The sequence below is a fragment of the Ruditapes philippinarum genome, unplaced genomic scaffold (genome assembly GCF_026571515.1).
Source record: "Ruditapes philippinarum isolate M1 unplaced genomic scaffold, ASM2657151v2 ctg300_1_1_1_1, whole genome shotgun sequence".
In the NCBI taxonomy this organism is placed as follows: domain Eukaryota; kingdom Metazoa; phylum Mollusca; class Bivalvia; order Venerida; family Veneridae; genus Ruditapes; species Ruditapes philippinarum.
In genome coordinates, this window is record NW_026860085.1 from 1 (window position 1) to 101,367 (window position 101,367).

At 33.4% G+C, this 101,367-nt stretch overlaps 11 protein-coding genes and 1 long non-coding RNA gene across 13 annotated transcripts; 8 read left to right on the top strand and 4 right to left on the bottom strand.

The window, feature by feature from the left end:
• The first annotated feature begins 178 nt into the window (after positions 1-178).
• Positions 179-5,432, top strand: LOC132758823 (solute carrier family 22 member 4-like). Its single transcript, XM_060750528.1, has 5 exons — positions 179-665; positions 1,586-1,802; positions 2,253-2,457; positions 4,263-4,499; positions 5,251-5,432. The coding sequence occupies exons 1-5, from the start codon at positions 294-296 to the stop codon at positions 5,387-5,389; spliced, it is 1,170 nt and encodes a 389-aa protein (XP_060606511.1). The 5' UTR covers positions 179-293; the 3' UTR covers positions 5,390-5,432.
• Positions 5,433-6,612: 1,180 nt separating this feature from the next.
• LOC132758825 (uncharacterized protein F23F12.3-like) lies at positions 6,613-8,275 on the top strand. The gene is made up of 3 exons (XM_060750529.1): positions 6,613-6,772; positions 7,224-7,296; positions 7,837-8,275. Exons 1-3 carry the CDS (start codon positions 6,663-6,665, stop codon positions 7,963-7,965), a joined length of 312 nt encoding a protein of 103 aa, XP_060606512.1. The 5' UTR covers positions 6,613-6,662; the 3' UTR covers positions 7,966-8,275.
• Positions 8,276-11,590: 3,315 nt separating this feature from the next.
• On the top strand, positions 11,591-18,534 carry LOC132758826 (collagen alpha-5(VI) chain-like). The gene is made up of 6 exons (XM_060750530.1): positions 11,591-11,719; positions 12,593-12,780; positions 13,766-13,877; positions 14,578-14,691; positions 15,503-16,054; positions 16,602-18,534. Exons 1-6 carry the CDS (start codon positions 11,656-11,658, stop codon positions 17,186-17,188), a joined length of 1,617 nt encoding a protein of 538 aa, XP_060606513.1. The 5' UTR covers positions 11,591-11,655; the 3' UTR covers positions 17,189-18,534.
• A 3,478-nt stretch (positions 18,535-22,012) lies between these two features.
• LOC132758796 (uncharacterized) lies at positions 22,013-26,247 on the bottom strand. Its single transcript, XM_060750494.1, has 6 exons — positions 26,091-26,247; positions 24,549-24,770; positions 23,720-23,812; positions 23,126-23,281; positions 22,809-22,880; positions 22,013-22,341 (listed from the first exon to the last, which is right to left on the bottom strand). The coding sequence occupies exons 1-6, from the start codon at positions 26,105-26,107 to the stop codon at positions 22,152-22,154; spliced, it is 750 nt and encodes a 249-aa protein (XP_060606477.1). The 5' UTR covers positions 26,108-26,247; the 3' UTR covers positions 22,013-22,151.
• A 482-nt stretch (positions 26,248-26,729) lies between these two features.
• Positions 26,730-30,525, top strand: LOC132758797 (uncharacterized). The gene is made up of 6 exons (XM_060750495.1): positions 26,730-26,881; positions 27,744-27,892; positions 28,358-28,453; positions 29,202-29,345; positions 29,790-29,947; positions 30,433-30,525. The coding sequence occupies exons 1-6, from the start codon at positions 26,870-26,872 to the stop codon at positions 30,459-30,461; spliced, it is 588 nt and encodes a 195-aa protein (XP_060606478.1). The 5' UTR covers positions 26,730-26,869; the 3' UTR covers positions 30,462-30,525.
• Positions 30,526-34,038: 3,513 nt separating this feature from the next.
• LOC132758798 (probable acyl-CoA dehydrogenase 6) lies at positions 34,039-57,353 on the bottom strand. The gene is made up of 8 exons (XM_060750496.1): positions 57,202-57,353; positions 56,313-56,442; positions 54,351-54,457; positions 47,910-48,077; positions 45,507-45,680; positions 43,762-43,923; positions 41,969-42,119; positions 34,039-36,112 (listed from the first exon to the last, which is right to left on the bottom strand). Exons 2-8 carry the CDS (start codon positions 56,357-56,359, stop codon positions 36,010-36,012), a joined length of 912 nt encoding a protein of 303 aa, XP_060606479.1. The 5' UTR covers positions 56,360-56,442; positions 57,202-57,353; the 3' UTR covers positions 34,039-36,009.
• A 2,289-nt stretch (positions 57,354-59,642) lies between these two features.
• On the top strand, positions 59,643-66,236 carry LOC132758822 (isoamyl acetate-hydrolyzing esterase 1 homolog). The gene is made up of 4 exons (XM_060750527.1): positions 59,643-59,753; positions 61,268-61,323; positions 62,013-62,232; positions 66,019-66,236. The coding sequence occupies exons 1-4, from the start codon at positions 59,703-59,705 to the stop codon at positions 66,202-66,204; spliced, it is 513 nt and encodes a 170-aa protein (XP_060606510.1). The 5' UTR covers positions 59,643-59,702; the 3' UTR covers positions 66,205-66,236.
• Positions 66,237-72,462: 6,226 nt separating this feature from the next.
• On the top strand, positions 72,463-78,309 carry LOC132758799 (pirin-like protein CC_0481). The gene is made up of 8 exons (XM_060750497.1): positions 72,463-72,614; positions 73,190-73,339; positions 73,779-74,038; positions 74,574-74,682; positions 75,064-75,192; positions 75,596-75,682; positions 76,053-76,147; positions 77,794-78,309. The coding sequence occupies exons 2-8, from the start codon at positions 73,213-73,215 to the stop codon at positions 77,911-77,913; spliced, it is 927 nt and encodes a 308-aa protein (XP_060606480.1). The 5' UTR covers positions 72,463-72,614; positions 73,190-73,212; the 3' UTR covers positions 77,914-78,309.
• A 1,835-nt stretch (positions 78,310-80,144) lies between these two features.
• On the bottom strand, positions 80,145-83,360 carry LOC132758801 (peptidoglycan recognition protein 1-like). Its single transcript, XM_060750500.1, has 4 exons — positions 83,202-83,360; positions 81,894-82,091; positions 81,009-81,179; positions 80,145-80,534 (listed from the first exon to the last, which is right to left on the bottom strand). The coding sequence occupies exons 1-4, from the start codon at positions 83,281-83,283 to the stop codon at positions 80,332-80,334; spliced, it is 654 nt and encodes a 217-aa protein (XP_060606483.1). The 5' UTR covers positions 83,284-83,360; the 3' UTR covers positions 80,145-80,331.
• An 830-nt stretch (positions 83,361-84,190) lies between these two features.
• On the bottom strand, positions 84,191-87,592 carry LOC132758800 (peptidoglycan-recognition protein SC2-like). The gene is made up of 5 exons (XM_060750499.1): positions 87,435-87,592; positions 85,957-86,079; positions 85,457-85,651; positions 84,991-85,161; positions 84,191-84,392 (listed from the first exon to the last, which is right to left on the bottom strand). The coding sequence occupies exons 1-5, from the start codon at positions 87,502-87,504 to the stop codon at positions 84,235-84,237; spliced, it is 717 nt and encodes a 238-aa protein (XP_060606482.1). The 5' UTR covers positions 87,505-87,592; the 3' UTR covers positions 84,191-84,234.
• On the top strand, positions 86,053-94,324 carry LOC132758802 (uncharacterized). 2 transcript variants are annotated; one of them, XM_060750502.1, is made up of 3 exons: positions 86,053-86,188; positions 92,458-92,641; positions 93,591-94,324. In XM_060750502.1, exons 2-3 carry the CDS (start codon positions 92,476-92,478, stop codon positions 93,797-93,799), a joined length of 375 nt encoding a protein of 124 aa, XP_060606485.1. In that variant the 5' UTR covers positions 86,053-86,188; positions 92,458-92,475; the 3' UTR covers positions 93,800-94,324. The 2 variants fall into 2 exon arrangements, with proteins under 2 accessions (XP_060606485.1, XP_060606484.1); XM_060750501.1 differs by lacking the exon at positions 86,053-86,188 and adding an exon at positions 91,928-92,042.
• A 2,320-nt stretch (positions 94,325-96,644) lies between these two features.
• LOC132758827 (uncharacterized) lies at positions 96,645-101,128 on the top strand. The gene is made up of 3 exons (XR_009629630.1): positions 96,645-96,761; positions 97,978-98,166; positions 100,439-101,128. It is a non-coding gene; the product is annotated as an uncharacterized LOC132758827 (long non-coding RNA).
• The last annotated feature ends 239 nt before the right edge of the window (positions 101,129-101,367 follow it).

The following is a 101,367-nucleotide window of genomic DNA, read 5'->3' on the forward strand; positions in this document are numbered from 1 at the left end:
ATGTCTGTTGATATGGTGATCGCGATAAACATTCAGACATGGAGCCCTCCGCCTCTCATTTTTCTTAAATTTTAATAAATCAGGTCACATGTAAGAAGTGTTCATAAACCTTAAATGTTCAAGAATAGTATGCTAATTCCATTTACTTGTAACTGATTAGTCCTCAAATGTACCTCACTTGTGATAACAAATAAGATGTTTTTATGTAACGTTACCATTTATATATTAAAAGAATATTAATGTTTATTGTGTAAGAAAATAATATAACACAAATATAAATATAATATATAACAATGGATAAAAATCACCATCCGGAAGAAATTCTGGAGAGAATAGGTGGATGTGGAAGATTCCAAGTGTTTCTTTCAGTGATGTCTCATTTGATGAAATTGCCAACTGTGTTAACAATGTACCTAATGGTGATCTCTATAGCAACGCCCGAATGGCGATGTATGGATGACAACGGACCTAGTCACGTGACTGCAGCTTTTAATACAACTTTTCTACATGTTAATTCAACTTACGCAAATTCTTCTGATATAGACTATTTTGGTACAGCAAATCACTCAAAACCGTACAACAATATAAAAGCATGTGAAAACAGAAATGGTACCCGGTGTAACAATATAGTTTACAGTGATGAAATGAAAACGATAGTGTCTGAGGTAGGTGGTCCACGACAATGAAAGAGAGCTTGTATTCTATGTGTTTATGTCAAGGTTTAGTTTAACATGTTGTATGATATATATTGTATGTTTTTTAAAAGGTAAAGCTGCTTGTTTCAAACGGAAAGAAAGCAAAGGATAGTTGCGTATAGACTAAAGCAACCTTAACTACAGTGACTATAGCAGAGTTATTAAGTGAGCAAACTCTATAATGTTATCAGTTAAATACTTTAATACAATTTGTAAATGTGTGCAGTCGAATTGTATTATATTCTTTATACAGTGAGTCACTATAAAAAAAAACATAATCTCCTTAATTCACAGGACTTGAACAAATCCAAATATATAGCAGGGCTATACAACTAAATACTTCATAGAGTATCATAGGTTAATAGAAAAAATACAATGACAGATACAATGTCATGTTGATGAAACTTTCCTTGTCTAAATACAAAACTACCGATAAACATAAACTTGGTTGCTTCAATATTTTCAACAACAAAAATGTAGGTTTGTATCAAATACTGCAAACATATTTTGTATTATCTGGTGTCGTTTTTTCTATTATAACCATAACTCAGTGTATTCCAACCTTTATCGCTATTGGTTCGAATCTTTCATGTAAGAAAATTGTAAAATTTGCTGGTCTTTGTTGTTGGATTGTGGGGGTTGCGTTCATTGAACGCCGCCTTTCCTTGTTGATCTTGTTAATCATATTTTTTGCCTGCAGAAGGTAGGTGTTTTTACCCGGATGCCTACTAATGCCTGATAAAAATGCCCGGGTGTGGTACCTTGGGTGCTTATCTACCACAGCAGGAACGACATACAGCCTTTAAAGTTCCAATGTGATTTTACACCTAACAGAATGATATTGCTAATTCTATATGTCCTAAACTATTTCTTCTCTTGTTTTTCTCCAGTGGTCAATGTCATGTACCTTACCGTGGGTTCCTTCAACAATTGCCTCAATTCAAATGCTTGCAATATTATTTGGAAACCTGGCTTGCGGCCAAATAGCGGATAGCTTTGGTCGAAAGATGCCTTTATTTTCATCACAGCTGTTACTTATTGCTGCTAACTTAATTGGGTATTTTTCTACATCTTGGCTGATGTTTGGTGTTGCACGAGCAATATGTGGTATGTTCGTCCTGCATTTCTAATTGATATTTTTAGTCATTATTGTCATCGTATATCTATTCATTTACATTTAAATTTCCAAGTTTGAAATAATCATTGATAATACAAAAAGGTTATTATTTATTAATGCATACGAATAGAAATAAAACTGTAAAACTTACCATTTAAATACAGTTAAAACATAAAGTCGCATACTTTATTTTTGACGGTTTACTCAAGGTTTATTTATTTAATTTAGTTACAGTTAAGTAACAGTATAGTAACATTTAAGTTACAGGTCGGTTATAGTTACATTACAGTTATGGTAAAGGGAGAATTAAGTTAAGTTGTTTATCTTTAAGTCTTTTAAAGGTACAGTTAAGTTATAGTTAAATTACAGTTAGATTACAATTAAGTTATATAAATAGATCAGTATGTAGATCAACCAGTCACTTATATTTTTATAATCAGGTATCGGAATGGGAATGTTTTTGACCGTTCAGTACAGTCTGTCCACTGAGGTCAGTGTATCCAGTTGGAGACCATGGATCGTGGCATTTCCAACATGGGCATTAATGGCGTGTGGACTAGCATTAGTGAGCTATCTGATGCCAGACTGGAGAAAACTTCATCTGCTCACAACTATAGTAACAATTCCATATCTTCTCCTGTGGTGGTAAGAAAAAGAACAATGTGTATAAATAATTTCATGTTTTGATGACCAAAGGTTAATTATAATGAGAGATAAGGCACAGGAAACAAGATTTGTTATTGAAGCTTGATTAAGTATAGGTTAGTGTTCGAGAACGTATTTAATGGAATTAACTTAGTCGTTGACAATAAGATATAGAGGATATTTGTTTGTTTGTGTGTAAGATGAAATTTTATTTCATCGAGTGGGCTTTAAAAACAGTATTCTCACGAGTGGCGTAGCCACGAGTGAGAATACTGTTTTTAAAGTTCACGAGATGAAATAAAATTACATCTTACACAACAAACAGACAAATTTTCTTTTTATTTTATGCTTTAAAACAAGTTAAAACGAAATTTCCATAATTTTAACGTTGATATTAAAATCTGTTTCCCCCGTTGAGAGCCCCATTTAGAGGGAATTTCTCATTAAAAACAAGAAGTCTTGAGCTGAAAAATAAGTCCGCCAATGAAAGTTAAATGAATGTGATATTTATTCATCTTATTAAAAAAATATGAATGATCGCTTGTTTTAATAATAAAAACAAACAATTCTTGTAGGAGAAATCATCCAACCATCCATCCATATTTCTGTTACTTACTGCGAATTTATATTAGACCTGGCTTTGTAAAATGTAAACGGCAGCCATTTTTTAAAGTCGTGTATTTCATGGGAGGAAAATAATTGTGTAAGATACAGAAGGATATAATTTGGATTTGTTAGTCATACACCTTTTTAAAAGAAAGAAAACTTATTTGAGGATTGTAACAGACAAAAAATAAGTGTTGACAGAAGTGAAAACATTCAGAAAAGGAGCTAGGAAAATGGAAAACTTGGAAGCTTGCTAAGGCATTGTAAGGAACGCTGGGTTGATTTACTTATTTTACGAGTGATAGCTGTCAATGCTTTTCAATTTTTCATAAAGCATACGGCAGTTATTGCTCGTAGGATACTTTAATATGCCCAAATGTCATCAAGAGCAGTTTTGCATGGGGAAGGAATGTATTTTTCAGACTGTAAAAACGAAACAAAAAAAATTTAGAGACGAAATTTTGTGATTGGAATTTGAAGGAATAGAAGTAAGTTTTCTCTCTTTTAATTCTTTTGACATTTATGTTATTTATCTATTTCAGCTTTGCTATTTTTTTAACAGCCTGATATTGTCAGAATTGTCAGTAAAAATAAAATTGAGGTACCACATGGGGAAAATCTTAAAAAAGTAGTTTCGTCATTGAAAAAAGTGAAATTATATTTTGATAATTTTCACTGTGAAATTATCAAATATAATTTTCACGGATAAATCAGTAATCCACTGAAAACTAAAATAAAACTGATAACAAAAGTTTAAACGGATTAAATTAGCTAAATTTAAAAACTTAAATAATGAACGATTGATTGGAAAAAATCACCCCGCCCATTTTTAATTGTTTTTCCCAATATTAAAATCTAAAAATAAACCGTTTTAATTTAATTTTGACCTTTTAAATAACTTTTCGATCCTTTTAACATTTTCCGAGACAGGAGTAACTCTTTAAAAAATGAAAATCCAAAACCAGTCTTTTGAAAAAAAAATTTTGCGTTCGTTTCAAACAAGAGGAGATCTCATCAGATTAATCAAAGTTCCTTACTATTTCCAGTTGTTTTAAATAATGCTCGCAGATCTGTCTTACCCGAAAGTCGCCTTATGACGTCATCAACAATGAAGAAAAATGACTTGTTTATAATCTGACAATAGTTCTAAGAATGCTTATGTAGATTAATTGTATATAGTCATTGTGTCTGTGTTGCAGGTATTTTCCTGAGAGTTTCCGGTGGCACCTGTCACATGACAGAACTCATGTAGCTAAAGATATCATACAACGTATAGCAAAGTTCAATAAAAAGTCAGTAAATGATGAAACAATTCTTGAACTTCTTAACACGACAGTGCTTGATGAAAAATCTGGGGACAGAAAGAAATATTCACTTTGGAATTTGTTCAATACCCGGAGATTAGCAAAGATAACGGTACTGTCGATGACTAACTGGTAAGATAAACATTCTATTGTACGTGTACAAGAATAACATGTTGGGAAACATTCTATTGTACGTGTACAAGTATAAAAAAAGTTCTAAAACATTGTATTGTACGTGTACAAGTAACAAGAATAGAATAATAGAAAACATTATTATGCACATGCACAAGAATAAAAAAAAACGGGAAACATTTTATTTTACGTGTTCAAGATTTTAAAGTTGGGAAATATTCTATTGTACGTGTACAATTGTTTAAAGTTGGGAAACATTCTACTTTAAGTGTACAAGTTTTAAAAGTTGGGAAACATTCTACTTTACGTGTACAATTTTTTTAAGTTGGGAAGCATTCTATTGTACTTGTACAAGATGTTAAATAGTGTATACGCGGAGCATTTTTAAACGTTTAACATATTTTTTACATTTTATCATTAACACGGAATGATTAACTAATTAAGTTTCATTCAAATCATTTAAATTTGTTGAATATTAAAATGCTTTTGCCAGAAATTCATTTAAAATGTTTATATCTGTAAAGTACATATATATGTATATCCTACATGATTTTCTTTACAAAGTTGTATTATATAACAATCTGTTTATTCTTTAGCATAATTAATGCTACTCAACGTAAAGCTCAATGTACATGTTTTTAGTAAGAATGAATTCCTCTTTTATTGTTTATAATGTTCTACAGTTCGTGTTGTCTTATAAATAAAGTGATAACTATTTCTATATCAATGTTTACATTCTCCATACATGTAGGCTGGCTCTGGGACTATTATCATACGGAATTCAGTACGGGATAAAGGCTTTATCTGGCAACTTCTTTTTCAACTTGTTTTTATTTAATATCATTAGCGTTCCAACAACCTTTATAGCTATCATACTCAGTAATAAGTAAGTGTTTAAACATTTTAAAATATTTATATATATACGAGGCCCTCGTACCAATTTGACAAATTTATTCATACAAAAATAGTTACTTTAGTGCTCAAAGTTGATGGGTCTACAATGGGTACATTTTCATAAGTATTTCATAATAGAAATGTATCATATAAATATTCTTATAAAATGTTACTTAAAAATAGTTGATAAAGCTCTAAATAATTAAGTATGAACCTGTTAATATAGAAAAATGATTCCCTTTAAAAAATTTTTATTATTGCTTTTAAAATTTTTATTGGGTAGTACCACCCCTGCCAACATCATTTTAAAGGATTCCCCAAAAGGGCAAAAACAAAAACATAGATTTTTTTTTGCCATAAATCAGGGGGAATTTTCAAACGATAATTTTTTTACAGTTTTTGTATTTTTAACCATGATTATGTTATTTAAAGCATTTTTTTCAGAAAATTTCTTAAAAAATTTTGTTTTCGATTTTAAAAAACATTTTTTCAGAATTGAAAAGGGGAAAAAAAACAGCCGTTTTTACGTATTATGCAACTTTGAGTTTTTTCGTGGGAAAAGTACAATATAGGACTTATGCTCAATGTGTCATTGTTTAAGGGAAACTTAACGTGCGGTTATAAAATTTTTTTTAAAGATTATAGGAAACAATGTTATTTAGCTATATAATATTCAACTAGTAATCAAAATAATCGATGTTTTTTTATATTTCTAAAACTTAAGAATTTTTTAAGAGGTTTAACCCCACTCAAAGATAGCCATTACAATTTTAAAATAAAATTTATTGTACGTGTGATGTATACACTTAAAATTAAATGAGTTCTCATAACTATGGTGTGCGGTAGAGAAAAACAATTTTTAGATATTTTCATCACCAATTATTTATAAATGTTTATATATGGACACAGTATATTAATATGAAACATTTCTGCACATTCACTCATGATCTGCTTAATATCCCAAATGAACTCATCAATACATGTTCATTATCAACTTAGGGGATATCAAGATGGAATTTAAAGGTTGAAGACTTGAAATGTTAGTAGTTTTACAAAGGAAATCAAGTAACTTTAAAACTATAGAAATTTTCTTGAACTTTGCATGATTTAAGATAATCAACATTAAGTTGGGAAAGCCAACAGTATCAAACCTGGACGGTCTGTACATCGCCTGTCTCTATACTGGTGGCAAAGTCTGATATAACCACATTCTATAACAGCAGGGTTATAAATAACACGTGACGTGACTTAAATATTTTAGAGACGGACATGAGGGATTCGTTGACAAATGGGTTTGCCTTGTTTGCTAATCTTGGAATAGGTGTAGCCTGGGGTCCTGTACAACTTATGTCTCTAGAATTATACCCCACTGTTGTCAGGTAATGTAAAACAACAAATGTTTAATTTAAATATTTCAAATGAATCTTTCAATAAAATACAGACCGAGATCATTATAGACACCAGACCGCTATTTTTAACTAGTTGTAATGAAATGTTTGCATTAATTAAATTACAATGTATTGCATTACTTGTGTCACAAATTTTTGTTTAAGAAAGTAAACATTTTCAGTTTCTCAGTTTCTTAGTGGCATTTTTAAAAAAAGTATTTTTCCAATTTATTCCTATCAATTAACTAACAAAATGTATCTGTTGATTAGATTAGTGTTGTTGTATTTTAAATTATCTATTGTGATACAGTTATTATTACAAATTCATTTATATAACTTTATGTATAAAAATAGTTATTCTATTGCTTGTTTTAACGTGAATAAAAACAATCATATCTATTTATAAATGAATACTGAATATTTAAAATTGATCATATTACAGAAGTATCGGTTATGGATTCCTGAACACCTTTGCAAGAATAGGAGCAGTAATCGGACCACAACTTGCCTATCTGGTATTTATTTTCACCATATACATGTATAAAGGATACTGTTTGGCAATATGGCCGTGTATCAATATAATTTTCACCTGTGACTCTGGGCTATGTAAGATTGCGTCTATTTAAAACCTGTAAATATTTACAACTATAATAAACACCGTGACTGTAAGTGCTCTGCTATATGAGCTTTGTATTGCTTTGTTACCTTTTATAAGTGTATACATGTACCTCATGCAAGCAACACCTATGGACTGCAATGGAAATGATGATGTACCCTTTTTGGGTTATCATTGCTGTTGGTGTGGTAATCACTGATTTTAGTGTTGTTATCACTGATGTTGGTGTTCTTATCACTGGTGTTGCTATGGTTATCACTGATGTTGCTATGGTTATCACTAGACAGCTGGTGTGGTTATCACTGTTGCTTGTACGCATTTTTTGTATGGTCATTGAGCCAAAATCTTACCTTTTTTATTAGTCGCCGGTAGAAACCGACTTGATGTTTTAGTATCAAAACCTCTACTTATGTTATATATGTTATAATTTACGATTCAGGATACACGTATACCTGGAGTGATGTATTTCGTCTGCTGCGGTGTGTGTGTTTGTTGTATTATAGCATCTTTACTTCTGCCAGAATCACGAGGAGCAGATCTTGATGATAAAATTACACATAAAAAGTAAATTAACTGTTTGGTTTTAAATATGCTGCTAGGAAGGACGTTTCACTATCAACGCCATGATCTGGATTTGCATTGATTACGTTACATTATATGAAATATTTTTGTGACAATGTTATTTAATAGAACAGAAATTTCATTATATATACACTATAGAACTATAAAACTGCTTAAGATAAATTTTATTATTTCAAATTTAACAAAACAAAATAAAAGTCTGCGAGGCTATAGTTATATTCGTACTTGCTGTCGAATTGTACAAGCAACTATACGATTTCAGAATATTGTACATAATGCAAGATAAAATAAACATTAACCAGATATACATATATAGTTAACTTATTTGTATATGTCCAATAGATAAAAACGGGTCGTACTATGGGAACGTACCTTGCGTACAGGCGGTCGGCGTCCATTTTTCTTTGGAGCATGTCTTCTTCACCTTTGGAGGGATTTTAATGAAACTTCAAAGAAATGTCCACCATTATAAGAAGCCGTATCGCGCATAAAGAACAAGTCTCTAGGTCAAGGTCACTCTTAGAGGTCATCTAAAAATGCTTGTCCCGGGCAAAACTTCTACATGCTTAGAATGATGACTATTAACTTGGCACAAATGTTCACTATCGCGAGGCGGAGTGTCGCACGCTTATTTCAGGTCCTTTCGACCCAAGTCAAGGTCACACATAGAGTTCAAAATTCAGATACGCAATATGAAGATGTATATAGGGGCCATTTAGTTATCATTTATTGATGGATTGTTACAAAAAATTATTATGACTGTTTCTGTGTCACATATCTAATTTAGGTCAATATATGCAAGGTCAAGGTCACTTAAGATGAAATATCCAGACCTTATCTCCAACGCCTATGGAGGGATTTTATTGAAACTTCAAGGCAATTTTCACCACTAACATAAGCCGTGTCACGCTTATGAACTTGATTTTTTCTAAAGCATATCTCCAACATGCATGGAAGAATTTTTATAATAATTCATAGAATATTCACCATCATGAAAAGAATTGCTCCGTGCTTTAACTAGGTCTTTAAGTCAAAGGTCAAGGTCACACTTAGAGCTTATGAAAAAATGCTTGTCCTGAGTAAAACTTCTACATCCAGTAGGGGATTTTACACTTAGCACAAATGTTCACCATTATGAGGTGGGGTGTTTTACGCAACATATGGTATCTACAACTAAAGTCAAGGTCACACATAGAGTTCAAATTTAAGAGAAAAATGTGAAGATGTGTATAGGGACCATTTATTTATTATTAATTAATGGACTTTCATACAAATGATAACTATCATGACTATACATTTAGGTCTAACAAGTGTAATTTAGATTAATAGTTGTAAAACCAAGGCCACAAGGGACGATTTAATATCCATAGAGTGTCCAGTGTGTATCTCCTACATGCATGGAGGAATTTTAATGTAACTTTTTATAGAATTGTTCACCACAATAGACGTAGTGTCCTGTGCATGAACCAGGTCTCTATGTGAAATTAGATCTCTTTGAAAAACGCATGTCTGGAGCAAAACCTCTACACTCATTGGGGAATTTTAACATAACTTGATACAATTTTCATCATTGTGTCGTACATAAAATTCAGGTCCCTGCAACCAAGGTCAAGGTAACACATAGAGGTACCATTTCAGACGAAAATATTAATAGGAACCAACTTGCCCGTCATACTTCTTATTGCCTACATATTAACCTAAAGTTTTTGTGACGGGTGTATTTTGTGACAATGTCAGCCTTGTTTCTATACGTTTTGTTCAACAAGGTTAAACAAGACTTTTTTCTTCTTTTGTCTCCAATATTATGAAGAAATAAAATCCCTGACGTCACAAAAGCAAACATCTTTTTCTTTTATGACCAGATGAATACGTACAATGCTGGTTTGAATTTAATTTATCATTGCCCTTTCTTAACCATACTCGTAGACTTCTATTTATAGACAATTTTAAGAGAAATTGATAACGAACATTGCAGACAATGATCAGACTGCACTGGCGAGATTTTTGTCACCAGCAGGATAAGTTTTTATCAAGTCGAGCTAACGCCTCAGTTAACTATGGTGGCTGATTTGTGCCATTCGTGTTTTGCCCCGCGACCCCGCCAAGCGAAAAGTCGAAAATTAACAAGTTAAAATGGCGGGGGCGCGGGGTGAAGTTTAAAAAATAAAACTTCGCCCCGCGGGGCCGCAGAGCGAGATTTAAGAAATAAAACGGCGGGGTCGCGGGACGAAAACGCGCTAATTAGAGGGGTCGCGGGGCGAAGTTTAATAAATAAAACTTTTATTTATTAAGTTTCGTCCGCGCACTCGCTAATTAGCGTGTTTTCGCTGTGCGTCCCGCCTTTTTAACTTGTTAATTTTCGACTTTTCGGTTGTCGGGGTCGCGGGGTGAAAACACGAATGGCACAAACCAGCCACCATAGTTAACAGTATTTTCCTCGGGATGTACTGTTACCCACAAACCCATGTATTATTTATATAATGTATATCCGTATCAGTACCTGTAACTGATACAAATCATTCTGATTGGTGACTGTTTTCTTTTAAACATTTTGTGCATCAACAACCCTGGTTGTAAACTGTTCGCATGATATGCCTTTACTGTGGAAGAAGTAAACATTATGAGGACTAATATCAATTTTAACTTTTTTTAAAAGTGATTTGCATTGTTCTTTTATATAAAAGCAACGTCATGACTATGATAATTAGGCATTGTGTATCTATTAAGAAAAGGTCTATGCAATTGCATAAGACACTACGTTTCGTAAAATTGTCTGTTTATCTGTCCGGAGTAACACAGTTTTTTCACAACAATTTCTTTCTCACTATCAGTACTTCCCAGACATGTATATTTATACATATGAGCCGTCTCATGACAAAACCAACATAGTGCGTTTGCGACCAGCATGGATCCAGACCAGCCTGCGCATCCGCGCAGTCTGATCAGGATCCATGCTGTCCGCTTACAAACCCTATCACAAGTAGAGAAACTGATAGCGAACAGCATGGATCCTGATCAGACTGCGTGGATGCGCAGGCTGGTCTGGATCCATGCTGGTCGCAAAGCCATTATGTTGGTTTTGTCGTGACGCGGCTCATATATATTCGTTTGCATGTGTTTTACAATTATATTTTTCCGGGCTTGAATTTGGAGCCGGTATTGCAGTGACGGATACAGGAAAATAATACTAAAACGTTACAATGTTGCAAGTACATGTATCTGCGATCCCGGTGCCTGCAAGAGCTCGGAAAAATATACATTCAACAAATTTTATCGATTCTCTTTTTTATAAGCATGTTAGAATAGAACCAGTTATTACTTATTTCGTGCGTGATGATGTTATAAAGAACGGTTTATCATTCAAATGTTTTTGTTATATCGACATTCGTGATTATATTCCTGTGCATTTGAACTGGAACCGTGAATTATTCTACAACAATACACTTAACAATTGATATTTATTATATTCAATAGGTTTCCAATATTGAATAGCACCGTCTGTTTAAAATTATATTGATCACAAAAACTGAAGTATGTTGAAATCAGTTCAATCAGTATGTTTAAAATAAAACTTTAACGAATACTTCCTCCTTTGTCATTGAACCATTAAAGGAAAACTTTGATTTTGTCTACGATGTAAATGTTGGCTCTTTCAGTCGTTTAAAACCCGTCAGTTATGTCTTTTATTTTCTTAACTGTAATGCTCGCTGGTATAACTATGTGCGTGATGGTAGCATATGGTATGTACTGTTTATTTATTTTGTTTCGTGTATATAATACATTAGGATTTGTAACTATATTATAAGTAAGGCCTGTTTGTAAAGATGCAATATGTAGATTTATATGACCGGAAGAACTTTGTGAATGACAGTGCCACGATCTTTATTCATGTGTTAACTGTTATAACTGGCAAGGGACAAACATATAAACTTTCATAGCTTTCTGCCTCATTCCTAAATACATTGTGTAAATATTGTTCATAATATCATATCATGCTAAATATTATGCTAAATTTGAATATGTGGAATAAATATGTTTAAACCAAAGTTATATGACCAAGATATACATTTAACGACAGGTATACAATTGCTAACTATAGGTTGTCTTTACAAATAAGAAAATGATTAATATCAAAATCACAAAAATACGTAAAGAACAAGAAAATGCTTGTCAAACGTTTCAGATTCATAGATGATAAAAATTATTCTAAGTTATTGAAAACTTGACTAACGTAATACAGGTCTAGTTACTTAATAGTCACGAGAGTTTAAACAATGTATTGACGATTATGATAAAAAATTATGCCATGTTTTATATTTGAGCCGCGTCACGACAAAACCAACAGAGTGGGTTTGCGACCAGTATGGATCCAGACCAGCCTGCACCTCCGCGCAGTCTGATCAGGATCCATGTTGTTCGCTTGCCAACCATATTACAAGTAAAGAAACTGATAGCGAACAGCATGGATCCTGATCAGACTGCGCGGATGTGAAGGCTGGTCAGAATCCATGCTGGTCGCAAACGCATTACGTTGGATTTGTCATGACGCGGCTCATTTGTGTGTTTAAAAGGGAAACTTTGTAAATAATGATATTTTTTATTCTGCAATAAAGTTGATTGTTACGTTGAACCAACGGAATGTTTCCAACCAAAAGTCTACCATTTTATAACAGAGAAGGAATCAAGAATGTTCATCAAGGTACACAGAGGTCGTCGATCTGTTGATTGTACTGGACATATAGGTGTCACAGTAAATTGTTACAACGAAAACAGCTGTGAATGTAATAAGGCAGCATGCTCTGTAAGTGGCGACATCAATATAACATGTTCTGTGTTCTAAGAAAGACATAGATAAATAACATTGAAAGAATGTAAGTTTAATACTGAATTTATTGAACAAGTTGAATAATGAATTTATTGAACAAGTTGAATAAAATTATATTTTGCGAGCCACTGGCAAGCATGATATTATTCGACTATTAAACGAGTTAAATAATTTCAGTAATGAACTCAAACGAATTCACTATTTTATTTATCACATACAAAAATATAGACCGTTTTAAGTGAAAAAGAAACATTTTTCACTGACGCGCATTTAGTGTAACGCTAATATTTAGCGAGTTTTTACGCTATGTTTATATCACGCAAATGACGTCACGTCAAATTATATGCACGGCCGTGCAATACCATTTATACGGAGTGGCAAAAAAAGGGCACGGTTATATGATAAAAGTGCATTGATTTCGTATAATAACATAATTATTTATAGTACTATAGACTTTCCATTAATCTCTTGAAATACTGGTTTTGACAAAAAAAATAAATAAAATCTTGTTTAAAAAATCTCAGATTTTCATTTTGAAAAGGAAATCAATTGATTTATTCTCCTTGCTGATTTTAAATACAGAAATAAACGAAAAATAGCATTAAATTGTACATTAGATTCGGCACTTGCACAATTCACTATTTATTATTTATTCTTTAATTTTAGTGTACCATTGACATTAACTACACAAAATATTACTTTAAAATATCGTAAACATTCATTTATATTGATTTAATTTTTATGATCATAAAATTCAGCCGTTTGTCTGATGTTAAAAAAAATCTTGTGTACCTGTGTAACGAATTTCAGTGATCAAAATTCACAGTAGTGGTTTGACTCAGAACTGCGTTGTTACATAGTCACTAGCCTCTTGTCAAGCCGGTTTTCACTCTTTTCCCGATCCTATAGATGATGAGTGATATGCTGTAACCATAGATGTGTTGTTTTATTTAAATTATAGCAAGAATCAGATCGTGAATACTATTGTCATTCCCGCCAAACACCATGTAGTTCAACACAAATATGCTATCTCAAAACACCTTGTCCTGTTCACTGGGAAACGGAATGTGGGTGTAAGTTACTCTTTCATATTATGTACGAGTATATGTTAGTGTTCATCAGTGCTGTTCTACAGGCATAAGAAACCTCGACGGGAGCGATAGCGACAGGAGAATGTTTCTAATTTCTGTAGAACAGCTAAGGATGAATACTAACATATTTAGTGTCAAACTTTATTCGGCCTCATAATCATTCACTTTATAACGTCACTATGTCGTTCAATGAAGTACTATGAAAAATAGAAGTCGACTATGAACAAAATTCGATATAGTATCGACTCCTGTTCTTCTATGATAATTAACTCATAGGATTTTTTTTAAAAATACAGCGTTTTCATTGGATTACAAATAAAGTTGGACACTAAATTAAATTGTCTACTGTAAAATTCTAGATTATTCTGTTTAATAGATAGATATTATAAGAATCTTACACCGGCTGGTCTGTACCGGCAGCCGGTGTAAGATTCTTATATTCTAGCACGGGTGAAAACGGTAATCCTGTCTGAGATGCAAGAAAAATTTAAATTTACAATTATTATAAAACACATTTTAATCGTATATAAGCACCTAACATTTTTTCTTTCTTTTCTTAATAATTATTGACTTACTCTTGGGTAGAAATATCTAAAATTCTTCAGAAGCTTTTAAATGTCTCTGTTATATCACGTGACTACCATCACCGCTGTAGATAGCTTCTTGTTTTATTCTATTTTAGATAATGCATGTCTGAGCAACCCATGTAAGAACGATGCCACGTGTACTGATGTTGGAATCTTGTCGTATGCATGCAAGTGTAGATCCGGTTATGGTGGAAAGAATTGCGATATTGGTAAACGATGTACCTTCTGAAACACATTCCTGTCTATTCTTTGAATCTTGACATATAAACGTATGAAATTATAAGCAAAAGATTAGAGACCGTAAGTCTGTCGGTCACGTGGCAACTGAATCAAACTATGCAATAATAGAGCAGATCAAGGTCATCCGCCACATTCATGTAGTCTGCGCTGTTTGTTATTCAGCCAGTACTTCAGTTTTTAAGTATCCCAAAATGATGAATTATGTTGTTCAGAACGAAAAAAAAGATAATTCTACTTTAGATATTTACTGTGATGTGGCGTAAACATAGTATTCATGTGCAGTAAGGGTTATTCTATTTTCAGAGTGTGGTTTATTAGATTAAACTTGAAGTTATACCCTGAGAAACAAATTGTTTTTAAAATAAATATTAAAGCCACTATTAAATTACTTTGATAGTGGAAAAATATGTTTCCTTACATAACACACAATTATGTAGTATTTTCTTTTGGACATAAAGATATTTAAGATTTTCGTATGTTATTATATTTCGATTTTATTTTGTTATTCAGGACATGCTGAACTTTAAACGTTTTCATTCTGACGGTTTGAAATTTGTGAAGTTGGCAGCCTAGCTTCCTAAAGAAAACTAAGAATACATATAAAAAAATAAAGATCATGATATTGAATAAAAGCTTGGAATGATCTAAGAAAGTGTCCATAATACATTCCCGACCGTTTTCATGTTTGTAGTATTCTTAGTTTTCTTTAGGCTGCTAGGCTGCCAACTCCATACTGCTGGGCTGCCATCTTCACGAACATATTAATATTGTATATTTCAGACACGTATGTAGATGTTGTGTTCTTAATTGATACTTCCGAAAGTCAAAGTGAAGCTACTCTGTTTAAACAGAGACAGTACGTAAAGAATTTCATATCAAGCCTATCAATAGGACCAAATGATTTTCAAATTGCAATAGTAACATGTTCTTTACATGCGAGCGTTGAGGTATATTTGAACAGCAATTCAACTGTAGCGGAAATGACAACAATATTAGACAGTATCCAATCTGACAACGGACCAAGTTTTATAGGTGAATGTTTTATGTTTTTAAGGACGGAAATATTCACTTCTGAAAAAGATGCTAGATATTATGCACGTAAATTTGTCATTGTTTTAAGTGATGGTTTGTCAAGCAACCCGACTGACACTGTTCTACAGGCGGGCCTATTGAAGCAAACGGGGATCGACATCTTTGCCGTTGCTACGGGAGACCAAATCAATCATAAAGAACTGTCTGATGTAGCGACACATTGGGATAAAGTGTTCTCCGTGATGACCGATGATGTCATGCATACAATCTTTAAAACACCAATTACAGTTAATACCGCAAGTGAGTCTTATTTTGATTGTTTGTTTGTTGTTATTGCTGTTGTTGTGGCTGTGTGTGTGTGCGTGCGTTGGTGCGTGCATGCGTACGTGCATGCGTGCGTGTGTGTGTTTTTTTTGAAAATGTCCTAAAATTTTTAGAAAGTGAAACGATTTAAGAAATAATTTACGTGTTACATGAGTTAAATGACTGATTTTGGAGTATTTGCCACCATATTAATCTGCGTGTCTAACGCAGTAAGGGTATTTTGCATATTCCGATTTATTTTTGATATTTTACGTAAATTTTCAGTGCCGTTTGCAATGTATAAATTACTTTTTTGTTTACTTGACATTTTACTTTTTCACATTTCCAAAGTTTTCATGAGATTAAGCATGAATCTGGAGGCATGCTTCTTAAAGTCAAATATTCTTGCAGCTGCTTTGAAAGGAAACTATATATGTCTTATTGCTTAAGCACTATCTACGAGCAATGCCAGATGGTTTTGACGAGGAGACTTTTGAGACTGTCCTTAGTTCTCATATTCCATTCATCTCATGTTTTATTTCAGATTGTGATCACCGTTATAGTGATTTATCTATAATGTTTGACCGTTCAATGGATATATCACCGGTTACATTTTATGAGCAAATATCTGCTGTTGGAGATCTTCTCAAGACCATTTCACTCGGGTCAGACAATGTTCATGTCAGTTTATACCAATATTCTAACGATGTTGACGTCGTTTTCAACCTTGACGAATATTTCTTATCTGGAGATATGGTCATAAAACTAAATGGAATAGCGCAGTCATCCGAAAACGGAAATACCACAAACGCGCTTAAATTCCTGCAACATGCTTTCGTTGTTGCAAATGGAGCCAGAACAAACGTGAGAAAAATAGCCTTACTAGTAACAAGCGGACACTTTGAAAAAGATATAATTGACGATTTGATGTCTGAAGCAAAAACTTTAAAAGACATGGACGTTATATTGGGAATAGTTTCAGTTGGCATGAACGCTAACATTTCTGCATTATCTAACATAGCCTCAGATCCGGCCGTAGTTTATGTTATAGGGAAAGAGTTGGACATAGATTACAGTGTTCTTTACACTTTAAATACATTACTAGAATATGACGTTTGTGAAATAAACTAAAAATAAATTCACATAGAATATTTATGAGAAATGCGACGGGTATTAATGGCATTTTCGTCAGGAGACTTCGATTAATAGATTTTTTATTTAAATACAAATGACTTGAGTCTCGAGAACATGGCGAATGAATCTATTCAATTTTTGACATTACAATTAGAAACATCTTCAATTCTAACATTTTTTCACTATTAGTTGGCTGGTTGGTTGATTTGGTATGTAATAAATATACATGGACAATTAAAACAACATGTTTCTATCTGAACTTATCAAACTATTATCATTATTAGTCTTATTTTGCTTTTCTTTAAATAATTGATATATCTTATATTTATCTATTCATTTTCGATGCAAGTTGTAACACATCAGCCTTCTAAGTCAACAAACGACAATTTATTTCGCCTTATTTAGCACATATATTTATTGTACATTGGGAAAAGACTTCAATAAGCATTAGGTTGCTTCCAGTCTAATCCTTTTCTTGTTTTGATTATAAATATAATGTATGTAAATATGCTTATGTGAGAAAGAATAAAATATGTTTAAACCAAAACAACATGTATGGTACAAATATTTAACACATACGTGTGAATAAATGTATTTATTTACGGTGCATACACCGTGTCTTTCCATATATGGTAATTCCTCGTGTTTTTAATGGTTATAGTTTTGGCGGTAATTATGCACGATTTTACGTGTAAGTTGATAAAATATAGTCATTCGAGGCATTACGTTCACGCCGTCCATTTGTGAAATTTCTTTAAATATAATTTTCATATATTACGAAATATCATGGATAAATTTATGGATTTAACATCGCCTTATACAGATTTTTGATATCTTGTTTTATCTATTTCAGATTCTTCGTCTTTGTTTTAACATGGATGTAAAAAATTTAAAAAAAAATGAAGGAAAGGGAAGATATCAATGCTATGTTTTGATTTAATCTGAAAGTAATGCATTTCATATAATTAATGGTTTTTTATTAGACTCAAAATTGGGGATATGTCAGATAGGCGATTGAAGCAGCCGCTGATCTAGAGCTTTGGAGCTTCCTACCTCCCCCTCCCAAGACGGAGTAGGGTTGGGTAGCCCGCTCGCAGCATTTCTGACTTTGGCTTTTTCCACTTATTTTATATTTGATACTACCTGCGATTGATTAAAAATAGTATTTCTTAGAAATCGAAGTTCATTAGGTTTGGTTGGTTGGCTCGGAGAGCAGAGCACGAAAATTTTAGAACTACACTTGCAGTTTTCCTTCAAGTATTGATCAATGGAGTTGTTTCTTTTGTTTCCTGTAAATTTTTTGTTAAATAAACGGGACGGCTTAACGGCATGCCCTCTAACCTCGTTTTATGTTATGTTTTTCTTTAAAGCTGCATGCTTGAATGTAGGTGTATGTTGGAGGATAATAAATAATTTATGCTCGTTTGAGAGCATCGAATAAGAGCATAAATAAGCCATCAGGACATCGGCACCAAGGATACCACAAAAAAAGAGAGACTATTATTTCCAGTGTGGCCAACTGTGTTGTTGGCATGACATAGAGAGCCTTAATTCAGTGCAAATAAATACTTTCAATTAAATATTATCAGTTCGATTTCAATTATTTTTACATATTTTGACTAGACTTACAGCACATAATATCACACAATTCAAGTTAAAACAGGATAAACATACTTTAAGAAACAAATGATAAAATTACTGATATAGAACAAAAGTGGTGATTGAGACTGAAAAAAAGTTGAAAACGGAATAATATTACATTTCCCTACATCTGCCAGTTACTAATTGACAAAATAATGATGGAAAAAATCTGCAACGATACATTTATAACATATCTTAATCTACAATTGCATATCCTTTGCATTTTGTCAATTTTTTTCACAAAATACAATGTCATAATAATGACAATAAGTACCATCTGTCGATTTTACGAAAATCATAAAGATAATGAGGCTACATAGATTTATGTCAATTGTTTTATGACAATGTAAGTTAATTGTTAAATAGTAAATTGTTGACCGGATATCTAATGAATGTTCGTCTGTACGACAAATTGATCAAATTTGATTTCTTGATATCTAATGGGTTTCTTCACATCATTTGAGCCGCATCACGACAAAACCTACATAATGGGTTTGCGACCAGCATGGATCCAGACCAGCCTGCGCATCCGCGCAGTCTGATCAGGATCCATGCTGTTAGCTTACAAACCCTATTACAAGTAGAGAAACTGATAGCAAACAGCATGGATCCTGATCAAACTGCGCGGATGCACAGGCTGGTCTAAATCAATGCTGGTCGCAAACCCATTATGTTGGTTTTGTCATGGCGTGGCTCATATTGCGACGTTCCAAGGAAGAACTCAGGTGCCCGTCCGGGTTAACGTAGCTGTTTAATGCTAGGCAAGTGTTTTAATAACATATTAAAATACAGTACATTTTTACTGCAATTAACCATTAATTTAACTTATTAGTGAAAGGAAAAGGATATAAACAAAATAGTCACATTCATTAAAATTATATACCCATTCATTTTCGGTAAACTCATTTTTAACCATTGATATAGTATTGATACAGTACAAATGTTTGAGTGTTTTAGGGGATTTACGCTGTCCCCTGGTCGACGTAGGGAGACGGGATTATACCATTTGTTTGAATGTATCCATCTTGTCATATATTTGTTATTTTTATTCTGAAAAATAATCGTCTTTTAGAGAAATACATGTTATATTCGAATAACCAACTACCTTTTGGTTGGTAGTTATGGATTCACGCGAATAACCAACTGAGTACTCTAGTCTATTTATTGTGAAAGGGGTGTAACCATGTAACCATATTATAGAAAAGACATATCTCGTTATATAACCGTAACATTTGTTTCAGAAAAATACCTTTTTTAAGAGGAATATAATTATGCAATATCCGAATTGCCAACTACCTTCTTGTAAGTAACTGGGTACTCGAGCGAATAACCAACTCAGTCCCCTGGTGGACATAAGGAGACAAGATGTTTCAATGTTGAAGAACAGATTTGGCTTGCTGTTTATCCGTTATATATATTTCGAAAAAGTACTTTCTGGTTTGAGAGGAAAACATGCATAGTTTGAATTACCAACCTCTGGTAGGTAGCTGGGGATTCACGCGAATAACCAACTGTGTCCCCTGGTTGACACAAGGAGACAGTTTGTTCCATGTTGGATAACAGATCTTTCTTGTTATATTTCCTTACATTTATGCCGAAAAGGTACTTTTAAGGGATAAACATGCAAAGGTCTTATTACTTACTACTTCTGGTAGTAGGGGACTCACGCGAATAACCAACTGAGTCCCCTGCCCGACGTAGGGAGACGGGATTATACCATTTGGTAGAATTAATCCATCTTGTCATATATTTGTTATTTTTATTCTGAAAAATGTCTGTTTTTAGGTAAATACATGTTATATTCGAATAACCAACTACCTTCTGGTTGGTAGCTGGGGATTCACGCGAATAACAAACTGAGTCCCCTGGTCGATTTATTGTAAAGGGGGTGTAACCATATTATAGAAAAGACATATCTCGTTATATAACCGTTTATTTCAGGAAAATACTTCAGAGGAATATAATTATACAATATCCGAATTACCAACAACCCTCTAGTAACCGTCTGAGTCCCATGGAGGACATAGGAAGTTGAAAAAAACAGTTTATTGCTATATACCCGTCACATTTATTCCGGAAAAGTACTTTCTGTTTTCAGAGGAAAACATGCTCACTTCGAATTACCAACTAGGTCCCCTTCTTTATGCTATGTTTAAAAAATGTATGATGTGTTCAAATATTTCATGCTAGTGATAATGTATTGAGTTACCAACTATCAGCTGTTAAATGGTTGGGAATGACGAATAACCAACTACCAGCTAGTAGGTAGTTTATAATTCGAATACCCAACTATCAACTTCCTACAATACGTCAGCGTCAGCTCATATATGAGGTAGAAAATACCTCAAAACGAGCGCTTTGACAGAAGTTATCATACATTTCATTACTTTTACCATATGACATTGTATTTAGCCACCGACTACACATTATTATCAGGGGCGTAGCCAGCTTTTTTTAACTTGAAGGCCCATGAAAGGGGGTCTGGGGGCTAAGCCCCCAGAAGCCAAAAACAAGTTCAGATTAAAAAGAGCAAATTGCGCTTCTAAAGTATTTTCATGGAAAATTATCAAAACAATAATTTTAAACTATGAATTTGATTAGATGCCAACTTTATTGAGGACGGTAAATCATGCATCAGCATTAAAAACACTTTAATAGACCATACAGCTTGAACACACTACCAATTTCACCCACGCCTTTTTTTTTAATTGTATTTTTGGGACTTTTGAAAATGTCGATTTCTTGACCAACTTGTAGGCCAGGACCTACATTGCCTAATAGTAGCTACGCCACTGATTATACACGTTTAGAAGTGTACACTTTTGGCTGTACAATTCACTACTACACATTCATTTTGAAGTACGGCTTTTTTATTTGTTATATGATTTATGATTTCTAAATTCAATCCATCCGCCGTCGAGGAACATAAATTCAATTTTCAGGATCAATGATTCCATTTCGGAAAAAGGGGAACCTACTGGATGCAATTAAAACAAGTACATGTTACAATTACAAAGTTTGGTTTCAATTATACCAGATAACCAATGCGGACAAGATTTTAAAGCTTGTCTGTGTTTTTTGGTTGTAGTTTTTTTTTTCTTTTTTTTCCAGACTAGACTTTTACCATCAATGATAGACACAAATACACAAAATGTGTCGTTATTGTAAATAAAAACAAGATTGTTATGTTTTCATGAGAGTATTTATTACAACTTTTGTTTGGATGTCAAATAGTAAGTTAATTAGCTTTTTTTAAATTTGTTTGTTCTCATTGATATCTAAATGGTCACTCCCATATAATCTTCCTGATGACTGTGCTTCAAGGAACTGCTGGAATTGCTGGACAGGTGGCGGCAGCTGAAATTGTAAACCACCAGTACTTCCTGCAGCAACATCCACGAGGTACCCATACATACCTCCATCTCCATGTTTGTAGCCACCCAAAAGAATCGATACCATTGCTCGTATTAAAGACTATTCTGTAACAATATACTGGCAAACGGATCAACCTGAATGAAAACAAACGGTCTTTGATTTGATTTTTGTTACAATGTTATTTTCATAATTTTTGTTACAATGTATTTTTTTCCATTTTTGTTACAATGTTATTTTCATCATTTTTGTTACAATGTAATTTTCACCATTTTTGTTACAATGTTATATTTACCATTTTGTGTTACAACCTTATTTTCACAGACAATAATGAGGTCATGAACGTTGCAATGGTGTTAAAACTGTGATTGTATGCATTTCCGTACAATTATACCGAGCTTACCATTGCTTTTGTACAAAACCATGTGTTTGAACTTTGATATCTTTGTTAGTAAAGCAATTAGCTATTGCAACTTAGAGAGGGATAAGTATACATTGTATTACTGAAAATGACATAAATCTAAAATGTAGGTATAATGTACGAAAATAGAAGTAACAATTTGTCTGTGTTTTGAATATAAAATATTTGGTCAGTAGTCATTACCTGTAATCGGGGAAACATCTGTATCTAGAGTCGACCCAAGTGAACGGCCAGTAGCTCCAGTGACAGTGGCTTCTACAAACGAAATACAAAAACATATATAATACAATTTAGTTCTCGTTGACATTTCATAATTAGTATCGTAGAAGTTTAGAAGTTAGACATATAGACATGTTAAGATATTAAGAGATTATTGTACTATATGAAACAAGCACTTCCTTGTCTATGGAAAAATTGACAACAAAGGATGTCAATGAAACCTACAAACTTATCTTTATTTTGTAAAATAAATCTAGAAATAAAAATAAGGATACACTTACGCTCCACAATATGTGCCCCAAACCCACCACGGTGACCACCAGTATTCCAGGATGACTGTACCATCAGACTGTAGGGACCAATATCTCCAGTACCATCTATAACGCCACAATACATACCACTTATACGGGCACGTTCTCCAGTAATATGGCAAAGCTCTAAAACAAACAAATAGCTCATAAATTATCGAAAGTGTAAATTATCGAAACTTGATATTACTTGATCGAATAATGATATTAATTAGTGCCACTTATCGAAACTTGATATTTATTAGTATAAATCATTAAAACTTGATATAAATGTAAATGTTTGCTTTTTATTCTCTCCGGCAGAGAACATTTTTGTTTCTTATGATAATCACATAAAAATAAACTTCATCTTTATTAAATCATATTACTTACGTTCACAGATTACAGATTCAAAATCATTGAAGTTATAATACTAATGAAATCAATATAGGCGTTGAAATTGAAACACGTGAAATATTTCACAATAACAGTGTGTACTATTAAATTAATCCAGCGTTTTTGTAGTAAGGCATATATAGTAAGGTACATTACAAAATTCAATACGTTTCTAATTGAACTACAACTTACATGTCTAGATCTGCAGCAGAACCAACTGGTCCAAGATCTGCTTCTAAAATGTCACGTGACACTAGCTCTTCAGCTTTTGCTTCTATTGAATCACTGTAATCATAAATACATAGAGGATATTCAAGTTTTTTACTGTAAATACATAATTTTTATTTTCATCAAGTGGTATGAAAATAAATATTTCATGAGTGGCGGTAGCCACGAGTAAAATATGTTAATTTTCATGCCACGAGTAAAATATGTTAATTTTCATGCCACAAGATGAAACTAAATCATGTATTTACAGAAAAAAAAATTGAATTTTCTGTTTATTATATACATTTTCCTATTTTTTGACATTAATTTGAAAGAATTTCCCTTAAATGTTGTGTACTGGCAAAATTTAAAAGAAAGTAGTCCCGTCAAGACACCAGTGAAAATACGGAAAATATGTTTCACCACAGTGAAAAACACATTTTTACAGTGAAAATACGGAAAATGAAAATACGCATTTTATTTCATCAATATTTCTCAATATTTCATCTATAAGTATATAATAAATACGTGTATGAGTCTGTGTGTGTTATATTTTGGTTACCTTCACCATCAGAAAAAAATTGGGCGAGTATGACTGCATAAGATGGTTCTGGATTAATGTTATAAGATAAAAAAAAAAGATTCTTATCAAACTACTTCAATGAAAACATTCAGTTTAGGTTTGTCTGTTTATGTTTCTATTAACATGCTTGTATCAGCAACACGTGATTAAAATGCAGTAAGAATTGGTTACCGCTTCCTAGACGTTAATTCTGCCAATATGACCTGGTCTAGGTCTAGATACACGTTTCACCTCGTTAATTCTGCCAATATGTCCCGGCTCAGGTTGCCCTCGAGGGCTGACAGAGCTGCAGTGTATCTGAGTCTGATATTCATGCTGGCAGTCGCTTGTATCTGAAGATCGTGATCCATCGCGTCTTCCTCGCTAGGACAATCCGGCATGGTCTTCTGAGACGTCACATACTGTGTCCCAAACAACACCATGAATAAAAACAATGAGAAGCGTCCCATTTTCCTGACAACAATACATGAAAATACGAGTTAAGAATGAATTTTTATTGGTAAAAAGCGTGCGTTTAATACAAATCTCAGTGGTATTTTTGAGGGCCTCATGGAAGATTGATATGTTTGTTCAAATGAGTTCTCTCGTTAAATAAAGTCTTTATTATTATTATTATTATTATTATTATTATTATTATTATTATTATTATTATTATTATTATTTCACTTAATTTTGAAGAGGCCTTAGCCTCTTAATTTTGGAAAATGTTTCGCTAAAATTGCAAATTTAGGAAGTAAAAAAGCTTAACATTTTGGGAAAACTCCGTGATTTTAAAGAAAATTTCCATTTGGAAGAGGCCGGTTATGTAGGCCTCTGTTGAAGAGGTAAAAATCATTAAATCTTTACCTTATACATGTATTATTTTCATTTTCAGATTTTCAGATTTTATATATAGCAAAGATTTTTATGCTGCTTATAAAATTTATATCATTAGAAATTTCTTTTTTCTTACAGCAATGGAAAATTTGATTTCTGAAGAAAAAAAAAATAAATAAACATTCATCCAATATTCCTTAAAAGATCATTTTATTTTGATACATGTTTACTTGTATTTGATATACATGTAGTTCGCTTTATATAAACAACCTGTCAAGATGTCGTTAAGATATTAAAAAAAAGTTTTAACCCTTTTTATTTAATTAATTATAAATATAGAGTTGCAAAACAGCTACGAATACACGACTTAAACATTGAAATACTGTAAATACATGTATTCTAACCAGTACATGTATAGGTTTTTAATTCATAACATGACATATTTCCAATTTAACTATCCAGTAATAAAGTAAATAATTATTAACGAAAAATTTCTAATGATACGAGGGTGGTTTCCCAATAATTCTTGGAATGCAAATACTCAAAGCGCTTCTTAAAGATTTTAACTGATATTTAATACGCTATTGTCGATAGTACGAACAAAACATAAAAAAACAGCATGATATCATTTAATTTGACGGTAAAGCTACCTAGTAACGAAATACGGCCATTGTCCACGGCTTTGCGGGACAGCCCTCGTTTAATTAATTTCAGACATATTTTATTTTGGCAATATTATCATTATTATTAGTATTGATGACAATAATGTTCTTGTCGAATTTAAAGCTCCTATTGAGATAGAATTCAATAATAAAAATTAAATTACAGTATTAATTGTGTAAAAGTTGGCAGCAATTAACATTTCAAAAACAAAGTACCAATCATATATTATACAAACTACCACTAAAATATCGCTGAATATGTAAGCGGTGCAAAAATAGTGTAAAGATAACTTACATTATTCTTATTTCCATTCAAATCACACTCCAAGATGATTACAAGCCCCGTGTGCTTAGCCTTTTAATCGCACTAGAAAGTAGTCCGGCAGGCACGTTGCAAATTTTGATTGGAGCTTTTACAGTCATCACAAATAATGGTAAGATGAACCCTATCTGGACGTTGAAAGCTGTTCCTTTGAACTTTTTTGTACACAACATGGGAGGTTCTTGCTGCCTATGCTATTGTCACCCTACCCCGCCCCACGCCCTCTTCTATAAGCTGTATTGAATGATCCTTTTACGTCAGTTTATAATATTTTTGATATTTTTTATGTTTTAATTAGTGAACAGGGTACTTCTAAATCATATATCGAATTAAAGAAGTTTTTCACGCAATGATATAAAGGTGTAGTATTATTGAGTACAAATGAAATATGGCAAAAGAAAACATATTTTGATAATTTTAGTCAAACATATCACAATTATAATCAGAAAATGGCGAGACTGTTAGTGATAATCGAGGCGTGTTTAAAGAATATTTTATCAAAGGTTAGTAGGGCATTTAACCATCATTTACCATGATTGGATAAAGACAGTGTATATGTTATATTTTCTATCTATCAATTATCTAACGATCCTCCCTTTATTGTTTTTTTTTTGTATTAGCCTTAGCGTAGTGATTTCTGAACTGCTGGATTACTAATCATGTTAATAATTGCGGTGATAAATCGATTGTGAAAATGAAGGATAACATAACAGACTTAGAAAAGAATCTGAAAATAATTACAAACACCACTTATGGAAGTTTTGGTAAGTTTTTTTATACATTCATTTTTATTCTTTTTTAAACTTTTGGGCTTCTAAAGAGCTATTCTACTGAGATTACGTTATGTTTCAATAATTGAGTGAATTGAATACTTTTGGCTATAGTGGCTGATTTTGAACACATTTGTTTGACGTGTTGTCGCTAGCGACACCACGACAAAGCGCCAAACGGCGCAGTGTCGCATTGTCGTCTTGTCGCTAACGAAGCACACCAAACGCCGTGCTGCCTGTTATCACGACCACATTGTCGCTCGGCTCAAATCGAAGGATTGGCTGTTTGTATATATATTATTAGTTATATATATATTTTGACAAGCTATATATGGCCCTATATAAACGATTGTTTGTAAATAAAACCCGAGCCGCTAGGCTACGGTTATATTGCAAACAACCGTTTATATATGGAATAAACTGTTTGCTCAAATAAGCTATGTATTTATATATAACACCGCATTTAAAATACCGGAGTCTTTGAATACATTGTATATACTTAATAATAAATTGAAACGCTATTTTTCAATTGATTCGTTTTAGAGATGTTTTGCAAACACTTGGTTAAATCGAACTTGAAAAAATGGCGACCGGGTCAAGAAAAAATATCTGGTGATTTTAAATGTTGTCCAAATTTTTAGCACATTATACTTCATTTGAACTTAAACAATAACTAGTCGCTGCGTAAAAAATTTTCATTAAATACCAATTCAACGTATAATCAGGTCCAATAAGGTCCTGATTTAGATCAGATTGTTGAATAAAATAAACAAATCTGGGATATTCTTATGTTCAACATATAATAATTGCAATAACATAACTTGACATTGTTTTTAATTTAAGTGTTGCTTTTCAGAGAGCGTTATGTATCTTTATGACGTGCATCAGTAATGTACAGACATATCCTATAGAACACGACATTAACAGCCGCCAAGTCACACGATGTTTATTACCGCAAATACAGTTACTTAATGGTATTCTTGTTCCCGACAGACCAATGCCACGGTACGATTTCTCTCAATTAACAATGTTGAAGGTAATCAAAATATAACGGTCTTTTAAATTTTATTTTTATCGGAAGAAATTGCAGCAAAATGACGTTCAATAACATCATAGATATAATGATAATGAAATACAATATTGAATTGTTTGTTACATGTTAGAAATCAATTTAAAATAAAAAAAATGACAAGTTGGCAGAGATACAGGTATGCCAATAATGTTTGGCTCTCGGTGTGTTAAGAATCAAGATCACTGATTAAAGGATTTCTGACCCTTATGACTGTGTGTTTGAAACTTGCAAAACCGTTAAATTCTTTCACACGTGTAGTCTATACAGCTTTATATGAAAACCGGTGACCCATAATACCCGCGTCCTTAATACGCCTGCATCCTCCCTCGCACAGGTGTCAGTTTACCTGAACACTGTTCCGAACTTAACCAAAGAAACATATTGTTGAATTATTGCAGAAAGGACTATAAGAATGCATTACGTAAAGAACCAAATGGTAGAGAGATTAATGCCATGATCAGACAGACGAAAGAAGAGCTGGGACGTGTAGCTGAGTATGGCAATCAACCTTTTAAACAATATGAGCCGCGTCACGACAAAACCAACATAGTGCGTTTGCGAACAGCATGGATCCAGACCAGCCTGCGCATCCGCGCAGTCTGATCAGGATCCATGCTGTTCGCTATCAGTTTCTCTACTTGTAATAGGGTTTTTAAGCGAACAGCATGGATCCTGATCAGACTGCACTGACGAGCAGGCTGGTCTGAATCCATGCTGGTCGCAAACCCATTATGTTGGTTTTGTCGCGACACGGCTCAATTATAACACTTTCCAATTTTCACATTTAGTGCCAGAATCTGTAGATTATTGTAATTCATTCAACTATCGATGCTTAATGAAGAGATAATAGAAATTAGATGTCACGTGGTTCATTTAAAGTTTTGTTCTTTATGAAAGTATACTTTGTATACCTAGTAGCGCTTATGTCAATAGTAGAATCAATATTGTTATTTTTAGTGTTCTCTTTCAGTTCCGCCTAAACATAATTATTTTCAGCAGCTTTCTTCCAGATTAATTCTAATTTTTATGAAAATTGCAAGTGTATTTAAAGGTAAAAATTGTAAAGTGAACACAAAAGTAATTTACACATTGCAAACATGTAATGTATATGATTTAGGTTTGTTGGTGAAAAATGCCGAAGCTTCCGGCAAATATTATTTATTTAATTTTTGGGGATGTCTAGAAAAAACATCATGTATCGTATACATAGACCGATTTATCGTTTGTTTGCATGGTAACCAGTTTAGAAAAAGAGTTTGACAAGAATTCCGCCCTCTGCTTCCCTCCTTTGTGCAAGTCGAGAATCCGTGTCATAACCAACTGGAGGGTTTTAGGCACAGACTGCTGGGCCATACAGCCTGTTATCTGGAGACAATGCAAGGAAAAGTGAGAGAAAAATGACACTAAATCAGTTATCCTAAAATTATATAAAACTGAAATGATTTATTATTTACTTCTTAATTTTAAAGCTGTAATTTTAAAGTTTTTTCTCTCTTATTGATAAGATCCGTGAAAGAGATCTTCTAGAAAAATGACTAAAATGTAAAGTCGGACTATTTTCTAAATGATTCTGGTCAGAGGTATATAATTGTTAACAATTCTCTGTTCTCACGACTTGTTCATTCTCGTACTTCTTAGCGAAAACTGAGGCAAAAAATAAACCTAACCACAATATACTTTGTGATATATATTTATATCTATGTTGTTTCAACTAAAACATGGAACACTTAACATGCAAATTTTGATGCATCTTTCTCTTTCTCACTGAGATATACGGTTACATTTCAACTTGAAAAAAAGTTTTTGCTGATTTTGGAATATTAATTTCAGACCATTGGATGCGTTTTCGTGTGTAAACGAGATGTCTACGACAGGGCTAGGTTATACTTGTCAGTCAGAATATATGCCGGTAACGGTGTTGGTATATTGTCAACATGGTGTGCCAGCGTTCCGCTACATGTCTGTTTATGTCTCATTTAAATGCTCACGTAGGTTCATGTTATAATAATATTTATACCTGTCCGTTTATAACAAATGTGAAGTAAATCTTTCAGTTGGTCAAAAAGATATAATGATATTGTTTATTAAGAATCATGGCGTGGCTATTTTAGTTTAATGGCATTCAATTCCACCAATCAATAACTCACATTAAGCTGATCAATAACACGGAAAGTGACGAAACATGCCGGACTTGTACGAGCCTGTGCTACCAGGGTTTTCCAAATAGAAAAGACCCTGCGCGGAATAAACATTCTCTTAAAGCAAAGTATATATTTCAACAACCATTGTATTTCTCTGAATCTGTTGTTGTTGTTGTTTTAACATATTTTGCCAAAAAAAATACAAGACGCACTGAAAAATAAAGCATTATATATACATAAAATTATTACGCAGGAACACAAACCTGTCATGCTTTCTTATACAGCTACATGTATATAACATTAATTTATTTTAATTCTTTTCTATTTTTCAGTAAAGAAGTATTGCTGTCAGAACATTTAATACAGAACACTGATTAATATGATTCTTATCAAACTGTCAAGTTAAAATAAAAGTAATCAAACAACTTTCTGTGTTGTTGTTTATTGAAATTTGGAGCACCTTATGCTTATATAAATAAGCTCTGCTCTACCTGAAGCTAGAAAAAAATTATGTTATAGATAAATTATCTATGTGATGTACAGATAATTATCAACCTTAACCAGCTGGAACTGAGCCAGGCCAGTCTCCGTTTCGTCTGACCTGTGATAGAGCCAAGCCAGCCTTTGTTTTGTCTGACCTGTGATAGAGCCAGGTCAGCCTCCGTTTATTCTGACCTGTGATAGAGCCAGGCCAGCCACCGTGTAATTTGACCTGTGATAGGGCCGGACCAGCCTCCGTTTAGTCTGATCTGTTATAGAGCCAGGCCAGCCTCCATTAAGTCTGATCTGTATCAGAGCAAGGCCAGACTCCGTTTAGTCTGATCTGTAATAGTCAGGCCAGCCTCCGTTTAGTCTGATCCGTGATAGAGCCAGGCCAGCCTCGGTTTAGTCTGACCTGTGATAGAGCCAGGCCAGCCTCCGTTTAGTCTGACCTGTGATAGAGCCAGGCCAGCCATCGTTAAGTCTGACCTGTGATCGAGCCTGGCCAGCCTCCGTTTAGTCTGACCTGTTATAGAACCTGACCAGCCTCCGTTTAGTCTGACCTGTGATAGAGCCAGGCAAGCCTCCGTTTAGTCTGACCTATGATAGAGCAAGACCAGCCTTCGTTTAGTCTGACCTGTGATAGAGCCAGGCCAGCCTCCGTTTAGTCTGACCTTTGATAGAGCAAGACCAGCCTCCGTTTAGTCTGACCTATGATCGAACCTGACCAGCTTCCGTTTAGTCTGACCTGTGATAGAGCCAGACCAGCCTCCGTTTAGTCTGACATATGATAGAGCAAGACCAGCCTCCGTTTAGTTTGACCTGTGATAGAACCTGACCAGCCTCCATTTAGTCTGACCTGTGATAGAGCTAGGCCAGCCTCCGTTTAGTCTGACCTGTGATAGAGCCAGGCCAGCCTCTGTTCGTCTGACTTGTGATAGAACCTGACCAGCCTCCGTTTAGTCTGACTTTTGATAGAACCTGACCAGCCTTCGTTTAGTCTGACCTTTGATAGAGCCAGACCTGCCTCCGTTTAGTCTGACCTGTGATAGAGCCTGACCAGTCTCCGTTTAGTCTGACCTGTGATACAGCCAGGCAATCCTCTGTTTAGTCTGACCTATGATAGAGTAGAGCAAGACCAGCCTTCGTTTAGTCTGACCTGTGATAGAGCAAGACCAGCCTTCGTTTAGTCTGACCTGTGATGGAGCAAGGCCAGCCTTCGTTTAGTCTGACCTCTAATAGAGCCAGGCCAGCCTTCGTTAAGTCTGACCTGTGATAGAGCCAGGCCAGCCTTCGTTAAGTCTGACCTGTGATAGAGCCAGGCAATCCTCTGTTTAGTCTGACCTATGATAGAGCAAGACCAGCCTTCGTTTAGTCTGACCTGTAATAGAGCCAGGCCAGCCTCCGTTTAGTCTGACCTATGATAGAGCAAGACCAGCCTCCGTTTAGTCTGACCTGTGATAGAGCCAGGCCAGCCTTCGTTTAGTCTGACCTGTGAGAGCCAGGCAATCCTCTGTTTAGTTTGACCTATGATAGAGCAAGACCAGCCTTCGTTTAGTCTGACCTGTGATAGACCCAGGCCAGCCTCCGTTTAGTCTGACCTTTGATAGAGCAAGACCAGCGTTCGTTTAGTCTGACCTGTTATAGAGCCAGACCAGCTTTCGTTTAGTCTGACCTGTGATAGAGCCAGGCCATTTTCTGTTAAGTCTGACCTGTGAAAGAGCCAGACCAGCTTCTGTTAAGTCTGACCTGTGATAGAGCCAGGCCATCCTCTGTTTAGTCTCACCTGTGATAGAGCCAGACCAGCCTACGTTTAGTCTGACCTGTGATAGAGCCAGACCAGCCTACTTTAATCTGACTTGTGATAGAGCCAGGCCAGCCTCAGTTTAGTCTGACCTGTGATAGAGCCAGGCCATCCTCTGTTAAGTTTGACCTGTGATAGAGCCAGGCCAGCCTCCGTTTAGTCTGACCTATGAGAGAGCAAGACCAGCCTTCGTTTAGTCTGACCTGTGATAGAGCCAGGCCAGCCTCCGTTTAGTCTGACCTATGATAGAGCAAGACCAGCCTTCGTTTAGTCTGACCTGTGATAGACCCAGGCCAGCCTCCGTTTAGTCTGACCTTTGATAGAGCAAGACCAGCGTTCGTTTAGTCTGACCTGTGATAGAGCCAGACCAGCTTTCGTTTAGTCTGACCTGTGATAGAGCCAGGCCAGCCTTCGTTTAGTCTGACCTGTGATAGAGCAAGACCAGCCTTCGTTTAGTCTGACTTGTGATAGAGCCAGACCAGCCTTCGTTTAGTCTGACGTGTGATAGAGCCAGACCAGCCTCCGTTTAGTCTGACCTGTGATAGAGCAAGACCAGCCTCCGTTTAGTCTGACTTGTGTTAGAGCCAGACCAGCCTCCGTTTAGTCTGACCTATGATAGAGCAAGACCAGCCTTCGTTTAGTCTGACTTGTGATAGAGCCAGACCAGCCTCCGTTTAGTCTGACTTGTGATAGAGCCAGACCAGCCTCCGTTTAGTCTGACCTGTGATAGAGCCAGACCAGCCTCCGTTTAGTCTGACCTCTAATAGAGCCAGGCCAGCCTTCGTTTAGTCTGACCTGTGATAGAGCCAGACAAGCCTCCATTTAGTCTGACCTGTGATAGAGTCTGACCAGCCTCCATTAGTCTAACCTGCAATAGAGCCAGGCCAGCCTTGTGTAGTCTGACCTGTGATAGAGCCAGACCAGCCTACTTTAGTCTAACCTTCAATAGAGCCAGGCCAGCCTCCGTTTAGTTTTGACCTGTGATAGAGCCAGGCCATCCTCTGTTAAGTCTGACCTGTGATAGAGCCAGGCCAGCCTCTGTTAAGTCTGACCTGTGATAGAGCCAGGCCATCCTCTGTTTAGTCTGACCTATGATAGAGCAAGACCAGCCTTCGTTTAGTCTGACCTGTGATAGAGCCAGACCAGCCTCCGTTTAGTCTGACCTGTGACAGAGCAAGGCCATCCTCTGTTAAGTCTGACCTGAGATAGAACCAGGCCATCCTGTTAAGTCTGACATGTGATAGAGCCAGGCCATCCTCTGTTAAGTCTGACCTGTGCTATAGTTCTTTATTAAACATATTGTCACATATTGCAGCATTACTTACTTAACAATCTTCAGGTTTAACACAATAATATCAGGGTATACATATAACATAATGACTTTACTATTACCAGCTTCTAGCAAGCTGGCCAGGCCATGTTCTTTTCAACAGCTATTTACATCAATAACAGGCTATTTATCTTCCAATACTGTAGTGTCTTGGTCATCACTACAGACAGACAGACAGATGGACAAGCAGAGTAAAATTTTGGGGTTTTTTTTCCTTCAACCATTAAGCCAGAGATAGTCACAGAGTTCTGTTATATACTTCAGAGATGTTCTGTTAATTCTTCCTTATATCTTCCAGGTAACAGTAAAAACACAGACATAATAAATAATGAAATGTTCTTTATTTCTTATTAAAATGATTATCACAGACACATTTGAATGAGAGAAAAAAGACTACTCATAAAGCAAATTATCTAATTTCAAATGACATCATAGATGGTTTATAATTCAATGTTATCAAAATACAATGTTATCAAAATACATAAATTGGTGGTATAGCCTTCAAACTAGTGATCTAAGGATCGCTCTCCATGTGGGTTCAAACCCCGTCAAGCACAAGGCGTTGTTTTGTTGAGCAAGAAACTTTTCACTCATTCCTCAATACTGGTTGGTTCCAGGAATGGATTTGAGGGTGTCTATAAACTTTACCTTTCTTACACAATCAAACTAAAATAAATTCTGTAGACACCAAAATACACTATGTAAATATAAATCATCATTTTCTAGTTGACTTTTGGTCCCTGCAGGTTCAATGTTTCTACACTCAACTTACATTCCCCTGCCCACAATATACCTTTGATACCTGTATATACATGTATACTATACCCTTAAATATCAGTCTTATTTACACTTTAAATATGTACAATATAAACATAATATGCTTACATACATACATGTGTAGCTATGTTACATCCAGATGTCTCAATACCTCACACAAAAACAAACATGAATAAATGAATCCCTGTCAGAATCAATACATCATAATAATCAGAAACATAAAAACATTCTTAATTAAGTTTTAACAGTGATACATTCAACAAAATCACACTAAAGTTTTACCCTATATGAATATGTACAGAGGGAAAAAAAACAGAAAAACAAGAAAGTATAAGCAACTTTAAGAGCTGTGGATCAGACTGAGACTATTCAATTGTTATCATATTTATTGTTATGAAAAAGAGGCATTGCGCAAACCAAACATTTGAGTAGGTAAAAGTCAAAATGTCATTTTCTATTTTTACTTCACATCTGGGACCAAAAATATATTATATTAAATACCATTATATTTTGTCCAAGTTCACATGAATAATAAATGATACACTTGACTTATGGAATTTTCTCTAAACATTCTTAATCAATTACTAGTATTATTTGCAGACTTTAATATGGTGTGGTCAAAAGATCGGGCTAGAAAATTATTAACAGAAACTGTTAAAAAATATCCATTTTTGTACATGTATTTACCCATCAAAAATATTTTCTGTTCCAATAGCCACAATCTTGTTCTTGATGACCACATGAGCCGCATCACGACAAACCAAGATAATGGGTTTGCGACCAGCATGGATCCAGACCAGCGCAGTCTGATCAGGATCCATGCTGTTCTCTATCAGTTTCTTTACTTGTTATTGGGTTTGTAAGAGAACAGCATGGATCCTGATCAGACTGCGCGGATGCGCAGGCTGGTCTGGATCAATGCTGGTCGCAAACCCATTATGTTGGTTTTGTCATGACGCAGTTCAAATGTACAACCATCATTATAATCTCAAACACAAAGTCACAAACAATTCTGTAATGTTTTACAAAAATTTACCCGTAGAAGAGGACTTCCAAACATTTTTTCTACATAAGCAACATTTTTAATGTTAGAAATCTGAAGCAAATTGCCAGGATTTAAAAAGTATATAAGTAACAAATAAAACTATAAAAAAACTTTTACATGATCATATTAATCTAATGTCTAGTTCTAAGAAAATTTCATCAAATTATCAAAACATTAAAATAACAAGTGCTCCACATGTCGAGGCATTATACCCATTAATTTATCAACATATGATTGTTGACCGTGTTCCATTAATTTATCCCCGAATGTAGACTGTGATCCATTGATTTATTTCAGAAACTGTAGGCACTTCTTCTTTGGTTTATCAGACTAAAGACTGTGCTTCAATGATTCACCGCAGAATCTTAGACTATAAGTCATTAATTTTTTCAGAAAATGTAGACTGTGCTACATTCATTTATCACAGAATGTAGACTGTGCTACATTTGATGTTATAACAATATAGGGAGGGATTATTTGAGTTTGGGAGGTGATGGCAGTGTGTCCATGTATTTACAGATGATAGATAACATTACTTCATCTGCCCCTCCACCGATAGAAACCAGTCGGAAATCCCTGAAAAATAAATTTCCTGTTAAATACTGTCTACCAAAATATCAAACTTAATTTTCTATGAATTAAGTAAACAAAATATCAATCTTTAACAATAAATTACCATTACAAATGATTAATATTTCCCTGAATCATAAATGACCATACAAACAGCAAATGTGAATTACTAAAACAAGAGGGCCATGATGGTCCTAGATCGCTCACCTGACCCATCAAACTCATCCGAACAATTACCTAGACAAGCATTCTGACCAAATTTCATAACAGGTTAGTCAAAATTTGACCACTAGAGTGTTAACAAGGATTATCCATTTTTGAGCAGTGTGACCTAGTTTTTTACCCAGGTGACCCATATTCGAACTTGACCTAGAAATCATCAAAACAAACTTTCAGACCAATTTACAGGATATTTCGATCAAAACAGTAGCCACAAGAGTGTTCATAAGATTTTTTCTATTTTTAGCTCCGGTGACCTAGATTTTCATCCCAGATGACCCATGTGTGAACTCATCCAAGCTATCACCTAGACAAGCATCTTGACCAAGTTTGATGATGATTGAGGCAAAAATGTGACCGCTAGAGTGTTAACAAGGTTTTTCCATATTTTTAGCTCCTGTGACCTAGTTTTTCATCCGAGATGACCCATGTTGAACTCATCTGAGCTATCAACTAGATAAGCATCCTGACCAAGTTTGATGATGATTGAGGCAAAAATGTGACCACTAGAGTGTTAACAAGGTTTTTCTATTTTTAGCTCCTGTGACATAGTTTTTCATCCGAGATGACCCATGTTGAACTCATCCAAGCTATCAACTAGATTAGCATCCTGACAAAGTTTGATGATGATTGAGGCAAAAACGTGACCGCTAGAGTGTTAACAAACAAGTGTGGTCGGACGCAGGATGACAGACGGTGGACGACGGACATTAAACTATCCTTAAAGCTCACCCTGAGCTAGCTCAGGTGAGCTAATAAAAGGGTAGCAGGACAAGGTCTTTTATTCTCAATATAATCTCAAACTATGGAAGGTGAGTGGTACGAAAATGTCTCTTTAGTGCAGTAATGAGTTCAACTCCTATATAATTTAATAAGAGTTAAAGGAACTCCACTGAGGTCCAAAAGCCTAAAACATAAAGTTGGAAATTTAACACAGTTTAGCTAGGGCATGTACAGCAGAAATTTATGCAAACAATAAATTGAAAATCATATTTTCATGCTACTGTTAGTCTGACTTGAGTGAATAGGGTTGCAACACTTTTCAATTTTCGGCCATATTTCACAATTAGAATAATTATTATGGAAAAACAGATTAAGCAAATAATCTGAAATTTTGCACACAAGTTATTGGTCTAGACCTTCTTATGGAACATTATCTCGAAGACTCATTTTCAGTCCTGTCATGTCAAAAAACCTCAGCGTCCCTTTTTAAACCTGTTACTGCACTAAGGTGACAAAATTATGTTATTGGTGATGAGTTTAACAGATACTATTATATGTCATATTGGAATTTTCCAGTTTTACTTGCAGTAAAAAGACTGAAGGTGCATTGACTTTGGCATGATAAATTCTTATACAACATAGAAATTTGTAGAATTGATATCTCAAGCAGTATGATACCAATCACTTATTTAAAGCTCCTTAGTATAATGTACCTCAAGATTATGAAAGAACTTATACTTAAGTATGCTTTAAAAAATCCAAACCCCAGATGCATAACTACACATGCTGACCAATATATTACATGTACATTATATATATGGTACATTTGAATAGCACCATTTCCTTACTGAGTTTCATAACAAGGTAATGTCTTTTACTCAGCAGTGGCTAGTTTCATAACAATATATACAGCAATGACATTTTGACTTTGACAAAATCAATACATCTTTAGTGTTTTTTTTTTATAAATTGTTGTTGACTGTACATGTAACATGTCTTTCTGGCCTTTTACTATACTTATAATAAGGACACTAAACATGTTCTATTTCCATATCCCTTCTTTTTTTCTCTACAGTCAAATTTTTTTGTCATTATGAGGACAATGGCACTGTCAAAAGGTCAAACAATTATTTACCAGCAATATGGTGGAGATAATGGCACTGTCAAAGGTCAAACAATTATTTTCCTAAGCCATGTGGTGGAGATAATAGCAATGTCAAAAGGTCAAACAATTATTTTCCAGCCATGTGGTGGAGATAATAGCACTGTCAAAAGGTCAAATTATTTTCCAGCCATGTGGTGGACATAATGGCAATGTCAAAAGGTCAAACAATTATTTTCCATCCATGTGGTGGAGATAATGGCACTGACAAAAGGTCAAACAATTATTTTCCAGCCATGTGGTGGAGATAATGACACTGACAAAAGGTCAAACAATTATTTTCCAGCCATGTGGTGGAGATAATGGCACTGTCAAAAGGTCAAACAATTATTTTCCAGCCATGTGGTGGAGATAATGGCACTGACAAAAGGTCAAACAATTATTTTCCAGCCATGTGGTGGAGATAATGGCACTGTCAAAAGGTCAAACAATTATTTTCCAGCCATGTGGTGGAGATAATGGCACTGTCACAATGGTATCAAGTCAGGAACCTTGATCACTAGATCATGAAGACCACATAAAGTAAGTTATACCAGTATATAAGACATTGATGTTCAAGGAGACAGCCTGGTATCTGTGTGTGTTCTAATGACAGATGGCTGATGACTAATGTTAACATTAACATTTTCTAAATCAATAATCATCTTTATTATGATTCAGTACATATAATTATTGAACATTTATACATGAGTAATAACAAAACATTTATAAAATGAACACAATGGCTATTTTTTGTTTGTTTGTTTCATTTTACGCCTTTTTCCCCAACAGTATTTCAGTCATATAGGCAGGTAGTTTCCTAACCGTTGTTCCTAGATAGTTACACCAGTACTAAACTGCCTTCCTCCGTGCTAAACTACCAAAGCATCTCCCGGGGATCGAACCCAGGCCAGAGAGGAAACTGGATTAGAAGTCATCGACTCTAACCCCATCGACCACAGAGGCGGTTCACAATGGCTATAATACATGTTATTTTATCATGTATTTAACACTCTATCAAGAATTAGATTGTTATACATGTTATAATAAACTTATTGTGTAAAAATGGGTCAAAGACAGAAAAGGCCGGGTTGCATATGTATACAAAATATCATGAGGCTGTGATGTTACGGAAAAATTTTTCAATTGACCCATTAATGTCGAAAATTAAATACAGTAGGTAAACAGGAAATGGATTAGCTACACACCTAAAATCGAATCCCACAGTATGGGACCATGTGTCAATGCTGTATGCCAAATATCAAGAGGCTGTGATAAGTAGTTGCTGAGAAAACTGTTACGAAAATTTCCTACCATTGACCATAATGTCAAAAAATCTAACTAATTTAACTAAGTGGATAAACAGGAAGTGGATGAGCGACAGACCTGAAATCAAATCCCACGGTATGGGACAATGTGTCAATGCTGTATGCCAAATATCAAGAGACTGTGATAAGTAGTTGCTGAGAAAACTGTTACGAAAATTTCCTAGCATTGACCATTAATGTCGAAAAATCTAACTAATTTAACTAAGTGGATAAACAAGAAGTGGATGAGCGACAGACCTGAAATCAAATCCCACAGTATGGGACCATGTGTCAATGCTGTATGCCAAATATCAAGAGGCTGTGATAAGTAGTTGCTGAGAAAACTGTTACGAAAATTTCCTAGCATTGACCATTAATGTCAAAAAATCTAACTAATTTAACTAAGTGGATAAACAGGAAGTGGATGAGCGACAGACCTGAAATCAAATCCCACGGTATGGGACCATGTGTCAATGCTGTATGCCAAATATCAAGAGGCTGTGATAAGTAGTTGCTGAGAAAACTGTTACGAAAATTTCCTACCATTGACCATTAATGTCGAAAAATCTAACTAATTTAACTAAGTGGATAAACAGGAAGTGGATGAGCGACAGACCTGAAATCAAATCCCACGGTATGGGACCATGTGTCAATGCTGTATGCCAAATATCAAGAGACTGTGATAAGTAGTTGCTGAGAAAACTGTTACGAAAATTTCCTATCATTGACCATTAATAATGTCGAAAAATCTAACTAATTTAACTAAGTGGATAAACAGGAAGTGGATGAGCGACAGACCTGAAATCAAATCCCACGGTATGGGACAATGTGTCAATGCTGTATGCCAAATATCAAGAGACTGTGATAAGTAGTTGCTGAGAAAACTGTTACGAAAATTTCCTACCATTGACCATTAATGTCGAAAAATCTAACTAATTTAACTAAGTGGATAAACAGGAAGTGGATGAGCGACAGACCTGAAATCAAATCCCACAGTATGGGACCATGTGTCAATGCTGTATGCCAAATATCGAGACTGTGATAAGTAGTTGCTGAGAAAACTGTTACGAAAATTTCCTACCATTGACCATTAATGTCAAAAAATCTAACTAATTTAACTAAGTGGATTAACAGGAAGTGGATGAGCGACAGACCTGAAATCAAATCCCACGGTATGGGACCATGTGTCAATGCTGTATGCCAAATATCAAGAGGCTGTGATAAGTAGTTGCTGAGAAAACTGTTACGAAAATTTCCTAGCATTGACCATTAATGTCGAAAAATCTAACTAATTTAACTAAGTGGATAAACAGGAAGTGGATGAGCGACAGACCTGAAATCAAATCCCACAGTATGGGACCATGTGTCAATGCTGTATGCCAAATATCAAGAGGCTGTGATAAGTAGTTGCTGAAAAAACTGTTACGAAAGTTTTTTTCCCCGCCCGCCCGCCGCCCGGACGCCCGCCCGCCGCCCAACATTCACCATACTATAACCCGGATTTGCACCAGTGCAACCCGGCCAATAAAATGTACAGACCAACAAATTATAAACACAAGCAGTTGATTTAAGGGCAAAAACTGTCGTTGTATTGCTGCTGCTATATGTCAGCCTAGCAACTTAAAGTTCAAACAGTGACTTTCCAGCCATTAAATTTGATTCAGGAAGACTTCAGGTGTCCCTCTCTGTCTTATTTCAGACACTATAGTGTTTACCTAAGTGAAATCACTTAACTTTCATAAGCTTTTTAAATATCTTTTTTTTTTTTTGTTAGTCTTTTTTTAGCTTTTAGATGCCCTATTTACATAGGTAATTCTTGAATAAGAATATCAAATAATTCTTTTACATGGCAGATGAGATTCATGTGGACTTTCTTGGAAGATTGTTAAAATGTTATGACAAGTTTTATCACATGACTGCAAGTATGTACATAGCATTTCATATGGCCTAAAATCTTGGTGCATTATGCATAATGCTTCGAGATAAAAAATTTTCATATGACACTTTAGTTTCATCTCAGACCTGAACTGAACTGTTTAGGTGATATGGTAACCTTGGGGTATGACATCAGGTGGTTGTCTGTGATTTATTTAAAGATCTGGACTAGAATGTATCATCTTGGCAGAGCAAGACAATAAACAAAAGAACTACATGCTGTGTTAACACTTATCTGTTAATATAACCACTTTTGACAAAAAATTCTAAGCTAAAAAGGGGCATGACTCCAAAACTATAGCTTGCAGAATTATGCCCCTTGCCATGATAAGCAAGTATTGCAAGTTTCATATTGATACCTTTAACATTGTTCTAGTAATGGGCTACATTAAAGTTTTTGCATGATAACAACAATTACACAGCCATCATAGTAGCTTAACATTTTCTTCAAAACAGACAAGCTAAAAAGATAATCAAAAGCTGAGCTAAATCTTACATACAATATGTATGTAATGGAGAACACATTTTCTGGATTACCTGTAAAATCGACTAATCAGCACTTCATTTGTGAAGCCCATACCACCCCAAAACTGCAAACATTTATCAGTTATCTCCCTTGCTAATCTTCCTGCCTTCAGTTTACTCATAGAGGCCAACTTAGTAACATCATTACCTTGGACATACAAAGCTGGGGAAAAACAAAAAACAAAACAACAGTAAAAAAATTGACTGCCAGCATAACAATCCTTAATGTCATTTTATTCTTTCTTCAATTGACAAACAAGTTTTTAATGATAATTCAGTTCTTAAGTCTTAAAAGGAAATTCCCCTGTCCATCAACTTAACTTCAATATGTCAAAATTTAAACAAAGTGCTTTTCTTAAAAAAAATCTCAATGTCGTTATGGGGCAGTTTTGTCACATAGGCAGTTATACATTATTTCACTTAAAATAACATTTCTATATTAAAGGATAGTCACACCAGTAAAAACTAGAACTGCCACTATCATGGCGTGAATACCCCCGCATACCACTTTGTCAGAATCAACAGTGGCCATTTAGAGCTCAAGGACAACCTCCCTGCCAAATCTGAAGTTACTAAGCCAGTGCATTGCTAAGTTATGTATTCTACATGCTTCAAATGTGAAAATGTCAAAATCAATACATTGCGGACAGGACATTCTTTAGCAATTGAGAAGAAAAGCTTTTTTTTTGTCAAGGCCTCTGTGACCTTGACCTTTGACCCAGTGACCTCAAAATCAATAGGGGTCACCTTATAGTCATGATCAACATCCATGCCAAATATGAAGACTGTGGGTCAAAGGAATCTTAAGTTAATGGGCGGACAAACTTTTTGAAGTCAAAGTCCCTGTGACCTTGACCTTTGACCTGGTGACCTCAAAATCAATAGGGGTCATCTACTAATCATGACTAACCTCCATGCCAAATATGAAGACTGTGGGTCAAAGGAATCTAAAGTTATTGGGCGGACAAACTTTTTGAAGTCAAATCCCTGTGACCTTGACCTTTGACCTGGTGACCTCAAAATCAATAGGGGTCATCTACTAATCATGACTAACCTCCATGCCAAATATGAAGACTGTAGGTCAAAGGAATCTTAAGTTATTGGGCGGACAAGCTTTTTGAAGTCAAGGCCCCTGTGACCTTGACCTTTGACCTAGTGACCTCAAAATCAATAGGGGTCATCTACTAATCATGACTAACCTCCATGCCAAATATGAAGACTGTAGGTCAAAGGAATCTTAAGTTATTGGGCGGACAAGCTTTTTGAAGTCAAAGCCCCTGTGACCTTGACCTTTGACCTAGTGACCTCAAAATCAATAGGGGTCATCTACTAATCATGACTAACCTCCATGCCAAATATGAAGACTGTAGGTCAAAGGAATCTTAAGTTATTGGGCGGACAAGCTTTTTGAAGTCAAGGCCCCTGTGACCTTGACCTTTGACCTAGTGACCTCAAAATCAATAGGGGTCATCTACTAATCATGACTAACCTCCATGCCAAATATGAAGACTAAGGGTCAAAGGAATCTTAAGTTATTGGGCGGACAAGAAAAAACCGACGGACAGCCGGACGGCCGGACAGCCGGACAGCCGGACGGCCGGACAAGCTGATTCCAGTATACCCCCCTTACAACTTTGTTGTGCGGGGGTATAAAAATTACAAAATTGATCTTTTCCTAAAAAAAAACCCCGTGAATTTGCAAAATAAATCAATATTACAGCTTTACAAAACTACTAGGAATATGAACTTTAAGCAAATACAACACACAAGGAAAAGCTCAATTTAACAAGATATAGTGGACTTACCTACAGTCCTATATAGCAAAGATCGGAGAAGTTCCAACTCAGTCTCTAATTCTGCCAGAGTAAAATGTACAACTTGATTGTTAAGGATGGGAAATCCAAAGGCTTTCCTTGTACGAGTGTATTCGATTGTTGACTGTATAATTGCCTGTAAAGGCAAAATTGCTGAAATGTTCAAACGGTTACTTCTCAAAAGCTGAACAAATGTAACTAACTTTAACGTTCCTCAAACAAAGCAGGTTATTCTAACTTTAATGTACATACTATACAGCAGTATTCTTTTAAAAATGTTTTAGAACTAAAATATCATTTGTGAATAAACCTAATACCTACCACATGGCAACAATTACAAAAATCCACTTAAGGTACCTCTTTTCTAATTCTTTCTAACAGCTATACCTTTAATGATCCACCATAGTAAACAACTTTTAATTATCCTGATAGTGATTCAGCTATAACCCTTAATTTGCTATATTTGTGTTACAGAGTTTTCCCTGCAGTCCATCTGAATTTTTATGGGCAGATAACTCAAAAATAAAGTCACTGCCCCCCCCACCCCCCCAATTGTTTTTTGGTAATACAAAAAAAAAAGCTACCAACAGTATAGATCCTATTCAGACTGCATGGATCTGCAGGATGGCTGAGCTATATACAAGTGGCTTTTGGTTCAGGCAGATTAAAAGTAAATAATCCACCATTATTAAAGCTTTACTTACGATCCAATAATTATTGTATCAATAATCCTTAAGAAATAGTCACAGAGTAATCATTTACCTAGCCTGATGGTAAGTGATTAGCATTTACCTACAGCACAAAGTCAAACTTAGCCTACACTTCCATGCAATCTTACTAAGACTAGACTCTAAACTATTATGTTTTCAAATAATTGTGTGACATTTCAACCCATTCCCTTAACCTTTTCCATTATATAAGTGTGTTTCGACGGCTTTTTGGCCCCCCCCCCCTTTTTGAGGCCTCAAACAGTGAAAAAATGCCCTATTTAGGCCCCAAACACCATTTTTCATTTGAGAAATGTTGTTAAAAAAAGTGACCACTTTTTCGGCGCCGTCCCCCATGCAAATGTTACATCAGGGGGTTGCCAGAAGAGGGATGTGCCCCCTTTTGTTTGGGGGGTTTGAAGGGGGGCGGAGTCCCCCTCATCGCCAAGAAAATTTTAGACATGTGACAGGCTAAAAATGACCTCATGTCGATCTTAGGGTAAATAGTAACCGACGCTGAAAAGCCTTTTACTATATCTCAATTCATTGAGAAGTTGCAGCACTTTGAAATCAGTTTTGATGGAAAAAAACAATGCAAAATAGTGATTTTTGGCAATTTTGAGACTTCCCCCCATTGCCATGGTAACAGGAAATTTACGATTGAGCATGCTGTTACAGAGGCAATGGTCCAGTCAACATTTGTGCCAGGTTTCATCAGCATTGCAGCATTTTTCATAGTTTCATAGCAGTTTGAACTTGTTACAGGAGGCTTTTCAATGAAAAAGGCCATTTTTCGCAATATGCTCATGGGGTAAAAGGTTAAGTCGTTTTTCAGGTACCACCTTGCACACAAAAGCTTAACAAAAGTGCAACGCCAGCACTGAAATGAGTACAATAGCTCTCCCTATTCTTCTAATAGTGGAGTTACATACCAGTATCCATTACATTAACATCAATTTACAATGCTAAAATTGACTTTAATATTATCATCTATTAAGCTATGTAAGCTATAAGTTCAGTGTAACATACCTGCGGCCACAGCCCACATTCTCTCTGCCTGAAATTGAATCATCTGATATGTAAAGCCCATCCCTTCCTCTCCAATGATATAGTCTTGTGGTATACGTACATCTTCAAAAAATATCTGAGCAGTATCAGAACTTCTCATACCAAGTTTGTCTATCCTCTTAGCATGATGAATTCCTAGTTAATGATAAAATAATAATATAGCATTTCTTCTTGCCTTCCCCTACAGCTGCTGTTAGTTGTATATTTTTGCAGGCACAAGCAGGAGCCCATATTAGTATACCAGAGATAGGGGCCTTTTATTTTAAATTGATGTCAAAAGAATAATGTGTCTCATTTGAAAGCTATGTGTACGGAATACGAAAAACAATTCCTTAAAAACAACCTCTTTTACAATCATCGAAAATCCAGGCTTAGTATAAACTTCACAAAGGTAGATGGATCACCTCATATGATCAAATTTCAATATTCTGTTAATAGATTTGTACACATCATGATAAAAGACAATCATAACACTTGTCCATCAAGGTCAATTAGTATTTTAATATCCTTATTTTTAACTTTTAAAAATGAAAGTAGTTAGGTCATGCAAAAATTATCAAAATTCCAAAATTCTGCAAACCAAGTCAATCAATGCAGTTTATTAATAGAGACATGTATATAAGACATTGTATGAACATTTATCTGCTTATAAATAGCCTAAATTATTCTTTTAATGATAACAGAAAGCAAAGAATTACTTAGAACACACAAGACAGAACCACAGATACCATTTACATTTTTGGACAGAATAATAGCTGATACTGTTACAAATTTTTGAATGTATGAATTTCTTTAGACCAGACTGTCAAGGATAACATACAACAAGCAAATTCGTTGAATTTATATCCCCCGCCGAGTACTGGTTATTAACACAACAACTGAAGACATAAGGCTTTATTTATATATTAATCATGGCATAAACAGTAATATTCTTTGAACTTGATAAATATTCAGGGCAATAACAGGGCCATAACTTTGTGTTAGATAGTAAAATCTGGAAATGCCAATGAGATGTATGCATACTACATAACTAATCAAGGGCCATCAATCTGAGTTATAAGTATCTGACTGGAACAAGGCGACTATATGCATATCTCCTCTTAGTATCCCATAAAGTTTCATTGAATTCCAGCCAGTAGTAGTAGAGAAGTAGCGAGGAAACAAATATTTTTCTTTATGGATATTGCATAAGTTATCAAGGGCCATAACTCTGAGTTAAAGTGTCTGACCGGAACAAGCCGACGATATGCGCATCTCCTCTTGGTATTGAAGGTTCCCATAAAGTTTCGTTGAATTCCAGCCAGTAGTTGCAGAGAAGTAGTGCGGAAACGATTTTTACTCTATATGCATACTACATAACTAAGCAAGGGCCATAACTCCGAGTTAAAGTGTCTGACCAGAACAAGCCGATGATATGCGCATCTCCTCTTGATATTGATGATTCCCCTAAAGTTTCGTTGAATTCCAGCCAGTAGTTGCAGAGAACTACTCCGGAAACAAAATTTTACTCTATATGCATTCTACATAACTTATCAAGGACCATAACTCTTGAGTTAAAGGGTCTGACCGGAACAAGCTGACGATATGCGCATCTCCTCTTGATATTGATGATTCCCATAAAGTTTCGTTGAATTCCAGCCAGTAGTTGCAGAGAACTACTCCGGAAACGAAATTCGGACGGACGGATGGACGGACGGTCAGATGCGCATCTCCTCTTGATATTGATGATTCCCATAAAGTTTCGTTGAATTCCAGCCAGTTGTTGCAGAGAACTACTCCGGAAACGAAATTCGGACGAACGGATAGATGGATGGACGGACGGACGGACAACGCCAAAACTATATCCCCCTCCCGATTCCATCGGCTGGGGATAAAAATGCAAGCACTTATTTTATTTCCAGTTTGACCCTTACATCAGCAGACTTTTGAGACAGCTATGAGATAAAAGGGAATCTGGGAACCAGGCGCCAGCTCATATTGAATAGACTCCTTGGTACTTTTACATGCCCAGTGTATAGCACTGATACATGAGAGCATTACCTGCATTTCTTACCAGTACACCACTAAGTAGGTGGGAAACACTGATAGTGTTTCTGAAAGATTCCAAGGGTGTAACCCAGGATGGAACCCGGTACCTCAGGAGTGACAGTCAGTGGTCCAACAAACTGAGCTATCGCGCAACCATTTTCATTTATTTAAACTTTGCTTAAGGAATATATTGTAAAAACCATAATGTCACCTTAGTGTTGTATTTTTTTACATAGTAAGGTAAGATCAACTCCTTATATGATTTATATATATTAGGAGTTAACCAACCTGTTACTGCACTAAGGTGACAATTAAGCATCTGTCATAAGACCATACCTTTGGTATCCATAGGTAGACAAATGAGTGATTTAGAACGGTGAGCAGGGCCATCACTTGTGTTAGCTAACAGACACATCCAGTCTGCCTGGAAACCATTGGTGGTCCACATTTTACCACCGTTGATCACATAGTCACCACCTTGTTTGACTGCTTTAGTCTGTATACCTGAAATGTTCAATATACATAATAATAATATAAAATTACGATTATGTGAAAATACAAACAGAACAGAAATTTTGTTACTTGGTTTAACCCTTTACCTCATATATAGGCGAAACATTAAGCACTTTCGACCCCCCCCCCCTCCCCCTCTTTTAGGGCTCAAATAGTGTAAAAATGTCCTGTTTGGGCCAAAACACATGTTTTTGTTTGGAAAATGTGGATAAAAAAGTTGCCCCCCCCCCATCCAAAAGGTACATCAGGGGGTTGCCAGAAGGGGGATGTGCCCCTTCTGTTTGGGGGGTTTGAAGGGGGGCGGTAGTCCCTCTCATCACCAAGAAAATTTTGGACTTGTGAGAGGCTAAAAATGACCCCAGGTCGATCATAAGGTAACATGTAACCAACACTGAAATACCTTTGACTCTTTCTGAATCCATCGAGAAGTTGCAGCACTTTGAAATCAATTTTGATGGAAAAAATCAATGCAAAATAGTGATTTTTGGCAATTTTGAGATGTCCCCTCGTTACCATGGTAACAGGAAATTTAAGACTGAGCATGTTGTTACAAAGGCAATGGTCCAGTCAACATTTGTGACAAGTTTGATTAGTATCGAAGAAGTTTTTATAGTTTTATAGCAATTTGAACTTGTAACGGGAGACTTTTCAATGAAAACAGACATTTTTCACAAAATTCTCATGAAGTAATGGGTTAAGGATAACAAGATCATCACCATTTTAAATATACAAATACAACATATGAGCCGTGTCATGACAAAACCAACATAATGGGTTTGCGACCAGCATGGATCCAGACTTGCCTGCGCATCCGCGCAGTCTGATCAGGATCCATGCTGTTCGCTATCGGTTTCTATACTGGTTATAGAGTTTGTAAGCCAATGGCATGGATCCTGATCAGACTGCGCAGGCTGGTCTGGATCCATGCTGGTCGCAAACCCATTCTGTTGGTTTTGTCATGACACGGCTCAATTATGATACATAAATGACATATGACATGAACATGTATAACTGAAAAATCATAATCTATGAAATGTGAGAATGCTTAATGAGACAGGAAATTTCTTTAAAAGCATTTCAATACATATAAATAATTATGCTCAAGAATTTGTTTATCATTTGTTTATTTTTACCTAACAGGATCAAATTTAGCTACAATACATTATGTTTTATACTGGGGAATTTGTGTATTACAAAATGTAAGTAAAATCCACAAAAAGAAAACCAAAGTTTTAATACATGTATAACTTTTACATTAAAGTCATCTTGCTAGTTGAGATCAAAGGCATACAATAAACAAGCAGCAAGTTCCATGTACTGCTAACTATATGCTCCATGTTTATTACAGTAAAATAAGTTCATGTGCAAAATAAGTGTTGTCCTGCACCAACTTTTAACTTTGTACCAGTAAAGAGTTTAAATCATTTTAAAACACAAATCATGAAATTAACAGTATAGAGCTTGGGCAAATGATGCATTCTGGCTATAGATTAGTAGGAAAAAAAAGAATCCTCTGGCTCACTTTGGCTCAAAAGTAACAAATTATCTTACAGGGTGTTTGTTTTTTCCCCTTCTATAGCAGAGGCCTTTAAAATATGCCTTCCCCTATCAACTCCTCCATGAAAATGCTTTAAAATCATACAGACTTCCCCTAAAGTTCAATTTACAACAAGTTTTTTCTTCTCCTTTTGTAAAAGTACAATGTAATTTTCATAATTTTAAGTTTGTTTACGCAAATGTTAAGAAGAACATCATATAAAGAACATGTTTTAACCAATATGATGAAATGGTAAAAAAAAATGACAAAAATAATATAAACATATTATATATACAGAACATAAGAGACAACAGGGTTGAAACAAATAATTAAATCACATTATTTGTAACTTGTTTTTGATAATGTTAAAAAGTACATTGTTAAAACAACATGTTGTTTACAACCTTGAAATGGTAAAAATTCTATACACGCCATGGACATTAAAGTATGCATCAAACGATGACATTAACTAACCATCTGCAGTAACCAAAAGTGAGCTGTTCAGAGCCAGGCCATGAGAGAACATCCATGTGGTCTGACATTTAGGTTCTTAAGGATGTTTTCGGGAGTTTTCATATATAATACAATTATCGGCAATTTTTTTTTTCCGCATTAAATATTTATATTATCATATTTAACAACATGCCAAGTTTTTAGAAATTCTATAATTGAAGTGTTTTAATTTTGCCGATTAGTTTATATGAAAAAAATCCAAAAACGTCTGTAGATCATTCTATCTGTATTTAATATTGAAATCCATTAAAGCAACTTCACTTAGACCAAAGAAAAATCTAAAATATGAATTCCTTACATAAATCAAGTGAAGCATTAAAAATGAAAAATTCTGCAAAGGGTAATATAAAGATAATACTCAAAACTGAATTCAATATTGATTTTTAGGTCATTTGAGTGAAAGGTGATGAAACACTTTTCATTTTTTAGGTCACTTTGCTCAATAAAAGTAATTATTCTAGAAAAATAGGGTAACAGAATGATCTGAAAATTTGCACACAAGTTATTGGTTTGGAACAACATCAAATGGTACAGAAATCTCATAAATATATTTTCAGGCTCTTGATGTAAAAAAAACAACTCAACCTCCGTGGAGTCCAATAAACTTTTAATGTACTTTCCCTTATGCTAGGCAAATCAATTCATAAAAAACCTTGTGTTAATAAACTGTAGGTTTCTCTCTCACTTGACTGACAAACAGAACTTTTTTACAACATAAAAACAGAGTTTGAATGACAAGATTCATCTTTATTCCACCATAAAACACCATCAACTGTTGCAATCATTTTGTAAAACCAATCAACATTGTATTCAAATATAACATGTATGAGAGAGAAAAACTAGCATGAAATATCAAAACATTACCATCTGTTATCAATACATTCAACAAATTGACAATCACATTACAGATTTCCTTAATAAATCTTCAAAAATAACATCACATACCCTTGAATTCATACTTTATTATGACAATAAATGAATAACATAATCATTAATTATAGAGAAATCTTTTCTCTATTATTTCAAAAATATAAAAACAATTTGTTCTTTTATAGCATTAGTCTTTGTTTGTTAAGTACAATGTAAATTCATCTGCTATGAATTTGTGAAATTCAACGCATTTTTGACAGGAAACCAGGCATGGTTTTAATTACTTAGTACAATTTTAAATTCCTATTAGTATTACATTGTCATAAACCTAATAATCATTACTACACATGGTGACTTGTTTTACGTTTCTGTAAAGATTCATGACTCCAGGTCAAATACTTTTTGGGCTACGCACGACACAAGCTAAAAATTTCAAAGTTTTACAAAGGGCAATAACTCTACAAATACTGAATATATCCACAAGCAAACACCCAGGTGCACAACTACACATGCTGACCAATACTTCTGTACAGTTCATTAATCTAGGTCAATTACTTTTTGGGCTTCACAGGACACAAGTTGAAAATTGCAAATTTTTACTAAGTCAAGGGCAATAACTCTTGACAAAACTGAAATAATCCACATGCAAAACCAGAGGTGAACAACTTCAGATGCTTCATCATTCCTGTAAAGTTTGTGGACTCTAGCTCAAGCACTTTCAGAGCTACATGTGACATAACATGAGATTTCACTCATGGATGCACCGACAGATGGACAAGTGCAAATCTAATTCCCCCCCCCCCCTAGAGTGGGGGCATAGAAACAAAGCATAACAATTACATTATTTTTTCAAGTGGAGGCAATAACTAATTTTCTCAACTTTCCCAGTAAATATAAGATCTACAGAAGTAAGAAAGTTGGATAGCAGCTTAAGAGATGATAATTTTAACTTATAAAACACAGTTACTAAGAATCTAGTATTCGTAACAATTAATAAACCTAAAAACAGTATGGTCATCGTTTTCTTTAAATGGGTATAACAAGCACTAGTTAAAACAATTGGTGTTGTTGAAATCATTGTCAATTTCCAAATATCAAAATCATTGTCAATTTCCAAATATCATAAAAGGGTTGAAACATAAGCATTATAAAGTGTCATTTACTTGTTTTGTTGATTATTTTTCATATATGTGAAACAGCTACAAGGAAGAATTGAGTCTGTTTCCATATATGTCTGACAGATCATATTTGTACTGTGGTTCCCTTAAGTGAAAAACAATTACAATATTTTGATAAGTAACATTGCCACAAATGAAGAGAAACAGCTCAGGTTCAAGACATTACATAATTTTTTTCATATTTCTTTAAAAAAATAATTTTGGACGTATTTCACTGATGCTATGCACTCTTCTTCAATTCATCATCATTTTTGATCATCAAGTTTACGTTAAAATAATTCCATGACAGTTGTAAAATATAATTTGATCATGAAACTTTCATGTAACAGGAATTGCACAAATACTTAGGTGACGGTGTCAGTTTATCTATTTATTTATTATATACATTGTTCACACAAGTTCAGTTATACACATGTACATTTGATTATATTTTAAATACTGTGAAATTGTATTAGTGTTTACAACTGCAGTATTTCAAATGAATCATAACACATTTACTTTGGTAAATCGGCAAACTGTTAATTAGTCTAGTTAATCGACTGTTTATAAAAATAATTCAAAACCGATTAAAGCCAGTTAAAATTTATTAGTATGTATTAACAAAATCAAATTGGTCGCGCAACTGTGCAGCGCCTGGCCAATCAAATTTTGTAAATACGTACTAATACTAAATTGAATCAGTCTAGTAAATCGACAGCTTTATAAAAATAATTCCAAACACTAAATTGGTTAGTGTGTATTAGTAACCACTACATTAAATTGGTTAAATGCTTACAAATAATTTAACATTACTGGTTTCCTTGCAGTTTCCAGCTCCTTGCAGATTTCCAGCTCTTTATCATTTTCATCCAGTAAAGTCTATTTTTTATCAGTTAAGCATTAATGTTACTTTATCAATCACAGAAACATTTGTTTTATATATAGTACAGCGATTGATAATTGTTTTAAAATTTTGCTTGTTATTTAAAGTTACATAAGAGAACTTGCAACATTTAAAAATTAACAACACCTGGGGAATTCTAGTTTGAATGCCCATGCACAATGTCTGAGATCCCATTCTAGGTAAATCAGTACTTTTAAACAATATATTTGCAGACAACACAGAAAAGGTTGGAATGTTATATTTATTTGAAAAAAAACAACATTTCTTAACATTGCTTAATACCAGTACTGAATTATATTCAAAATAAAAAAGGTTTGAAAAATTGCTATGAAATTTTGAATAAAAGTGAGAAAAGTTGTTATATTTCAGGCCTTTACTCCAATTTAAAAGTAAAATTAAAGAGCAACATTAAAACATGGCAATGCTGGACAGGTACATTACTTTGTTCTGTCAAAGTTTTGTACTCTTCCGTAGACAAATTTTTATTTTATTTGTTAAAAAGTGCAATTTGAGGCCAGAAACTACTAGGAAACCAGTAACCTATACTTAAAGATATAATTTGATCACTAAATGTTTGCTTTTTTACATTGTACTTTATAAAATAATTGAAAAAAATAAAAGTTCATGATTGTCCTTTTACAAAACACATTAATTTTATACATCATATAATTATTGGTAAAGATATGACAATATATGAGATATGACCTTTCTCGTTTATATGTGATCCTATATTATATGAACTTATTGATGATAAAACAGATGTTAAAGTTTCATCAGATTTAACACAACATGTTACAAGTATGACTAACTCTCTATATGACAATTTTTTTTTCCTACATTGTATGAGTAATTCAAGTGATCTGTCAGTGAAATGTATAGTGTATTTAATTTTTATTGAGTTTTATTACAGTGAAATCTGTGAGACATTGGATGGTCTCATAGATATTAGTGAGTCAACATACCAACCCAAATACAACCATATTTTCTTTAATGAGTACAAATTCACCAGGAAATGACTTAAAGTTGGATACAAAGAAATCAAAACTCTGGATGTTTTGAAAAATATTAGACCTTTGACCTGAGGAAGGTCAAATCTGCGCTCTTCACATCATTTCATTATGGGATACATTTCTACCAAGTAGTTTCAATAAATTCCTTCTATCAGTCAAAAAGATACAGAGCAGACAGAGAATTTCTAACAGGTGGACAGACTACCAGGTGCATAACAATAAATGCTATAATTTGTTTCGGTATAAAATAAAGAAAGTACAAAGAAATCTTACTAGCAACATCAGATCCTGCTCCTGCCTCACTGACACCTAAACATGCAACTTTATCTCCTGTTATAGTAGGTGCAAGAAATTCTTTCTTCACTTTATCACTTCCAAAACTGTAAGAAAAAGAATAACAGTATTAGCATTCAAGCAATCATAGATATACAAGTATTATAATTATATAGGGTATTGATATACATTGTATATATGAAATACATTAAAACACTACAATCTATCTATCTTACAATTGTGTCAAACCCCTCGTGGGGACGCAGACAGAAAGTTAATTAAAAGTTGTTCAAAAAAGGATAAAAAAATATTAAAAATGTTAAAAACAGGGAACTAGGGGGACACATGTTTAATGCTAGCTTTTTATAATTAATATATATAGAAAAAAAATCTACATAAATAGGGAGCTGTGGCAAAGTGGTTTAGATGTCTACTTCTCAATTCAAGGATGGTAAAGTTTGAGTCATTCTCAAGAAATGACAAAGTTTCCTCATATGATGCTAGTGCTGGTTGGGGCGCCCGTGGCCAAGTGGTTAAGGTTTGACTTCAAACCACTTGCCCCTCACCGCTGTGCGTTCGAATCCTGACAGGGACTTTGGATTCTTTCATGTGAGTAAGCTATCCAGCTAGCTTACAGAAAGTCGGTGGTTCTACTCAGGTGCCCGTTCGTGCCTGAAAAAATGCTTGGAAGGGCACCTGAGGTCTTCCTCCACCAGTAAAACTGGAACGTCGCCAAATGACCTATACTGTGTCGGTGTGACGTAAAACCCAAGTGAAAAAAAAAAAATTCTGATTAGTTCAAGGAAGAATACACCCAAGTGATAAACTTTAATTGAACTTGTTTCACAATCAAGCTTAAATAGATATGTTTTAAAACAACATTTATCTTTGTATCTAGGTCAAATACTCACTAAGTTACCTTAATACCATGCTACTGCAATGCAGTCATGTCATAAATTCAGTAATTAACCCTTTACTTTGTTAATTATCTTAAAAGCCGATTATGCCTGAGAAATTCTTTTATCTTTATTTCTCAAAAACTTTTTAATTTTGATGCACTTTTGTAGTATCCAAAAAGTTCAAATACAGTCAGTCATAACTAAAGAAATGATGTACAAAATCAATAACACAACATTCTAAAATTTACAAATATAAATAAAACTTTTTCACTAAAAATGTTAAGCTTGAAAACAAAAGTAAATGCATTAATGAAGCTGTGACCTATAAATCGGAACCATGTAGCCTAATAAAGAAGGTGTACTACATAAATAAGTTGGAAAGGAAAATTAAACCTGTTGAATGTGTAATTAATGGACTAGCCTGGTCTACATTTTACATTTTCCAAACTGTCTTTTGTCAAATTTTGAGAAGTAATAGTAAGTCATCAGTATAGAACCATATAAGACTTCTGCATGGATATGAAGGCTGTTCAGGCTCTATTCTGGTTACAAAAACTAAAGTACTTTTGATTGAAGAAGGTTAAGGGTTCAACTTACAGTAATGTTTTCTAATTATGAACTCTTGTCAGCCCACCTACAGTAACAAATTCAATAATTAACATCTGTCAGTGACATCTCATATCAAAAATGTTATACTTTTTTTAAAGTATGATAAATCCAATAGTTTATTCACCTTTAAAGTACACATATGGCACATATGGTATGAATCAGCTGATACATTCTTTATAATTATACACTAGCCACCCTAAATATCTTTCATGGACTTACCCATTTTTGAAAACTGGATTTGTCATTTTTTGGTTAAATTTCAGAATGATTCCAAAGAAATAGCTACTAAAGAACACCATGATCAGATGGCATGAATGAGCTAGCTGATTTTGATTTTTGTAATATGAATTAGTAAGGGTGCTACATTTTAGTGTAACTTTAGGTATTATGATCAAGCTAGGGAAATTCTTTGACCACAATCAAGTAATGTTTTATTAGAGAAATATTAACATACGAAGCAAGGGCTGGCGTTGCCATGTCTGTCTGTACACCTATAGCCATTGGTATAGCTCCACAGTTGATTGCTCCAAGTTCCTCAGCTACAGCCACGCTATAACTAAAGTCAAGACCCAGTCCACCATATTCTGTAACATTACCAAGAGTTATGTATAAATTACACAATGAACATAGCTCAATGTCTTCAATCTTTATATCTTAATTAAAGAAAACTATTAAAATTCATACAGTATACTTTGTAACCTTGTTTCAATTTATCCTTAATCTTGAATGACAAAATAATTATTATCTTGTTTTATTTACACCATTACTTTATACATGTAATACTACATTATATTTATTCATTGGCCTGCTGGAATTAAAATAATAATAAGCCTTTGCCACTTGTGCCATCTGACCACTTTATTTAAAGTTGTCATATTGATATCCTTAACATTGATAACTGAAAGTTCCAAAACTGAAGGTGAACAAGTCCATTTCAGAAATTCAGCAGAAAAAGGGTAAGAATAGATTGTTGTACAATATACGGTAAGGGATCTTCCATATAGAATATAATTATGTAATGATTGAACAGAGAGACTGGCATGCAGACTGAAAACACAATAAGCCGAAATTTCCACCAAACAATGCAGACATAAACACCATTTTATTACTAATTGGCTAATGAATAATATAACAATTACAAGATTATCTGCTTAGAATACAAGCATAACATGAATTTTATTGTCTTTTTTTTTCTTACTTCGCTTGTACTATTCAATAATGAGCTCACTTTTTTAAATGCCATTCCAATATTTCATTAAATGTTTACTTAAGGTCACAGTATGAAACACTACATCATAATCACACATCTCACTCTACACTTATCATAATGCAGCAATACATACCTGTTGGTTTTGTGACCCCTAAAAATCCTGCAGACCCTAACTTCTTAAAGACTTCATGGGCAGGAAACTGACCCTCTTCTTCCCACTGGTCAACATATGGGTTGATATCCTTCTCTATAATCTACAACAAAATGTTTAACTTTACACAGTATGGATAGTTTTTAGTTAATTCATTATTTTGGTTTGGATTCAGGAAACAATACAAACTTAAGGTTTTGCCATTCTAGGGAAGTGAGGTTACCTATGGTGGCACCAAAGACTATCACACTGGAGTGATAATCCACCTTTTTTCTGTATCTTAACATCTGCAGAAGCACAAGGACACATTCAAAGCTGGGCAAGGGGCTTAATATAAGTCATAGCCAAAAACACCTCAACATCTCAAGTTCTTGCAGGAACCTACTTGTATAAGAATTTCTTGAAGTAAGTCTTCTATTATCCCCATACAAACATTTTCATTAACAGGAGCTGAAACTGAAGTTCTCCCTTGTGAGAGGCTACACTATTCACTACAATAAAATCCATGGTTGTCCCAATTATTCATTACCCTTACTTTCATAGCATTTTCACAAAACTAGTTGGATACACTACATTTCTTTATAAATTCCACATTATCAATGATTCTTTTTTTGTATATTATAAATTTGTATTTTTCTCTTTTAGGAGTTAGGACTGTTTACTTGGTAATTTAACTTTTTTTATTTACTGCAGTTTTTTCTGTTCATGGGCAAAACAAATTGACTCCATTTTAGGGAAAATTATACTTTTCTAGCACTTATATTTTATAAAATAGACAAAATGCAAATATTTTAGACATTTTATATTTTTTGACTAATATCATAAAATTTTCTTGCCACAAGCATCTAGATAAGCAGTCTTATGTCAGCATCCAACTCAGACAAAGATTGATTGATAAACATACTTTGTGCTTTCTATGTTTATGATGTTATTATGAAAATTTAGAATTTTTATAACATCATGTACAGATCATTTCAATAAAAAACAAAAACTTTTTACAGAGATCAAACAAAACATAATAGTGGCAATTAAGTGTGCCTAATTGGAAAAAGGCATTAAGGCAGCACGTAACTCTTGATGGAAGATTGGTGCTTAATACTCTCCAGATCATAACAGTAATGGCTTTCTAGCAGTTTCCGGCTCCAATCGCACTTTTTAACAAATAAAATATAAATCTGTCAGCGGACAAGTTCAAAACAATGTTAAAAATCAAAAATTAAAACACCCAAGCTTTTATCTGAATTAAATCATGTCATGTACATATCTGTCGGGATACATGGTTCTGTAGTGTAGACAATTTAGGTAATTTTGTAACTCTCCTTGACAAGCCTCAAAAATAAGTGTCAATACAATCAGAAATAAACAAACTAGTTTATTAGTTAGGAGAAGAACCTAGCTGTACTGTTTCGAATTTTTAGGTCTCTAGGTTTCAAATTATGAAATCTGTATGGAAAAATGTTCAAAAAGTGTCCGGTTGATGGTCCCTGTGTGCTCTCCCGTTTTAAAGCTCCCATTCAAAACATGGCTGACTGACCAAAGATTCAATGAGTTTATCTCTATGCATGATGTGTATTTCTATAGTCAATTTGCGACAGTTAAATACAATTCAATAAAATAGTAAATACAAGTTCTTTTTATTTGCACAATTTGCTAGAAATAATAAGAATGGTACCATTGGGGACCATCCAGGCTGCCGAGGCATCCTATTTTTTTTAGAGAATGACATAGTCTATGATTTTTTTTCAAAATGGCTTATATTAGGTTTTTTGAAAATTTTTGGATTAGTAAAATTGCTGGGAGTGAAAAATATAAATTTTATTAAGTTTTAAAAAGGGCCCGTTTGAGTTTCCAAAAACCCCGTCAAAAATTTAAAGAAATGATTTCGTTCTACATTCTGCCCCTTTTTTAAAACCCTCGCTTTTAAATTTTGGGTATAAATCTTTTGTAAAAAGTCATCATCGTTGAGAACACTACTGCAGAAGCTAAATGTCTGCCACGGGAAGTTGTTTTTTGGCCCCTAAAAAACTGTAAATTTTTTTTTTAAAATGGTTTTTTTCTCAGGCTCGATCGAAAAACCCGGAAATGCAAAACGCCATGTTTCTACAAACCGCATTTTAATTTTTTTTTAAGAAAAAATTTCTGTTTTTGGCTAATTGTTTTATTTCCGTTTTACCCTTCCCAAACTACAAAACCCAAAAATTCCCAAAATATTTTGCAGATAAATTTTTTTTTGTTAATTAAATTAAATTGTTCGCGGAAATGTAAAGGGGCAAATTAATTTAGGTGTAAATGTAAAAATTTTGGGTTTGTTTTTAGGGGTTTTTGGGTTCCAGCAAAAAAACTGTATTCATAAATTTAACCCTCGAAAAATCACGCTTCTGGAATCTTTTTAAAAAACTTTTTCAAATTAAATCATTGCAAGTTCCAAATTTTGGTATATTTCAGTAGTCAGATTGATCAGTACAGCTACAGATTTAAAAAGAATGGAAAAGTCATGGCCGAAAGTTGTTTTATTTGGAGATTCATTAACACAGGTAAGAGGAAAGTTGAAAAATATCACACCTGTTTCATTTAAATTGTACATTGACTGTGATTGTATTTTGTAAACCCCTTTGCGAAATCCCAGACAAAATTAAAACCCAAAAAAATTTTTGGGGGTTTTGAAACCCAAAAATATTTTTCCCTTGGGGACCCCCCAAAGGCTTGTCAGTAACAAGGCTAGCCGAGTTACTGCCCATGGGCAGGTTCCGAAGGAACGGATCAATATTCTGATCAGAACAACTGACATATGTCAGATATTTTTTCTTGCATCTTCTTCCATATTTCATTATATTTTAAACTCTTTACCTTAATAAAACAATTTTCCATGGAAATTTCTGACATTACACTATTAGTTACTAACTATTTTCTTACAACAGCATAATTTCATGAAATTACATTCATAATGGTAAAATTAAGTCAACCTATAAAAGCATGCCATATTGTACAGCACTCGACTCATCTGGGGCCCACCATGCCAGATGAAATACACCCATAAACATTTTTGATATGGACTACGTAAATAACCGAGGTATATCGAGTGAGAAACTACGAGTTGTTTCCCTTATCTTCAAGTAAAATCGATATCTCTTACGCTAAAACAATACAAATTTAGCCGTTTTTAAACCGCTAGTTTGTTGTGATTAAATGCCTGATTTTAAAAATTATTACATCAATGGAAAGCTTTAGATCTTAGCTTTGTCACAGTATATACTTCAACACATCTTTTGTCACCAAAGTATTTAACTTAACTATTAAACCTACGATATGTCAGACCATTTTACATACAATTTATACAGTGAGATACGCAACTGGTTATCTCTACTCGAAATACTACTGATAAGAATAGCCTGTCGTTTGCTAGTTGGGAAAGTGTTTATGGGTGTATTCCCGGTAAAGGTAAAACTAACAGAAATGCCAGTCTCATTTGCAAGAAAATTTAATTTTGTCTGTCAGAATTAAAGAGTTTCATATACACAATAATGGAACAAATTATGGGGCCGTTCAGTGGATGTACATGTATGTCATGATAAAGAAGTTTTTTCAATAATTTAGAACAAAGTCTGTATGCCACTAGGTTCATGTAGCTCAGTTCATAAAGCTGTAGAACAGTATTCCTTGAGTTTTGTCCAGGTCAGGCAACACAGTTTTCCCACCCTGGTTACTTGGTAATTAATTACGGAGGTAATTGTATTTTGAATATTGATCTCCAGGTAAGTCACATGTAAAATTTAACTGAATTATCATTTGGTGTAAAATTAAAGATCAAAAATAAGATAAAGCATACATTTAGTAAATAATTCAGTAAACTCTTTAAAAAAATCATGCTAATTCAATTGCAAACAAATATAAAGTTGTTGAAATTATTAGTTGATACAATATAAAACAGTGCTTCAAACTAAGATTTCTATTACAGCTGTTTAAAGTAAATAATATCATAAAACATTTATCATGTACTTTAATTGTAATCAATAATGCATTGCTATTAGTCTTTCCATTCTTTTTTCAGTATGGTTATAGTAAAGATGGTTGCTGGTCAGCCTTGGTCGCTGACTATTTACAAAGGTAAAATATACTTCTTTGAAAATAAAAAAATCTGACAGTGGGTGTTTACAATTGTAATAATTTTTTAACAAAAGAAGTAATGAACATCCTTTATTAGTTGCATACTATTTTTAGGCAAATGCCCCCTGTTCTCAGAACAAATTATTATATACCATGTAAGGGAAGTTTTAATGTTACTATTTTGTTAAGAAACAACGTCTTCTATCAAGTTTTTGCTTTTAATATCAACTTGAGTGGGCGGCACATATATAGCCCGACGTGGTTACTGATGAGACAAGTAATCTAATGATAGCTGCAGTGTGGGTTAAAAAACCCCATTAAGGGGTAAGGCTGTTCTTTCCGTGAGCAAGAAACTTTACATTCATTGATAGTACTGGTTGGCTCCAAGGAATGGAAATTTGAGAGTGTTTCAATATTAAAGCTAATCGTAGCTCCCAACAAAGTTAAGATTAATTTGCATAAACTAACATCAACATGAATAATTATTTCATACTGATCCTATGAAATAAATAGACAATAATAATTATAGTGTTATATTTAACAATTGCATGTACTTAACTGTCTGAATTTCCTGATTTTGTGTATTGTAAATTTTGTTAAAATGATAAATAATGAGATCAAATAGTAAATCTCTTCTGGAAAAGTATTCTTGTCATGTTGTATGATTTGATTTACAATTTTACTTGAAGGAAATGTGATGTGATAAATCGTGGCTTCTCAGGTTACAATACTAGATGGTGTAAGATCATTCTTCCAGGGTTGGTCACAAGTAAAGATACTGCAGATATAAAGTTGGTCACTATATTCCTAGGTGCCAATGACTCTGTGGATAGTACCTTATGCTCAAAACAACATGTGCCTCTAGAAGAATTTAAACAGAACATGAAAGATATGGTTCAGTATTTACAGGTGAGTATATTTCCATGAAGGCTAATTAGAGAGGATAAAAGGATTTATCAAGAACAAATATCTAGCAAGATTACACTCAAAGAGTTTCCATGATTGATGCACATTATTAAAATACTTATTGGTCTCCATTTTTGTCTTAGTTTGTTGCAATATTGAATTTTCTTGTATGATATGGGCTTATCTGGGATACTGGCTCTTGGATTGTTGGAAACAGAGATCATCTTTAGGACCAGGATTATGAATTTTATAAAAGCCATTCTGTAATTGTAAAATAATAATGACTTACCTTAACGGGCATTAGAAAATTCTGTCCATTCATAATTAAATAAAATTAATTATTAATATGTCAGTGGAGGAAATGTCTGATGATTAGCATGTCTGTATAGTGGAAGTCTGATAATGTACTTGCTAGTAGAGAGATGTCTGATGAATTAAATGTTTGTAAAGGGGACGTCTGATGATATACTTGTCTGAAAGGGGATATCCGATGACTTATTTGTCAGTGGAGGGGAATGTTTGATGATAAACATGTCTTTCGATGGAATTTCTGATGATGATTAACTTTATCTTCCACCTTGATTAATCATAACAATTGCTTCAGAGATTCAGTATTTCAGGACTATAGTTTAGATTATTGTTTTCATGTTTATTTTTACTGGATATTGTGAGTTTGAATCATTTACAGTGGGAGGGAAAGGAAAATAAAACAACTTCTACCCTATTTAAAAAAGTACTGTATAGGGGGGTTAAAGGGGAAGGGGGGTTGGAAAATTGGCCAAATTTAAGTTTAATTGGGCTACAGTACTTAAATTTCCCCCTTTTGCCAAAAAAAATTTTCCCAAAACCTGTTTTTTTATTTTACGTTTTTCCAAGATCCCGGGGATTTGCTAATATTTTCACATGCAAAATGGTTTTGGGAAATAAAAATTGGGTTTAACTTTTCCACCCGGGGGAAAATATCCCCTTTATACGGTAATTGCTTGTTTTGGGAGGGGTATTTGGTTAGCACGACAAAAGAAGTGTTTTAACCACCAAAAATTTTGATGAACAGAAATTTGGGGGGGAAAATTGCCAAAAAAAAAGGTTTTGGGAAATCTTTTTTTTTAGCTAACCCAAAAGAAAAAACAAGGGGGTTTTTTATTTTTAAAAAACTATATCTCAAAAAAGGGATATTAATTTTAATTTTAGTGTTTTTAGCTTTTTGGCCAAAACTATTTTTTTTTAAAACCAGAAAACCCTTTTTGGGTTTTTAAAACAAACCAAAATTTTTAGTTTTTTAAACAAATTCCAGAAGTCATATTTCCGACATTAGCCCCCAAATTTATGGGAAAATTTTTATTGGTTTAAAAAGGGGAAAGGGTAAAATGCTTGAAAAGATTTTTAGGGGTGCGACTGGGGGTTTAAAATCCATTCCCCTCAGGGGGCCTTTTTAAGCTGTTGGGAAAAGTTTAAACTGTTTTTTATTGGGCCATAAGGCCCCTTTCTTTGCACAGTTATTTAAAAGGGGGTAACCCTATTTTTCAATTAAGGGAAAGGGGAGGGCATGCCTTTAACTGTAAAAAATTGAAATTTTTCAAAATTTAATGTTATGGGTCAAACTGGGACAGTGGGTGAAGGCAGGGGATGGGGAAAAGTTTTTTTAAAATCCAACAAAGGGCGAAAGGGTTAATTTAAAAATTTATTTAAAATTTTAGGGGAAAAAGTGTTTTGGGGGAAAGGGATAACCCCAACAAAAGGTTTTTGCTGGAAAACATGTTTTAAAAAAGGTTTTTCAAAGAAAGTTGGGAAAACAATTTGTGGACAATTTCACAAATAGTCGAAACAAAAGGGTGTACAATGTTCTTTTAATTTTTTGGCCCTCCCAAAAGATGGGTTTAACGGAAATGTGGCAAAGTGGGTTTTTCCAAAACTAATCCCGCGTACAAAGAAAAATTTTTTCCCGTTAAAGTTTAACCGGGGCAAACCCTTTTGGGAAATAGAATTTGTCCAAAGGGAAATTGAAAAATTTTTCAAAAAACAATTTTTAATTTTATTAAATAAAACCCAAATTTACCCCTATAATTTCCTAAATTAAATATAAAAATAATGGGGGTATAAAATTTTTTTATTATCCCTTAAATAAATTTGGGTTAAATTTAAAGGAAATTTTAAGTTCCTGGTGAAATTTTGTCTGTTGGCGGGGGTTTTTTCAAAAACCCGTAAACTGTAAAAAGGGGTTTTTTATTACCCCGGGGATCCAGCTTGGGGAAACCCCAAACAAAATTTTTTAATTGTGTACAAAAGGGAAAAATCATGTTTATTTGTGTCCCCCCAAATTTTTTAAAAAAAATTTAATGGGGTTTCAAATTAACTTAAAAACCTTTTCCGGGGCTTTCTTTAAAAACCCGTAAAATTTTTGGTATTTTGGTTTTTGGGCAAAGGGTTCCAAAAAATATTGGGGGAAAAGGGGGGGGGTAGTTAAAAAGTAGATTTGGTCATTCCTTTTTAAAATTTCAAAATTCAAAAGCAATAAAAAATTGCACTTTTTACATTTTCTTTTTTATAACAGTATAAAGGTTTAGTTTTTAAAAACCTTGTTACTTTAATTGTTTACAAACCCAAAGGGTTGGGCCCTTTTAAATTTAAAAATGGGTTATGGAAAGGGCCCCATTGACAGATTTTTTCAAATTTTCGGCCCCCGGGGGTGAAAACTTAAAAAGATAAATCGGGCCCCGCCCGAACATGGTAAAGTGCACAAAAATGAAACAATGATGTCCCCATTTTGTTAATTTAAAACATCTAGCGGTAAAAGTGAAGTAGGTGTTAAGCACAAATTGTTTGATTTTATTATGAGAACTTAAGCGTAATTTGTAGAAACACAGTTTTATTGAAAATGAAAGAAAAAAAATATTGCAATTTCATTCAGAGTAATTAAATCGTGCTTCTTGAATTTAGTGGACTTTGTATACAAATAAGGGAAACAACTCTGTAGAAGTTACTGTACAGTAGAAATCTACAGAGACAGGAGTTTCAAGGAAAGAAATATCAAAATTATTTTTAAGAAATGCTTCTATTATAGATCTATAATGTGTATTAAAGACATTAATGCACCTCATTGACTGGCTGGAAAGTGATAATCGGCCCTGAAATGAATAATGCCCTCAGGCTGAAGTCATCAGGGGCTATTATTCTTTATGTGGACTGATTATCACCTTCTGGCCCTACTCCGACATGTTTTCATCTCGTATTGTTTCCTGCCATGAAAATGTAAGCAAATCATTTGTTAATATTAACTTCATGGAAAAAGCCATGCAGAATTATCTCCCTTCAAAGTTAGTTAAATATTTATAGTTTCAACAACAAAGAAAGGGAAGCTATTCAAAATTAAAAAGAATTACCTATATTGTATGAAACTAAAATCATCATTATGGTATAGGCTATTTTTATACGACTTTCAAGTCTAGATTATTACATAGATTAGGAATTGTTCAAAAGTGGTTATTTTAACAGATGAGAGTTAACATCATATGTGGTTCTTGTTTATTATACAGAATAATGGAGGCTGATATAAGACATTATAGAGTGATATTCCATGAGAACACATATGGTTGATGGGAGTTTTACTTTTAAGGATATACTGAAGTACAAAAGACATATATGAGCGGCATCACGACAAAACCAACATAATGGACTGCGGGGATGGGCAGGCTGGTCTGGATCCATGCTGGTCGCAAACCCATTATGTTGGTTTTGTCATGACGCGGCTCATATATTTATAAAAATAATACCAGTACATTGTAACTTATTTTATTTCAGCATTGGGAAGACATGTTGAATGATGGTCTACATTTCTCAACTTTAGGATCCGAGTTTGTGTTTGAACAGTTGAAGCCTGTACTGGACAAACTGACCTCTGACCTTCCTCTTCAGATGCCTTACTGGGCTGATATAGACAACAATAGTCCTCATACCTTACTAGATACATATTTGTAATTTAGTATTTTATAACACTATACATTGGGTCATATTCAACACTATACATTGGGTCATATTCATTTAATTGATATTTCATAAGCTAAATATTCCAAGCATTTAAGTTATAAAGCATTTTTCTCAGCTCTGTCTTGCATCGGAGGATTTTCATTGGTCAGTGTACATTCTGTGTCAGTTTCTGACCAATCAAATTCATGCACTTAAACTTAGTTAATTTCTTTATAACCCATGGCTCTATTATTTTATTTAATTATTTTGCAAATTGTATATTGTTGATAGTTGTTGACAATGTAGTAGCATTTTATGAAATAGTTCTTGTTTTATTTAAGTTTATTTTCAGAAAATCATGTTACTGAAGAAGTTGTCATATAGTTTATTGTATTAAATCTGGTACTAATGTTATATTCTTTCCTAGATTAAATTTAAGAGTTTTAAGTTTGTGTTTTCTTATGTCATAAACTAAATTGAACATATGTAGGATCTCACATGAGTTGCCGTGTAGTATAAAATTCTATTAATAAAGTGCAAGAAATAGTCATAAGCAAACTTCTGGCAAACATTTTCATGGGCAAGCTTAATAAATTTAATGTTATATGACAACAAATTGGAGATTATTTTTTATAACATGTCTAAATGCATTGATATTAATTTATAAACGCTTGTTTTTGAAGTTTTATATGTGCTTTTACAATCTGTACTGCTAATGAAATGTTAAGATGAAAATTTGGAGAATAACCATGCTGTACAATACATAATTATGCAATATAGGCAAGTTGCATGTTATTGTTATGAAATCTATTAATAGTAACAAATTGCTGATAAGATATACAGGTAACTTTCGGGTGGTTGGCAAAAAATATGGTGGCTAATAAAATGCAAAATATAGTAATTTTATATTTACAATAACAAACTTATTTTTTATGAAACAGCTTAGTATTTTATATCATTAGAAAACACATGATAGTTATTATTACATGGAAATAAGCAACATAATGTAATATAATTAAGTATAAACTGTATTTGTTTATATGTTTATTTTGCAATTAGAAGAATAAAACTGTCTGTTAATAACTTTAAATCTGTAGTTAGCATTTTTGTCATAGTCATCATTTATGTAGCTAGTATAAGTATTTACAATAACAGTAGTGATGCTGTACTTGTAAGGAACTTGTTGTGTGAACCAAACTGGAACATAATTGAGCCGCCTCATGACAAAACCAACATAGTGCGTTTGCGATCAGCATGGATCCAGACCAGCCTGCGCATCAGCGAAGTCTGATCAGGATCCATGCTGTTTGCTTTGAACCCTTTTACAAGTTAAGAAACTGATAGTGAACAGCATGGATCCTAATCAGACTGCGCAGATGCCCAGGCTGGTCTGGGTGCATGCTGGTGCCAAACTCACTATTTTGGTTTTTTCATGGCGCGGCTCATATAAAGTCATATCAAAATACCTTAATATGACGTTTTTCACACACTGTGTAAACAGTGTAACTCCTCTAAATTGCTTTAGAACATTTAATAATTAATAGTGTAAATCTTGACCCTTATATCACTCTAAATTGATTTTTCTTTTATGGACTTGCCCAATAGACCCAAAACCATTCATCATTTGTTGGGGAAATTAAAAAAAAAATAAGTACAGACTGAATAGCAAACAATGCCGACCCTAATCAGACAGAACAGATGTGATCTTAGTCTCATTGGTAAAATCAGTGGATGATGCGTCTGTCTGCTAAAGGTTAAAAAGCTACAAAATATTTTATATATCTAAACCATCTTTGTTGAAATATTAGCTGAGATGATAGATGTGTTTTATTATAAGCTAGAATTAATGATTATTCATTATACTGAATTTATTGTTGTTGTTGTTTTAATGTTGCTGATTTGAAATGATAATTGTACACAAGTTCTAGGGTTGGTTTGTTACTATGTTAGGAAAATCAATCAATATAAATATATCCCAATGTAAAGAGTTGCCAGTATAGATTTATTAAACATTTATGGTTCTGCACAAACTGCCATCATAGATTTATTATATAGTTCTGCACTAATTGCCTTATTGATTAATTGTTAAATTCTTAAACAATTTCTGTATAGATTTATTGTAAAGTTTTTAAACAAATTACTATATACCTGTGATTTTATTGTGCAGTTCTACACATTGCCTTATTGATTACTTGTATAGTGCTTCATAAATTACATATATAGAGGCTATTGAAAGAGAGTAGGTTCAATTCTGATTTTTTTTTTTTGGGGGGGGGGGGGGGGGGGGGGGGGGGGGGGTGAGGCATTTAGATTTACCTTCATTTTTAACAAGTTGAATATATTCATAATTATTATGTGAGCCTTTTGTAAGCATATTATTATTTTATTCTATGAGTTAAAGAATTTCATTATTGGACCTTCACACATGTAATATTTTATTTATCACATATCCATAATAAGAACTGTTCAAAAGAACCACTTTTTCATTGATGTGCTTATAGTGTAACATTTAGCATGTCTTTACACTAAGTTTGTTTATGGCAAAATATATGCAAAGCAAAAATTTCTTACACAAATTACTATATAAAATTATTGTAAATTTCTTACACAAATTACTACATCATTTTACTGTAAATTTCTTACACAAAATACTATATCAATTTATTGTAAATTTCTTACACAAATTACTATATCGATTTATTGTAAATTTCTTACACAAATTACTATATGAATTAATTGTAAAGTTCTTACACAAATTACTATATATATTTATTATAAAGTTCTTACACAAATTACTATATAAATTTATTGTAAAATTCTTACACAAATTACTATATAGATTAGTTGTTTAATTCTTACACAAATTACTATTTAGATTTATTGTATAATCTTACACAAATTACTATATAGATTTATTGTACAATTCTTACACAAATTACTATATAGATAAGTTGTATAATGCTTACACAAATTACTATTTAGATTAGTTGTATAATTCTTACACAAATTACTATATACATTTATTGTATAATTCTCACACAAATTACTATATATATTTATTGTATTATTCTTACACAAATTACTATATAGATTTATTGTACAATTCTTACACAAATTACTATATAGATAAGTTGTATAATCTTACACAAATTACTATATAGATTGGTTGTATAATTCTTACACAAATTACTATTTAGATTAATTGTATAATTCTTACACAATTTACTATAATTATAAATAAGTTGTATAATTCTTACACAAATTACTATATACATTTATTGTATAGTTCTTACACAAATGTGTATAGATTTATTATACATGTATAGTATAGTATACAATAAAGTTGTATAGTAATTTTTAGAAGACAAAAGTGAGTTCAACACAAATTGCCTTATAGAACTATTGTATAAATGCTCACAAAACACAATATAGATTTATTAAATAGTTCAACTCAAATTGTTATAACTTAATTGTATATTTTTTCACCAAGTATTGTTAACTTTTGTCCTGGTTCTATAATTGTACCATTTATGCTGTAGTGTTTAAAAAATATGCAAAATAAAATATTTGCATCAACTGTGTAATGCAATATGTTTTGCCATTATTTTGTCAAAATGTAATACATTGTACTTGTGCAATTTATTACAAATAAAAGAAATTATTTTATTTTGATTGTGTTTTTTGTGTATTTAAAATACATGTAGTTATTTTTACAATGTCTCACAGCACTGGTTCTAATCAGTTGGGTTATATAATCATCCTGAAAACTTCTAAATGGGTTGAATGTCATATGTCACGTGTTGCCACATATATACTGTATATGTTTTGATAAACAGAGTGTATGGATGTAGTTATTGATTAATGAGGGTCCACCCATCTGTTAAGGCACAAAGTCCTACTTTCACTGTCAATTACTTACATGTCACCAGTCATGCCTTTTAATTATGAAGTAATTTTGAACTATAAAGTTGTGATGATAATTTACCACGAATTATTTTACTACGGAGCATAAGCCAAAAATGTTAATTTTAAGGTCAATAAGCATCTAAAGGTGCAGTAAGGAGGTAGTTCTGAGAAGGGCCATTGGTGTCAAGCAAAGGACCTGCCTTTCTAGCCATGATATGTTGTTGATGTTGGTAGTTCACCTTCCGGAACATATTCAATATGCTAGAGCACAGTTCAGCCACCGCATCGTTCCTAGGAAGGCTGTCAAGCACTTTACCAGCAGAACTATTTGCAGGAACTGATAACTTTTGTATATGCCAGAGCACAGGTACTGTTCGAATGACCGTCGAAAGTATTTCATGATCAATCACAAATTGACCAGCCCCGTCCGTAGATCGATCTATTGTCGCCCGATTGACAGTCCAACGCATTACCTATAGAGCTATCCGTACGGTTCTCAAGCTGTGAGAAGTTTCTTCCGATTATCTTTTTATATTATGGAACAGTCTATTTGAAAGCTATTAAGGTCAATTTGAAATGTTGCATGAAACTAGATTGGTTGTAAGATTTATTTATAAATATAATATTCACTTATAATTGCCATAAAAGCGTAATGAACAGGGCATTAAACTCGCAAAGTCGTTCGGGCTTCCAAAAACTGAATTCTTTTATTCCTTTCCATACATGTATAATGCAAGCAGCATAGTTAAAAATTGTTAAAACATTCAATGTATTTTGGTATTTAAAATTAGTTCTTGAACATGAAATGACTTGAAAATTAATGTATAGCCATTAAAGACTCAAATCGCAGATGTTCCATTCTACTGATACGGAGGAATGACATATTTGTCAAACGAAACCAAAATATGTTAAATTTAGGTCATATATAAATTTTAATGACTCTGATTCCAACACGAAAATTAGCAAGACTCTATTCCATATTGCAGATATTTTTGATGATGTTGATGATTCATAAAGAGAATTTGAAACTCTTTTCAAAGAAGTTGTGGATGAACATGCCCCAATAAAAGAATGTAAATTGAAATAAAAAAAAAATCATGAATGTGAATTGAGAAATCAACCTATAAAACAGCAACTAACAAAGAAATTTGGTGAAATAACTAAAACAAGAGTCCGCTGAAAAATACTTCTATGAAAGTCCAAAATGTAGTCACTTCTTGCCAACTATAGCTTAATCTAAAGGCAAATAATTCCTTGGTTGGTAATATTCTAATACCTGTAAATTATCACGTGAATATTGTTTTGTGATATTGATATTAATTAAATTGATGAAACTCGTCCGTGCATATCACAAATACATGTATCTCAAATTCATCCTACAATAGATGCCTTCCAATTTGCTCCAATGAGCACTGATCAAAAATTAAAATTGTTAAAAAAGTTGCAAAAAGACTACTTAGTATAGGTGTAGACAGCCTACCACTAAAGGTAACCAAAGAGTTGCGTGTGCTCTGACAAAACCAATTACCTTACTAAGAGCTTTCAAACATCTAAGTTTCAAAAAGCTTCAAACTTAGCAAACGTTAAACCTTTATTCAAAAAGGATGATCCTTTCTTAAAGAAATACATGCCTGTCATTAAAGTCGAAACATCTAGGTATCAACTATTATATCAAAAGTATGTTGACAGGTAAAACACATTTCAGATTGTAGGCATTATGAAACAACACTTTTCATTACTTTTTCATTGCATAGTTTTGTCATCGTCGGATACCCACGGTTGGTTAACATGTAACATAACATAAAAAATGTTAATGGTTCGGCCGTGCGTATCCTACGATGAGTTTTGTAGGTTTTGATAATTAATTTATTTTGAAAATAAAATTAAAGAATATGCGATGTTACTTGCTTTTCCCCATAGTTTTTCCAAATTATAAAGATTCAGATTAAGTAAAATAATTAAGTCGGATTTCCATATCTTCATATATTTAAATTATATGAAAATTGTTTTACAAGACCTAATAAAATATTGCAATACCAACTACACAAATTTAGGGACCGTAAATTGTCTTGAAATTGACAAAATACAGAATACAAAATATAGATTTCTTGCTCTATCAATCATTTTAAATTACTAGTGATATTCTATGTTTAAGATGTTGAAATATAATATAAATATCGTTATAGAGGTATATATAAGAAAGTTCTGTTATTTACTGGAAATAAGTGATGTACATTTTCACTAATGTATTCTGCCTGTGTCCTAGATTATGACCGTCCTAGTTTCTGTTTCATATAGATATGTATGTAAACAAATAGAACATTTTAACATGTTCTATTCAAAGTATTGACATGATTAAACATTTCAGACACAGACGTTGTCTGTTATTTATCTATACATTTTCTGAAACATTTAATTGAAACGCTTGGCATCTTCTTATATTTTATTATTTGACGAATTATTGGACATCAGTATTTTCGGATTGTTGTTTTCGGATATATGCTGAGATTCGAACGGTTTGTTTCTATACATTTTCATAAATTGTGCTTGTAAGCGAGTCAGTAGGCTAAAGTTAGTTGGTAATTTTACATTTTACTCAATTTATTCGAATAGTTTAAATGATATCAAAGAGCCTTGAATGGAGGTGTATTTTGTACACCTTATAGATGTAAAACATAAATTACTACTTGACAAAATATTTGATAATTATGTTTTAAGCATCACAGCGACCAATTTCTTTTATATGTTTGCATACCTGATTTGCTCATATTTCAATCAATTTCAATGATATTGTAAAATAAATTGAAATTGTGAAAAAGTGTCGTATAATTTAAATTATAATGTATTAGTATTTTGTATGGAAGTCAAAATATTGTTTTGTTTACATTTTGCTACTGCACGCTTGAGCAGAGCTACTTCCTTCAGTATTAAAACATGTAACATACTGTAAATTTATGATTAAATATTATTCTATTTGATTTTGTATTGTAATACAATCATATCATTTGCGTCGCTTAATATCTGTTCACTATCTTTTGTTTTAGATGAAATACAAGGTGTTACTTTGTTCAATTGTTAATTTTTTATGCAGGTAGAATCAGCCTCAGGTAGGAAATGCCACGTTCAATCACCAAGGTCGTTACACCAAAGATGACCCGAGAAGGTGGAGGGTTCATGGTTAGACGTGTGCTTGGTGGAACGGCTTCATCATGTGACCCATTTTTGATGCTCGATCACTTCGGTTAGACAATTTTCAAACATTTTTCGAAATTTGATTTTTTAAAATATAGTTTTATGTTATTTATCAATCATTGCATCTTTCAATTAATGAGAGTAATTTAGATCCAAACACACGATTACGAGAATAATCTTAGATAATCGGTCAGAATTCCAACAGTTATATTATCTATGAATTACGGACATACGATAAAATTATATAAAGCAAATGAGATTACCTTAAAATCACCATTGCAGATACAATTTATTTCAGCATTAGGTACTATACATTATTTCTAGCCAACAATAATAAAATTATGAGTAATGATAGGTCGTACTAAGCTTCCTTTAGTGCTCTCATTTAAATAAAGAAAACTATGATAAATAAAAAGAGATTGTGTCGATTTCTTTTAACATTATTACAGTATATTTAAAAGCTTATGTTTTCATTATTGCTATTTTAGGGCCCGTAGATCATGGTCCAGGAGAAGCTATAGGGGCACCAGATCATCCACATCGAGGATTTGAAACTGTAACTTACATCATTGATGGTGAGTCACAACACAAGGACTCACAGGGTAACACGGGGGTTCTGGGTCCCGGCTGGGTTCAGTGGATGACCGCCGGAAGTGGCGTAGTACACTCTGAGATGCCGACAGAGAAGATGCAGAAATATGGCGGGCGCATGGAAGGTTTTCAGTTGTGGGTGAATCTTCCCGCTGAGGTTAGGTTTCAATTGTCAAAATGTAGTATTAAAATGCATCATATTGTTTCGATAAATTTCTTGCTAGAATGTCATGGTATATTTATATTTTGAGTGATTAAAGGAACCTTATCGAGGTACATATCCTAAAAATATAAAATTTGAATTTCTTCCAAATATCAGCATGAATACTTTAAACAGAAAGACGTGCAGAATTCAATGAAGGAATAAACTCGGAAAAAAAGTTGAAATTCGTATTTTTGTGTTATTTGTGAAAAACGTTGCATGATCTGAAATTCTTGTTCTAGACCTACATCAAATTGAACATTAATCTAAAAAATATTATTTCCAGTCCTGTCATGTCAAAACGCCTCAGTGGAGTCCATTTAAACTAATACAAAAATGCAGAAATATTGTATTTCACATTGGCAGAGCATAGCTAAACCATGAGTAAAATATAACTTGATGATTTTATACTAAATGTATAAAAAATCTAGTGTTTATACATTGATAATATTTTGTGCAATTGTATTATTGATGATGTTATATTTTTCAGGATAAAATGATTCCACCCAGATACCAGGATACTCCGCCTGATAAAATCCCTGTGGTTGAGTCACGTGACAAAAAAGTTCGAGTCAAAGTGATAGCTGGAGAATCAATGGGTATGTTAGATATGTCAACGTTATGATTACCAAATTATAAACACTTAACGATCGTGTCTGCAAGAGAGAACCGCCGCCAGGATTGTAAATGTCTTGTAAATGCATAAATAGTCTACTGCACAACGCAGTGAAAATATAGTTGTAAATACTGAAAAATCAGTCATTATTCGCACATAATATGTAAAATATAACTTAATTATTAAATCTTGAAACTTTTTACTTTTCCTTACATCATAGTACATTTTTCTCAAGTTTGATTTTATTGAAATATTTCGACTCACATCTGGAGGCATGTAGCTTTTAACACTGGAAAGCATGAAATAAAATATTTATATTAAATATAGAATAAATTACGTGCTATATATATATTAAAATGTTCAGGTACAAAAGCTTACATCGACACGAGGACGCCAATTATGTATCTGGACATCAGTTTAGAACCATTTGCAAGTTTCAGTCAGACTGTACCCGACAGTTTTGATGGGTTCGTCTATGTCTGGAGAGGATCTGGTAAACATTTTAACAATATTGAAATATCATACTTCCAAATTCATGACTTTAAAAAAATATATAATTTGTGAATGTGTTATCAAGAGTATCAATAAGTTGATTTTACCAAGCCGCATTGTTAAACTATTCGCAGTAAGCAATATAACCCTTTTATGGTCGTCGTGTTTCTTATAAAAGAAATCCCATGAGTATGTGTGGATTGTAAGACATAAAATAAAACAAGGTAATATTTGTTGTTTTAAGTCAGTAAAAGACTGAAACTGTTACAACGAGAAAAAATTCATAACGTGTCAGAATAGGCAAAAAGAGCCAGAATTGCAATAAGATGTTTCTATCTTTCATATATTAAAATAATACATACAATACGAGGTACAATGTGGTTATTTTGTGGGTTTTTTTGCAGGAAAAATAGGAGGACGTGAAATTGGACTTTATCAACTTGGGTTTCTTGGTGCGGGTTCAAATCTTGATATAACAGCAGACAAAGATGGTACGTGTATCTTTACTATAGTTTGATATAAAAACGCGGCACTCAGGTTAACGCAATTTTGTAATTTTACCGCTTTGACTGATACCCATAACTCTCAGCGAAGAACCACCTCGGTTGTGGTTGACAAATTTATCGACGGAATTATCTATTCCTTTTATATGTAGTTTTCTATGTTTACAATTCTGTGTGGAAGCAGTGTTCACCAGACTGAGTTGATAGAAAGTCAAAGTTCAGTTTAAACTGTACATGCTCAAGATATTTCTTACTACCCAACACCACGTCTTGTTTCTGTTTTATGTGTTCATGTTTTGTTAAATATACGGTACTAATTTATTTTATTTTTTACAATTATCTTGTGAACAATTGGAAGGTTGTCGTTTGAGTCTGATAGCGGGACAACCATTGAAAGAGCCTGTAGTATGGCATGGACCTTTTGTGATGAACACAAGAGAACAAATAGAACAGGTCAGTATACTTAAATCTACCGGAAATGTTTAGCCTTTGCCAGCAGTATAGAGCCAGGTTAGCTGCTTGAACTTCCATACAGTCTTATCAGGCTTAATACTTTATTCCCTGCGGTCTGGAGACCGCAGGGTATTGGTACGCGTTTAACTTTTGAGGCATTGAGGAGCACGTGACCTGTTTTCGGTACATGGAGGAGCATGTGATCTGTAAACCGTATATGATTGGTTAATTGACCTTTTCGAAAACCCAGCTAAATACCGTTTGCCGGTACGTTACGGATTTACCTGACAGTGTAGAGAATAGTCCGAATTATACCTAATTGAGAACTAAAAACTATTACGTGATATTTCTAATTTTCTATAATTATTTTACCGTTTAAGGTGGAAAAACTTGAATGATGTGTTTGAAAATTATCAATGTTTCATTAATATCTATCTCAAATTTTACAAACAATAAATTATTTATACCAAAATCTACAAAATTAAAATATTCGTAGTGTATAGAGATAGAGATATTTTCTGCGTAAACTTGTGTGTTTACTTTATTTGTTTTTTGCTCGGAATCATTCATAAAATGGTAGGCCTATTTAATCATTTTCTTAAAAAGAAATAATTCTTTTATGTTCGACCTTCTCCGGTCTTCAACGGTCACTAGTTTCCAAAGACCTTCTTTTATATTGATCGATTATTGTCAACTATATTCCTGATACAAACGTTTATTTATCCCCCCTCCCCCAAATAATGTTGAAAATAGTTAAATGAAATATCTTAATATCATTAAAATGTTCATCGCAGGAAACCATTTTACTTGTTTTAATATATACTTTCTATGATTATGATGTCCCCAAACCTGATAATTGACAGTTCGAAACAATAGAAGCTGGACTAGCAGGAAGTTATATAGGTTAACTACACTTGGTCAATACAAGATTGCCCTCTTGTGAATTTTGTAGAGAGGAGCCTCGTTGCATGTCACCTTTCCTGACTGGTCTTCATTATCAAATTGCATATCTAAAATTTTAACCCAGAACGATAATATTGTTGCTTATTTTTAATTATCGTTTTGCTTATCACAACTAAAGCGGAAACGGGGAGGGCGGCCGACATTTGTCTAGTATTTTACGACAAGCGTTTCGGAATCAGGATCATCCAAGTCTTATGGTTTTCTTCAGCTACAATGCTTTCTCCCCTATCCCTGTGTTAATACGTACTTACTCGTGCGACTTTAGTGTTATTATATTTTTCTGGTCCTTCGGGATTATCGATGCCAGCACTATTAAGTGTTGAGAATTGAGTACCGCTCAAGCCGGTGCTAGGGGCGCGAGGGATGTTGCACGTATTCATTATACCTCATGTACAGACTAAATCAGACCGACTCTGCAATTTTCATGTAATTTTGTTATGATTAATGCTTCCGAGGGATCACTTTGTTCCAGATTTTCATTCCATGATGCCAATTTTAGTATGTTGGCAATTCTAAGCGCGAATAATAATGTTTACAGCGAGCTGGATAGACCCAAATACCATGTGTAAATCTTTTAGTCAATATGCTAAGTTGTGACTTGTACTTTAACATATATTCATTACATGTACATATTCATGTCTGATTTCAGGTTTTATAATGTAATAATTTGTTGTTATTTTCAGGCTATATCAGATTATCACAGTGGTAAACTCGGTAAAATTGATGGAATGGAGGAGAGAATGAAACAAACAGAACAAGCCAAACAAAAACAAAAGCAATCAGGAACATGGGATAAAAGATAACCATGTTTAAAATTGACAAGAGATGAGCATAAACATGTGTACTGAATTTTAGTATGCCTAAAGTTGAGATTTTTTATTGTCTTTCAAAGTTTGTGTGTGTTGTCTTTCATAATGTGATATTATAATGTAATACCTTAACGTATTTTAATCGTGTGATTGAATCATATTCACTTCATCAAATTATTCTATTTTTCTAACAAGTTTTGTTGCCTGTCATATTTAATACAAGGTGCCATGTCTAGCTATTGAATTTTCTTTCTCTTTTTTCTAATGTGTGCTATTATTTCTTCTGCCCCCTATTTCAAACAAATACTTATGTCCTTTATATTTATTATTTAAATTGCCGTATAATCCTTATAAGTTATGATGGCTTATCAGTTGTCTTTTGCGTTATTTTCATATAAATTCTGTTCTCATATAATTTATATAAGTATTGCTGACCTATATTCCAATCAAAAGTCATATAAATTACCGTATGTTTTTTTTATGTTTAAAGCACATTATTTTTTGTTTATCTGTAAAACTTATACTTTGTCCTTTTTGAATGCGTAAAACTAAAGTGTCACCTACAAACAGTTATCATTTTATCTTTTAGTTGTAAACACTATTTTTCTATGTCCTTACATTTTTCATATTCACAGGTTTGTAAACTTTACTAAAATTATTTGTAACGTTAAACTTTATGTGCCCTTATGATAAAAAAACTTGTCACATGTCTCCAGTTGTTTTCTTTTTCGATGAAAGTTAGTTGTCAATTAATACGGTGACATGCATGTCCGGCTTTGCTTCTGTAAAGAATGTAATAAGTCAATATAGAGACTTCCATGACCGACTGGTTGAGTTCGTTGACTGTAATTAACTTGCCTCTCACCACAGGGACGTTGGATTCTTTCATGCGAAGAAGCAATCCTACTAGCTTGCGGATATCGGTGGTTATACACGGGTGTTTGTACCTGTCTGAATTTATGCACGTAAGTGTCTTCCTTCACAAAAAAGCTGTCAAGGTCGCAATATGACCTGTACTGTGTAAGCAAACAGAAAAGATCGATAAAGATACAATTTATACATTTATGTGCATTAATACAAGATGACAAAAAGTTTTAGAGGGAAATGAGGCGAGTGTCACATAGGTAGTCGGGGAGAGGGAGTATCACAAAGGAAGTCCGGAGTGGATGATGACCAGGCGAGTGTCACATAGGTAGTCGGGGAGAGGGAGGTTGGCATGTCAGTGTCACAAAGGAAGTCCGGGAGGGGAAGGTTGGCAGGCGAGTATCACATAGGAAGACTGGGAGTGGAAGGTGGGCAGAGGATGGAAGAGGATTGTTGTTAGTGTGGGAAATGTCTTCAAGAAGTTCAAGAACATATTGGTGTATGCAGTTTGGTTCTTGGTTCTGTCAGTAATGTAACAAGGAGTTGTCGCAATCGAAGATTTTGGTGTGGTGACAGATATTGTGGTCACAGAAGACAGACTTGTAGAATCTCTAGAAACTGAATGGAAACGTGTTTGAGCTGTTATTCTAGCAGGAAAAATATAGTTTAATTGAATATGTTAATGTGGTTAACTCGGGTAAAATATATATGTAAGTACCTGTAATTTAACTTCAGATACAATCTACAATCTTACTTACTTAAAAACTTAATTTTAAATAGTTCCTGTGTTAAAAAAGGAAGCGTACTACAACATATAGCAAATCTTTGTTTAATGAAATTATAATGCATTATAGGAGATGGTTAGCAATTAAATTCTGCAATGTAACGTTCACTTTATTGGCGGAATCCGTCCGTTAATTTAATTGAGGATTGAACCTCCGTTAAAATTTAACAGATGGATTAGAAACGGTTTGTGTGATATTCATTTTTTGTATGCATTGCCAGTCATATAAATGAAACATATGCAAAATTTCAAAATGGATATAGTGAAGAAACAAATTTAACTAATTCCTTATACTAGTATAGTTCCTCTTGCTGAAATTGGAATAACATTGTTTCAAACGTATTCTGTACCATGTCACATTACATTAAATGGGTATTCTCAGATATCGTAAAAAACAATCAATCCGCGCTAAAGAATATTATGATAATTGGTTATAATTTTAAACTACTGACAGACCTCACAAAGTTAGTATTACATTTTTTCCTCCGCCAACTCGCACGGCAAATGTCCTCATGTCAAAGTTCGAAGTTTGTTACTGTTAAATAGACTATGTTCTATGAAATTTAGAAAAAAACAGTTCATCTCTAATTTTTTTTAATTTTCTTTAATTTTCCGTACAAAATATTAATTTAATATAATCATACAAGTTACCAACAGAACTCAAGATACAAAAATTGGAAACTGTACCAAGATACCAACAATAAACAGTTATTGAAAAATAAAAAATGATAGCATTTCTGAGACATTATCGACCTTTCAGGGTTCTAATTTCTAGCAGACATGTTATATTTTTCGAAGAGGAGAGTTTGTGGTGGTACATGACTGTAATGCGGCCACGTTTGTATAAGTTTGTACAGTGTATCTCCCGGACAATCCGTATTGTTATTAGCGTCCCTGTGGCCGTAAAGTCGGTAATTCGGATACAGCATATTGTTAACTTCTGCACAGTGTATCAATCCCCGTAACGCTGTAATGATAATATATACTCTTTGTTTCCACTTTTCCACTGTATTATATTATTACTTGTAACTTAATCAGTAATGATAACATATTTGACAAATACATACATGTGCAAAATATAAACAATATTATTATTCAGTTACGTACGTAACAAGGTGAACATAGTTTACAGATACAAAAATGCGTTCAATACAATATGTTAAGATATTATGTATTATAAAATAACGTCCAATGTAAAAATAATTCCATTTAACACATGTGATTAAGGCATTCAACATTTCACAGAGTGATCAAGCTAAAAATAGTTTCAATTATTATTATAGGTAACAGAAAATGTATTATGTGTATTCATTTTGCTGTGCCAAAACAAGAGAGTATACAGAAATGACGGTTTTACATGGGGTTATGTGTATCATATTATTACTTGTAACTTAATCATTGCCAACATTTCTTTAATCTCCTGTCTTAATTCCGTACTTACCGTCTAGAGCCTTTTTGTTTGGATTTTTTTTCATGTAATCTCCAATAACAGATGTGCCCAACGACTGAGAATTGTAGCCTTTCGTATGAGATCCAACGTGAGTCCAGCCTCGTCCCTCATACACAAAACCGTCTTCACCAACCAAGAAATTATATCCGATATCAACCCAGCCTAAATAAAACAATTCCACTGATTATATCTTCGTTCCTGTATGATCTTATATAAAGATGTATTTGTACCCGTGGGACACGTGAGTTATTTTTATGTGTAAATAACGAATTGAAAACAATTTGGACAAATTTAAAATTATTAAGTTTAAGTTATTTTCCAGTTCACTCAACATTTACACTTAGATAGACATAATGCCACATAAAATAGATGAAAGAGGAATTTGTTACTAGGGTTTTCCTTTTTAGCTAATAAAGATATGCCACGAGCTTGCGGAGCCGAAATCAGGGGTATGGACGATAGGTTACTTTGACAAAATGCATTCAAAAGCAGCCTCAATCAAAATAAAAACTCTCAATTAGATTAAGCTTTCAACGTGTTCAATTGTGCCGTACTGGACAAATTCCAGGGCTTTCCTTTCTCCCTTTTACTCTGCCTACGATCTTAATTGTTCTAAAAGAGTATACGAACAACAAAATGAGACGCGTCATGACAAAACCAACGTAATGCGATTGCGACCAGCATGGATCCAGACCAGCCTGCGCATCCGCGCAGTCTGATCAGGATCCATGCTGTTCGCTTACAAACTCTTTTACAAATAGAGAAACTGATAGCGAACAACATGGATCCTGATCAGACTGCGCGGATGCATGCTGGTCGCAAACGCATTACGTTGGTTTTGTCATGACGCGGCTCAAATAATCATGTTTTTGATACCTCTGTAGTCCATATGAAATTTCTGTATGCCCCTTACTGCAGCCGAACACGCCTTCAAGTCAAAACATTCTGGAGTATCTGTATGATGTATAAAGAACTCGGGCACGGGTAGTGTTAGGTTTTCCGTGCTTTTAGGTGCACGTGCTCCCCATTGCGCACGTGTGATAATTTTAATGTCCGAACAGGTGGGACCCTTTCCTGTAATAAATTTATAGTATTTAATTTGTGAAAGCAAAACAAAGTACACAAATAATCAGTGTTCATCTTATGTACTCTGATTTTTGTATCCATGATTTTAATACAATTTTACAGTTAAATAAAGTTACAATTAGAATATTTTGATTTTTGTGCAATAAAGGCAAATCTTTACTAGTGTCGAATAAAATAAAACACGTCAATAAATCAATACATCAATAAAATGTAAAAAATTTAAACAGACAAGTGTGTTGTGTATTTGTTTAAGATATATTTACATTATGATGAACAATATTTACACAATATATTTGGGATTAGGCAGAAAGCTATAAAAGCTTATGAATGTCCTGTTTTAGTATTTATCAAATGTGCTTTATATCTATATACATGTAATTAATCGATTTTTCTATTATTGAATACAGTTTAATATTTTTTTACATTTAATGATTTCATCGTCATTAACATCATTAAAATGTATTATTTTAGGTAATATATATTTCTAATTGCTTGGTATTCATGGTATTCAAAATGTCCAAATCGAGTAACATATCAACCTTTTCCTTGTCATTAACCTTAATATACCGACGACAATCGTCTTAGAATAACGTATAGCCATCTTTTCATAAAAAAAAAATGTTTTCAATTTGCAGAATCTGATATAAACGATTTTACCCTCTGTTTAGTTAAATATGTGGGGGTGGGGCTGATAACTTGAGAACATAGTTATAGATATATAGAACAGATCTATTTAAACGTGCATTGCCAATCAGTACGATTTTTAGAGGTTATAAAATTCTATTTTCTTGAGAATAAAACCTACCTGTTACAACGATTTTTAGAGGTTATAAAATTTTATTTTCTTGAGAATAAAACCTACATGTTACAACGATTTTTAGAGGTTATAAATTTCTATTTTCTTGAGAATAAAACCGACGTATTATGATTTTTATATTATATTTTTCAAAAAAACAGAGCAATTTTCTTATATACATTTCTATACATGCAAAGTACGTACATTTAAGGTACATGTACTTGTATTTGATTTACTAGTGTATTTATCAGTGAACTTGGAATATATATAAAACTGTTAACATATTATAAAGTATAATTTACCTTGTTTATTTGATAGAATATATCCATTAACAGTATATCCAAACAGTAATATTAACACTGTATATATGCTAGTTAAACCCATATTTATTTTGTTGTTCACAGCAGCCAATAAGCGAACACAATCTTCCTGTATCTTCAATATACAGACGGTTATATAGGATTTGAAACGTTCTTTTTAACTTCCGCATTTATCATTTATACCTCTTTTTTTCAAAATGTAGCATGTATAACATGGTTATGTTTAATGATGCATACAGTCTCATGTACATTTTTTTAATCTCTGTATTAAACTTAAACGCTGAATTTCTTAAAATTTGTAAACTTAATTAGATAGACCTAGGTACGAAAAGGCCTTGATAGTGTTGGTATAACATTTGACCGAATCCTTTAATAAGTACTTTATAATTATTATATTAAAGATATTAATGATGATAATTTATGTTTATATATGATTTGTTTATCAATAATGTTCAAATATAAAACTCCTAAAAGGAAGTTAAATTTCCGATATGACATGAATATAGCCGGGTGAATATGCAAACAAAACAGAGAAAGATTTGTCGTCTCTCTTTGAAAGAAATAAATTTAGTGATAGGATCAAACTATATGTAAAACTTCCCTGCCGCAGGTAAACATATATTTTTCCTCAATAAAACATAAGGAAGGAAATAGATCTATTTGGTTTGATATGCTTCCTTTTGTACAACATCATTTGACTGTCAAATCATGCAATATTACAAAATACCGAATATAATCGTTCAGTGTAGGTATATCCCAGGATCAGATCACTATCAGATTAGTTACACAGATACTGTTGTAAGAAAATTGTTTCGCATTTCTTTTTTAAGACATATTCAAATTAAAGCTGTGACCCATTTACTTAACCTCTGTGAAATTAAGCATCCCTGCGTAAGGCCCTATGATCTATACTATAGGACCCGGTAACAAATCATGAAGGAAATCAGTGGCAATATATAAATGAGACGAAATTGATGCATATTTAGTATTGTATCAGAACAGGTTAGTTGACAATTCAAGGATGGGTGTGACTATAGTGAGGCCAGGTTTGAATCTCGTGATAGAGAGAATCTCCTGGACAGTCCGTCTGTCCGGCATCTCGGTGCCCGTACAGTCTGTAGTCGGCAGAGATCTTCCCCAGGTGAACACCGCATGCGATCAGATTCTTTACAGCTGTAATAAAATAACTCCAGTTAATAAAATAACTCGAGTTAATAAAATAACTCGAGTAATAATATAGATTAAGGTAATATCATGAGTTAGCACAACCATACAGACTAAGGGTGATATAAACAAAGCGATCATCAATAACAGCAGCAAATAAGTAAGTCGAATGCTTAATAAGGCCAGAGGAGTTGGGCGTTAGATTTCATTATGAAATTACAATAACTAAGAGAATAAAACAACTATTAATCTCCGTATAACTTAATGATATGAGCCATGCCACGACAAAACCAACATAATGGGTTTTCGACCAGCATGGATCCAGACCAGCCTGCGCATCCGCGCAGTCTGATCAGGATCCATGCTGTTCGCTATCAGTTTCTCTATTTGTTATATATGGTTTGATAGTTTGAAACCATATAACAAATAGAGAAACTGATAGCGAACAGCATGGATCCTGATCAGACTGTGCGGATGCGCAGGCTGGTCTGGATCCATGCTGGTCGCAAACCCATTATGTTGGTTTTGTCGTGACGCGGCTCATATATCCAATTAATTTGCAAGAAAAGAGTCTAAAAATCTAACCAAACACCAGTAATACACGCACCTGCTAGTGCCTTTGAATTTGGCAGGTGAGACATGTAACTTCCAATCATAGAGGCAGCGAAAGCTTTGCTGTTATACCCAGCTGTATGTGCACCCACATGAGTCCAGCCCCGACCCTCATATACGTTTCCATCCTCACCCACCAAAAAGCTGTAGCCTATATCACTCCATCCTGTAATACACATAAAATAATATCATGTGTGGTGCTAAATGTCGCAGCATTGTAACTAAATGTAGCTACAACCGCTATATGCCGCACACCTCCAGCTAAAATGTACTTGTACCATTTGATGGAATATATATACTTCTTTTCTTAATAAATATCAAAGTCAGTAAAACTCTGTTCATATGATGGAATATCTACTTTTAATTGTTAAAGATAACCTTTAACCCTGTGAAACGTGTCGCCGATTTACACTTACTTAAATGTACATTGTAATAGCACAAAATTCTAAGATGTTTCTAACCTCGACTGTCCATATGATAATTTTGTATGCCCCTTACTCTAGCCGAACATTCACTTTGTGAGCTGCAGGAGGGACTCTCTGTGTGGTGTATGAAAAATTCGTGCACAGGCACGTGCATGGCTGTCACGTGCTTTGGGTTACGTGCGCCCCACTGACTACGGGAAATAATGTTTACATTTGAGCATCCTCCGCTTCCTGAAACATATTTTCCTTTAAAACTATTTTTTAAAGATTTGAAGTTTAATTATGAAAGGAGGAGAACACCATAAACGAAAGAAAAAACAACAACAATAAATGAAATTACTCTTTATTCAAAATTTATTAAACCGAATAACTATCGGAGGATGGTTGACCATAAGGGATAATTATACCAGCGTTAAAATTATTCTGACAAACATTTGATTACTTGTGTTTATAGCCAAGCAAACAAAACTTGAAGCCTATACAGTCAAAACAACTAGTTAATTAATGTTCCCTCTGGGAGAGACAATACAGCATACCTGAAGGCATGCAGCATCGCCTTGACGCATGCCCAGAACACAATCCGCTGACGTAACTTCCGGAACAATGTATATTGTCTTCTTGACATGTACCAGACGCTGAAGTGCAAGGGACATCAGACCCTGGAAATATTCGTTCAACAGAAATGTCATTGAAAAACTACAAATCTTCTACAGAGTATAACAAATAGAACATGATGGACTAACATTTACCATCTAAGCTTGCATATTCGTAAGTCTGAAGTTTTGAAGAACAGTGCGTACTCGGAGCCACCATTTAATAACATACAAATTTCTTTATTATTTACCCCCCCCCCACCCCCCACACACAAAGAAAGGTAATAAACTCTTTCAACAAATAAAACTACATTTAGCATGTATCTGTGTCGAGTATTTTATATTAATCAGTTCAATGAAAACAAACGCTTTTCTTTAGCGTTCGACGTTTAGTCCTCTTCAGAAAAAAAAACGTTTATTCTTTTTTTTATTTATTTGTTTTTGTTGTATTGATACATAAAAACATTCAAACATGTTTGGCCTTAAAGCGTGCATCTTTTTATAGCCAAGTGTAAGATAAACTCCTCTACTAGTTCACAACTATCTACCACATTCTTTCTATCTATGGTCTAGGATTTGATCTGTATGTTATCTTGCCCAGTAAAACAATCTGACAAAAAGTGATCCCTCGGAAGCATTTATTACAACGAAATTATATAGAAATTGCACGCTCAGTTTGATTCAGTCTTTACATGAGCGATAATGAACAAGTACTACGTCCCTCACGCCCCCTAGCACCGGCTTGAGCGATATTCAATTTTCAGCACTTAAAGTGCTGGAATCAAGGTTCCCGGAGGACCAGAAAAATATAACAACGCTGAAGTGAAGTAGGGGGTATTTTTTTACAGTTGCCACAAGGCTCTTGACACCTGCTGTTGTGAAGTATAAAAATTTGGGAAAAAAATGATACCTTGGAAGCATAAATTACAACAAAATTACATGGAAACTGCAGAATCGGCATGATTAAGGTAGTTAAAAATGATTTAGTGATGGTGTTTTTTTTGCAGAGACTTTTTCTTAAACCATCGATCCATTTTTCGTCACTAAAGCAATACAGCTAAAACTTATTAACGTATAAGTACAAAATGTGATGCGCATATTATATACACAACATCGTATACGTTGTTTAATAAAGCATAAGCATTACTAGAAAATAATGTGACAGTCGAAAGGACTGCTGTGGCGAATGAGACGTTGAGATTTAGACGTTGAACACAAATAATATGATAGTAAATATCACAGAGTGAGACACCAGAAGACTGACACACACACACACACACACACACACGAACATGGACACTGAAACGGTAGAGTGCATTAAAATAAGCATGTGGCAGGGATATCAGCATCAAATTAATTCTCGCCCAAAAATCTGTTAAAGAAATGGTATATCTGCATATATGCTCAAAGCAAGTACTTACCAAGCACGGCTCTGGGTACCACACCTAATATAACAGCTAAACATATTATTATGTTTACAGCCATCGTCATCTAAATGTAAACTTGTATGACAATGTAGATATCGTCTGTTTAAAGACAAGTGTGACACGTTATCAGCCGACAGAATTGCTTATCTATTTAGGTAAGTCAAACAGGTTCAGTGTCAATAAATCTGATTGCTACTGAATATTAATTATGTCTTCCACAGTCTGTGTAAATTGAGCGTTTTTAATGTTTCTCCACTTATTTTCAGTTTGAGTCACATATTATGACGTAAGAAATTATACTTAGTTTAGTTGATATGTAGACACTATATCCTCACATGTATAAGTTGATAGTCTCGTCCATATATTCAATTCCATATACAAATAAAGCAATGCCCTAATTGTCACAAGTTGAATGAAGACTATCACATTGTTATTAGAAGTCCTGGTATTTTGGAACTGAGGAAAACAATTTTATCAGAAAGCATTTTGGCGGCACCTTTATTTGTTTGAAAGGGAATGAGTCCCCGAATCACTGTACACAAGATAAAAAAAACCCAGAAAACAACAAACAAATAAACAACAACAAAACAAACAGCCATTTTTAAGTAAATATTTTGGCCACATGAGTATTACAGGAGATTTTCTAATATTCTTTATCCTATCTCTTTAGGGGGTAAATATTAAATGCCTACTGTAGTAGTGTTGTATTGTGCATTACTTCATATGTCAAAATAAAAGAGCTTGATCAATAAAGAAGAATTACATTAAATAATGCACGTATTTTATATCATTATTTGAATATACTTTCTCCCTTTCTTTACCTTTTACGACGGTTAAATGCAAAACCAGGCATAAAATGGCTAATAAATCTGTTTTCCCAGGACCACATTTAATCATTGTGCAATTTTATTGCTGTATTAACTGCAGTGTGCAAATGTTGAAAATAAATTTAAAGTAATAAAATAAATCGCTTGTGTTTTGATCAAAAGATTGTTGCTACGTTTTTGTTGTTGTTGTTGCTATGTTTTTGTTGTTGGTGATGTTGTTTGGTGTTGTTCAAGTATAAATTCCGCGCATTTTTCTTCGTGCTTGTTTGTTGGTTGGATGATGTTTCGCTATTTTTTGTTTTTGTTTTTTTTTGTTAAACTCATAATGTAAATATTATCTGTGAGAAATAATAAATAGACACATGGGATAATTAACTTTCTACAAACAGTTACCATATACAATGTACTTTATACCTAGATAGTATATAAGGATATATACGTATTCTACATGAAAGTTAAGAAGTTGTAATGTTTCAAACATCACCTATCTTTCACCTTTTGATAATTCAGCTATTACCAGGCTAATGGCAAAAGTATGATAGACAGCCTTAAGCATTTCAGCTTCATATTTACATAGATTTTTAACAGTTTTAACAATTTCTTCTTCATTAAATTCAGGATTTCAGCTTCAATATCTCATAACTACGGAAGAGCATTAGTGCCAAGTGTATGATTTTTATTAACTCGAAATTTCGAGTTACTTACTCGAAATTTCGACTAACTTATCTCGAATTTCGAGTTACTAAGAGTTACTTATCTCGAAATTTCGAGTTGCTAACTCGAAATTTCGACTAACTTACCCGAAATTTCGACTTATTAACTCGAAGTTTCGACATACTAACTCGAAATTTCGAGTTACTTATCTCGGAATTTCGACTTAATAACTCGAAATTTCGACTTATTAACTCGAAATTTCGACTTACATTGCACGACTTTCATTGGTTGCCGGTGAAAGCAAGGATTGAATTCAAGATACTTTCTTTAGTGTGTAGCTGTTGCACATTGATAGAGCACCTTTAACATTTATTTGACAGAGCAATTTAATAGGGTCAAATTGTCCATATGTTTCGCTTATTGTGGAGGGGGGGGGGGGGGTGTAAAATCACACTTTCCACATTTCCGTGTTAACCGGATGTTTCTTTTTCTTAAGCACACATACAACCATCATGTGGAGAAACAACAAGTCCAAAACCTACCCTATTGTAAACTGTGCAATATCATGTGTTAAATAAGTTTTAAATGGCGTGTATACGCCAGTTAGTCTGTCACGTTCTGTTTTTGTAACATTATTCATTATTTACTAATACTTTGATTCATATTGTGTTGGTAAAAGTTGATAAAAGTGGAACTTGTTGTTATATATATATGATTGGAATAATATAAAAGCATCCGATTTTACAAGAAATATAGTCAGTCCAACAATTTTGACAAAGGCCTAAGCACGCCCTATTTTGGCCACGCCGCGATACTTTCCTCAGATGTCCCACACGTGAAGTATAGGATCGTTTTATTCACAGGGATGAGAAGAATATGATTAGCGAAAAGATATGTTCGAACAGATGGGATACAATACAACGTGTGAAGAACGCCTGAACGTACAAATTAAAGGAAGCTTTGTTTTTTTTTTTAGGTCGGGTGTGTACATGCCATTACTAAGTTTAAGTTTCATTTCAGTAGTTTTTGTCCAGGCACCCGTTCCTCCATCTCCATCGTTCAACGGCACTCCCTACTATATCTTATACCATCTAACTAATAACTTTGGCCATTCTTGTAATGTTAATAAGCCGAAATTTCGAGTTACTAAGTCGACATTTCGAGTTACTAAGTCGAAATTTCGAGATAAGTAACTCGAAATTTCGAGTTAGTATGTCGAAATTTCGAGTTAATAAGTCGAAATTTCGGGTTAGTAAGTCGAAATTTCGAGTTAGTAACTCGAAATTTCGAGTTAGTAAGTCGAAATTTCGAGTTAGTAACTCGAAATTTCGAGATAGTAAGTCGAAATTTCGGGTTAGTAACTCGAAATTTCGAGATAAGTAACTCGAAATTTCGAGTTACTAAATCGAAATTTCGAGTTAGTAAGTCGAAATTTCGAGATAAGTAAGTCGAAATTTCGAGTTAGTAACTCAAATTGTATGACTGAATACTTAAAGTTATTAAAATATCTCTGTCGGTTTTTAGTACAAAAGCAGTCTAAAAGTAAAGCTACCAGGGAAAGGAACGAACACGCCTCCAGATGAGCCAAATATTTCATGACAGCCAGCTTGAGAAAATGTGCTCGGATTTTAAAAAAAGTCAAAAGATTCAAGTAATAATTTACATGTTGTGTGCGATTATTGCCTGATTTTGCAGTAATCACTGTCTATATATGACATGTTGAATTTTGCATTACGTTGTTCCGTATAGGGTCTACTTTTTGCCGGCTTCCATTATTTTCCCACCTTACAATGTGTTAAGTTTATAAGGCCAGGGATGCAAACAATTCCTTTACTACTAATTATGTAGTTGTTGAACCAGCTAAAATATAAAATAAATGGCATAAAATAAAAATAATGGTCTGTCAAAAATTCGAAAATACGTTATGTTAGAGTTTATTCACAAGTATCACTAGTAATCATTCTATCAAAACTGCTTATATCCGTACAACTTGTTCAACATTATCTGAGGGGTGTAAGGATGGGTGAATCGACCGAAAAACATTACCAGAAAAAATAGATATATTAACTTTTTTAAAGCTATAGGAATAGTGCATACATGTTACAGTGCAATGGAATGTATTTTAAACTGCGTTAAATGATATATAAATTAATATTATAGATTCAAGAAGTCAGTGGTGACAATTGTTGTAAACGTGACTTGATGTGTAACATCCTGTAACACAATTACATGTATAGCATAACATGTCCTGGTTTTTATGTAATCTTTAACAGGTCTATATTCACTATAAGTGCATTCAATCATTCAATGAAATTTTCATTACAAGGCGAACACGTAAATACAAATGTTATATATTTGGTAAGCTGTGGACATGACTGTGACACGTGTTGTGCTGCCAGGATAGCATATCAATTATCAACGATATTCAGAATACATCATTTTCTTGGAATCTACTTTCTCTTAATTTTCCCAGTCTGTTACCTGTCATATTAACAGCAAAGTGACATCCACTGATGTGTGATCTAACATATATATAGGTTGCACAAACACATTAAATTCTAGCCAAATTCTTTACATTATGATTTTATTAATACGAAGGAAAATCAACAAAATAGTACCCTTAATGTTCATAACACTAAACCAGCTGGAAATCGAAAGTGTTTTTCCATCAAGTTTAGAAACAGTCTCAATTTTTGTATTTTCTCATTGAAATTCCTTAAACTTTTAAAGGACCGACACAAATTAAAAGCAGGGTAAACCTATCACAGAAATTCTCTTAGGGGACATTCTCATTGCTCCTTTCTCTGATATGCCCATCTCTCAGACAGCATAACACAGTTTGTGAATGGTTGATTGGCGGAAAGTATCTTAAACACAAAAAAACACTCGGTGGATACAATCCGTTTAGCTGCCAATATTTAGCGCCTTAAATGTACGACACATTACGTATGCAATCAATTGACTAAAAATAGATTTTTAAAGAATAATATTTGTCGCCCGGCGTCGAATTCTTACGTCACAGCGTATATATAAATCGTGTCGCATGTCTTCTATTATACTTTGTCTAAGCTCTCTTGCTCTGGTGGAATAGCTGGATCTTACAATATCTAACAACTTACATGTTTGTGATGTGTTATATTTTCCTTTTTGAAATAAAGCAAATGCTGAGGGTTTTATTTATTTATTTATTTATTTATTTATTTATTTATTTATTTATTTATTTATTTATTTATTTATTTATTTATTTATCTAATTTATCTTTTAATTTGTCTAGATAAATATTTATTCATTTCATAATGCATTTAACTGTTTTCCAATTTTGTTTCAATTTTTTGTGTCATAAGGACATGTATCTCAAAGCTTTCCTGAGTTAATTAATTTGAATTCTTTTGTTGTCAGTCTGTGTCAACATGATTAATATTTATGTGTGTATTTTATAAGACTTTTAGTAAGCCTATTCTTCTAGTAAATATACAAATTTATGATCACGAATCAACATATTTAACTTATTATAGTTATACATCTGTATTTTGTAGATTGTACATTCGGAGAAAATGCAGTTCTTAAAAGTAATGTTACTTGTGGCGGTTGTCTGTTTCATTTTCAACTTTGAAGGCGCCCTTTCAGATAATTGCGACTCTGTCAAATGCAGTGAACCCACTAATTGCAGAAAAGGAACATTTAGACTTAAGAATCAATGCTGTGACAAATGTAAAGGAGGTATTGAAGATATTTCTCTCATTTCTTTGTTAATTTCACCTTAAATTGCATAAAACTATCAAGCTTACTAGTTTTAAGCTATATGTACATCTTATGTTGCACGTAAACATAATAAAAATCGTCTTGACCAAAACTATTTTGCTATTATTTAAGATAGGTTTTTAACCTTATTGCAACGATTTTCTGCATTTGCTTATAAGAAATTTACAAAAATCTAAAAAAAGAGGGGATCCCTCAAAAGCAGTGAAAACGAGAAAATTACATGAAAATCGAGGTCGGTACATATCTGTTTCATAACTATTCTTCCTTTAAAATATGCCGATCCATTCCCGTCTATATTTTATCTATTTCACATCTTTATAACTAATTTCGTATTTAACATGGTCAAAAAAGTTTTGTTTTCATCTGCACAGAATGTGTTTGCTTCTTACAATAAAATGTATTTATCAATGTGCTTTAAATACAAAATCTACCTGGAATATTTCCCATTTGAATGTGTACGACATTCTTTACTACTAACATCTAAAACGTCTTTATTACTTGAGGCCTAGTCATTTCCATGTTCAAACATTGCCTTTAAACATTATAATTTGTGTTAAAGTGTGACTATTTTATATCGTTATTAAAGTCATTATCAACACCATTACTAAGGTGGAAACAAATATGGAAATACCAATAAGATATACGCATCCCATGCGTAAGACTTAAGTATTGTAATGTAGCTATACTATTTAAATTTTAGCAATATAATTTCCGTTCAAACGTCTTCAAATAAAGTAAAAGTAAAAAGTCTTCAAATGCTTATGTTATTATGCTTATGTTATTATGTACATGTATGTTTGTAAGTTTTCGCCTTTTGCACCATGCTTGTAATGGCATAAGGTTCACATTGTCTAATGGAATTAAAAAATTAAACATCGAGTAAACTGCTTCTATGTGTCACTTTCAGAATATGTCTGCCCTGCAAATCTAGAATGTAAAACTATAACGTGTAAACAAGATGACGATTGCGATCGTGGTAAAAAGTGTTGTGATTGTGTAGGTGCGGGCACCGTCTGTTCTAAAGTGACCGGCAATGCAGACAGCGACGAAACAAACAGTGAAGATACAGAGAGTGACAGCAAAAAGACAGTGTCCTATGAGAACACAAACCTTTGACATTAATAATTATATACATGTAGCTGATTTGTATTCAATAGTAGTATACAATAACCTACCATAGTGCGATCAAGAAATACTAGAAACAAAATTCATTCCGGTATTTTTATAGGAAATTTTGTATTAAAGGGTATATAGCTATATTTTATGAAATGTTTTTCTATAGTTTTTAAACAGTAAAATAATGCTGTATCGATAATCTTATGACTGATTCTACAAAACTAGTAACATAAAATGTTTCTGTTATTCTGCACATTAACAGTGTATGGACACTGAATTAAATGATCCGGACAAAATACTTTTCGTACAGATATTTTGAATGTACATTTGTATTATTTTTCAAAACTAAAATGACATTTTTGTTTAGGCAGATATATAGCTTTATGATAAACACTTTAAGTTAAGTGCGCATTTGGAATATTCAAAATCTGCAGAAGTGTATATTATATTCAAGAGAAAATAAAGATAAAACAAACATATTATTATATCATATTTTGAACTTCATACACAGTATTGTTGACATACTAGTAAAATAAAGAGAAAAAATATAATAAAAAACATTATTCATTATTTTACCTCATTTCTTTCATCAGCTGTTTAAAAAGAAAAATATGGCAAAGCTTTTCTTTTCTTTTTTCAGCGGTTAAATTTCAATGACCCAGAAATCAGTGCGTCTGCCCAAAATGTTGCCTGCAATCGTAAAACATTGGATCTTCCCGTATATCTCGGGTCAGAGGCTTCTATTGCGAGGCCTAATGGCCGAGGGGATCAGATTAAAATTAGTTATTAAGGTCCGATTAGATTAGATGGCAATATTGGAATTTCCCATATTGGCCACAAGCGGTGAAAATTACTTCATATAGTAATTGAATATGATTTATATCTTATCTAAGGCCATGCATTCACAAGCATTGGTGATAAAAGTCATTTAACGGTCATATGCAATCTTTTGAAGACTTGCAATATTGTTTGTAAATATTTTCTCCCAGAAATTGACTAGAGCTCAATCTGACTAAAGTTCAGATATACTTACATGTATTAGTTATTTGGGAACTGATTTAATCTTAGAGCAGGAATATTTACAGTAAAGTTTGTAGTCTTACCCTTTGATATATATTTACCAACTAATAAACATCGCCATATTCTAGTACTAGTATTGTCCGAAATCAGAGGAAAAAATAGATTTGTAACGCTGTCATAAATTGTTCAAACATTGCTACGTTATATGCATTTTTAATTAAACAAAATTTGTCTAAACAATGATGATTTAAATAATATGAACGTTTTGTTTCTTTGTCACAAGTGACAATAGCAGTATAGAGACAGTCAAGGCAACATAATCGCACAGTCATTCATATCTGTTTATTTAGGTAATATATATGTTATGGAAGGTACATTATGCCTCAAAATGCGTTGCTGTTGTTATTTTTGTTGTTGTTGTTTCTTTTTTATTGTTGGTGTTGTTTCTTTTTTTAATGTTGTTGTACTCTTAAGCATTTGAGTTATATCGCCCTGATACATTGAAAGAAAAAGAACTCACAGGCAACAAAACTATACCGTCTTTTAATTCTTATGCTTTTGGCAAATAGTACGATAATAATGATTTAGTATTGCGTATGGAAAAAAATCACTACCAGAAGTTTACATTTTGATACTTTGACAGTGCTACTTTTCTCCGATGATAAGTATTTCATTCATAAACATAACATAAAACATAACATAACATATAGTTTATTAGCATAATATTTTTAACAGAAGAACATGCTATTTCAAGTCCAGTTTTGTCATGTTTATATTAAATATTTATTCTATAAGAATAAACAATGGAGAATGTTTAAGTTTTTAGATTTGATCCTGATCCTTAAATTTTTGTGAACACGGGCCCCCGAGGTTAGTCAGTCATCTTTCCTGTTTCGGCGCCATATGACCAAAGTCTTCCAACCAAACAAAACAAATAACACAAAGCTACGGTATGTTGAACTATTTTTATCATTGATAACATGCCAAATGAAAGAAAATTGAAATACTTTGTTTCGAAACGTAGTTTTCTTGAGGTAATTTTTGGCTATTTCCAAACAAATGGCTTAATATGTAACAATCATTAAGACCTTCTTTATAACGTGCGTGCTCAATGCCTCACGTGACTTGGCCTGTTACAGTTGTCACATACAAATCATTATAAAACAAGTTGTACTTCCATCCTGTTTACTTCGTTATACAATGTTGCGTGTGCTGTGTTACGCTATGTTGTACTGCAATATGTTGTGTTATTCAGTTGTGTATGCTGCCCTGTGTTTCATGTTGCGATTTGTTGTGTTGCGCTGTGTTACCTTATGATGTAATGCAATGTGTTGTGTTGTTCTATATTATGTGTGCTACCATGTGTTTTGTTGCTATGTGTTGTGCTGTGTTGTGTATTGTTATGTTGTGTGATGAGGCGACGTATTGTGTTGTGCTGTACTACGTTGTGCTTTGTTGTGCTGTTTTACGTTTTTGTGCCCTATAATGTTGTGCTTTGTTACGTTGTGTTGCCCTTTGATTTGTTGCGATGTGTATGTCTTGTCTTGTCTTACGTTGTGTTACGTTGTTTTTTGTGAAGCAATGTGTAACATTGTGCCATGTTACGTTGTGTTGCCTTGTATTTTGCTGTGTTGTGTTGTGCTCTGTAATGTTCTATTTAGTATGTGACATAATACATGCACATATGTTGCATTATCCGTAGGCGGTTATAGATTTATATATACTGCGATTAACATATTCACTCAAATGTAAAAAAATAATTAAAAAAGTTCACGCCTATATATAATACTGTAGAGGGCGCGCGTCTATACAATTTGCACACGTCACTATTATTTTGCATTTGCGGTCTTGTAACAGACTTGTAAAAAACTGTGTGTATTTTATTTCTTACAATTTGCAGGAGTGAGATATCAAACCTAAGGCTATATACGAGTATATTAAGGTATGTATATTTTCAAAATAAAATTGTCATAAGATTTTATTATAGGTTAAAGCTCTGTTAGATATCTTATTCGTCAGAATGTTAACGTATCATTTTAAATAAAAACCAGATTCCTGATAATGCATGTCAATTGACTTGTCCATCTTTGAATGCCGACAATACCATTCATTATTTTTATAAAAAAGTGTCAAAATGTATTGACTGACTAGCTGACAATGCCTACCATGATCAGATCTTTGTCTGGGCTCTCACACATACTGCGTTTCAACACTTTTAATACATGTATATACTGCCAATGTTTTATTTATTTTTGTTTGATTTATTTTTGTGGCAGGTTGTGGCAAATGTATGTTTAGAAGTTAAATAGAAATACATTGTTTATCTACTTGTTCCTTTAAAAAATAAAGTGTGTCAGTGCTTTTAATGATTTTATTTGAAAGCCATCCTAATAAATAAAACAACGGCATCGTTTAAATCAAAAACCCGTTTCTGTGTTTTATTATTATTATTATTATTATTATTATTATTATTATTATTATTATTATTATTTAAATTAATTACCAAAATAAGAATAAAACATACGCGTCAGACATAGATACTGTAGTCAGAATTGTTTCAAGAAATGAATACACAAGTTTAAATTGCGAAAGTATTGTATTCTGATATTAAGCGAATACTTTGGTATTTTATGATATAACACTAAATTCAATCAAATAGAAAACACTTTATTTTATTGATCGAACGTTTCTGGCTGTAATTACAATTTCCTTACAGCTGTCAAAACCTTTAATCTTTACGTTCATAAAGTAACATATCACAGGTTTTCATTTAACTCCAACCAGTAAAAAGATATATTTTGCCGATTTTAGAAAGGTCAATTGAGAGTCATATTCGACGGCTTTTCAGTTTCACATTTGTGACATAAAATTTAACTCTTTAGGCATTTCGGACACGATAGGGGTTCTACGTCACGAATGAGTACCAATCCATCTCCCTCCTTACTCCCCAGCAATATTTAGACAATATTGTGTTGAAAGACAAGTAAATGAAACGAGCGACTTTAACCATTGTGTCAATGAAATTCATAAATCATAAATAAGATAAAAATCAAAAATAGACTACGCCAACAATCGTTCAAATGACACACATAGAAACAGTTAAATAACGTTTACTGCTGATTAAACAATCGCCTGGTTTATTTAAATATATTTTTCAGACATCTAAAGAAAAAGAATGTTGTTAGTGAAGGCATCGTTTGTATTGTTTATTGTCGCCTACATTGTGATCCCAGTGAGAGCACCCCTACCTAGTGATTGCACCTCACAATGTCCTGTGTTTGATTCAAGCTTATGCACGAATGGCTTTCATATACCGCCAGGCCAGTGCTGCGAACAGTGTAAAGGAGGTTAGTATTAACTCTTTTAAATGTTGATAGTATTTGTTAATTTGCCATAGGTGTAAATTGTGATTCAATCAAACATAACTTGTGCAAAGTAATGTAAGCTGTCGATTTAAAGATTGATAATTCACACAACTCTTAAGTTAACTAATGCATAACTAAGCGCTTTCAAAATATATATTTTAATAACAGAAGTTAAAAGCCGAAAAGGAAAATTCAACACAGCAAAAATAATTTAATGCTTCATTAAAGAGCCGTATATTTGTAAATTGTTAAGTTGCAACAGTCAGTTGCATTAGTTAAGTTGCATTAGGTGAACTAATGCATAACTAAAGGATTTAACGACTTTGTATACTTAACTTAAAAGCCGAAATGGAAATTTCACCAAAGAAATAAAGTTATACTTTATTGGAGTCAATTTGCGACACACCTTTTATGAAGGTTGTTCAAATATGAGTGCATATAGAAAATGTACAATGCAGGAACGCTGATCAAACAAGTTTATACTGTAATGTCAAGTTCGCAGTACATTGATGCATGTAAAATCAAAGCACAGAAGGCGCTGAATTTGTTTGGGTCTCAGAATGTCAGAAAGGTGAAGGTTGTGAGATTATAAAACAATTTGTTTTTGTATAGTGCCACAAATGCTGATTCCAGTGTTATAACTGTAATAAATTGACTATAAAACTAATTGCAACACTGATATTCAATTCAATGTTTCTTTGGCTTAAACAATTTGAAAGAAAAACACCAAAAGAACATGAGTTACCTTAACTGGGATTTGAACTCCAGTCCTCTCGCTCCCTAAGCGAGCGTGTAAACCCGTAGACCACAGGGAAGTTATGAAAAAAACCACATTATTCTAAATTAGGGTTTGTAACCCTAACTAATTTCGATATATTTTGATTACGGTAAACCTGTTGTTTAACACTGATGTAAATAATCATGGAGTTTAATATAAGCATGTATATCTATAAAGAATAACACATTTATTAGAAATATTCGACCAATCGGGAACTATTTTCTTGCTTGAAAATTAATGCGCCTATCATTTGACAATATTTACGCAGTGATCTCCCCTTAATTTTCGGCGTTAGTGTACATATAAAGGGAAGTAACCGCTTCGAAGAGTTTGGACTACTTTCGGTTTTTTGCAAATAAGCACACCAGGATCTGAAATTTCGCTACCATTATTTGTTTGGTCTGACGACCCAAACAAATAAAAACCACATAAGGGTTAGTTTCAACAGAACACTGATGCAACACATGACCGTATGACCACATTGCATTACATATACATGGTAACATGGCCGTATGACCACATTGCATTACATTGGACTGTATGACCAGTATAAAGTAAACGTATAGTTAACAGAAAAAATTGTCTTGAATAAACAATTATGCTGTTATTATAAGATAGATTTTTAACCACCCTTTTGCAACGATTTCGCGCATTTGTTCATAAGAAATTTACAAAATCTGGAAAAGAGGGAATCCCTTAGAAGCAATTAAAACGAAAAAAATACAGGAAATTTGCAGACTTTTCATATTTATTTCATAATCATTCTCCATCAAAATGTAGGTTATTATTTTGTAAACCACGGGTCGGAGATATATAGCATGTATATGGCTTTATCGGATGTTTGTATCTTTGACATAATGCAATTTTTAAATCATTTTTATCAGCTTTTTATTACTTTTTTCTTTACTTTCTTATTTCACATCTTCATAACTGATGCCGATTTTAATATGGTCAAATATTTTTGTCTCCATTTGCATTAAATGTGTTTGCTTATTACAATAAAGTTTATTTATCATTATGCTTTAAATACAACTATGTCTCAGTCAAACGGAACCTTGAATATTTCCCATTTGAACGTGTACAACATTCTTTCCTCTAATAGTTTTAGATCTATTTAACACTGAGTATTATGCACACAGTCTTGATTACATGCAGCTAAGTCATTTCCATGTTCAAACGATGCTTTTAAACATAAAACAATTTTTGTTAAAGTGTGACTATTTTATATCAATAAATATATGAAGCGTAAGACTTAAGTATAGTAATCTAGCTATCCTATATAAATGTTAGCAATTAGCAATATAATTTCCGTTCTTGAAAACGTCTCAAAATGTTAACGTTATAAAGTACATGTTTGTGTTTATAATTGTTCGCCATTTGTACCATACTTGTAATGACATAAGGGTCTCATTGCTTAACGGAATAAAAAATATAAACTTCGACTAATCTACTACATGTACTATATGTCACTTTCAGACAATGCAGACAGTGACGATTCCAACAGTGAGGATACAGACAGTGACAGCAGTTCTAGATGAGAACACAAACATTTGACATTTATAATTATATATCTGATTTGTATTCAATAGTATACAATATGTAGTACGATCAAGAAATGCTAGAAACAAAAAACACAAAACAAAAAAAAAAACAATAACACACGCTTCATTCCGGTATTTTTGACAGGACATTTTTGTATTAAAGGGTATATAGCTTTATTTTATGAAATGTTTTATAGTTCATTAACAGTAAAATAATGTTGTTACTTATTATTATAATGTAATGGCTGATTCTAAGAAGAGTAGTAACATAAAATGTTTCTGTTATTCTGCACATTGATAATGTATGTACACTGAATAAAATGATCCGTAACAAAATTGTTTTCATACAGATTTTTTGGAAGTATATTTGTATTATTTTTTTTAACTAAATTAACATTTTAAGCAGATATATAGCTTTATGATATACACTTTAAGTTAATACATTGTGCGCATGAAAAGATTCAAAATCTGCAGAAGTGTATATTATATTCAAGAAAGAAAAGATATAAAAACAAACATTTTATTCCGTCATATTAGAAATCTATACACGTTAGAATTGACATGTATTAGATATAGATACAAACGCTTGTAAAAGTTCTAGTAATAATAAAGCAAAAAAGCATTATATTTTACTCTGTCATTTCATACGAATACCCTTCTTTTCGATCTATGAACATCTCCATTTCTTGGATAGAAAAATATAGATCGTCACTACAAAAGGTGACGACACATGACAGTGTTGTTTTTTTTCTTTATTCTATTTTCTCGGTGTTTATGCACTTTTCAGTGGGAAGATTTCAATAACTCTGAAATCAGTGCGTCTACCCAACAGGTTGCCGTTGCTGTAACTTATCAAATATCTGT

Bases quoted from the DNA above. Each gene is read 5' to 3' on its own strand.
- LOC132758799 (XM_060750497.1), top strand. From the start codon at position 73,213: ATGCCACGTTCAATCACCAAGGTCGTTACACCAAAGATGACCCGAGAA. The intron at 74,039-74,573 runs GTTAGGTTTCAA...TATATTTTTCAG, and splicing joins GGGTGAATCTTCCCGCTGAG to GATAAAATGATTCCACCCAG. The intron at 75,683-76,052 runs GTACGTGTATCT...AACAATTGGAAG, and splicing joins TATAACAGCAGACAAAGATG to GTTGTCGTTTGAGTCTGATA.
- LOC132758802 (XM_060750502.1), top strand. From the start codon at position 92,476: ATGCAGTTCTTAAAAGTAATGTTACTTGTGGCGGTTGTCTGTTTCATT. The intron at 92,642-93,590 runs GTATTGAAGATA...TGTCACTTTCAG, and splicing joins CTGTGACAAATGTAAAGGAG to AATATGTCTGCCCTGCAAAT.
- LOC132758826 (XM_060750530.1), top strand. From the start codon at position 11,656: ATGTCTTTTATTTTCTTAACTGTAATGCTCGCTGGTATAACTATGTGC. The intron at 11,720-12,592 runs GTATGTACTGTT...TCTGCAATAAAG, and splicing joins GTGCGTGATGGTAGCATATG to TTGATTGTTACGTTGAACCA. The intron at 12,781-13,765 runs GTAAGTGGCGAC...TTTAAATTATAG, and splicing joins GTAATAAGGCAGCATGCTCT to CAAGAATCAGATCGTGAATA.
- LOC132758800 (XM_060750499.1), bottom strand. From the start codon at position 87,504: ATGACGATGGCTGTAAACATAATAATATGTTTAGCTGTTATATTAGGT. The intron at 86,080-87,434 runs GTAAGTACTTGC...GAATATTTCCAG, and splicing joins GGTACCCAGAGCCGTGCTTG to GGTCTGATGTCCCTTGCACT. The intron at 85,162-85,456 runs GTTAGAAACATC...TGTGTATTACAG, and splicing joins TTATCATATGGACAGTCGAG to GATGGAGTGATATAGGCTAC.
- LOC132758823 (XM_060750528.1), top strand. From the start codon at position 294: ATGGATAAAAATCACCATCCGGAAGAAATTCTGGAGAGAATAGGTGGA. The intron at 666-1,585 runs GTAGGTGGTCCA...GTTTTTCTCCAG, and splicing joins TGAAAACGATAGTGTCTGAG to TGGTCAATGTCATGTACCTT. The intron at 2,458-4,262 runs GTAAGAAAAAGA...TCTGTGTTGCAG, and splicing joins CCATATCTTCTCCTGTGGTG to GTATTTTCCTGAGAGTTTCC.
- LOC132758798 (XM_060750496.1), bottom strand. From the start codon at position 56,359: ATGGCTATAGGTGTACAGACAGACATGGCAACGCCAGCCCTTGCTTC. The intron at 48,078-54,350 runs GTAAGATTTCTT...TGAACATTTCAG, and splicing joins AGCAGGATCTGATGTTGCTA to GTATACAGACTAAAGCAGTC. The intron at 42,120-43,761 runs GTAAGTCCACTA...GTTTTTCCCCAG, and splicing joins TTTGCTATATAGGACTGTAG to CTTTGTATGTCCAAGGTAAT.
- LOC132758797 (XM_060750495.1), top strand. The intron at 28,454-29,201 runs GTATGGCAATCA...CATGGTAACCAG, and splicing joins GAGCTGGGACGTGTAGCTGA to TTTAGAAAAAGAGTTTGACA. The intron at 29,346-29,789 runs GTGAGAGAAAAA...TATTAATTTCAG, and splicing joins TGGAGACAATGCAAGGAAAA to ACCATTGGATGCGTTTTCGT.
- LOC132758801 (XM_060750500.1), bottom strand. From the start codon at position 83,283: ATGGGTTTAACTAGCATATATACAGTGTTAATATTACTGTTTGGATAT. The intron at 81,180-81,893 runs GTATCAAAAACA...TGTTTTATTTAG, and splicing joins ATTTCATATGGACTACAGAG to GCTGGGTTGATATCGGATAT. The intron at 80,535-81,008 runs GTAAGTACGGAA...TTATCATTACAG, and splicing joins AAACAAAAAGGCTCTAGACG to CGTTACGGGGATTGATACAC.
- LOC132758822 (XM_060750527.1), top strand. From the start codon at position 59,703: ATGGAAAAGTCATGGCCGAAAGTTGTTTTATTTGGAGATTCATTAACA. The intron at 59,754-61,267 runs GTAAGAGGAAAG...TTCTTTTTTCAG, and splicing joins TTGGAGATTCATTAACACAG to TATGGTTATAGTAAAGATGG. The intron at 62,233-66,018 runs GTGAGTATATTT...TTGTAACTTATT, and splicing joins ATATGGTTCAGTATTTACAG to TTATTTCAGCATTGGGAAGA.
- LOC132758796 (XM_060750494.1), bottom strand. The intron at 23,813-24,548 runs GTGAAACGTGTA...TTATGATTACAG, and splicing joins ATATTGGCAGAATTAACGAG to TGATTCAATAGAAGCAAAAG. The intron at 22,342-22,808 runs GTAATGACTACT...GTTTTCATTCAG, and splicing joins AGATGTTTCCCCGATTACAG to GTTGATCCGTTTGCCAGTAT.
- LOC132758825 (XM_060750529.1), top strand. From the start codon at position 6,663: ATGAGGGATTCGTTGACAAATGGGTTTGCCTTGTTTGCTAATCTTGGA. The intron at 6,773-7,223 runs GTAATGTAAAAC...ATCATATTACAG, and splicing joins TTATACCCCACTGTTGTCAG to AAGTATCGGTTATGGATTCC. The intron at 7,297-7,836 runs GTATTTATTTTC...TTTACGATTCAG, and splicing joins GACCACAACTTGCCTATCTG to GATACACGTATACCTGGAGT.